This window comes from Myxocyprinus asiaticus, chromosome 19 (genome assembly GCF_019703515.2).
Source record: "Myxocyprinus asiaticus isolate MX2 ecotype Aquarium Trade chromosome 19, UBuf_Myxa_2, whole genome shotgun sequence".
NCBI classification, from domain to species: Eukaryota; Metazoa; Chordata; class Actinopteri; order Cypriniformes; family Catostomidae; genus Myxocyprinus; species Myxocyprinus asiaticus.
Window position 1 is genome coordinate 34,316,982 of NC_059362.1, and position 144,179 is coordinate 34,461,160.

Consider the following 144,179-nt stretch of genomic DNA (forward strand, 5'->3'; position numbering starts at 1 on the left):
GTTAATTCTATAAGGCACGCTTCCAGATTCATTGTTCTCCCTGAAACCTTGTGATTTCCACTTTAGATTCTAAGTGGCAGTGAGCTGCATTTCCCCAGTCTTCTGAAAGTGTCACACTTGAGATGGTTTATAGGTTTCCTGCACCTCTTGCATGTCCCTGTGGGCTGATTTAAATTGATGGCTTGTGCTTGGAATGCTGTAGTAAAGCACTAACCGTCCTTCCTCCACTTTTATGAAAAAATGGGGCTAAACTAGGCTTAAAACATTACTGATGAATTGGCTGCAGTTTTTCATGGAAGAAGATCAAAGGCATTATCTTGGCCAGTGTTGTTTATGTAAGTAGGGTGGCCAAATCTGGCACCGGAGTCACGACTCAGGAACTGAATCAATGCACTTTGGAGTTAGGGTTCTTCTTTATGAGTGACCTGAACTAATCGGGTAAAATCAGTTGAACTTGTTACCATCTGCCTTTTTGTTGCTCAGTGCAGGAAGGGGGGAGGATAGAGGTTGAAGTATTATCAAAGTCTTGTGCCATGTTCTCTATAATGTCCTGTCAAACGTGGGAGCCTATTTCTTCACTCCATGTAAACATTTGCGTCTTGCTTCTAGAAGAAGGACTGCCTTGGCAGTCTGCATATGTTTTGCTTACACTCTTTGTGTATTTTATTGCTGATTAAAGACCCATTACATTTTTCTAATAACTTGGTCATTGCTTCTTCTTCTTCTTCTTCTTTTTTTCATTTTCTTCACAAACAGCCTTTAGGTTAGGCACTCTACATTAATAATGTAAAGGAGCACAGACTTTTTGGAGGAAAACATTATTGCTGGACAAAGGGTTTTAAAATTACTGAGTTTCTGAAAAACAATCTGTTAACATTTTAAGATTCTTGATTGAAGTTATGTTATGCTTATTTTGATTGTCAAGTCAAACTAAAACTGCACACATTCTGTATCTTAAAGGAATATTCTGAGTTCATACAAGTTAAAGGAATAGTTCACCCAAAAATGGCCACGAAAGTGAAAGTGGAGATTTATAGTAAAAAAGGACTTAAATATTAATCTGTTTCTCACCCACACCTATCATATTACTTCTGAAGACATGGATTAAACCACTGGAGTTTTATGGATTACTTTTATGTGACCTTAATGTTATTTTTGGAATTTCTGGTCACCATTCACTTGCATTTTATGGACCTACAAAGCTATTTTCCTAAAATTCTTTGTTTGTGTTAAGAAAGAAAGTCATACACATCTGGGATGGCATGAGGGTGAGTAAATGATGAGAGACTTTTCATTTTTGGGTGAACTATCCCTTTTAAGCTCAGTCAACAGCATTTGTGGCATAATGTTGGTTACCACAAATAAATAAATAAATAAATAAATAAATACTTTTGAGAATTTAATGTTTACGGATTGGCCTTCCATTACACGTTATACACATTAATGTCACACATCATTCCGATATTAAAACAACAAAAAGGTAAAATGCTTATGTTTGAAATGAACCTAGAAACAAGAAGAATTTTTAAAATAAGTAATTCAACTCTGCGTTTAAGAAATGCTCTCTATTTTTGTAGATAACATCAAAGATTTACTCTGTTGTGTACTTTCTGTGGCAAATGTCATTTAAAATATGATTTTTCTCTTTTATATTTAGTTTTAAGGTGCAAATAAGTTATGAATCTTACATTTTTGTTCAGTCTTTAAAGGTCAAAACATGACATAGAGTTCCTGTCTTAAGTTTCAAAGCTTTTTTCTCTTTGTTGCTCCCTCGTGAAATGCAAATATCGGCCCTGACCTTCCTACTTCCACTTGACACAATTTATGAAGACGCACGAAAGGAAAGCTTCTTTTACTGCACACTTATATTTAAAGGGGGCCACCCTTGTCAAGGATTGAATCCATGGTCAAAATCTCCAGTGACTCCTTTAAAGGGACAGTTCATCCAAAAATACAAATTCTGTCATCATTTACTCACCCTCATGTTTTCCAAACCCATATAATTTTCCTTCTTCTGTGGAACACAAAAGGAGATGTTAAGCAGAACATTCAGTCACAGTCAACATTCTCTTTCATTGACCCTTTGTGTTCCACAGAAGAAAGAAAGTCATGTGGGTTTGGAACAACAGTAAATATTGACATGGTTTTCATTTTGGGCTGAACAAAAGAGAAAAAAAAGTTTGTGCTATTTTAAACAAAGTTTCATTATTCCCCCAACCACAAACTGTCATAATAAACCATCCAGTTTGGTCATCACATAAAATATGGTGGTCAAAATCCCCTCATATTTAGAGAAAACATGCAACCCATCTGGCCACATGGTTCATCCCAGAACAACATAAGATAACACAGGCATTCTCTGTACAACAGAGACACTTACAGTGCATCCGGAAAGTATTCACAGCGCTTCACTTCTTCCACATTTTGTTATGTTACAGCCTTATTCCAAAATGGATTAAATTCATTATTTTCCTCAAAATTCTACAAACATTACCCCATAATGACAATGTGAAAGAAGTTTGTTTGAAATCTTTGCAAATGTATTAAAAATAAAAAACAAAAAAAAATCACATGTACATAAGTATTCACAGCCTTTGCCATGACACTCAAAATTGAGCTCAGGTGCATCCTGTTTCCACTGATCATCCTTGAGATGTTTCTACAACTTGATTGGAGTCCACCTGTGATAAATTCAGTTGATTGGACATGATTTGGAAAGGCACACACCTGTCTATATAAGGCCCCACAGTTAACAGTGCATGTCAGAGCACAAACCAAGCCATGAAGTCCAAGGAATTGTCTGAAGACCTCCGAGACAGGATTGTATCAAGGCACAGATCTGGGGAAGGGTACAGAAAAATTTCTGCAGCATTGAAGGTCCCAATGAGCACAGTAGCCTCCATCATCCATAAATGGAAGAAGTTTGGAACCACCAGGACTCTTCCTAGAGCTGGCCGCCTGGCCAAACTGAGCGATCGGGGGAGAAGGGCCTTAGTTAGGGAGGTGACCAAGAACCTGATTGTCACTCTGACAGAGCTCCAGCGTTTCTCTGTGGAGAGAGGAGAACCTTCCAGAAGTACAACCATCTCTGCAGCATTCCACCAATCATGCCTGTATGGTAGAGTGGCCAGACGGAAGCCACTCCTCAGTAAAAGGCACATGACAGCCTGCCTGGAGGACTCTCAGACAATAAGAAACAAAATTCTCTGGTCTGATGAAACAAAGATTGAACACTTTGGCCTGAATGGCAAGCATCATGTCTGGAGGAAACCAGGCACCGCTCATCACCTGGCCAATACCATCCCTACAGTGAAGCATGGTGGTGGTAGCATCATGCTGTGGGGATGTTTTTCAGTAGCAGGAACTGGAAGACTAGTCAGGTTCAAGGGAAAGATGAATGCAGCAATGTACAGAGACATCCTTGATGAAAACCTGCTCCACAGCACTCTGGACCTCAGACTGGGGCGAAGGTTCATCTTCCAACAGGACAACGACCCTAAGCACACAGCCAAGATAACAAAGGAGTGGCTACGGGACAACTCTGTGAATGTCCTTGAGTGGCCCAGCCAGAGCCCGGACTTGACCCCGATTGAACATCTCTGGAGAGATCTGAAAATGGCTGTGCACCGACGCTCCCCATCCAACCTGATGGAGCTTGAGAGGTCCTGCAAAGAAGAATGGGAGAAACTGCCCAAAAATAGGTGTGCCAAGCTTGTAGCATCATACTCAAAAAGACTTGAGGCTGTAATTGGTGCCAAAGGTGCTTCAACAAAGTACTGAGCAAAGGCTGTGAATACTTATGTACATGTGATTTTATTTATTTATTTATTTATTTTAATAAATTTGCAAAGATTTCAAACAAACTTCTTTCACATTGTCATTATGGGGTATTGTTTGTAGAATTTTGAGGAAAATAATGAATTTAATCCATTTTGGAATAAGGCTGTAACATAACAAAATGTGGAAAAAGTGAAGCGCTGTGACTACTTTATGGATGCACTGTATAATTCATCTTGACTAAATAACCAATTAATTTACCCTGGGTTATCTGAAGCAGGACAGGACCTCCGATTTTAGAATGTTGTCAGTTCGCCAAAGGACAAAACAAACAGATGGATGTTCTCACAGCTCCTTTAGTTCTTACTCAGAGATAAGGGGAGCTGGTGAATGCAGCATCAGTGAAAATAGACAGATGCAATAAGAGGAATCAAAACAGAAGCACAAAGTTAATGTGTCATGTCTCAATCAGTGAGAATTGGGCAGCTCAAATACAAGACAATCTTTCTTGATTTTAAGCTTCATGATGCTTTAAATCATACTACTGGGTTGGATTTAACCTTAAAAGTCTTAACCTGCAAAAGTCTGTGAAAGTAAGCTACATGTAACTTTAGGTCAACCCAGAAGAATGCTGAACATGCTTTCTAAAAATACAGTATGACTGTAGGAATGTCAGTGTTTTGAAAAGTTTTATGGTTTGTTAAAGCAAACATCTATTTCCCTTGTAACATTCAAAATGACAGTCACTGCAGCATGCCAAACCTGTGTTCATTCTTCTGTATTTCATGTCATTAATAGTTACACAAAACATGAATTCCATTTTTAAATTCCCAGCCAAGAGAATACTGTAGTTCTGATGTACTTTTAAGGCAATGTACTGTATGAATATTGCAATAATAAACTGCCACACAGATTGGGAAGCACATTGAGATATATGTTGCTTGTCCCCTCAACATTATTCTTTACGAGGACACATTTATCAGCTATAGACGGTGCAATGATTCTGCCATGTGCACACGCATAAAAAATGCTTTGTGTGCTTAATTGTGACATAGACCTGGCCTAAGCCTGTGAAACTTCCTCAGTTTCAGCAGTTAATACTACAACACTGTGGTGCTCTTTGAGTCTATTACAAAACTTAGTGAGCTGCCCTACAGCCTACATAGGCAATATCCTTACAGAGAAGGAACCTCATAAGTTTGGAAAGTTCTGCATAAGAAACAACTCTGTATGTCACACAAGCAGCGCTCAGTGTGGGTATTTCGGCCAATATCCAAACATCCAGTCACAACAAGAAAAGAAAAAATCCCAAAACAAGATAACAAAACTTTATTCCTAAAACAGCGTCTGTATGAGCAGTTGAAAAATTTCAGTTAACTGTATTTATTACAGAATAGTATGATACAATGAAATGTTACAATAATTATTCAATTAAGACAAAAACTAAAATATTTCAGATGGTTCCAACAATGGGAGATTCGACCCAAATTATCCATGGGGTGTGGGGGAAAAGGGGAAACAGGCAGTTCAAGAGGGCACAAGGGGCAAGGGGGGCAGAGGAACTAGGCAAAGTCAGGGATGCTTGAAACCAAGGCGGAGCTGGAGGGATGGAGATCCAGGGCGACGCTGCAGGCTCGGAGGACCAAGTAGACCAGAGCAGATCATGCGGGCGGCCAGGAGACCAGAGCAGATCAGGAAGATGGCCAGGAGACCAGGGTGACCAGAGCAGATCAGGTGGATGGCCAGGAGACCAAGAAGATGACCTCAAGGTGGGGACTGGTTCAGGAGTCCTGGTAGGCGGCCGCAGGACCGAGACAGTTTCAGGAGGCCTGGGAGGCGGCCGCAGAACAAGGACTGGGTCAGGCGGTGGAGCCACTGGAGGAATAGTCTCTGGGGGAGTGGGTGGAGCTGCTGGGGGAATAGTCTCTGGGGGAGCGGATGGAACCGTGGAAGACTCTGGGGGTGGAGCCGTGGAAGACTCTGGGGGCAGATCCGTGGAAGGCTGAGCCGTGGCAGGTTCGAGGGGCGAAGACGTGGAAGGCGGAGCCGTGGGAGGCTCGAGACAAAGAGTCCTGGATGAATGGGTAACGACCTCTGTGGTTGTGAACATGGGAAGAGTTTATGGCTATAGATTATGGCATTAACATGTGCCAAGCTAACAATCAGCCTGTGAGGAATAAGGTGAGTACTAGGATTGCCAGCTGTACTGTATCAGCCGAAACGTCCTGTATTTTGACTGAAATGAAGATGTCCCACACAGGACGGCTATTAATACTTATGATGCATGAGACCCTTTGTCTGACTGCAAAACGTCCCATATTAAAGCGCTCAAAATGCTCATATGTCCTGTGAGGCAAAAAGTTGACAATCATAAAAGTGAGTCACCTAGATAGCACACACAACTGTTAGTTTATATTTTAATCCCCTTGAGACCCGAGCGTGACTGCTGTTTGCATTTTCCATTTCCCTTTTTGATTTGTAAGTAGTAGCACCTAATTTTTCTAGAGTAAATAGTTTTCCTAAAAATTAATGTCCACATATGTGGGGGGCCTGGGTAGCTCAGTGAGTAAAGACGCTGACTACCACCCCTGGAGTCACGAGTTTGAATCCAGGGCGTGCTGAGTGACTCCAGCCAGGTCTCCTAAGCAACCAAATTGGCCCGGTTGCTAGGGAGGGTAGAGTCACATGGGGTATGTCCTTGTGGTCGCTATAATGTGGTTCTCGCTCTCCGTGGGGCGCATGGTGAGTTGTGTGTGGATGTTGCATGAAGCCTCCACATGCGCTATGTCTCTACGGTAATGTGCTCAACAAGCCACGTGATAAGAAGCGTGGATTGACGCTTCAGACGCGGAGGCAACTGAGATTCGTCTTCCGCCACCCGGATTGAGGCAAGTCACTATGCCACCACTAGGACCTACAGCGCATTGGGAATTGGGCATTCCAAATTGGGGAGAAATGGGGAGGAAAAAAGTCCACATATGTGGACAGCCGGACTAAGTTGTGAAATTTTAAATAATACTAAGCTATAGAAAGTCAGATCAAACCAAATTATCAAATTGAATATTATGTTTCCAGGAGTGTTGGTTATTCATGTTACAGATATTACAGCTGATATTCTGTAAAGCTGCTTAGGAACAATGTGTATTGGGAAAAGCACAAATAAAAAACTATACTTATAAAAACTATTTGACTTGATTTAACTTTTATGTTACAATGTTTTTTTCTACTTTGGGAACAAAATCTCAATGTTTTCTCTTTGCACTGTCAAACAAACCAGTAATGTGCACCAGTGCTGAACCATTTTACATCAGAAATTAGCAAAAATGAATTCTGATACAAGTAATGGCTATCATCGTCCAATCACTGCCAACCATGTTAAAATAAAATTATACATTATAAATTCTGAATCTATGAACTGATTACCATTGTCCCGTGTCTGCCAACCACGTTGAGTGGTCCAAACATCATTTGCAGCCTGATACTGAACGTTTGATAGGAAGTATTGATTAAATGCACTTGGCTTCATAGGAAAGCTACACAATGCTCCCTTGCTCCCTATTTAGAGAATGCCTTAATCTCCAGTGTGCTGTCTGTCTGCACTGGTCTCAGAACAGTTTGAAATGCACCTTATTTTCATCCTAAATCCATAAAAAGCCTCTGAAAGCTAAAAGTTTTTTCTCAATGTGATAATGCACAGTAAATATAGGATTTCTAATGAAAACCTAGTGCTATTGTCCACTATAGTGTACATTGTGTTTATAATTGTGCCATTTTGTGATTAGAATTTGGCTAAAACGAGTTAACTTAGGAAGCAGCATAATAATTAAATTTGCTATAAGTGATTTTTAAAATAAATTACATGCAGAAAACGTCCTTATCACCTGTCAGATATAATTGAAATAGGTGCCATGAAATATCACACCTCTATTTATAACAGCCCTATAGGCTCGGTAAACAGCGGTGAAAAAAATGCCAATCAGTAGACTTTATGTCTGTCAATCATTGTGTGCATTTACAGGGCAGCCCATATATGGTCATAGAAGTGCAGGTACAGTGTCCTGCTCCCTTGAGATGCTCAGGGGGACTCCCCGCCCTCAATGTGCTCTAATAAAAGAGGAGGAGGAAAGAGGAGGCGTGGCTAATCAACGGCTAAGTCTGGTGGAAGTTGCAGAATGGCTAAAATTGCTTGCAGAACCTTTAAGTTGCCTTCCTTACAGAACACCCTTTGCGTCGTACACGCGCTTTTGCTGCCTTAAAATACTGTCTTGAGGGTTTGGGTCATGGCCCTGCTGAAAAAGATACAGCTTGAACCAGCCTAAGATGGTTGGCTGGTTTTAGATTGTTTAAGCTGGTCTCCTACCCCCCCCCCCCAATATTTATACCATGATCAATGGAAACAAAAAAGTGGCACACTATTTGGGCAGCTGATAATTACCAACACATCTCTAATAAATCTTTACATTTAGAAATTTGAATCACTAAACACTTTCTTGTTATGAAACACAACGGCAACAGTTACTTTGAATAAAATGTGGACCACTTCTCTTTTTCACACCCAGTATTATGCATTTTTCTCAGGACATTGACACTCCTTGACAGTCTGTGTATATGAGCTTATGAATACCAGACTTTATACCATCCATGCTGTAGAGCACAACCAACGCCCACCTTTTAATTTAAGGTGGAGAAAAAAGACAACAAAGTATCACATGGTCTTTGAGACTGCAGTATCCTGATGCAGTTATAGTTTTTTGTTTTGCATGCCTCAAAAAGAAAACATTTTTATGCTTATATTCTAATAAAGTTTAATGCACTTTAGGGTACTCCTGAGTTTGACTGGTTAAATTTCACTCAAAACATCCTAAGGGACTCATTGCTCTTCAACATTCACATTGCAGGTTGGGCTGCAGCCACTATTAATCAGTTATTTTCTTTTCTTTTTTTAACATATATTATCTGACTTAATTAAACCCAACCAATTACACCAGAAGTGAAGCATGTTTGGCTTGTATGGGGTTTCAGTGCTGGCTCCTCTATGGACCTTGTGGCAGGGGCGCTAGTGCAAAACGATAATAAAGCGAGAGCTTATTGGGGGGAGGTGGAGGTAGAAAGTCGTGGATGGTCTCTCCCCTCATCCACTTGCACAAAGGAGAGCTTTCTTTCCTGATGCCTTTGCTTTCTTAACTCCTACCTCCATTAAACCCCTGCCCTCCACAGTTCACTAAGAACACAGTGGCTTCCCAGTGGAGAACCGTTGCTCTGGTTGGTTTAAAGACACAGCAGGAGCACTAAATGTTCAGAGGACCTCAGCGGACCACACCAAACCCTTTCCCGGGCTTGATTCCTCTGGGAAGGACAGCTGGAGCATTTCACTTCTGCACCATGTCAAAGTGAAAGAGTCTTACATAAACAGAATCATTCTAGCATTCTGGAAAATTAATCACATTATTTATATAATTAATCAGCTACTGTGATCTTAAGTGGAGACTTATCAACTTACACACTGGCTCTGTTCATTTTTACTGAATTCCAAAATAAGCAGAGTTATAACATGTTTTTATTTTTGGAGTTTTCTCATTGTAATTCACTCAGGATCATAAGGGTCATATGCATAAACAGCAGAATATTGTGGAAATGTTAAGACTGTTTTGCTTTGTCTTTCCAAAATGAATAGAAAACCGTATGCTTGTTTTAGAGCAAAAACATAGTAAGGGTTTGCTTTTCCCACGTGAGAACAATGCAAACAGCCAACATTTGTGACCGCTAAACTGCGTGAATGCTCCTGAACGCAGATGGTAAAGATTAAAAGCAAAATAGCTTTCTCTTAAATGAAAAGAGTTGTGTAATTAAATTGATTTTCTCACAGTGGTTTAAGCTCTGCAAATACACTGTGCAGTGTATGGAATTGGTAATTAAGCAAAGGTTTAACAGGAATCCAGTGTGTGTGGTTTGATACAGCACACATACAGTATGTTAGAGGTGACTGTTCATTTGTTTCGTAATAGCAACAGGGAGGAGTCAGGCTTTCTGGAAAGCTTCAAGAGAGATGGTGGAATTGAATCCTATTTTTAATACTAATAATACAGTGACATATCATGTTGCATGATAAAGATAAAGAGACAAACAAAAAAGTTTTGAACTTAACCAGGTCCACTAACACTGTACATTATAAAATGACAGGATAATCATCATAAACACTGCACAGATCTTTTTAAAAGAGCACTGACTTACTCTAATGGACAATGGGCTATCTACTGCGACATATACGTATATAGTCTGCTGGTGAGATATTATGGAAATTACGGATCATAAAAGGGTCAGTAACAAAATGCATTTTTTTATATTGACTGGAACCTGAATTATCAGATACGTTACATGTGTTTAAGAAAAATCACATATATGAATATTAGGGGTTCAATACATGTTAAGCTTAATTGACAAAATTTGTGGCATAATGTTGAATACCACAAAAATTATTACGACGCGCCCCTTCTTTTGTTCTAAAAAGCAAAAATCGAGATTTTAGGGGTTATTGACATTATATCGTCATGGCAACGAAGATGTCAAATTGGCTATAACTTTATACTAAGGTCAGTATGTGATTTTATCACACTAAAATCACGTTAACATGCAAATTGTTTCATCTTGTGTCTACTTTTGAAACACTGAGTATATTAATGTTTACAGATTGGCCCCATTCACTTCCACTGTAACTGCAGAGTCGAAATTACATTTTGTAATAATCAGCATTATGCCACAAATGCTGTTGATTGAGCTTAACTTTTATTGAACCCGGAATATTCAGTTATGGCTACTTAACCGGTTAAATCATGGGTTGAGGATTATCACGTTTTTAAGGAGGCAAACAGCAATTTGCAGTATCATGACACTGTGAAAATAATCCTTTCCAGTTAAAGATATGGTGACTGTGCTAATCTTAGAAGCAATGAGTCAAAGATCCGGCTTAATTAGACTGTGTTTTAGCAGGGGAGTTCAGCTGTCATTGAAGTTGATTGAATGTATTTATGTTAACTTTTGGAATGTGTGTAGGGACACTAGCAGCGTGCTGGAGACAGAGTACAGGGCAGTGCACTGGGGTTTAATGGCTCTCGGTTACTCCAATTAATCCCTGCTGATCACCAACCATGAACTCACTTGAATTTGGCTTTTTTTTTTTTTTTTTATAGTACAACTCCTGTGATCTTGTAAAATACATACTGAAGGTGGGTGGCATTCCACAATCTCTGGCATTCTCGGGGTGCTTCTAAGTGCAAAATAACAACAAGCAGAGAACACACACAACTAACCAAACAAGACGGCATGACCCACTGGTGTTAGGATGGCGGGCTGAGGCAGAAAGAATGTAAAAACACTTAAACTTCAGAAAATGCAGATTTAGGCAAAAGAAGCTCCCGTATATGTGGCCAATTGATTTATGAGAGTTTTTGACACAATGTTTTTAGACTTCCTCTTATATAAAAGTTCAGATGTTCAAAGCAGCGGAGGGGGATACATGTCAACCTAAGTGTTATCAAAGCCTATGATTTTAACATAACCCAGTGGTTCCTGTCTGATTTTGTTTCAGGACCCAGATTTTCACTGAATATCAAGTGGCAACCCAGCACAGTACTTAAATTGTTTGTTGTAAAATAATACATTTATTAATTTTACAATGAAATGCATAGATCTCACAATATGCAAACTTATTAACATTAAATATTGGCTGAATAGAAAAAAATTACAGTTTTGTATTGTATAAACTACAACAAAAGTGTGATTTACCAGCCTATAAAGTAAACCCAAATTGAATGTTTTCTGAAGCATATTTTATTTTATTTTGTAATGATTTGTTAATGGTTTTCGAAGATGAGGGTTTGTCAAATAACCTGTCCATTTTGGCATCTGCCTAATTTGGCTAGCTCACCCATGTGACAGATGAATTTGTGCCAGAAATACCATAGAGTTTGATTGGATGCCCAGCCTTTGACTTCACAACAAAAAATATGGGAAGTTTTCCCCTGCTGGCCACCACGACCCTGTCTGAACAGACTGATGACCCATTTTTGGTTGATCATGCCACCATAACCCACGTCTACATCATTTCTCACAAATCTCTGTGAATCCTTGAGAAGAATGTGACTAGCAAAATACCCCCAGTTTGTTATATGTTGTGTACTACAGCTTTTGTTTCACTAATTGCAAATAAACTGTCCCCTAAGGAATTTTAATCTGTTGTACAAAGTCCAGGGACTTAACAGTGCTTTCTGTTTCAAAATGAAAGTCAGGAAGATTCAGTGTTGGCTGAAGTCTGATATTACAGCTAAGTTTAAAGGAAAATCTCAGCATATAATGCTGCAGACTACAGTCAAAGCGAAACTGGAAAATTCAATTTTTGTGGTTGAATGACATTAAAATGCAATGAATATTAACATGATTCAGCAACATTGCACATTCAAGTTCAAAAGTGTCTCCAGCTTTCTGTGGTAAACAGACAGGGATAAAGCAAGATTTTAATCTGTCTGACACAAAAGAGTTTGGTAAAAAAATATGAGTAATATTAATAATAAACTATTTGTGCTTTTCCAAAGTATGAAGAATAAACTGTGGAGGGGAGTTCAAAACACACACAGATGCATTCGCACACTTTTTCCTCATGTCTGGCCAAGAAGAAAGACCTCACTCAAAAACCAACCTTGTATACCTTAAACTAGATTCACATCCAGAAAGCAATAAAGCCTTGAAATTTTCCCTTTCATGTAGAAAACAGCTGCATTTCAGAAAGTGTTTTTAACCAGATAGCTTATCTCTATAATACTCCTGTGAATGTTCTTCTAAGAATCAATTCAAATTTGAATTGCCATCTCTCTGGGTTCCCTTAGCCAGTGTTTTTTTTTTTTTTTTTTACATTATCACAGTCATAACTGAGATACTTGTTGTCATAGCAGCATTCATTGCTAATGTAAACCTATCTGACTTGCTCTCCAGACAATCCTCATTAAGGGCTAGTGATGCTAGAGACAAGTTTAAAAAAATTGCTGAGGCTGTTGATCTGGTCCAATAGACCGAAGCTGTCTTTGATGATCAGGCTAGGTTAGGTCATGTCTATTAGCAGCCCAGACCCTCCCTTGGACATTGCTTTGAGATCACAGCAATTATATGCAATGCTATCTTAGCAACCTTGAGATCACAGGAAACTGTTCACTCATTCTAAAATCCAAGACTGGAGCTGCGCTGCAATTTTACCCTCAATATTAACTTTTTGTTTACACTCACAAATTTTAAAAAATAAGATTATAGAAACAAGCTTTATTATACAGCAGTTGAAATCAGAGCGTGGTTCCTTATAACTGTGAATGTGTGTGTGTGCGTGTGTGTGTGTGTGTGTGTGTGTGTGTGTGTGAGAGAGAGAGAGAGAGAGAGAGAGAGAGAGAGAGAGAGAGAGAGAGAGAGAGAGAGAGAGAGAGAGAGAGAGGCGCTCAGGAGTAGTTTTCACATTATGACTGCGTAGACGATGAACAAAAAAACTAAAAAGAAAACCGGACACTTCTCATTAGTGTTTGACTGCGCTTCGTGTGCCATGGGAATACTGACGGGAGCATCTTTTGAGATTAATGGACATTGTGCAAAATGATGGCAGCGGTTCATAAACTGAGACAGCACTCAAGCAGCATTTCATACAGAACTTTTTGAAGTCGGCTAAATCAGTGCTAAATACTGACGCATGGAAAGTTAGTGGCTTTTTTGGACTGTGCGTAAAAGCGCAATTTCTAATGCGAGTTGTTTTGCTGGATGTACTGTACTATATCGTTTTTAAAAATTGGTTTTACTTTAAGTCATGGCACTATACTATGTTTTTATATTTACTCTATCGACTATATTTTTTCCTGGAAATATTTCTGGAGCAGGAACTTACGCACGATACACTCAACATGTGGATCAAAGTCAGTCTCTACCAGCTGGATCTAAAGTGACCAGTAGACATAGGTAAGATTTGAACTCAAGAGTTTATCATTAAAGGGTTTTCATACTTGCCAATAATAGGATTGAGAATGTTATTAATAATGAACATTAATTGAGTAAAATAAAATTCTGCCTGTTTATAAATGGCTATTAATTGGATGCTGGCCAGCTTGGTGTTGGATGGGCTTTTCCCAGGTCACATTTTGCATTAATGTGAAATTTGTGAGACATATGCTAACATGAATAAAACGGTGAAAGTGGCCTTAATATTCGAAGAGATAGATTATACACTACATAAATGTTCGTCGGGTAACCTAAAAATGTGCCTAATGTGGTAACATGGTTTTATCAGAGCCAGAAATATAATGACTGAATCAACCTGGCTACTTAAGCAAATGAAAGTCATGTTTAAAAGTCAGGTAGAAATGGTTTCTTAAATTGACACTTTTTTTTACAGTGTGCATATTGTTTAGCAATGCAATTCAGTGTCATTAAACCTGTTACACATACAAATCAATTGTGAGCATGTGTGGTGTGTGAAACAGCACTTTGGATTGGGGGTTAAAGAAATAGCATCAGTTTTCATTTGTCTGATCCTCAAAATTGGGTCAATATTGCCAGTGCTAACAAACATTCAGACAAGCTTTTTAGGATCACATTGTGCCACGCATGCCTTTTATTTAAATTCAGCTGTTGTAATTTTGAGCTCATAATGATAGAACTCGAAAGATTGTCAATAAGTCTATTAAGAAAGCAAGGAGCCAAGTGAGCTACTGTTGGACTGGTCTGCCCTTTTTTGGCTTTACTGAGCAGGAGTCAATGCATGTGCAATGGGACTGTGGCCAGTTTTTTTTTCTTCTTTTTTTTTTCCTTTTTTGTTGTTGACTGTAGCCAGTTGTGAAGACCTTAAGTGCACTTATCCTGGCACTAGCACAGCCAAGTGGAGTAGAGAGGTTCTGCAATGTTTGGGAAAGAATGTGTTTGCCCTTGGCACAACTTTTTAAGGCTGTCTGTTTGAACTAGGTTTTGTTTTTACAGATGTGTGAAATATTATACAACTTGTGGTAGCCGAAAACCTTTTTATGTGTGTTCCACTATCTTGAATGGTCACAGCTGCATGCGTTAGAATTTTTGATTGAGTTGTGCTGTGTCTTGCATGCTACATTTTGCCTCATAAACAGCTGGTATGTACAGTGCCAGATGCTTTCTCCGTGTCAGGTGCCAGTAAAATTAACCTTTTTTACCAAGCAATCTGTTGTGAAGCTGTTTCTTAAAAACAGATGTGTGATGAATGTAAGATGCATTAATTGCTCCCCATAACGTTAATTTTACTGGCATACTTTTCTTCAAAGGGCAGAAGTCTGAATATGTGACATGTATTTAAAATTACCTAATATAAATTGGCTTTTTATGTATTTATTTGGCTTATCTTGTAATGTCACAATCTTAAACATGATAACACTGATGACATTTTTGTGCTGCTTGAAGTCTCCGAAAACTTATTATGATGACAAACAATTTTGTTAGCTTCATCCTTGATGTAGTGTATGCAAAAATGTTTTGCTTGATGAGAGTATGTGTAAGCATCCAAACAGTCTCACAAAACAGTTTGCTGAGCTCAGCTTTCATGTTTTTTTTGTTTTTTTCAAAGCGGAAATAGACACTTTCTTACATCTAAACCATAATTGCAAACATTTGTGAAATTGGATAGAAGAAGTAAATTGGATACGGGAGCAATGTAGGGACACTGACCGAGCCAGTACTAATACTTTGGACAGACATTTTTTCATTTTAAACTTGGTTCTATTATCAATTCCTGTGGTTCTGAATTGTGCACATTATCCTCCTGAGACCCGAGCATGACTGCTGTGTGCATTTTCCATTTTCCTTTTTGATTTGTCACTAGTAGCACCTAATAAACATGCAAAAAAGAAAAAAAAAATTGAGTAAATAGTTTTCCTAAAATGTATGGCAAAATATGTGGACAGCAGGACTAAGTTGTGAAATTTTAAGTTATAGCAAGCTATAGAATGTCATATTTTTTAAAAATCAAATAGTTTATTTTGTTTCCAGGACTGTTGGTTTTTCATGTTTTTGAGACGTTACAGATATTAAATCAGAAGTTAGCATAATTCATTTTCTGATTCAAAGTAATGGCCAGCATCATCCAATCACTGTAAACCATATTAAAATAAAGTTATACATTATACATTCTGAATCTATGTACTGATTACCATTGTCCCATGTCTGCCAAACACGTTGAGTGGTCCAGACTTCATCTGCAGCCTGAAACTGAACTTTTGATAGGACATTTGGATTGAATGCACTGCATAGAGAGCTATAGGATGTTCCCTTGCCTCCTAATTAGGGAATGACTTAACCTCCAGTGTTCTGTCTGTCTGCACTGGTCTCAGAACAGTTCAAAATACACCTTATTTTCATCCTAACTCCATAAAAAGCCTCTGAAAGCAACATTGTTGGATGAACACATTGATTCAATTATCCTTTTTAAGACAAAGATGTGCTAAAGTGCACATTAGTGTACATTTTGTATATCAGCGCGGCGCTTCGCAATTAGAATAAATCGCTCACATTTTTAAAATGGCATATCAGAATAAACTACAGACTCTAATCTTTTGACTCAAACCGGTTTCGATGTAAAATTTTAATTAGATGTAGTTTTGTTGGCATTTCTTCCGAAGACAAACCCTGCTGTGGTTGGCGCCATATTGTTTGGTCACATGAATCCGTGCTCAAAAGTTTAACCCTTTACACATGGAATCAGACCAGCACAGAATCTCCTGAACTGAGATCAGTCGGTTTAAATGAATTGAAATTACAGATTGCGTATAGCGAAGTCAAAATACAAACATCCACGCATGTGTGCGCGGGGTCACACGAGGTTAAACCTGAATTGTTGAAATGCTGGTCTGATTCCATGTGAAAAAGTATGTAAATAGGGTTAGTGGAAGAAAACAGTGAGAGCTTCAAAAGGGTGGATCTGACCTGTAGGTTAGATCTTTGAAATGTAGGGTCCCCCACAATGTGCATGGTGGTTACTGCCCTGGCTAAACATTGCTTTACTGTTTCTGTATATGACTATTCTTACAGTCATCTCTGTCCAAGCTCTGTTTCTGCTTGACATGTTGAAGCGATGCTACATTCCTTGCCAAACTGGGTTCTGTGGATTTTTCCCTGTCAAGGGAAAGTGTCTATATTCAGCCCCTTCAAATGGGATTGTCTTTTAGTCTGAGGGGCACAGGCCTCACGTTGTAACTTGGCACTTTCGTCTGGGCCTTCCTGTTTATGTGGACAAATAGTACATTTTATTTTCGTAAAAGATTATATGCAGGCAGGTGCCTCCTTATTGCTGCCTGGTTTAAAAAAAAAAGTTTTTCAGGGAGAGCTCTATTCAAAATTTTGATTTCAGTCTAACTTAACAACCATTCTTTGTTAATTACCCAGTGGTGAGAATACTTTGTACGAGAATGCTGTTGGAATTGGAATTAATTCTTAAAGCTGAAGTGTGTAATTTTTTAGATGTTAAAAATTCATTCTCCCACCCCAGCTTAACATGCATAGACAGCTACAATCAAGCCATTCATGGGCTGATTTCTCCAAACACAGTAAACAATGTGGCTCTGTGGCGAGACATCACTCTGTTTCATTGTGCATCCTGACCAGGGGTGCGTTTCTCAAAACCATAGTTAGCTAACTATGGTCACAAGTTCCATCATTACCAACATAGTGCAACGATTTGATGTTTCCTGAAACCATAGTTCCAATGAAGATTCGCAAACAGCATCACAAATTTGTGTGGTTGGAACTGCAGCTCTCCACCTGTGGTTAGATGGAAAGTTCCTTGTTAGTTTGTCTCTGTAGACATCATTTCACTTCGCTGAGGCTTCTGTATCTTTTATTCCATATACTGTATAACTTTCATTCTGTCAAGACTTTGACAACCTTTGCATGCCTAAAGTAAACGACTTACTCCGGCGTAACTAGCTAGTTAATTTCTCTAATGATGCATCATACTATGCTGGTTAAGCAGTGAGTTACGTAGTTGTTCTGGAAATGCACCCCAGTCTGACACAGCAGGATTGGTTCAACCAATGGCGTGAGTTTGGGGCAGGACTACTATCTGTTTGTCCAACCAATGGAAGAATGGTGGGGTGTTCGAGAAACATGTTATGCCATTATGTTTGCAATTCCGTTTGGTGATGCTAGTGGCACAGAAATTACACACTTAAACTTTAAGAATGATCTTGTACTGAAGCAAAATGGACTGTGTGTACATGTGATACAAAGAAGCCACTGTGACTCCAAGGTTTTTTGTTTACTTTTGATCTCTCAAACTTTATAAAGCTGAGAACCACACTGCTATTTCCTGTTTTCTAAGTTCCATGAGCTTGAGTATTATGGGGGGGGATCAGTCTTCAAATCTCATTCACTTTCACACATAAAACAAAATAAAATTAAAATAATGACAATCTACACAAGAACCAATGTGCGCAATTTCTTTTCCTCTGCCTTTTCTCCTGCCTTTTCTCCTACCGTAGCATGTCTTTTGCGCAGCTCTCATCCATGGTGTCAGGTGTGATTTCAGCTCTTATGTAAAGAAGCTGATCTCATGCCAGTTTCAAATGGGTGAAGAGGTGAATTAACTCTTAAATTTTGGTCTGTTCCTCACACAACACACTATATGGCTTCAGAAGAATTTGAATGTCAGTATTACTGGATGAGGAATTTAAAAATACTTTTATAGAGACTGCTGAGGCTTATTTGCTTTCACAGTAAGAATCCTTGCAATTATCAGTTTTTATTAAAAATACCTAATGTAAAAATGTCTTCAATGAGACCGTTCTGATAGTTAAATGCGGATGAATGGAGGATTACATTTTTTTTTAATATTTATGTAACACATAAAATGTTCACAAAATAACAACCTAGTGACAAAAGTTATTTTATTTAGATCCTTTTTAGTATTTTTTTAACCTATTGTTCAGTTTTTAAATTGTATTTAAAAAACAAATCTTTTTTTCACAACATGAAGATGAAAGAAAATTTAGTTAAATCTAAAAAAAAAAAAATATAAAAAAAAAAAAAAAAAAAATATATATATATATATATATATATATATATATATATATATATATATATATATAATTTATTTATTTATTTTATTTTTTCAGGAAATACTTGAAAAAATTGAGAACCACTGCATTAATACATTCTGCTCTCCATAAGTACATCAAGAACTTTTCTCTTTTTTGATTAACGTTTAATTAATTAATTAATTCTAGCTGAATATACAGGTTGTGCCTACTTGGTCATATTTTCCATTGCCTTAAAAAGGTCATAAGTTGTGCATATACCTGTATGTTTGTAATAGCAAAATCATAATAATGTTAAACTCAAGTTCTCTTTTGATCACATCCCTCACCCCAAATTACAGTGCATTCAAATAATTAACAATGTTGCACAAACAAAAAAATGTTTATTTTTCATGACGCATTATGAAGACTTTATTGATTATTAAAATCCACAGAGAAGCACACAAATTTATGCTCCAGATCTCATCTGAGACTGAGTGTGTAGAGTTTGAAAGCACAGTTATCCGTGGTGAACTTGTGTACTCTCAGTGTCCGGGCCCCATTTGTTTGTATGTGAGACAGCACTTGCAGTTGATGTATTGAGACATTCCTGTCTCAGCAGTGCTCATGATAACGAATGATTAACCAGGCTCAATGAGTTATTGTGATAAACCAGCAGCTTTGGATTCTCGCCTGGTTTCCATCCCATCTAAACTAGCTCTATGCAAAAAATAGCACCACTTATAACTCTAATCAGAAAATATTTTTTAAATCATCCAACACCCAGTGAAGTTGGGGAAACTTTTTTTTTTTTTTTTTTTGGTAAATGCATTATTCATTATGAGGTGCTTATTCTAAATACTGTCTAATGTATGCCCAGTGCCCTTTTTCCCTGCCTATATCCAGACAGCTGTAGACCTCTGAACAGGATGGGGATATTCCCCCCTCATTCTCTCACATGTTGGGCAGATGTCAAAAAACTGACAAAAAAGTGTCTAGTATATTCTGAACTAAGCAACAAAAACCTTGCTAAATGCTTGCACCAATGTGAAGTTTCTTGGTTGTTATGCTTAGAGGAGAGTTTGGGGTTTAATTGCAGACTAAACTTTAATTGTGACTTTTAAATTTCATTCTTATTTTATCAGAGGTTAGCATCGATGAAATTGACTAAAATGAAGACAGAAAACTTCTAACTTCTCTTCTACCATTTGAAATGAAATCTTAAAGGAATAGTTCACCCAAAAATTTAAATTCAGTAATTTTTTACTCACTTATGTTGTTCCCAACCTAAATGAATTTCTTCTGTGGAACCAAAAATATGTTTCCCCTTCTGTCACTCACTCGACGTTGTGTCGATGTAGTGACACTAGGGGTCACTCTTGAGAGCCCCGAACACCTCAGATCTTTGAGAAAAGGCCAGTGAGAATTGGCGAGTGGAATTTGCATGCCACTCACCCGGACATACGGGTATAAAAGCAGCTGGCTTGCAACCACTCATTCAGATTTTTTCTTCGGAGCTGAGCGGTTGTACTATCAGCGAGCTGAATACTACTGCTGTTCCATTCACCTCTTAAGAAGCGTATGTTGTTGGATATATGGCGCATTTCCAGCGGCTTTCTCTCCTTCTGCACGACGAGTGCAGATTTCGCCCCGGGCGCTTCGACAGCGCTAAAAGAGTGTATATTCTTGCTAAAGAGTATATTTTTTATATTAGAGTACACACATTGATGTTGAACGTCTTTTTAAAGATGCGTCTTTATAAAGACGTGTCTTTATAAAGATGCCTTTCCGTCTTTGTGTGATTCCTGGATGTGGTCGCTATCTCTCTGCTTCCGACGGCCACGAGCGCTAACTCACGTAACTGGGCAGCGATCACACTGAGGCAGCATTCGTGGATGGTTCATGTTCTCATTGCGAGAATATGACCATGGCAAAGTTGCGGTCGCGGCTTTCCTTCTTTTGGGGGAAAGCTACTCTAGCCGCCCCCCCCCCCGCGCCTCGCCTTTTACCTCCGGATACGAGGCCGGCCCGGCTGGTGCTGGAGGCAATTTGGGGGCTTCAATGGGCACGGCTCCGCCGGGTAAATCCCCGCAGACCTCCCATTCCCCAGCACGCTCGTTTGCCCCCGGCGAGTTCCGAGAGGAGACCAGCTCGCCCCAGGGCCAGCTTAGTGTCCCTTTCGGAGCTCCGGAGCGGGATGAGTGCTCGATCGCTACATCGTGTGTTGGGTTGGAGTGGAACCACCCTTCCTGAGCCCTCGCGGCTAGATGATTGGTTCCTGGGTTCAGGGCGCCACTCATAGCCATGCCCCCCAGTCCCTTTTTTCCCGGGAGTGCACGACGAGCTGACGAGGTCGTGGAGGGCACCTTTTTCTGCCCGAAACCGACCTCCCAGCTCGTCCACTCTCACTACCCTCGATGGCGGGGTGGCCCATGGGTATACGGAGGTCCCTCAGGTGTGCTTTGCCTGCAAAGCGCAGCCACCTGGTGGGATCGCCCGGCACTCCCTTCCAAGGTCTGTAGGACGACGTCGTCGATAAACGGCAAAAGCCTACAGCGCCGCTGGTCAGGCTGCTTCTGCCCTGCATGCCATGGCCCTCCTGCAAGTTCACCAGTCCAAGGCACTAAAGGAACTGCACGTGGGTAGTCCTGATCCCGATGTGATGCAGGAGCTGCGAGCACTCGGGCAGGCGATGTCCACCCTCGTGGTCCAGGAACGCCACCTGTGGCTGAATATGGTCGAGATGAGGGACGCGGACAAGGTTCGCTTTCTCAACGCCCCTATCTCCCAGATCGGCCTATTCGGCGACACTGTCGAGGACTTCGCCCAGCAGTTCTCGGCGGTGAGGAAGCAGACGGAGGCTATACAACACATCTTGCCCCTGCGCGGCTCAAGATCCCATATCCCGTCTGCTCGCCGAGGGCGTCCCCCTGCGGTGGCGAAAGCCCAGTCAGCTCTGCCTCAGCCCGAGCCCAGTTCTCAGCCCCAGCTTAGAGCCCCCCCGCAGGAAGCTGACACCCCCCACATCACGGGCCGGTACGAGGACCCGGAAGGCTCCTAAGCGCCCCTGAGACGGACGACCCAGGGAGCATGATGTCTGCTGCAAACCCGGAGCTGGTATCCAGACCACTCCATCCCCCGGTGGAGGGCCGGGAGTTAAAACTTGGTTTCCTTTTCTTTTATGTTCGCCGCACCCTGAACGGGCTGCGGTACCCACATTCTCAAAAGAGCAGTTTCCTCACTCCCTGGGTCACATAGCCAATGTTTATGACTGCAGTTATCACGGCAACCGGGCACTGAGCACCTGCGACTTAGACGTCTTCACACGTCCGGTTGCACCACAGGCACACCCATGGCCAGGTGGTTGTGACATACTACGAGGACGGTCAAAAAGTCCCTCCTCCCCCGTTGCCAACCCCCCCAACGCCGGATACATGGAGCAAGGTAAGTGCTTCGAGGGTCCCCTCAGCGCAGCCACGAGTTCGAGACGCAGCGAGGTTCCTCGACGTGACATCCCCTGCTCCCTCCTGCCGCCAGGCCTCATTCACAGGTACGTTAAACATGATCGTCCCCTTAGTGCCCCTCGCCTGGAGCTTGGACGCGTAGCTAGCACTTTCCAAACCGTCGCGGTGGTTGGCCGGGACCATCCGACTCGGCTACATGATTCAGTTCGCCAGGCGCCTGCCCTGGTTCAGCGGCGTCCGCTTCACTACGGTGAAGGGCGAGAACGCCGCCACCTTGCGTGTGGAGATTGCGACCCTTCTGCGCAAGGGCACGATAGAGCCTGTCCCTCCAGCTGAGAGGAAGAAAGGGTTTTACAGGCGGTGAGTTCTGAACCGGGTCTTGCACAGACTCCCGTTCAAGATGCTGACGCCAAAGCACATTTTGGCGTGTGTCCGGCATCAAGATTGGTTTGCGGCGGTAGACCTGAAGGATGCGTACTTTCACATCTCGGTTCTACCTCGACACAGACCTTTCCTACGGTTTGCTTTCGACGGCCGGGTGTATCAGTACGAGGTCCTCCCCTTCGGCCTGTCCCTGTCCCCTCGTGTCTTCACAAAAGTCGCAGAGGCAGCTCTTTCCCCATTAAGGGAAGTGGGTGTCCGCATACTCAACTACTTCGACGACTGGCTGATTCTAGCTCACTCTCGAGAGTTGCTATGTGCACATAGGGACCTCGTGCTCAGGCACCTCAGCCGGCTAGGGTTTCGGGTCAACTGGGAAAAGAGCAAGCTCTGCCCGGTTCAAGCATCTCTTTTCGGCATGGAGTTAGACTCAGTCTCGATGATAGCGTGCCTCACGAGCGAGCGCGTGCGGTCGGTGCTGATCTGCCTGAGTCGTTCAAGCAGAGAACAGCGGTTCCACTGAAACACTTTCAGAGGCTCCTGGGGCATATGGCATCCTCGGCACTGGTCACACCACTAGGGTTGATGCATATGAGACCGCTTCAGCACTGGCTTCAGATTCGAGTCCTGATATGGGCATGGCACTACATATGGCCATCACGCCGATCTGCCGCCAATTGTTCAGCCCTTGGACCTTGCATTTGTACGGGCAGGAGTTCCCCTACAGCGAGTGTCCAGGCGCATCGTCATTACGACAGATGCCTCCAAGCGAGGCTGGGGCACCGTGTGCAACGGGCACACAGCAGCTGGCTCCTGGACAGGACCGCGACTGTGTTGGCACATCAGCTGCCTCGAGTTGATGGCAGTATTGCTCGCCCTGCGAAGACTTTTGCCATTGATCTGGGGCAAGCATGTGTTGGTCCGGACGGACCACGCCCAGACCTCTGGAAACTCCATGTCTGGCCCTTGGATGGGATGTGGAAGACCTAAGTGGCCTACCACCAGCAGTGGTAGACACGATCACTCCCTCCACGTGGCAGCTTTATACCCTGAAGTGGCATTGGTTCGCGAATTGGTGTTCTTCCCGAACTGAAGACCCTCAGAGATGCACAGTCGGGTCAGTGCTTTCCTTCCTGCAGGAGAGGCTGGAGGAACAGCTGTCCCCCTCCACCTTGAAGGTGTATGTGGCCGCCATAGCGGCACACCACGATACAGTGGATGGTAAGTCCTTAGGGAAGCACGACCTGATCATCATGTTCCTGAGAGGCACCCAGAGGCTGAATCCTCCTAGGCCACACCTGTTCCCCTCATGGGATCTCTCTGTGGTCCTCCTGAGCCTTTGCGGAGCCCCCTTTGAGCCGCTAGAGTCAGTCGAGTTGAAAGCCCTCTCCTTGAAGATGGCCCTCCTGATTGTGCTCACCTCCATCAAGAGGGTCGGGGACCTGCAAGCGTTCTCTGTCAGCGATACCTGCCTGGAGTTCGGTCCAGGTGACTCTCAGGTAATCCTGAGACCCCGGCTGGGCTATGTGCACAAGGTTCCCACAACCCCCTTCAGGGATCAGGTGGTGAACCTGCAAGCGCTGCCCCAGGAGGAGGCAGACCCAGCCCTGTCATTGCTGTGTCCAGTGCGTACTTTGCGCATCTACTTGGATCGCACGCAGAGCTTTAGACGCTCTGAGCAGCTCTTTGTCTGCTTTGGCGGACAGCGGAAAGGGAACGCTGTCTCCAAACAGAGGCTTGCCCACTGGATCGTGGATGCCATCGCTATGGCATACCAGGCCCAGGCCATGCCCGCCCCTTCGGGAATACGAGCACACTCCACAAGGAGTCTGGCATCCTCATGGGCACTGGCCCATGGCACCTCTCTAGCAGACATCTGCAGGGCAGCGGGCTGGGTGACACCCAATGCCTTCGTGAGATTTTACAATCTCCGGGTTAAGCCGGTTTCGTCCTGTGTTCTGTCAGGTACGAACAGATACGTTCGGGAATACGGACAGCTGGCCGGGTGTATCGCTTGCGTATAGTGCCTTTCCCCTCCAAAGGGGCGAAGATTTGCGCTTCTTTTCCCATGTGAGTTCACAAACCCGTGAATCCTGGATGTCCTTCCTCCCTAGCCCTGTGGCTCATGAATTCAGCAGAGGAATTCACAACCGGAACCATTACGTGTGCTAATATGCCCTTACTGACGTAGGTGCTCCACAGGTGCCGGTTACTCCGGTAACCCCCTGTGAAGTATTTTCCACAGTATGTTCTCCCTGTCGGCAGACCTGCGTCTCCCTTCGACAGAGCTCTCTCTGTCCCGGTCGCCGTGTTTGTAGAGCTCCTCCCCTTTCAGGCAGGACCTACCACCACGCCTCTTCCATGTGCGGCTCTGAGCCCAAATGACGTGCTTGCCACGTTACCTCCCCTCCGGGCAGGATATGGTCTCTGCGGTCCCTGCACCGGCAGTCCACGTAACATGGTTCAGTTAGTTGTGGCATTTCGTATAGGGACCCCTAGTGTCACTACATCGACACAATGTCGAGTGAGTGACAGAAGGGGAAGTCTCGGTTACTGTCATAACCTCCGTTCCCTGATGGAGGGAACGAGACATTGTGTTCCCTCGCCACAATGCTGTACTACCCGCTGAAATGGCCTGGACCCTGTCTCGGCTCCTAAGCACAAAACCTGAATGAGTGGTTGCGAGCCAGCTCCTTTTATACCCGTATGTCCGGGGGAGTGGCATGCAAAATCCACTCTCCAATTCTCATTGGCCTTTTCTCAAAGATCTGAGGTGTTCGGGCTCTCAAGAGCGACCCCTAGTGTCACTACATCAACACAATTTCTCGTTCCCTCCATCAGGGAAAGGAGGTTACGACAGTAACCGAGACGATATTTTGAAGAATCTTTTCAATATGACATCAGTTCATCATGACCACTCCAGAAATTATTTTTAAAAATGCTATGAAAGTCCATATGACTGGTGAACTACATTCCAAGTCTTCCAAAGCCATACTATAAGTAATTATTAATTGAAAATCTTCCCCTTCAGTGAGCTGTTAATTCGAGAGCCACTGTGACAAGATTATTGAGTCTGTGATTTTAACTCGAGAACCAGATCAAACAGTTCATTGTAAAGAACCGGCTCGATTTGTTCATGATTTGTTTCAGTTTGGGGTGAACTATTCTTTTAATAAGTATAGCTTGCCAATGCTTTGGTTATATACACCAACAGGAACTGGTGTGCCTACGTAGTGACGCGGACTGTAAGCTGTGTAATGGAAGATGGCATAGAGACCTATGTGAAACCTGAATACCAGCGCTGTGCTTGGGGCCAATGTTCTCATGTGGTTTTGTAAGTATTTATGCGCTTAAAACAACCAAATTGCATTTGATTTACTCTTGGTCGCCACTTGATATTATGATTGTGTCAAACTAGCTAAGTTTGGCCCATGTCCCTCTCTTTACGGCACGCATGTCCACCAGAACTATGTGTGGAATGGGATGGGAGAGGAGTTGAGAATCCACAGAAATATGTCTCTTAAAGACATTGTCTATGAGACATGAACAAGACTGGATTCAACAGGCTCAGGAAAAGGGATGTTTTATCTGTTAAAGTGCCAAAAAGTAATGTTGTTGTTGTACTCATTGTTTGGTAGCGAACACATTTTCAGTTGCATGTCCAAGATGAAGTGCCCCTATTTCTTGGATCACAATAAATCTCAAATTTATCCTAGAGCTTCAAAGAAAGCCTTATTAGAAAGCCCTCTATGAAATACAGAAGCCACATCATAAGTAAGTATGGGGTATTAACAATGTTCTAACAATAACAAGTGCACTAGAAAAATGAGTAAGACTTACAAAAAGCTTGCAAGAACAAAATAAACATTTCCAATGATTTTAATGTCATTACATTTATTTGTATTGAGAGCTTTGACTGAATAAAATAACAAAAACAAGCCCAGAAACAACAGCTCAAAGAAAGGAGAACAAGCCTTTATTTTTTATTGCTGGCCTAGCAGAGTTCTGACCTTTTGAAAGGTGATACATAGCCAAGAATATGAATGGAACAGGACAAATATTTTCTGTCTGCTACTTGAGCAGTAGCATTAGAGACTCTTTGGTTAATCTTGAAAGATGATTAAATTAAAACCGATGGCTTTAACTGACAATTGCAAAAAAAAAAAAAAAAAAAAGTACTACACTGGAAAAGTACACATATTTTAAACTTAAAGGGATAGTTCACCCAAAATGAAAATGCTGTCATAATTTACTCACCCTCTCGTTGTGCTAAACCTGCATGAGTTCCTTTCTTCCATGGAACACAAAAGGAGATGTTACGCATAATGTTTAGCATTAGTCACCATTAACTTTCATTGGATTTTCTATTTTTTTATTTTTACATACAATAAAAATGTGAACGGGGACTGATGCAAAAGTTCTGCCATCTCCTTTTGTATTTCACAGAAGAAAGTCATATAGATTTGAAACAACATGAGGGTGAGTAAATGACATAATTTTCATTTTAGAGTGATTATTTTTTGGAACATTACACATATAGTTCCTATTCATTTAGTTTTATGATATAAAACCTCTTGTTAGAACTGAATATTATGAAATACCTCACACCACAGGTATCGGACTTACAGAAAACCAAGGTACAAGGTTGCCTATAAAATGGTGACAGAGTTGGAATGGAAGTGTTGTCATGGCTATTCAGGAGAAGATTGCAGTGATGGCCTTGGTGGGTCCTCTGTCACACAGGTCAACACAGGCAGACCTACTTCTACATCTGGGTCTAACAAAGGACATGGACAAAGTGGGGAAGCAGGTATGGCATAACACAAAAAAAAATACTTGAATGAAATGTTCCAGGAGTAATACAAGTTAAGCTCAATCAATAGCATTTGCATTATGATGTTGATTACCACAGAAAACATATAAAGGGGTCAAGAAATGCAATTTTTTATAATTGTATTATCTTCCCTGAGGTCTACTGATAATGTTATAGTGGTGATGTGGGCATGGCCGAACGACGTCTGTGGAGAGCGAGGCTGGGAGTGGAAGAGCGGTAAGGATTGACACCTGTGGAAAATCATGCGGTAAGGATTGCCACCTGTGGTAAATCACTTCCCACAGGTGTCAATCCTTACCGCTCTTCCTCTCCCGGCCTCGCTCTCCACAGATGTAGCTCGGCCACATCACCAGTTATAAAGCTTTTTTGCACAAAAACAGTCATAATTTAGTAATATATGATAATTTTCCACCCTGTTTTTGGCCCTCAATCTGAAATGCTCGGTTTTGGCCTAAGCGCCTCCTTAAAACTTTAACGTAAATACCCACTGTTGTGAATGGCTTACATTGTGCAGCCCCTCAAATTCAGCCATATTTTTCCCTCAACATTCTGCAATTTCAGGGTTTACACATAACGTAATTCCAACACATTGCATCTGAATATATTAAACTTTTCATCTCAAGCACAGCAGCGCTACAAACTATCAAACAGTTTTTAACTGCCCCATTCTTCAATAACATTTCCTTTGCAAAGCTTGAATCATATGACTGGTTCACAAAGAATCCACACTGATGAGCCAAAAAAAACAAACAAAAAAAAAACGCACACACACATAGTCCAAAGCACAGTGAAATGATGCACACATATACTGTAGGAGCACTGAGGCGCACATTTCTGAAAACAAACTAAAGAAATGGTTAAAGACGTCCATCTAGTTCATGTTTTCATACACCAACAATTAAAAATAGCACAGATGTGCAAAAGAATGCATCCATGATGCGTTTGTGTTCAAAACAACAAGAGTCAGAGCAGCTGAATGAAAGAGAATGGTCCCTTTTCAGAGTTGTAAATTGATATTGCGTCTTTTAAAAGCAACGAGACACATGACAGCGGTCAAAGAGTCTGTTTAGTTCATGTTTATATACAAAATAATTCAAAATAGTCCAGATGGGTCCCCTTTGGTGTTCAGGAATAGTCTGCCACACAAGGCCTGCTCTCTCTGAGCGCCAGTGGGAGGGGCCAAGTATGCGATGACATATGTTGTGGGATATGCAAATACAAATGAGCAATGTCTCGTGATGTCACAAACTGACAGATTTCAAAATGAGACATTTCAGCAGGGTGGTAACTATAAATGCTCTTTTTAGACTGGGCAGGAAGTTTTGAGTTCTTTGAGTTCAGTTACCTCTTATATGTCTAAATATGAAGGAAAATTTGATTCTCCATTTCATGACTCCTTTAAACGTGTCCCTTGTCTAAAATCATGGTTACAGTAGAACACTAACAATGGAAGTGAATGGGGCCAGACCATAAACGTTCAAATATATTGTTTCAGAAGTATAGCCATAAGATGCAAACGTTAAACATATTAACATGATTTTACTGTATATGTAATCAAATCTCTGTTCAACATGATTTTAGTGTGATAAAATCCCGTTTATCAGCGATATGTTGTCATGACAACAAAGTTGTAAAATTGGATATGTTAACTAAAATCATGTTAACATGTATAATGTTTACATGTTGTGGCTATACTTTTGAAACAATGTGTATTTTAATTTTTATAGACTGGCCTCATTCACTTCCATTGTAACTGGAATTACCTTTAACAGCAATTTCAGATTTTTTAAATAAAATAAACAAGGGATGAAACAAAATGATATTTTTTGGTAATCAACTTTATTTTACAAATGCTGTTGATTGAGCTTAACTTGAACTGAAGCCGCAAAATTCCCTTAAAGCAAGAAGATGAAAACAATTATGAATTTTCCTCAATAAATGTTAAAGTTATAGTTCAGCCAAAAATAAAACATTCTGTCATCATTTTCTGAACCTCAAAACTTTATGACGTTCTTTCCTATGTGGAACACAAAAGGAGAAGTTAGGCAGACAACCTCAGTCACCATTTACCTTCATTGCATCCTTTTTCCATACAATGAAAGTTAATGGTGACTGAGGTTCTCAATGACATTCTGCCTAATGTCTCCTCTGTGTTCCATAGAGGAAAGTCATACAGGTTTGGAACAACATGAGGGAGACTAATTGAGGACTGAATTTTCAAAATTCTACATATATTGAAACAGTGATCAATTTCCTTTGTAGGGAGAGGTGACAGTGACAAAATTAGACAACTTGAGGAACAGGTTCAGAGCTTGAATAAAGACCTTCACAACCTCCAGTCCACTTTACACAATATGAATAAGAAAATACATGAAGAGTCCCGAAGGGAAGGCGTTAGTGGTGGAAACAATCTGGCTGATGCTGCCCAGCCAGGAATGAGGGAGACCATCCACAGCATCCAAACCAAACTGGATATGCTGGACAACATGACACAGGTCCATGACAAGACCCTCATCACCATCAACAACCACCTTGTGAGTGGTAATGGAAATGGAAACGAGTTAGACAGTCGCTATGGCACCTTGAAAGAGGAGATTCTCAGGGAACTGGAAAGGAGGGTTACGCTGTCCTGCTCAGCCTGCCAAACTGGAGTTGAGGGCATACAGGGACAACAGCAAGAAGACCGAGAGAGGATCCGAGCTCTGGAGAAGCACATCAGTGTGATGGAACAGCACCACCGACAAACTGTAGAGATGCTTGAGAGGGAACTATCACGTTCTCAGAGTTGCTGTGATTCATTGACTGATCTAAACAGGAGGGTTGGTGCCATGGACAGAAAGGTGAGTTCCACTGCAGAGGCGTATGATATTATTAGAGGACGTCTTGAGAAAGAGTTGAGAGGAACAGGTGGAAATGGAGGCCGGGGAAAAGCATTCGATGAAAAGATGAACAGTCGTCTTAAAGACCTGGAGAGAAGACTGAATGGGACTGTTAGAAAAACAGAGCAAAAATGCTCCCTAACTGAGACAAGTATGAAGGAGTTTGTCCAGCGAGAGATCAATCAGATCAAGAACTCTGTCCTCAGTCGAAATAATGATCACGGTCATAGAATATCTACTACAGAGAGAGATGTCCAAGTCTTGAGGGATTCTGTCAATGATCACAAAAATAATCTTGAAAGGTTGGGAAACAAAACATCCGATCTCGACAGCAGGCTTAAATCGACAATTAATTTGTGCACTGAGACATGCAGTCCAAAATGGAGTGAGACAGAAGATACAGTGAAAAGCCTGGAATGGAAAGTCATTGCCAATGAAGAGGACATTAAGACATTTGAAACCAAGTTGAAGGACTTAAGTGTGTCTGGTGACTCCTTAATGAACCGTATTTTAGATCTAAGTCATGATGTTGAAAAAATAAAGGATTTTACAGGGGACAATGGAGAGCACATCAACAAAATTGTCATAGATGTGGAGAATCTGGGACGTGATTGTAGTGTTTGCAGTTCAATAGATGGTGAACTTCATAAGATAAGAAACATAACTAGCAATGTTTTTAACACATTCCAGCGAGAAATTGCTGACTTGCGCAAAAAAGTAGACTCGGATGAATATGCTTGCTCGCAAGTATGCTCAAATCTGCAGGAGGAAGTGGGTAAACTCAAAGAAGAAGTTGAGAAATGCACAGGGCAATGCAAGATTAGCATGATCGACCATCAGAGTAAAATAGATGATCAAAATAAAATAACTCGCAAACTTGGCAAAGACCTCAAGTCCATTCAGGGTGAGCTCACAAGGGTAATCCAAACATTCAACTCCATCAATGACACTGTGACAAGTCTCAGTAACACCATGAATAGGCACAACAACATTATTTCTGATCTTGGTACGTCTAAGGACAAAATCAACTCTGAGTTAGATCAGATCCAAGAGGATTTGAACAAGCACATAAAAGACAGTAAAGGGAACTTTGATGATATTGGGCATGATATCAGTAGCTTTAACAGCAACGTGATGATCGAAATAGGTGAATGCAAGCATTCTCGAGATGGGCTGGAGAAGAGGCTCTTGAAAATGGAGGGTGTCTGCAGCAGACTGGATTCATTGTCAGAGAACCTTCAGAGGATCAAAGAGGGCTTGAGCAAGCATGTCTCTGGGCTGTGGACATGTGTCAGTGGGCTAAACTCCACAGTGATCTCTCATGGTGAAGCTATCAACAGCATTCAGAACACTCACATAGAGAACATTCATGGCATGATGAACAACCTCAACTCTTCAATACTACATGTTCTCAAGGAGTTCCAGACCTTCACTGAACAGGACTTTACTGGTAAGTTCTTATTAGATGTTTGGCTCAAACATTACCCAGATCTTTTCACGTGTACAATACATTTAAATCAGTTAAATTAAAATTTGTATTTTGTGTCATAAAAATATTTTATAACTAATCTCAGTATGGGTAAAAATATGTATAAATGTATAAATTACATATTATGCAATGTATATGATCAGTTTGATGACAGTAATAACAAGTCTACAATTTTTGGGGGAATAGTACATTTTCAGATGTCTTTGAATGTAATGTCCTTTGGACCAATCCTCAGGACCTCCTGGGCTACCTGGTTCAAAAGGAGAGATAGGATCCAAGGGGCCACCAGGGCCAAGAGGACCTCCAGGCCGTGAAGGACCACAAGGGAAAGTAGGGCCAATCGGACCCCCAGGTAAATACATGAAATTCTAGGTATGTAAAGTTTGTCAAGACAAACTTGGATGTTGGCTTGACAAAGGCTTGTCTAAAAAATTTTTTTAAGTTTGATGGTTATGCAGACATTACAGTAAGACAAACAGCCAGCTAGCTAGATAGTCAGACAGTCACATAAATGGAGAGAGAGAGAACAACTGAACTGGCCTTTTGTGGATTTGTTTACTTTTGATGTTTTGGAGAGTTGCTCTGCACCCAAAATTGAGTACTGTTATAGTACAGTATGTACTCTGTTTGATGAGGGATGCACTTCTCGCTGGTAAAAAAAAAGTACTTTCTTTAGGTATGCATGCAAGTAGTATTAATAGGTTCTGGACATATTTTATCTGGGGACGTGGGTTTTGACCTGTGACCGGAATATATGATGTAATATCAACAACCACGAAAATAATCTACTCTGGTTTTGTTAATAAAGCACCATTTAAGCACAAGGAACAAATTCTTGGTACATACTGTATATCACTAACAGTTGAAAAGAGCCGTCCGACTTGCGGTTGACCTCCGTTCTTTTAAATCCAGCGTTCTGAACTTGACGTCTCAGCTCCCGAGGGTTTATTGGATTGTAAAGTGTCCAGTTGATGCACACTTCAGAATCTCGCCGGAAATAGAAGGTCACCTGGGTATTTCTTGAATTAATGAGCATTCTGTTGGCCTTTTTGAACATTTCATCAATGTAAATCTATGGGATTATTTGATGTTTGATTGTAAGTCTGATCAGTAAAAAAATAAAAAAAAAAAAAAAAAGACATAACACATTAAATCAGAACAGTTTAAGGTATGTACCAAGTTTGGTGGATATAGCTTGAAAGCTCTTGGAGGAGTTACACATTTTGAGTTTTCCAAGTTTGTGCAGTAAAAATATGTTGGCTTGACAAAATAATACAAATAATATACAAAGTTCCCATGGTCATGGAAAACCTGGAAATATCAGGGAATTTTTTTATTCATATTTCCAGGTCTGGAAAAGTCATGGAAATTGATAAAATCCTATAAGTGAGGGAAATTTCTATAGTGAATATACTGTATATTCTTTTCTAGTCTTCCTCTGCTCTAAAATATTTCATTAGCTAGATAAAGTTCTTGTGTAGAGTAAAACTTGCTTTCAAGCCAATTAATATTTCTAATATCTAATATTTCTATGTCTCCTATATAGGCCTCAGAGGTGAACAAGGTCAGTATTTCCAGTGTTCCATTTCCCCCAAAGTACATTGTATTATGCAATAGCAAATTTCAGTGCTATATTTTACGGCTTATATTATCTACTATCACTGCTATGACTAATACAATTACTACTACTGAAAATATTGTAAATATTTGGTTTCCTTGCTAACCAGGACCTCCTGGAGAGGATGCCAATGTCCCAAGACTATCTTTCTCAGCAGCACTCACACGACCACAAGCTAATGCAGGCACTATTTTCTTCAACAAGGTCTTGGTCAATGAAGGAAATGTATACAACCCTGATACAGGTATGTTAGTGAAAATATGCTGTATGTAAATTTAGGATTCCTGTTAATTTGTTTAGGCTGTATGTAATGCTTATGGCGACACTCTTAATCATAAGTTCTCTCCCATATGTATTTTGACAGGTATGTTCACTGCACCAGTAAATGGGCGATACTTTTTCAGTGCCGTCCTGACCGGTCACAAGAATGTAAAGATTGAGGCAGTCCTGTCTAAATCCAATTATGGTATTGCTCGTGGAGATTCAGCTGGCTATCAGCCTGAGGGTCTAGAGAAACCCATGGCTGAAGCGAAACACACTCCAGGTTCCTTGGTCCTCTTCAATATCATACTCCCCCTGCAGGAGGGAGATACTGTGTGCATTGACCTAGTCACAGGTAAACTTGCCCACTCTGTGGAGCCCCTTACAATCTTCAGTGGCATGTTACTCTACGAGGACACAGACATATTATAAGAACCATCGAAGGAGATGTCAGGTGTAAAAAGTAGTATCTGGACAACTGGTGAAAATCCTATTCAGAGACTTTTTTAATGAGCAATTTTACATATTTTTCAGTGAAGAAAGAATGTGAAATATATTTTCTGTTATCAGAACAATGGACTGAGATTTTTTTATATGGTTACATTTTGTACATTTATTCTTGTCATGAAGGACAGATCATATTCATTTATATGAAGAGCACAAATGCAATTTATTTTTGTTAACAGCACCACACCGATAAGGACATTATTCCCTTCTCACCTTGAGGCATTCACCACTATGCTTGGTCACTATAATACACCTTAAGAATAAATTGCAAACCATAATTCATACTTCAAAAGAAGAGAGAGACAGTGGGCAAATGTAGATCTGTTCAAGATACTGTGGTGTGGTTTCATTTTAAAATTAGATGAGTTTACATTCTCAAAGGTTCCATTCAGGGGTTTATTTCTCCTTGAGATGAATGCCATAAATATCACACATGATCTTTTCTATTATTCCCCATTTCCTCTCAGTGTTATTCTTTCATATTTGTGGCACATTTTCTACACTTACAGTAACCTCCAAATTTGGAAAAGTATCTATAAAAGGATGAGCACAAATAAAGCAGGCTGTGCAGTAAAGGAACAGTTTTAGACGTTCCAGAGGCTATAGATCAAGAAGCCTCTCTAACCCATGCTTTTGTGACTATTCCAAAGAAAACCATCAAAGTTGTTTAAGCTAGATGCAAAATGATTCCATTCTGGCAAGCTTTTTGTCTTTGGATTTTTATTTTCTCCCTTCTCACTGCAGATTTTCTCTAAATGGACTAATCTTAACAACTCAAATGTATTTTAACAGTCAGAAATGCATTTGTGTGACCTGAGCTGTCTTGGTGGTCTATGCCTGCTTGATGTTTTCTTTAATACAAGGGATTAAAAAGGACTTTGCATTGAAGAGTGTAGCACTGTGAGACCAAACACTGACCATTCAGTCCATTTCAACCTTCAAAAGAGAGGAATTCCTTAAAAGGTCTTGATAAATGTTACTTCACAATGTTTCATTTTGCAGTAAGCCAGCCAATTTGCTTGATTTGGAATTGGGACCAGATTACATCAGCTGGCCATTCATAACCTGAACTTCACATTCACAACCGATAGTTTCATGCCCTCTTTACCTCTCATCACTAGCATTACTATGCAGTATTATAATACAGCAAATAAACTATTTGACTATTACACTATCCAAAGTCCTCATAATTGTTTCAGCCCATACTTTTTTATTGATCACTAATTTACTCAAAGTACTCAGAGCATTGAATATACAATATAATTGCAATGGTGTTTTTAAATAAAAATATTTAATTTTACACAGCTTTCATTTTTTAGTAGAGATTATTTTCCTCTTAACAGCCAAACCATCACTCAGCTAGATTTTTAAATTGTCTTGAGTGGTGCTTGCCTATGCAAAAGTTGCTGCCACGATACTAGAGTATAGTGGATGGTTTAAGCACATTGCTTTGCGGTTGCGAGGATGTTATGTGTAGCTGCTTACAGGCCCAAGAACCCACAAGTATGATATTCTGGTCCCTAGATATGGCTCGGGTCCCTCCTTAAATACAAGTCTATGTTTTTTTCACCCGTTTCACTGTCCAACAAGCAAAGCTGTAGCACATTGCATGTTGCACAAACGCTGAGGGTTGAGTTACGTGCCAAGGTTTATGCTGCCTTCACATGTTTTCAGAATTATCGTTAATATGAGTTTAACACTCTGAAGTTACACAAGAATGACCCCTCAAGTCGTAATTACGACTGAGAAACTATGAGATAATTTTGATAGCCGAGTTTCAAAATTGGGAGGAGTCGTAAACCATCAACATGGCGGAGGAGAGTACGGTTTCTGCAGTGAATGACAGGTTTGATTAATTTTTCTAATTATTATTTGCCTAATTATTAGCGCTTGCCATTTCAGCCATATTCATTTATGGATATCAACAAACATTTGATGCATGTTGTAAATTTTTACATCATGAAAATAGCTTGTATTAGACCAAAATTTGTATTATTGTCAGCAAGCTAACTAAATATGGTGTCTTAAAGTTCCTCAAGAAACATGTATGACTGAACCTGGCGTCATTCATGTTTCCTGTTCTTTCCGACAATAAAGCACTTGAACGCAACATACTCATAATTACCACTTATGAAGTGGAAAGTAGGATAATTCCGATAGCACATGTATCTGAGAAGCTCGTACCTCCGAAGTTGGGCATTCGTTACTACGGCATGTCATGCATTCAAGTGGGAGAATCACAACATCACAAACTCTGTTTTGAGGCAAAAAGTATTTGAAAATTGGACATAAAGACAAAGGTACAAAGCTGTTTACTTACCGTCTTTCATGAGGGCACAAACTACAATCCCATGAAGTATTGCGAATTATGTCATTGATTAAAAAATGATGGGAATATATAAAACTATTGATTTTAGGTTGTTGATTATAAGTAAAGAAACAATATATTTTACATTTATTGCAAAATTTTACGATATGTACAAATAAAGTATAGTTTAAGGGTGAAGTGAGACTGACTCACGTCATTCACAGTGAGTCGTGGGAGTGGCCGGTCATTCTGAGGCATGTTTCATGGGTTTCGTTGGCCATGGTTCTCTGATTGGTGGATCTTTCTATGCTGTACCAAGGGTAATGTAGTTGTTGACCATAAATTTAGCTATCAAACAGGATTTTTAAACAATGACGTTGAAATAACGCAGATGGATCGCTTCAACGGAAGCATCGATGAACAACCTCTTAGCTCACGGTAGGTCTGTATTTAAAGGTTTATAAGTTATTGTTGAAAATCTGTTTGTCTATGGGATAAATTAAGAGGATTTTTACTTCCCGAACCAGACTGCGCTCTATTATAAGCAATAGTAATAATGATGCTTGTCTTAGCTGAATTTTGTCCCCTATAATTATTGATTATTGTTGTGTTGTTAAAGTCATTAAAGCTGCTTGAAGTAATTTCAGCTCTGCTGCTAGATTTAGTCCCTGAATTTGCCACTAAATAGCAAATGAATAAATGTAAATTTCACCGCCCCCATCCCTTCAACACGCCCTCTCTCCAAAAACCAGCCTTCAAACGACATGTCAGCAAGGGCGTAGATTTGGCTTGAACATTGGCAGGTTGCAGCGTGAAGCATTTACATGTTTCCATTAATCATGTTATAAATAATAGGGGGGTTGTACTTGCTTGTTTTTATTATTGGGGGTGGGGGTTACCCCGCACATCCCCCCGGAATCTACGCCCCTGCATGTCAGCCAACCCGATGCCAGCACAAGCAGTGAGTGTTGTCTTATTGGCTAATAAACGCGGGCCGCTCCCTCGACTCTTTTTTTTTTTTTTTTTTGGTTGTTGTTTACAGAGCCTAGAGATGTCACATAGACAGGTGTGATTTCTCAGCACCACAATTTCAGTGATATCGGTCAGATAGTAGGGACAATTTACGCATAGTATTTAGCAAAAAAAAACCAAAAAAAAAACAAATCGCTTGCGGCAACGTACAATTTACGTAGCCCTCGCGCCATCTTGTGGACAATCGTAAATCTTCCACAAGATTTCTTGTAGAGGTTAAAACGTGCCCTCATTCTCAGAAGTATTGAGTGCGGTCAAAGGTGGTTACTGATTAAATTATTCATGTATTTGACTTAATGGTAAGAGAACCACATCCTATATGAGCATGGCGCGAGGAAGCCTCTCTTTGTGATAGATGTTTGCACTTACTCACACAACAGTACTCACGCTTAAAGACATCCCAGTGAAAGCCAATACGATGATTCACGACAGGCTACTCAACCACCGGTTAAGTGATATCTTAAAAGTGCGGTAATTCTACCTGACACAGCAACTAAATAAAGAAGAGGCGGGTACAGTAAGGCGGGAATTAACTTCTTGAAGGAGTTTTTTTGAGAGTCCATGGCCTTCTGTTGCCATAGAGACACGCAGAGAGCATAGAAAGAGACGCGGTGCCTGAAAACAATGTTGCACGTAACATTTACATGTTGATTTTAGGCATTATCGACAAAAGGTAAGTCTTAAATGGAATCTGTTTGTTGTTTGACAATGAATGTAGTTTTGTAAAACAGGTAAAAGTTCTATAAGCGCTTTTGAAGTTCCCAACTTAAAAATTCCTCTAGTTAAAATCCAATTAACATAACAAGTGAAATGCCTCCAGATAAGATCAAATCAAGTAGAATATTTATGGAACGGTGCAATTTGAATATTTGCAGGTACATGATGATGTCGTGCACTGTAGCTAAGGGTCGCCTTGAAGTTTTGCAGATATATCGGCTGCTTCAGTGTGTCCGGGCGGGAGATAAGCCGTACATAGAGAAGTTAATCAGCATGGGGGTTGATGACCTCATCAATATCACTGAACCGCGCGAGGGTAACGGTGTCCTGCACCTGGCATCGGTGGCCAACGACTCGGACATGCTGGAATTCCTCATAGTTCAAGGAGCCCGTCCAGACGTGCAGGACAGGAGAGGGCGGACGCCGCTGATGATGGCCGCAGAGCTCGGACACGACAGGATCGTGTCTCTCTTGGCCAAGAAGAACGCAGACATGAAACTTTTTGACAAAGAAGGGAAAGGTAATGTTATACATTTAATTTAGGATATAGTTTAATAGCCTAACTCTAATAACTTTCCCTCTTCTGCTAAACAAAATCAAAGATATTTTGAAGAAGGTGTTTTTGTCCATACAATGTAAGTCAAGGGGGTCCAAAACTTTCAAGCTCTAGAAAGTACATAAAGGCAGTTTAAAGGTATTCCATACGATTCGAGTGGTTTAATCCGTGTCTTCTAAAGCTATATGATCGTTTTGGGTGAGAAACGGATCAAAATTTGAGTCCTTATTCACTATATAGCCTGGTTGGCATGAGGGTAAGGGATTGGTCAACTATTATTTTAATTAGCAGTGAATAGTACTTTTGACAAATATGTTTAAAATGAAATCCACTCACATGGGATGAAGATACTAGTCATATTAGTGGCTTAGAAAAAGCTGTTTTGGTCTACATGAGGGCAGTGTTCACTTATGTTGGCCGTCATGTTAACGGGACAGTACACCCAAAAATGATAATTCTCTTATCATTTACTTACCCTCGTGCCATCCCAGATGTGAATGACTTTCTTCTGGCTCTGCTGAACACAAACAAAGATTTTTAGAAAAATATCTCAGCTCTGTAGGTCCATACAATGCAAGTGAATGGTAACCAGAACAGATAAAGTCAGCATAAAAGTAATCCATATGACTCCAGTGGTTTAATCAGTGTTTTCTGAAGAGATCCAGTTGGTTTTCGGGATAGAACAGACCGAAATATAACTCCTTTTTAACTGTACATCTTGACAGCAGTCTCCTTGGTGATCATGATTTCAAGCTCGATTACAATTACTAGTGCTTGACGATGCGCAGAATCTATAGAAAGTTTGGAGTCCTGGTCACCATTCTTTTGCATTGTATGGACCTTCAGAGCTGAGATATTCTTCTAAAAATACTCGATTGTGTTCAGCAGAAGAAAGAAAGTCACACACATTTGGAAAGCATAAAGATGAGTAAATGATGAGAGAATTTTCAGTTTTGGGTGAATTAACCCTTTAATGGCATTGGTCACCGATACCTTAGCATTTGCATGATACTGCGTCAAAGCTGACAGTTGTCAGTATAAAGTGTCTAAAGCATGGAAAAAGATGCAAATTAAATGGTGCCTGAAGCTGTCAGTTCCTTACTTTCTGCCTAACATCTCCTTATTTGTTCCATCAAAGAAAGAAAGTCATACATGTTTGGAACAACATGAGGGTAAGTATGTGATGACATAATTTTCATTTTTGGGTGAACGATACCTTTAACACTTGCCACATATTTAAAAGTGATCATCAGTAGCTGGCAGCATCCATCTGTTTTGGAGGTTTATATGCAGTCTATCTAATTACAGATCAGGGCATGAGCAGTAAAACTAGTGTGTAAACCGATCTGAATAATCTGTATTCTGGCTTCTCTCCCAGGCCTGCTCTTCTACTGCATACAGCCCACCAAAAGGCACATGCGCTGCCTCCAGGTGGCCCTAAACGGCAATGCAGATGTGAACAATGTTTCAGCAAAGGGGATGCCAGTGTTCCTGCTGGCCTGCGAGCAAGCTCAGGACTGTGAAGGCATGTGCCTCAGCATCCTAGAGAAAGGAGCTGACCCCAGTGCTACAAATCAGGTATGCAATGCTGTAGAATTGCTTCAGTGAGCCCATATTCCATGAGTTATGTAATCAAAACTGATTTATTTAAGTTCACTTTATCCTGAGCAGGATTCAAACCTCTGACCTTTTGAAAATGTTTCAGGCATATACAGTTAACCAAAAACCCAGGGAGGGTATCACAATGAATGCAAAGGAAGACTACCACAGCATTTGTATTGCAAAACATGAACTAGCATCACCGTCCATCTTGCTTCACTTTCACTTCAGTATTGTAATGAATCTCACTTTCACTTAGATTTAAATTTAAATTGTCTGTCTACCATGACAGGTCATATACTAAATGGAGGAACCTCACTGTTGTAAAATAGTACAGCAGGGGTCTTCAAAAGGGTGTATATGCTTTAATGCAAGGGGTCCACCAATTATTGTTTGATCTTGAACTAATTTTTGTGAACAAAATGAAAATACGTGTTAAACAAAAATATAATATTAAGTTAATGTCAACCAAAGCCAAAGTTAAGAAATTAAAGTTCAGCTAAATCTTTCATTGTCAATCCCACATTATTATAAAATGTATTAAGTAAAATTTAAATATAATGTACAAGTATACGACTCTGTACCTTAATGGATACTTTAATGCCTTTGCAATGTAACAAAGTATGTAAATGCATTCATATGGATTAAAGGATTAATATTAAATGCATGCTATTATAGGTCAGGTTTAAAATGTTCTCACGTGTAGTTTTCTACGGGTCCCTGCTCTGTTCCACTCTGGCGTCCTTGATCTGAAAAAGTTTGAATACCTGTGTAGTACAGTATTTGAATATTTTATAAATGTGTGTGTGTGAGAGAGAGAGAGAGAGGAAGAGAGAGAGAGAGAGAGAGAGAGAGCGAGTTATTACCAGGTTACCTAGCAGTCTCATTTAGGTCTGACCTTTCTTAAAAAAAACAATTATTATGTATCATACAGGGTGTCAGGGCTCCGAATGTTTTTCTTTCATAAAATAATTGGTTTATCCTCACAGTGACATTCACTTTTGAGCCCATTTGTTCTGAGTTAATTAGACGAAAGGTCTAAGGTCATCTACGATAACTCACCTGAGTCATTGGGATATGCAATCAATGCTGAGATCCAAAGAACTGACAATTGCAGCAAGTTAGAGAAGTTCACTTTCACATTCACTATTTCACTTAAAATTATTGTGTCAATCAAAATGTACTGTCTAACATCCTTCAAAGCACTTTGAGCACAAAAATCATCGTTTTAAAGTACACTCTGGTGGCAGATGTTTGTAGATTGATTTTGTGTGTATGATCCCCAGGCGACAGGTCGAACAGCTCTGATGGAGGCAACCAGAGCAGGAGCAATAAATCTCGTGAGAGCCATCCTCAGGAAAGGAGGAAATGTCAACGCTCTGGATAAGAAGCAATTCCATGCAGCTCACTTTGCAGCTGAAGGAGGCTTCTTTGAAGTAAGTGTACAACACTTATATAAAAGTGATTAAATATAAAAAATGTAAAATATGGCTGATAAAATTAACTGTTCTTGAATTAAAATATCTTAGCATTAGGGTGTAGGCATATGGCTTTCTCCCAGTGATTACGATCACTGCTTTTAACTCTAGTTTGGATCTTACCAGATCATTAAGGTGCTGTCTGCATATGCAGCTGATTTTGGAGTGGTAACTTCAGAGGGGGATACACCTCTGCACTTTGCTGCCTATGGTGGCTACACCGATTGTTGCAGGTTTCTAGCTCAAAGAGGTAAATCAATTTATTATAAGTATTTTATATAGAATAATTAAAGGGATAGTTTACACAGGAAAAAACCTGTCATCATTTACTCACCCTCATGCTGTTCCAAACCTGTATGAATTTCTTCTATGGAAAACAAAAGGAGATGTTGGGCAGAATTTTAGCCTCAGCCACCATTCACTTTCATTGCATATTTTTCCATACAATAAAAGTGAATGGAGGCTGTCATTCTGCCTTACATTTTGAACTATCCTTTTAAACCAGTGGAAGAGAGGTGCTTGTAAATTCTCAAATGATATAGAGGCTGTCCATAGTAAAAGAAATACTATTGAATATAACTGAAAACAAGAAAGCAGGTAATAATTCTGTATTCCCTATTTTTATAAGTAAAGTTTATTTTCCTTTCATAAATAAATAATAAAATCCACTGATCTTATACAACTCATCTCCTCAAATAAAGAGTATAATTCTATGACAGAGTCACTTCCAGTCCTCTAAAACATCTAAAAACATAAATAAATGACCATAATCCTCAAGAAATAACCTTAATAAATGCACTCGTTCATCCATTGAATCTTCATAGTATGGGCAAGAGAACATGACATGCCTTTTTATTATATTAATATGTTCCTTGAGGTTCACTTATAATATTATTAAAGTTTTTTGCACATAAACAGTCATATGTTTGTAAAACATGATAATTTCCCACCCTCATTCTGACCCTCTGTCAGAAACATTCAGTTTTGGTGCTGCTTCTCCTTTAAGACTTGACAGTACACTGTTATGATTGGCTTTCTGCTCTTGACTGACCTGATCTCTCTACTTAGCATCTCACTGCTCACCGCTGCTGGGCAGGCTACAGAAGTGATTAAAGGTAAAGTAGGTGTTGATGTGTTGTTGTGGAGGCGGTCAGATGCAAATGTTTACCACAGTGTGACATCACAGTGTGGAGGAAGTAGAGAATAAGTTGTTTTGGCAGCTTGGTTTAAATTAATGCTCTTTTAGCAGTGAGAAGAAAGTTTTGAGTTCTGAAACGTACAATATGTTTTTATAGTACAATGACCTCTTATATGTCAAAATATTTAGGAAAATTGTATTCCTCGTGTTATGACCCCTTTAACAGCAGATTCCTGTTGACTCACGTAGCAGTTTTTTGTTGTTTTTCTTGACTAAAGTACTCCGTTGTCGAATTAACAGAGAAGGTACATTCCATAAACCTCTGATTGCACGGAAGCAGCTGTTGTGGAAATAAGGGTTCGCAGCACGTTAAGTTTGAGTGTGTGGTGTGTGACTTTGGTACACAAACAAACCCAGACTAGATTTTGGAGTATTTAGCTTTAAACTCACCTGATGCCCATCTTTAAGTCACAAAAATCCTGGACTGGAAGTAAAGACAGCCGGTATCACGAGTAAACGACTCAAACTAACTTTGTAAAATTGATAATTGAACTGATTGAGATGTTTTTTTGGGACTTATGTGTTTGAAATTAACTGGTTGAGATTTTTGGACTTGTGTTATGAAAACCTAATAACATTTTAAAATGTTTTACCTTAATTTTAGTTTATGTTGCCTTTGAGATTATTTTTTATTGTTCATTTCTTTCATAAATCAACCACTGTGGATTGATGCCTCAAGTATTTTTACAACCATAAAAGCAATCGTGTTTCTTGATGTAGAACAAACATGATCAAGTTAAATATTCACATTTGATGCCTTAAACTGTATACTTATATTGTGATACCTACTTTAGGATGCAATCCCAAATTGAAAAACCAAGAAGGCCTGCTTCCTCGTCAGATTGCTAAGGACTGTGGCCACAAAGCTACGGTGAAAGAGCTAAAGAAGGCAGAACGGCTGCCTGGAAAGTTCTCAAAAGGGATGGGCGGCACAAGTGAACCATGGGCTCTGACGCTCCACGACTGGTCTCATGAAAATGAGACTGCACTGAGAAGCGCTTTTGAGTCAGCATCAGACAGCTTGATGGACATAGAGACAGTATCCAGGGAGACTTTTGTGTCAGTTCTTCAGGAACTTCAAGCTCCTATAGATGAGGACCAAATTCAGGCTCTTCTACTTGCCCTCGATAGGAGAAGAGAGGGCATCAATATTACTGACTTCCTAAGAGGTCTCAAATACCTTCCTAAGACATATGTTATGGCTTCATATGGGCCTAAAAAGAAGAAGGAAAGCAAGGGAGGAAAGACCAAAAAGAATAAGTTCAGTCTACTCATGCCCATCTGCACAGTCCCACCTGATCTCATTCAACGGCGGGATGATGGTGGGCCACCACATTTTATGATTGAAAGCTACCAGCATGCTACAGACACGCACAGATTTGACCGGGACCATCGACCAGAACATCCTATTAAAGATGACACAGCGTGGTACATTGATGAACCTGAAAAGATATACATAAATATAAACTACTGTGTGAAAACGGGAGATATTGAGTCTCTTAAGCTAGCACTCAACCAAAAGGTTCCTGTAGATGTAAAAGACTGCTTTTACAAGACACCACTCATGGCTGCATGCGCAAGTGGGAACTACGAAGTGGCGAAGATCCTTCTTGATAATGGGTAAGACTTATGAGCCTCTATGCTTAAACGGGTTAGTTCACCAAAACTAAATTATAGCATAGGGCCAGTGTTGGGTAAGTTACTCAAAAAAAGTAATTCACAACAAATTCCTAATTACTACTCAAAAGCTGTAATCAGATTACTGACTTATTACTTAATCGAAAAAGTAATCACATTACTAATTACTTTAAAATTACTTTCGATAAAAGTTTTCACAGAAAACGCAAACAGGTGTACATATTAACGTAATTCATTTACATATAGAATATTATTTTAGAAATATGTGTAGCCCAAGGAAATTAAATGTAACTTAGTGTCAGTAACTGTAATCTAATTACAAGAATTTTAAATGGAATGCATTACACTACTTTTTGTAATCAAAATTAATTAGATCACATTAATTGCTTTGTAATTAGATTACACCCAACACTGCATAGGAAATTGTGAAATGTGTATACACTGGCATACAGTATAAACTGTATGTAAAATGATACCTGAATGATGATCATATTACAGGGCTGACGTGAATGCATGTGACCAGTTCAGCTGGACTCCTCTGCACCATGCCTGCCATGCAGGACAGCTGGACGTCATACAGTTGTTACTGGAGGCAGGAGCTTCAGTGGATCCGCCCACTCTGAGTGGGGCTACTCCCCTAATGAGAGCCATTGAGAGCTGTAGGCCATCCTGTGTTGAATACCTCATCAGAGCTGGGGCAAAGGTCAATGCAGTAAATAAAACAGGTACAATCCAAATTCAAGAAAAGGACTGATTCAACTATTATGCAACCTCAACTACACTCTCCACATAAACCTGCTAGATCATAAAAGTATAACTGTATTGATGCAGGAAAACTATGAATACCTTTCCAAATTTTGCAGACGTTTTCTCTCAGCCATTCTCACATTGCCACCTCATCTCTGTTGGAGAGCGGCTATGAGCACCCTGATTTACAGTGCATTAAATCTCTGAAATTGATCAGTTTTGGCTCTGCTGTCATTTGAGTCTGGAACTTTTAATCATTTAATTGCAGAGCAAAATTGCTTGGATGTTGCCCATGCTTACGCAGACTTCAGGGTGGTGGATTTGATTAAGGCTAAGATTGATGCTCAACCCAAACATAAGGACAGCAAGAAGGCACAGCCTGTAAAAGTCCAACGCAAACCAACGCCAGCTTCCACCACTGGCTCTACAAAAGAGAAGGTAGAATATGTATATGTTATTCACAATAATTACATCCCTGCCTTAATTTAACAATAATATACATTTTCATGTCATCATCATTATACTTAAAACTTAAGTACCATCTGTATTATTTCCCATAGATGAACATTTTACATGTATTCAATTGATATCCAGAGATAATCTGATTATATTAAGAATGCCAGAATGTTTGAAGAATAAAATATATTTGATTCTATTTGTGAAGTTATTATTTGTTTGTTCTAATACCACAGTAAACTTTTTACTGACACCTACAGAGTGCAACAGTGCCCGTCCACTTTTTCACCCGTCTTGGTTCCGGAAGTATTTTTCCCATTCATTTCTTCCATAAGGATTTCATAAAATCATTCATAAAAAAATTCTAATCCATGAACCAAATGCCCTTTTTGCAGGTGTATTTGTCACCCATGATAATTTTTTTCTGCAACTATAAGTTTTTATATTTATAGTAATAAAGTAATAGTAGTATTCTGCTGGTCTCAACATGGCAGCCAGCATGAGGGGTGACCACTCTTATGTAGAATAAAACAGCTTTATGTAAGCCAAAAAGTCTTCATCTCATGAGTGTGCATTACTTTAAACATACTTGGAGTTCTGTTCATTCCCAGAAGAACAAAAATATGTTACCTTTAAAACGACTTATGGATTGACACTAATTCTTGGTGTGTCATTTCAAATTGAAAATAAAAGCAGTGTAAGATCTTTTATCAAAAGTGTCTGGGAAGGAAAATGAGAGGATACAGCAAATGACAGGCAAGCAAAATGACATTACAGACAGTTCTGTTTTAATACTATGTACATGTAGCACCAGACAGAGAAAACCCAAGCAAAAGGTAAGTAAATGGGCCGAGGTGTGTCCGATTACCTCGTGACTCTGTTAGTGTGCTCAGGGGAACCTTTGTAGAAAGTCACACTGTTTGTCACTGTGTCATCACATGTGTCTTGATTATAGTGTTGATGCTTTATCTTCTCAGCAGGGCACCGTTCTCACTCCGCCAGCCTCCTCAAACTCAGCAGTCAAGAAAGCGATGAAGAAAGACAGTGTTGTCGTGCACAGCACTCAGATCACCAGCGGCAAGCTCAACAAATTGGACATCAGTTTTGTGCCAAGAACGGTAAGCTGGATACCTCTCAAATACTGCAGCTCTGTTGAGAGAACTGTGCAAAATTGCAATGTCATGTGGTACACAGATCAGGTCATTTTATTTTCAATAGATTATAATGTGTTTTCACTGATCTATATTCTAGACGTGGCAGAATCAGCTGACAACCAGCCAACTAACTGAAAGGAAGGTGAGCAGGAGGCAGCGCTTTACCTATGAGGTGGACTTTGATGACTTCAGGATGCCATTCAATAAAAACATTCAGAAGAAGTCTGTGGAACTTGAACTCACTGAATGAAAGGCCAAGACCTTGTTGTCAACAAAAGAGAAGATGGTAAATATCTAAGATCTAAACTGCACTGGTGTAAAATTATAATTAATGGTGCTTGCTAAAGCAAGGATCACTATTATTATTGCTCATATTTTGGGTTAGAGATTTGAACAGACCTCCAGCCCTAATTATTATACTTTGCTGCATAGCCATGGACATGAATGATATGTGCTACAGATATGAATGATACCTCAAATCACAGCACTTATGATGAGGCTGTTGTGCTGTTACTTTTCTAAGCAGACAAATAATTTTTGCAACCTGGTCTCAAAGAATCATGTTACTATACCTACATGTTTGCAAAATAATTTTTATGTACAGTAGCTTGTTGTACGTATTGCAGCACTTTTCACATGAGTGAAACAGCAGATTATTAGTTCATACCATCACTTTTAGCCATGTTCCTTACAAAATGTTATCTGATTACATCTAAACACTTTTACTATAGTGCATGACTTGTAAGACGATACATTTTATCATTTGCATTACATAATGAACTAAATTTACAAGCTTGTTTGATTGTGATCGAAATGCGCTGTAGCCTGCACTTGCGATGCAAAGGAGTGTCTTGGAAGAACCACAAAATGATGACGTTTTTAATGTCGCTTTTATGACACTATCGTTTAGGTTTAGGGTAGTGAGATAGGTTTTCTTGATTTAAAACTCACTAGAGCATTAATCTTCTAAACCTCATCTGTTTGGGAGAACATTTAACTCGCTTTTAGCGCCACTCAGTGGACATTTCACCTCGGAACTGCCGCGAGACCTGTAAGGAGCTATGCCAAAGTCACATAATTTTTTTTAATGTGGTCATGCTGGATTTTTGCTTGGCAGATGATAATATGGGTGAGAAAAATCCCATAGACTTACACTGAATAGATCTTGCATCTGCATAGCAATGCGCTAACAACCACTCAAAACACCTTAGCAACCTCATAGCAATGCCCTGGCAACCACCCATAACATCATAGCAGCGAGTTTTGCACAGGCTCATATTTTCTCTTTAGAAAATGTAAAAATCTAGTTTTAGTAACACACTAATATAAATAGTGTGTTTTGTGCTGTAGTTACTTAGGGATTAAAGATGCCATGTCTCACTGCTGTTTCTGTGTCGTCTCAGAAAGGGAGGCACATTAAGTAAGATTGATTATGCGTTTATGAGAGGCAGGAGATGAGAGCTGCTGCCTACGTGCTGGCACGCTGTTTGTCTCCTCCATTTCTCAGCGTCTGTCGGGTGTGCTGGGTACAGGCCTTTCACCACATGCAGCACTGCACAAAACCCCTCATGTTGTTTTCTCAGAAGGTGGAGCCACTTTATCCACATGCACCCTGTAGCAGTAATCTAAAATATTAACTGCAGAATAAATGTGTCTAATATAGCCATAATAGAAATGTGTGTATTAATTGAGACTATGACTACCCTGTTAAAAAGATTAGCATATGTTGTGTTTTGAATGTTGTGTTAACTGGCTGGTTAACCTGTATTTTTTGCTGGTGAACAACATAGCTATGCTGCCAGCTAAACCAGCACCAAACAAGCATAAACCAATTTGGACTAGCATGGAAATGCATGCTGGTCTTAGCTGGTCTTTTCAGCAGGGTAATAGAGAGACTTCCATTTCTAGTGCTGCAAAAACAAAAACAAAAAAAAAAAACCTGTCCTTATTATCTTCTTAGCATCTTATTTTCTTTGCAGATTAAAGTGGCGTCCACCAGTTTTTGAGATGGCAGTGGCTTACTTGACCAAAACCAACAGATGGCGCAACAGTGTTTACATATGATGTCTGTTGTGGAGGGCTGTGCTAAAGATCCTCAGGGACTTTTGTGTTATAGCTCAGCACAGAGTACTGCAAAATGGCAGCTAAAACAATTGTGTTTGTTTTGAGGCATACTCTGATCTTTAAAATACCACGTGGTTCAGGATTCATTCAGAATATACAGGGATGGATTGTATGTTTTATATATGATAGCTGCCATTTAATGCTTTTTGCAAAGTTATTCAGCTATCCTTTCAGGTAGAATCTCTTGGATATAGAACAGTCCCTGATATATTCTATTCCATTTAAAAACCAATAGAAATGTACCAGCAATAAGTGAACATGATTCTCACAGCATTAAAGAAATAACTACATCAAATAATTGCAATGATACGTTTTACTGTAACTGTTTTACTGTAAGCTCTGTTGAAAATGTCAACAGTGGTGTCTGAAAAACAGAGATAATTGTGGTTTGTATTTGTACGACGTGAATCTGATTAAATGCGCTCATGTCTGCTGATACCAGCGTTTACCACTGAATTAGATCGTTAGATGGCCTTGCCTTCAAGGTCCGTTGGGTATAGTTACGTAACAAATAAATGGACACTAACAGCTATAAATCAAGAGCCTTAAAGCTACCGAAATTATGGTGTTTACACATATCCATCTTACATCCCATCAGATTAACAAGCATTTATGATGATTACCAGATACTTTGACTAGCAACAAAAAGAGTCAACATAATATTTATGAATGTGAATGAGTGTGTCTGTGCATATGCACCAAATGAATATGTTTGACCATACATGTTTGTAGAGCTACTGAGAAAAAGATGATAGACAATAACAGAGCAAACATGAGAGTGGGAGAGAGAAGTGGGGGTGGTTTAGAGAGCAAGTGCGTCAGAGAGACTGAGAGAGGGAAGGACAGGGCGAATGAAACTGATAGTGTGAGTGCAAACTCATCGGAGACATTCATCCCTGTATGTGTGTTACGAGACAGAGCAGTGCGGGGTGAGTCAGGTATGGAAAGAAAGCAGGAGGAGGGGTACGTTTTTAATAAAATCAATGCTCTCAGCTTTAGTGTAAACAAGAGTGATGAGCATGAACATGCAAATTGTGTTTTTGTTCACATAATTTGAGACCGGGAAAATAACAGGATTTTTAAATTTGATTTTTATTTAGAATTTTGAAAAATTTAAAACAAAGAAACATTATGACACAAAATTCAGAATTTCATGTGCAAGTTTTCACCCATACTATTATGTTGGTAATATACTTTGAAATTAAAAATAGAAGCATCAGACTTTAGGATTCTTAATCTAACTGAAACCTGGAAAATTACAGAAAGGATTTTGAATTTTGATTTAGGATTTTGAAAAATGTAAATAAATAAATAATACAAAAATAATAATAACGAAACAAAATGTATAAAATATTTCAGATTCTGCACTATTTCTTAAGTCACTAATTAAATAAGAAAATTTGTGACATTGACAATGTTAACACCTTTGTACAAAAGGTCAGATCTTGCTTCCATTGAAGCATGCAAGATGCACTTTGGAACAAATCATATCAAATCATGCTGGGATAACATGAATCATCAGGTTTGGTACTAACTTGTGGAGTTCAAGCCAGCTGGAGTGCATGTTGTCACTAAAGCCAAAGGGGGACATAGCAAATATAAAAAAATTCTGAAATTCTTGTTCATTTTTCAATGAAAATTTTCATCCGAATTATGTTGTTTACATAATTTGTAATGAAAAATATGGTTTAAATCAGAAAAATAGGATCTTTTCACTAATATTCTCAGACTTTTGTGTTCACATACCCCACTGTATATACACTTATTAAGGCTGTCAATCGGTTAACATTTTTAATCGAATTAATTACATGGCATGCGGATTAATCGCAATTAATTGCATACATCGATATTTGCTGAGAAAAGTCCGCAAATAAAGATAATTCAATATAAATAATACCTAATAATTATGAAAATGATAAATTATATACAGATATATTTCAGTTTGAAATATATTTCATTATTGTGGCAGATGAGTAAAGCATTGATTAGACAACACAAAAAGTGATTTTAGAAGTCAATATATTGTTTGTTTTATGCCCATATCATTGAACATAAGCCTACAGTTAACAGCAATACATTTTGCAGTTACATTGTTCAGTCTTTCCTAATTTTTAACTGTTGACCTATGTACTGTACATACGCTCCAGACGGATGCTTTTGGAGCTTCTTACTGGTTTTCAGCGGCATAAAAGCGGCATTGTTAGGATGCTGTGTCCTGAATTCTTTTGTGCCTTATCCACAGGGTTGGGAGGGTTACTTTTGAAATGTATTCCACTACAGATTACAGAACACATGCTGTAAAATGTAATTTATAACATATTCCGTTAGATTACTCAAGATCAGTAACGTATTCTAAATACTTTGGATTACTTCTTCAGCACTGGTAGATTTTTTTCATTTGTTTTGACTATAAAAAAATCTGGCAGTACAGCAAAATAAAATACATGTAAAATACAAATACATTCTCTGAAAAGCCTAAATATCTAATGCAGTGTTGTTTCTAAAACAAGATAAGGCAAACTGATCTTGTTTTAAGGATTTTTAGATATTTTTACACAAAAACAATAAAAACAATTCTTATAAAGAATATGATTTTTGCCCTAATATCAAAGGTCTTACTAGAGAAAAGAAATTATGAATGATTTTATTGATAAAAAAAAAAAATATGATTGTGCCTGGTAACATGTGCATGTAAAATGGCTAGAAATAGCATTTTAGCTTAGTGTAAAGCTGACAATTTACACAAGGTTTATTTCTATTTCTTCTGCTCCAAACTTACTTCAAACTTACTTCTCTGTCTGCTCGTATGAATGTAACACATCATAAGAAAGTGTTTCACCGCTGAACAAATGCTCTTCAGATCGCATCATTTATATGTATAAATGTTTTCCAACTGAATAGGCTAAATATTAAATTAAACAAATGACAATAAAATGCAAAGTAATCTCTTCAGTAATCAAAATACTTTTTGAATGTAACTGTATTTGGATTACCAATGATTTAATTTGTAACTGTCTAGAATACAGTTATAAATATTTTGTATTTTAAATACATAATACCGTTACATGTATTCCGTTACTCCCCAACCCTGCTCAACCAGCTGTCAAGAACTCGTCCCATGTACTTCAAGTTTGTACTTGTACTTGTACTTCAAGTTTGAACAGCTCAGATGGTAGGAATACGGGACTCGAGGCATGTTTAATGGAGTTAATGTTTTTAACATTATTTTTTATATAATTACAGTAATCATACAAAATTTACATCGACAGCCTAAACACATCGATTCATGTTTTTTTAAACACATACATTGCTATATTGCAACAATGTTTAATAGAATTTGTCACTGTATGAATAGGTGTGTGTTTTTCTTGTACAGCTGTTTAGGGATCATATATTGGTGTGCGTAGACAGTGTAGTTTTGCTCCAGCTGAAATGATATGCTTGGCCTGCTCGCCCTGTTTTCAGGGATAAAAGTCTTGCAGCACTGCAGTGCTTCAATTCGACTCCTACATACCCCCGCACAGAGCTTACTCAGCATTACTGTTCCTCCTGGGACCTAGGGGAGACAGAGAACTCTGGCCAGGCAGGGCCAGCTCAGCCTGAGTTGTTTGTGTTTTTTTTTTCAGTGCCTGACACAGTTCTGCTCCACTGCCAGGGGCCCCTGATCTGAGCACAGTCAGCTGGGTTGGGCCTGAGAAGGACCACAGAAACCCTCCCACATTCTCAGTTAGAAACTGGGCATCTGCATATACTTAAATGGCCACAGATTAACAATATAAATGTAGATCTCAGTTGTGTACAATTACGTAAGGAAAGTGAAGTAGGGTTTTACCATGTCTGGCAAATGAGCTGTGACTGTTTAAGCATAATCAGTCTCCAAATCCAGAGTTTTCTTTCATATACTGGATAGGTGAAGGTTACAGTCTGTGAGAAGTAAAACAGGTAATTACTGGTTTATTAGGGTTATGTTTACAACAGATGTGGACAGGAAGCCAAAACTATAGCTGGATTGACATATCAAACCTATATCATTACCTAATAGAATATTAAAGGTGAGGATTGTGATTTTATTTTAATGTTACTATGCAGTTTTTTTTGTTGTTTTTTTGTTTTTTGGTTAGTTCAAAAACAGCTCTCAAATGAGCACAGAAAGATTTTACTATCAACAGTCTTAAGTACAGTTGCTATTGTAGAGTGAAGGACTGTTTTGTTTCAGTCTCCGCTCAAGTTCTGCTCCCTGGGACGTAGTGAACAATTTCGTTTGATAGAGGCAGATGGTAGAAGTTCAAGTACCTTGCTGTTGAGCATTATCCTTCAATTAGAGTTTGCATTTGGAATCCATTCTTTGTAGTATCATCTTTTACCCCCTTGGCCTTCCAATATTTTGCTGTCCTTCATTTTCTTTGATAAATTCTTACCCAGCCAGAGAAAAAAAAAAAAAAACTAACAACAAAAAAGACGCAGAGGAAAAGGTTTCTCTGCAGTTTTCCTTCATTGGTGAGAGGCCATTTAGAAAATTCATTAAAAATACATTACTGCATTAAACAGAGCCACGAAACCAATGCCAGTGAAGACCTGGTAATACACTGCAATTACCACAGTGGTCATTTGGTATTTGAATCAGGCATATGCAAGAGTGCCGTTGATGAAACCCAGAAAGACACTAAACTTTAATCTCACAACCAGATGTTGAGACGAATTAAATGATATTGTCTCATTGCCATTCCTGCAATCAGTGAAAAAGCTATTTTTATGAACCCTCCAGGGATAATATCACTAATAATTATGTTGTAGTCAGGTATAAAGCAATGGTGTTGAGTTGCATGCAGTGTTGGTGTAGGTCCGTATCTATCAGTGAGGGTTCAGAGGCTGAACACTGTGGAGCCAGCAGGGTAAAACTGCCAGAGATCTGCTCTGAACTCCATCGATCCGGCTGAGCTGGATTGGGTCACGGCTTCAGCACTGAGGAGCTTCATTTTCACCGCAGTGGAGTCGTGTTCTGTTCCACCTCTGGGCACAAACACAACCACATAAATACATACGCACACAGTCTTGCCTAGTTGGAAACTATGGTTCATTAAGCGGCAGAGGGCACTGGTCTTCCTCTGAGCAGCCTTTAAGGGTAAAGTCTGCCAGTAAACCACACTAGCAAAGTGCTGCATCAGGTCTGCAAGGGGTATGAATTGCAGGCGCCAGACATGAAAACCTTGGTCCAGGTCTGTGCTGTCGAATGCACTCAACATCAACATGTGGGCATTTATACTTGGTCAGCTCGCCGATCATGAAAAGACAAACTGTAAATGCCCTTCAAGATGCATTCGATATAAATAGAGATCTGGCCACTTAAACCTCAGACATACAAGATGCAACTAGGCCAAGTATAAATGTGTCTGGTTGTTCAAGCCATGTATGTAAACTTTAGCTCTAAAAAATGGAACTATGTGAGCAAACGGATGTTGGGGAGCCCTGCAACCTGCATGAGTCACATGCAGGGGAAGAGATTAAAGGGGGTTTTTGGGCAAAGATGCCCTAAAAATGCAAAATTTGGGGGAATATAAACCTGTTATAAAATTTTGGATTTGTAATCTGATATTAAGAACACCTTTACACCTACTTATTCATGCAATCGTCTAATCAGCCAATCATGTGGCAGCAGTACAATGTATAAAATCATGCAGATACGGGTCAGGAGCTACAGTTAATGTTCACACCAACCATCAGAATGGGAAAAAATGGAATCTCAGTGATTTCGACCGTGGCACGATTGTTGGTGCCAAACGAGCTGGTTTGAGTATTTCTGTTACTGCTGATCTCCTGGGATTTTTCCGCACAACAGTCTCTAGAGTTTACTCAGAATGGTGCCAAAAACAAAAAATATCTAGTGAGCGGAAGCTCTGCAGACTGAAATGACTAGTTGATGAGAAAGGTCAACAGAGAATGGCCAGACTGGTTTGAGTTGATAGAAAGGCTACAGTAACTCAAATAACCCCTCTGTACAATTGTAGAGAGCAGAATAGCATCTCAGAATGCACAACACATCAAACCTTGAGGTGGATGGGCTACAACAGCAGAAGACCACATGTTCCTAACATAACTTGATAAATGACTTGATGCTGCTTTAATTTTATGGCTAAGAGGTAATAAATTCCCATTTTTATTCAGATGAGAATTTTTAATACATTTATTAAATCATGGATGATACTGAAACATTTTTATGGTGAGAGAAAATCCCTCATAAAGGAAAAGAAATCCCCTAAAAATCTAATCCAGGGGGAAATATTGCCCCTTATTTCTGACACTGGTTACATGGAAGGATCAACTGTGAAAATGTAACACTAATTGCCATATGTGGTAGAGAGAGCATTCAATTCAAACTCTCAAGCTATGAAATCATAGCAAAATTTGCTTTCCAGCATTAGCATCATCACAGAGGTAACTTTTATTTGCATATAGCATGGAGTAGTTAATTGGATTTATACCTGTTTTATAAGGGCAAACATTTTTTGCCAAGTGTAAATGGAATGTGTATAGCCAATCAGATAGCAATAGAAATCGATCAAAAGTGTAATAGATAAATAGTATCATGGAATCTATGGTTTGGGGACCTCCGGTCTCGCCTCTTCACATGGTTTCTTCACGAATGTGAGCATCTTGATGAAAAAATTAAGCTGAGTGAGGCTGGAGGTGACACATGGCGAGAGAACCCCCACGTTTCCATGGCAACGTGCAGGCGTAAGCATCGAAGTCTAACCTGGTGTTCCATCTGTGAAGCTTAAGCATTTTTACATTATACTCTTCGCTTAAATCCATAACACACTCATTAACCATTACCTTTGTTCCGCTGATTTGTTCAACTAAGCCTACAATGATAATGATCAGAGACTGGCAGGTTTGACTCAGCGATCAGAATGATGCTCTACTCATAGCAGAGGAGGAAAATCTGAGTGTGAGAGACAGGGGAGTGATTGCACCATGTGTAGGAACATTGGAATACTGATAGCTTTGGTGACATGCTGAACTCTTCCCCACTTTAATCTATTTGGGAAACAAAACATACACACGCACGCACGCACACACACAAACATATAAAAAGAAAATGAAATCAACTCAAAACGTTCTTGAAAAGTCTAACTAGACAAAGTGTACAACTTTGAATTCTGGGACAAAAACAAAGTGTATCCTACATAGCGGAAATGGCAGGGTTACCTGGCCGTGATGCTGGCCTAACAAAACGGTTGTTGTAATGACAAATGTGGAAACTGCTGAAAATTTTGAGAAGACAACACCTTAGAAATGTGAGTTGAAGGCTTTACCATCACCCCACCCAGTGATGCACGCACAGTCAAATGAAATATAATTTGAAAGGCTCAGCGTTCCACTGCGTTTCACGATAAGCTTTCGCATCAAAACCGAAGTATATTTTGGGCTTAAGGCTAACTGCAACACATGAATTGCATTTGAAACATCACTTCTGTCAACTGAAAAACAGCCAATGCTTCCATGTAGTAAAAAAAAAAAAAACACAAAAATGTTAGAATACTATCTTCGAAAACTCGTACACTAGATAACAGAGTAGATATATTGTAAGTAGTGTAAAGTGTATGTTCACAGTGTATAGTACATAATTTAAGACAGACTGTTTTTACTGTTTTTGATCCTGGGCCTGATATCCTTATTTTGAAAGTGTGGTCATTACATCTGCTCAATGGACACATCAGATGTACTCATGCAGCAAAAGCAACTCAGCTGTTCCACAATTTCTTTCCATAACGCAAATGAGCAAACGCATGCACACATTCATTGCTCAGCATAAGTAGATTAGCAAATAGACATCCACACTGTACATACATATGGAGAGAGGAAGTACACACACTCTGTGTTCAATTGGCAAACACATAAGACTTCCTGTTAGTTGGCTAGAAGGGATATCACATTCCAGTTTAATGCACACAGGCATCCAGCCTGACAAACACAAAACAAAATTCTCTACTCTATCATCCTATCAGACTGGGTCTACTTAAAGGGATGGTTCACCCATCCAAACACGTATGACTTTTTCTTCCATGGAACATAATAGGACATTTTTAACAGGATGTCCAAGCTGCATTTTTCCATGCAATGCAAGTGAATGGGACCCAGTAGTTGTCAAGCCCCAAAAAGGACAAAAAGCACAATAAAATGACCATAAAAATAGTCCATATGACTCATGAGCTACTGTATATTTCAAGTATTCTGAAGCGTTATGATTGCTTTGTGTGCTTTTATTCTATGGAAAAGAGCCACTTAGACATTCTGATAAATCCTTTTGTGTTCCATGGAAGAAAAAAGTAATTGGGATTTAGAACAACATGAGTAAATGACAGAATTTTCATTTTTGGGTGAACTATTCATTTAAGAATCTACTGTGGTTACACTCTCTAGAACTGTACACCTACATAAATACATAATGAATTTGTATGGATTGGGATCAAATCAATTTAGGTAGTAATTAAACTTTGACCTCTGTGCTACTGCATGCTGCATCAGTGCCCCAGGGATCAATGTTACCTTCTCCTGCCCTCATGAAACACTCTGAAACACAATTACAGCTGCACCATTTTATTAACCACATATTTTGGTGCTTTGATGGTCGCTTCCTGTGCGTTCCGATGGTGCTTATATAAACGTACTGTATAACCACACATCAAAGATCTTGATTTGCTTTTTGGATTGCCCAATCTGTTCTTGTTTGGTTAGAGTGAAAAGGTCTGAGATGAAATTAGTCATTTATAAAGAGGCTTGGTTAAGCTCAGATCAATACTGGTCAATATTTCCTCTGACATTTATCTGCACCAGGCCATTCAAGAACCCTAGTAACACACTTATCAATGTTGGCACCCATCTCAAATCTAGCCAATCATTAATTATCAGACTGAATATCACTTTCCCAAATCATCAAGACTCTGGGCCTTGCATTCTAAACTGACCACTGAGGGGCCTTTACACACTTCACTGGGTTCAGTGGAGCAGCTGGAGAGAAATCTGAATTAACCACAGTGGAAAATGGGTCATGCACGTCAAAATAAAGGAGACGATGTAATGGGCAACTAGAACAATATTGTCTGCTGAAGTGATAAGAAAGCCAAAGCAAACTTTTTTTTTTTAATCCTAAATGAAAACAGAAGGATTAAGGTCACCAGAATAGAAAATTCATGGAGAGAACAAGCAAAAGTAGGGAAGAGTAATGGTAAAACAGAAGATCTTAAAACAATTGTATGGAGATCAGTGCATGCAGGGAAGCATTGTTTTTATATATTTTTTTTATTTTATTTATTTATTCATTTACTTTTCATTGTTGTATTTATTGATTGCAACATTTTATGATGTATTTTATTATATAATGCTATATTTATGTATTTAATTTGCCCACTACATTTCATTTTAAGGCATATTTCATGACCTATATCATATGGTATTTAATTTCAAGGCATATTTTACATGGTTGTTACAACCGTGGCCTTTCTCTCTCTGTCCTACTGTAGCAGTGTGGGACAGTTTCTGGTTGGCTGTGGAAGTTATTGTTTAATTGATTTGATTTGGGGTGTGGTGTATAAAAGTAACCATTGCTTGTTAGTTTCTTTGCTTTATCTTCGGGGTAGGTACACCTCTCCAGAGTAGTCACCCGGACATCTTCCTTGATGTACTTACCTGCAGTTACCAGCTCCATATTATGCTTGTTCTTCTGTTTAAATTCCCAATACATGTTGCTTTATCTGTTCATTTGAATTTATTTCAATAAAATTATTGCAAAAATGCATTTTGAGTCTGACTCCCCTTTATGTTGCGGTCTTAAATGAGCTGTCCATAAAACATAAATTGGGGGTTCGTCCGGGATCATATAAAGCTGTTAGTAGTGACTGAGTGTTCACCTTTTGTGAATGAGTTAACTCCAGTTTGATAGTGTGTTCCCAGATGGATTATATTTGCAATCCTTCCTATGGAACACTATTTGTTGTTTTTTGTTTGTTATTCTGGGTGGCGGTTTAAATCTTTGTTGGGGGTATGCTTTCGGACCTTTGGTCTCAGAAACTAATTGTCTCAGAGCTTAACATTTAATGCCACCCCGAGCCTGGTACACCTTTGAAGACTAGATAGGGTTTAGTTAGCTTTGTATTTCCTAAGTTAGGAACTGGAGTTTCTCATTTTTTCTTAATTATGGTGACACCCTGTGGTTTTCACTTGTGTTCATTTATTAAAAAGTCACAATATAGTAAACAGAGAAATACCTTGTTTAATTTGTTTATGCTGCTTTTTGCTTGTACCTACCTTGTTTGTTTGAAGAGGATCTTCAGTGACTTGTAGTAATTCTTTGTGGTTCTGTGATTAGGGAGGATTGGTAACAGGACCTTATGGCTCATGGGATTTGTAGTCGTTTTTCTGTTACCTGTTCACAGATTAAAAATGTCTTTGGTAGTTGAAGATTTTTTTTTTGTATGCCCTTCTGAAGAGTTACTTTAGAGGTGCACAAAGGAACAATTATTTCAGATTGCGGAGCGTTTTAATATTAAAATTCCCACCAGGATAGGAAACTTAAAGAAACTCTTTTGAGGGCTTTAAAGAGTTCGCTCGCCGAGAGAGGAGTTTTGGAGGCATCTGATTGTTGAAAGCTACTATTCTGACCTGGTGCCTGGCAGCAGCAACCTTTTTGCTTGAATGTAAAATAAATAAAACCCTTAGACTGAACCGAGCATATTGCCTCCTTTATAATGCAACTGCCGTAACATAACTGGGGGCTCATCCGGGTTAAGTCTACGTGCTCATCCGGGATGAGTTTACAAGTCTACAAGATGGCCGTAATGGTGGTATTTCATGTCATTTTTCATTTTCCATCTATCATAATCTAAATTTTGAGTTTTATTTATTGATTTATTTAATTATACAGTATATACAGTACACTCAACCTGCCACTTTATTAGGAACACTATGGTCCTAATAAAGTGCTCAACATTGTCTTCTGCTGTTGTAGCAGCATGTCAAACCGATCACCTCAAGGTTTGACATGTTGTGCATTCTGAGATGCTATTCTGCTCACTAAAACTGTCCAGAGTGGTTATCTGAGTTACCGTAGCCTCTCTCAACAACAAGGGGTTTCCGTCCGCAGAACTGCTGCTCACTGGATGTTTTTTGTTTTTGGCACCATTCTGAGTAAACACTAGAGACTGCTGTGTGTGAAAATCCCAGGAGATCAGCAGTTACAGAAATACTCAAACCAGCCCGTCTGGCACCAACAATCATGCCACGATCGAAATCACTGAGATCACATTTTTTCCCCCATTCTGATGGTTGATGTGAACATTAACTGAAGCTCCTGACCCGTATCTGCACGATTTTATGCATTGTACTGCTGCCATACAACTGGCTGATTAGATAATATCATAAATATGAAAGTGTACAGGTGTTCCTAATAAAGTGCTCAGTCAGTCAGTCTGTAGGCTATATATATATATATATATATATATATATATATATAGTTTGTTAAATTCCTATTTTTAATATGTGGAATAATGTATCATCAGCCTGATTCATAGCACAAAATGTACAGGTTGGTCAGAATCCTGACACAAATCTCAGGACTTACTGGCTGACTGTACATTATCCCTTACTTACATTCTACCTCTACTGATACATGCAAAAAAGCCAGACATTGCCTTATAGTGACTTTTATTATTGTCAGTGTACAGTGCATATTGTAAGCTAAAGCTCAATGACAAAACATTACACACAAATAAGGATTTTTTTTAACAAACATACAAATCTGATCAGTCCAATAATTGCAGTTGTTTGTTTGTCATTTTTAGAGCCTGTTATAAGGATTCCTTTGTAGCAGCAGAGCATAAACATGTTTTTGGGAGACTGCTGAGTCACTGGTCAAATCCACTGCAAAAGTGTGATCCCCCTGCTTCCTCATCCATTCCTCTAACACTCTCTCACTTTCTTTCTTCCTCTCTTTACCCTGTTCTTTCCTTCCATCTCCCTTTCTCATTCTGATCTACACCCACCCACTCCCACCACAACTTTCTGTCTCTTTATCTCTGTCAGCTCTTTACCCCCCCCCCATTTCCTCCACTGTCTCTCTCTCCCTCTCTGGTTTAATTAAGGAGGGAATGAGTCTGTGAGTGATGTGTCAGAGAGCGAGGTCTAGTCACAAAGACAGTTGATAATGCAACTGCTAATTCTCTCTGAGCCCAAAACAGCAGCAGTGAGTCAAACACTACAGCTGAAAAAAAAAAAAAAAAACTTCAAAAGGCTTCAAAGATTCTCTTAGAATTCTTTAAAGGTTCTTTAATCTCCACATTACAAAAAAGAGAGCCAACTGAAAAAATCATAGCGAGATCTGCTTCGTTTTAAGTTAGGTTACATTTCATGACAAGTAACTGTCTTTAAACTGTCTGTGATATTTACTGTAAACATGAAGAGATAATATAACTTTAAAGCCAGTGATATATATTTGTTTGGAAGATATACATGTATTTTTCTCAGTATGTACAGTATATACAGTATATACATTACTGTGCAAAAGTCTAGGGCACATGATGTTTCCAAAAAAAAAAAAAATTATATCTTCAGCTTTATTGTGTTAATAGGAAATATACATTTGAGACTCCCAAACATTCCTTTTGCAAATAGATTAGAATAGAAGAACAGGGAATCCTGCAACAGAGGCATGGCCCCCATTGAACATCGAGTCAATATGGGATTACATGAAGAGACAGAAACAATTGAGACAGCATAAATAGATAGAAGAACTGTGGCAAATTCTCCAAGAAGCTTGGAACATCCTATCTGCCAAAAACCAAGAAAAACTGTGTCCAGGTGTCCCTAGGAGAATTGGTGCTGTTTTATACTGAAATACTGATTTAGCTTTTCTATGTTTACTACACTTATTATGATGTTAATTGATATATGAAAACTATTTATGGCATTATTTTTTAAAAAATCCTCACTATGCAACATTTTTCACAAGTGCCTAAAACTTTTGCACAGTAGTACTGTATATATAAACATATGTCTTGGTCTTCATTGTCTCTACTGGTCTATCTACTGGGTATAGCTGTATTATCCTACACTTTGGTTGACAATCACAGTTTTGATCAGCATATGAATAACAAACTACATTTATTTCTCCCAAATTTACCATTACATTTCCATGATAATTAAATGTAGCTATTAGGTATGAATTATTTCCCCCCACTTTTTTACTAAGTAATACCTTATTGCAGATTAACTAGGTGGAATTAATTTTAAAATGGGTATATATGGTACAAAAAAAGCAAATATAGTGCTATTCCCATGCAAAATGTGAGTTTAACCTATGCATTAAAAATGCACAACATTTAAAAAATCTTGGGAGTTTTACGGGATCAGTAAAGATGCATGGCTGTATAAACGCTAACATCAATTTAATTTTTATTAATTAGGAACACAATAAATATTCAGACTAACTTCTCAGAATAGGACCTATTCAAATTTTAGACATCCTGGTCTTGGCAGAGGGGTTTCCCTAATGAGCATATTGAGTTATCGTTACATGGCTGACATAAGTCATTTTAATCTCATACTGAGGTTATTCGAGATTAATAGACAGTTCTTTTTATTTCATTGTTTGCCACTTGCCAAATTCAGCAATATGTTTGTGAAAATTAATTAAGTGATTGGCTTATATGACCCAGCACCACAGCAGCGCCATCTTTGATTTTGACGGAAATGACAACAAGGCTGTGAGGGATAGAAGTCTCTTCAATGTGTTGTAGAGTTGTTTGAAGTGTTTTTGGATCATTCTATAGACGAAACATTGAAAAAAACATCTTTCCAAGAAATTTCAGTAGACAGAAAAACTCACATTTCTGCCCTTAAACCCTCCAAAAGTTGGCCCCATTCACTTTCATTGTAAGTGCCTCACTGTTACCTCGATTCTGGCTTTTTTTTTTTTTTTTTTTTAAAGAAAAGGAGGGATGAGTCGAAATTATTTTTTGTGGTAATCAACATTATGCCACAAATGCTGTCGACTGAGCTTAACTTGCATTGAACCCGGAATATTCCTTTAAGATATTTAGTTAATTTGTAAAAACATGGAAAAATGACTGCTAATCATTTGGATAAAATGAGGCTAAATTCAGCAACAAAAAAGAAAATTCACTCTGCTCAATGTAAGAGAAAACACCTCACATTCTATGTCTTCAAGATATTAGCTAAATAAGCTAATTGTAAGTGTGACCTTTTTACTTTTTGTTTTCCCACAGTGGAACACTTTTCTTCAGAAAGAAAGGTCTCATGATACAATTACATTGGGCAAGTTGTGTGTTTTTTGTCAAAAAAACATTCTCATGTTGCTTCCAAACAATGTTGGTGCTAAATTTGATTTGGGGCTGCACCTCCTTCGACAGATTTCTATTACACGTTGTTGACGTCAGAGCGGACGCCATCTTTGTCGAGGGCAGCGCCGCTCTCCATTGAAGAAGAACCGGAGAGGCGTCAAACACAAGCGTTGCCTTTGCAGCAACTCAGTTCCTACAGAAGAGGGTTGATGGTGGTTCGCTTTTGAAAATTCGCAGACATTCCCACTTCATTGCTGACGTTCGTCCACCGACTACGGGATCAGGTAAGCTTTATTTAAACCAGGGGATGATGGAATTGATTTGATGCGGTGATTTTTAAATGTGTTTGACCAAAAAGTGCTTTGACTTTTAAGTCGCGGCGCAAGCCTTGCCTAGGAGTAATTGTTTGTTTGTTTGTTTGTTTTTAAACGCATTATGAAAACTAGCTTATTAATAGCAGTCAGTAACGTTTTATTTAGTTGATTCATTTAGCTGATTGACTTAAAGCTTGATAGCCTACAACATTTAGAGGATGTCCGATTTTGGCGTAAACTGGCAATCCTGTATTGTTACTATAACCATTTGAATGGCGTGTTGGATGCTGCACGATGTGGGCGGTTTCTGCGTTTCGGCACCCTGGACAGCGACCTCGTTCCCTCCACTGCATGCTTCACACTGAATCCCTCAATTCCATGGTTTGGTTGGCAAAGTTTTGCGCATAGTCGTTAATTCACCCCGTCTGATTTGACCAGATGTTCGGGGAAAAAAAAAAAACCTTTTTTTTTTTTTTTTTTGAGGCTCTGTTGATGTGACAGCATCAGGCCATTAATCACTGAAAATTAACGCCTTTGGTTTTCTTTTTTCCTGCTAATAGCAGCAGTTTATGATCAGATAGACAGCTTTTCCCTACCTGATTTCTTACCTTTAAAAATATTGATAATACAGGTTCGATCGTAGGAGGCGAAAATGAATAGATAGTAAAAGTGATCAGCGACTGATTTTGGGGGATGCCAATATGGCAAACAGGCGACAGGGTGGTCGAGAATTAATGTGTGTGTGTGTGTATGTGTGTGTGTGTGTGTGTGTGTGTGTGTGTGTTGCAGAGGAAGCAATCGGGGTGTTTGTGTGGAAGACATGATGTTCAAACTTATGGAATGGAGTCGAACATATTCAAGTAAATTGAACCAAATCATCTCAACCTTGCCTTATGTACGTGATGAGGCAGCGGTAATTATCAGTGCATGTCTTCCTGGTGGTAGACGATGGGCGGGGGCTTGTGCACAGGCCAGCGGGGGCGAATGCTGGAGATACCCTCACTGAGGATGATTCTTTGGGTTCACAGATGATGCATGTCCAAACCTCGAGCCATCCTTCCCACCTCGACCAAATCCTCACGTGTTGGCCGCACTTTATGATTACACAATGTTATTATCTAGAGCGTAAAATCCCTACATTAACTGGATATCCGAAACAACACGAAATATGATCTAATCATCCAGTCATATATAGTGCCGAAGAGTGACTTGGGCATGTCAGGGTACTGTAGAAGACTTGTTTTTCTGTCACGTGCCTTCCTTTGGAACCTGCATATGTTAGGGGCCGTTCACACCGCGTTCTGTTCTACTCGTTGCGCTGCGTCTTGTTTTTGGTTTTTCAGCGCAAGAACGCGTTCAGTCTGAAGGGCTAAACCATCAAGAATTTGATATGGCCTGTACGATATATAGTTTAGTGTGCGGAAGGATAGTAAATACGCATAATTACTTACGCAGCCGCAAATGATACTACTTCACTACAATGAAATCAGTATTCATATTGCGCTATTTCTGTTCTATTTCGCTCGTTAAGGGCTGTAGTTGTCTTGCGGCGGTTGCGAGAGACAGGTTGGCAAGCTTCTGGCATGACTGTTGAATATGATGGTTTAATGCGGCTTATTGTGGCTTGACTGCAGAGCGCATGGGTTGTTCCCTGAATAAGTGGTGACTCACGATGCCATCTCAGACCTTGATTCATCTTGATTATCGACGACAACGACCACTTAAATGCATGCAAGTTCCCCCAAAAATGAAAATTCTTTCATCATGTAAGAATTTACTCATGCCAATCCAGATGTGCATGACTTTCTTTTGTCTGCTGAACACAAACGAAGATTTATAGAAGGATATTTCAGCTCTGTAGGTTTTCACAATGCAAGTGAATGGTGACTCAAATTTTGAAGCTCCAAAAAGGATATTAAGGCAGCATAAAATTTATCTATATGACCCCAGTGGTTAAATCCATAACTTCAGAAGCGATATATAGGTGTGGGTGAGAAACAGATCAATATTTAAGTCCTTTTTTACTATAAACTCTCCTCCCTGCCCAGCAGGTGGATATGGAGATTGTGAATCGCCAAAAACAAAAGAAGAAGAATGTGAAAGGTAAAGTGGAGATTTATAGTAAAAATGACTTAAGTATTGATCTGTTTCTCGGCCACACTTATCATATCATTTCAGAAGACATAGATTTAACTACTGGAGTCTTATGGATTTATTCTTCCTTTATGTGCTTTTGGTGCTTCAAAGTTTTGGTCACCATTCACTTGCATTATATGGACCAACAGAGCTAAGATATTCTTCTAAAAATCTTTGTTTATGTTCAGCAGAAGAAAGAAAGTCATACACATCTGGGATGGCATGAGCATGAGTAAATGTTAATTTTTGGGTGAACTATCCCTTTAATAGATCATCAGCAAGACAAACAATATGTTCAAGATCATCAATATGATCCAGTGATTTATCTTGTTACTATCTAGATTGTTATACAAGGGCTAAGTATATGTGTATATGTTTATGTGTGAATAATGATAAGAGAGAATAAAGAATAGAATCTGAGAATAAAGATTCATGCTTTATCAGTGTTTCACAAAGTTCAAATTAAATGTTAAGTAAACAATCCTATGGTTTATTATATGGTCTATATTTTTTTTATATGCCATATATATATTTGCTTTTGAGTCAACAAATGGCTGAGCTCAGTGGGCAGTGATTTACTGAAATAATTCCCCCATTCCAGTTAATGTGTCAGTTGAAAATTGATTCATTAATTTTTGACACTGAGACAGGGAAGTGCTTTGCTACAGTTGTTTTGATGTCTTGATTAATCACCTACAGTACATCATGATTGGTATCAAATTATTCAGATGAAATGTTTTGATGCACAGAGATATGAAAAAAAAAAAGTTTAGACAAGCTTTAGCCTTTTGCTGGTAACTGTTTATGCTGCAGTTACATGTATATCTATCACCATAAAGTTCTTGATTTCATATTACTAATTTTAACACAGACTAGACTAAAGCACCAGAGGCAGTAGAGAAACACCAGCAGTGTAAAAATGAGAATTGATTTACTATTCCACAGATCAAGAAGAAGAGCTGGTCTGGTGGGGACACTAAACCCGTACACAAAAGAGTAGCTTGCAAACAATAACATCGGCCAAAGTACAAAATGGCTAACAGATATCTCTGTGACAGTCCTGCGCAAGTGCACTTTATATTGAACAGTCTGTAAGCTCTACCCATACATGTGGGTTTCCCTTCCATCACCATCATACCAATAGTGCTGGAGGTTTCTGGGGGTGGGAAGAGAGCTATTATAAATCAACATATAGAAATGTGTAATGCAAAATTGACTGATGTTGTTCTCTTTCTGTGAACACAGATTTCGAGAGATCACTTCGGTTAATAAGCACAGTCTCAAATGTATTGAAAAAAGAAAGATTAGCAAAATGGCAAAGGATTAAGAGCTAGCTTTTTTATTTATTTATTTATTTATTTTTAATTTTTTTGGCATTTGGCACATAATAGTGGAGGAATTGAAGCAATCTTAGCCTATGTATTTAAATTCTGGTTTATGAAAATTTTCATGGTATAACCTAACCTTTATCCAATCATAACTAACCCAAAATAAATGGTGGTTTGTTACCATGTGAGGATATGCGTGAGAATGAATATCCAGTTCACTGAGTGCTGTCAGAGGTCACGCACTTGTCTGAAGCACGCTTGCTCTGGATTAAACCACTACCTCTAATCCCTTATTCAGTGGGTGAGTTAGTTGGCTAATCTGTACTATCAAAATGACTATGTTGTAACCTGTGTCATCATTTGTCTTTGGTAGGCATCTCTATGTTTGTGCCCTATTGTATGGATATTTTTACGCTCTTGGCTACTTTTGCAGGCTGTAATTGTGAGCAGTTTGGACAAATGTTATGGCATCTGTTAATTTGCTCATTACTGGAGTCTGAAGCCATTTTAGAATTGTGGCTCTTTCACCATGTAACAAGAGTTTATTTATTGAATGCAATATGCAGCATGATTTGAACATTTCTGGTTGTTGCAAATCTGCATTGAATATCCTTTTATTTCTACGATGTGATGCATATGTTAGATACTTCTACAACTGCATTAATAGATGAGATTATCATAGATGATTCATGCTTACTCAGATTACATGTAAGATTATAGGCAGTCTGGATCCATAAAAGTGGAATCATATTTCTGTTTTCAGTATCATGCTATAGTAAATGCTACTCAGAAACTCCAGTTCAATATTAGCTTTGCTATATGTTTGCATATTTCTGTCTGAGTATTATTAGAATGTTGACCCATGTTTCAGATACGTCAAACAGTGATTTGATAACAATACACACACTGGCTCATTCAAATAATTCAATAGGATGGTCAAAGATAAATGCACTATAAATCAAAATAGACCCTATTTACTTTATTAACGCACATGCCTGGTTTTATTGTGCATGATTGATTGGTGCACGTTATTATGATTAAAAAATGTTTGTCTTCGTAATCTTCTATCATTCTGTATGCCACGCCCAATTTTCACAATCCAATCTATTCCGATGAGTAAAATCAAGTGCCTGCCCACATTTTTTCTTGTTGGATATCCTGTTTTAAATACATCAGATTACAGATTTAAAATGGGTTGCAAACAATCACTGGGTTTCCATGCAAAATGTTTTGCATTTTTTAAGCATCGTTGCGCTTTTCCATCCACTATGTAATGTGCATTATCATGAGGGAGCTGCCTCGTCATGATGGAGCAGCTGAATAACCTCTCCCTGTTTTGGGTACAATTTTATTTGCAAGATTGTAGCAAGTATCTCATTTTATTAAATGCATCCACGAGACACCACAGAATAAGTGTAATATCTGATATAATGTGGGCTGAAATAGCTGCAATGCCCACACACCGCCAGTCTCCGCATACCTGGGAGCACCCGCTCTCAAAACTGTTCTGGCGGATTTTGAGGACCCACTTTATTGACCAGCTGTGGGTTAAACACTTCCGAATCACAAGCGCTATGTTCAAAATATTGTGTGCCAAGGTTGGACCTTTCGATGGGCTAGTCACATCAAGCTATTGCACACTCATAACACATGCACGAATGGTCAAAACATGGCATAGTTTTGCGAATAAACTATTTTTATCAACTTAACGTGCATTTTGACTAATGCGAAACTCTAGAAAATCTACCTCCTCCTAGCGCATTAAATTTTAAGCGAATTTAGAAAGTTTATTCACATATCAAGCGTTTCCATTCAGGATGTCTTATGCGCAATTTCAAAATGCGCATAAAAATAGTTGGATGGAAACCCACCTGTTTCATGTTGACTTTTAAAACATTAAGCTCATTCATCAATAAATCCCCCTACACCTCTTCTTTTCATGATCTCCACTTACTGAGCACTTTATTAGGTACACCTGTACACCTATTTATTCATGCGAGTATCTAATCAGCCAATCGTGTGGCAGCAGTGCAATTTATGAAATCATGCGGGTCAGGAGCTTCAGTTAATATATACATTAACCATCAGAATGGGTAAAAAATTTGATCTCAGTGATTTTGACCGTGGCATGATTTTTGGTGCCAGACGGGCTGGTTTGATTATTTCTGTAACTGCTGATCTCCTCGGATTTTCACACACAACAGGCTCTAGAGTTTGCTCAGAATGGTGCCAAAAACAAAAAAACATCTAGTAAGGGGCAGTTCTGCAGACAGAAATGCCTTGTTGATGAGAGAGGTCAATGGAGAATGGCCAAACTGGTTCGAGCTGACAGAAAGGCTGCGGTAACTCAGATAACCAATCTGTACAATTGTAGTGAGCAGAATAGCATCTCGGAATGCACAACACGTCAAACCTTGAGGCGGATGGGCTACAACAGCAGAAGACAACGTCGAACACTTTATTAGGACCATAGTGTTCCTAATAAAGTGCTCAGTGAGTGTAGTTTTGAGTGAAACCTTTGTATTGTTTGCGGTTAAAGTCATTGTAATTGAGCTTTAACCTATACATTTTCAATAACAAACTGTAATTAAACACCATATACACTGGCGACCAAAAGTTTGAAATAATGTACAGATTTAGCTCTTATGGAAAGAAATTGGTACTTTTATTCACCAAAGTGGCGTTCAACTGATCACAGTGTATAGTCAGGACATCAATAACATGAAACATTACTATTACAATTTTAAAAAAAATTTTCAGAACTTCTTAAACTACTTCAAAGAGTTCTCATCAAAAAATCCTCCACGTGCAGCAATGACAGCTTTGCAGATCCTTGGCATTCTAGCTGTCAGTTTGTCCAGATACTCAGGTGACATTTCACCCCACGCTTCCTGTAGCACTTGCCATAGATGTGGCTGTCTTGTCGGGCACTTCTCCCGCACCTTACAGTCTAGCTGATCCCACAAAAGCTCAATGGGTTTAAGATCCATAACACTCTTTTCCAATTATCTGTTGTCCAATGTCTGTGTTTCTTTGCCCACTCTAACATTTTCTTTTTGTTTTTCTGTTTCAAAAGTGGCTTTTTCATTGCAATTCTTCCCATAAGGTCTGCACCCCTGAGTCTTCTCTTTACTGTTGTACATGAAACTGGTGTTGAGCGGGTAGAATTCAATGAAGCTGTCAGTTGAAGACATGTGAGGCATCTATTTCTCAAACTAGAGACTCTGATGTACTTATCCTCTTGTTTAGTTGTACATCTGGCCTTCCACATCTCTTTCTGTCCTTGTTAGAGACAGTTGTCCTTTGTCTTTGAAGACTGTAGTGTACACCTTTGCATGAAATCTTCAGTTTTTTGGCAATTTCAAGCATTGTATAGCCGTCATTCCTCAAAACAATGATTGACTGATGAGTTTCTAGAGAAAGCTGTTTCTTTTTTTGCCATTTTTGACCTAAAATTGACTTTAAGACATGCCAGTCTGTTGCATACTGTGGCAACTCAAAAAAAAAAAAAAAAAAGAAAAAAGAAAAAAAAAAAAGACAATGTTAAGCTTCATTTAACGAACCAAATAGCTTTCAGTAGTGTTTGATATAATGGCAAGTGATTTTCAATTACCAAATTAGCAATTTAGCATGATTACTTAAGGATAAGGTGTTGGAGTGATGACTGCTGGAAATGGGGCCTGTCTAGATTTGATCAAAAATAACTTTTTTCAGTAGTGATGGTGCTGTTTTTTACATCAGTAATGTCCTGACTATACTTTATGATCAGTTGAATGCCATTTTGTTGAACTAAAGTACCAATTTCCTTCTGAAACAACAAAATCTGTACATTATTCCAAACTTTTGGCCGCCAGAGTATAACTCTGTAAAATAGATTAAAGGGGTAATCCAGCATTTACCATTGCTTTCATTCATTGCCATTACGACATAACGCCATAAAACCCTTTAAACTATTTTACAGCTCAAATAATACATTTTAATAGAAGAATTAATGTTAATGCTTTTATAAAAATTATACGCTTTACATTTCTGCCTTTTAACCCTGCAAAAATTGGCCCCATTCACTTCCATTGTAAGTGCCTCACTGTTACCTCGATTTTTGCTTTTTTTAAAGAAAAGGAGGGACGAGTTTAAATAATTTTTTGTTGTAATCAACATTATGCAACAAATGCTGTTAATTGAGCTTAATTTATTAACCTGGAATATTCCTTTAATTGAAATGTTTATATAAAATAGCTTTGGCTAAATGAACTTCGAAGAAATAAATGACTGTTTCCTGGATTCTGGGTTCCTAATTGCTTTTTAATGTCCATTGTTTATGACTTCTCAAATATTTAACACCTGCTGAATCTGATGCTATCATTTAGGTGTCATTTCTTCTGTGGACATACATCCTTTCCTCCCATCCCTCCAGTTTTATTAACTAAATAAATGTCATCTTCTACAACCACTTAATAGCATCTGCACACTTTAGGAGATTTTCATGTAAATTACATTTAATGGCGCTCAATTTGCCATTGATGCAATTTGACTTTGCTGCAGCGTCTGTTGTTGAAGTGTATTATTATGTAAATACAATGACACAATGTTAAGATGCCAATCGAAGCGATAGTTTAAAACACATACATACTGTACATCTTCTGCAGACATGAGGGTGTTTGAATGTGCTGTTGTTTTATAGTGAGGTTCTCTCTGCATCTGTAGAACATGTCAAATAATAACTGCACCCACTGTCATGGCACCTTCATTCCTCTGCTGCTCCTTTTCATTTATCAGTACAACCCTATGAAATTGTAATAAAAAACAGAAATGTCACACTTTTAATTTTGAACACACTCCAAGCACTCCCACCCCCGAGTAAAGCCTGCCTCCCACATACGGCCGAATCCTTGCCATGTCAAGCTCATCTCTTGACATATCTTCAAGAACCTTGGAGCCAGATGGAGAGGCAAGGAGAATGGGGTGTTGGGCAGGGAACACAGTGTCTGCTTTAATGGCCGTGTTGTTAATAAATCCATCCCGGGGCTTCCCCATGAGAGGTAGTCTGACTATGAGGTTTACAGGAAGCGAGGAGGGAGGGTTCTCTGCCGCAGGACCTGCTGCTGTTACTGCAGAGCTGAACACAAATGGTTTTGTGAAATGGACTCTTTTAAATCAGTCTGATTGGCTGTTGGTTCCCTGCTAAATCACAAATGTGAAGGGGGGATATAGATGAAGTTCTAGGGATGCTGCAGTCATTGTAGTTTATGGCTTAGCAGCATGAGTGTGTGATGCAGAAGCGTATGTCAAGAGAATATTTGTGCTTGGAAGAATACTTAGTATGAGGCATAGTGTAATGTATAATTTAGATTGTTGAGAACTAATTAATGTCAAAGATCACAAGGCCAAAAATCTTCTGTTAGAATACATGGTTGGCTTTAATTTTAGTGATAATCAGATTTTTATTGTATCCACTATTGTTGATAACAATTTATTTTGATAATAGCAAATAATCTGTGGTTCCTTATAAGCATCACGGTTCCAGTGTTAAATGTCCTCTGTTTGGTGCTAAAAGCAAGTTTTCTCCCAAACAGATTATGTTTTTAAGGTTAATGCTCTATCGAGTATTAAATCAACAATACCTACCTCCCTATCCTAAACCTTAAACCTAAAGCTTACCGATAGTGTCATAAAAAGCAAATGTGAGATGGAAAACAGATGAGGTGTGGAAGGTTAATGCTCTATTGAGTTTTAAATCAACAAAACCAACCTCCCTACTTTAAACCTAAATCTAACCGATTGTGTGGTAAAAGCAATTGTGACATGAGAAACACAATTGCTGAAGTAATGATGCTTTTGATACTTTTGGCTTACGTGTCGACTTGCATTCTCTTAAGGATTCTTACCGCGGCCCTTTACATCACAAATGCAACACGCTATCAGATGAGATATCACGCAACGTGATTGCACGTGAACAAGCTTGTAAGTGTAGTTAATCATGTAATGTAAATGTTAAAATGTATTGCCTTACAAGTCATGCATTATAGTAAAACATTTTGATGTCACAAAATAGCACTGTGTGAGGAACACGGCGAAAAGTACGTGTTTATGAACTGATTATCTGCCCTTTTCTCATGATTTGTGTGAAAGGGAATAAAAGTCATTGTTGTAGTAGAGCCTCTAGTGTTTATTTCACAAGGAAACTGGTGTGATATATACAACAATTCACATACAAATTATTTTGCAAAAATGTAGGTAAAGTAACATGATTCTATGAGACTAGGTTAAAGATGTGCCACAATACTCCAATGATGGGCCTTTAGTGCAGTGTAATCAAATTTCAATTCAATTTTATTTTATTTGTGTATCACTTTTAAAAATACATATTTTTCCAAAGCAACTTTAAAATAAATACAAACCCAGTGGCAGGGACAAACTCCCTAAGATTATTAGGTAGATGAGGAAGAAACCTTGGGAGAAACCAAGACTAAGTTGGGGAAGCCCATCGGTAGTAGTGGAGATTCCCTAATTCACTGCAGTATAATCAAATTTAAAATAGATTGTAATGCAGTAGAGGCCTTTTTTATTATCTTCAAATGATATTTCCACAGAGTTTAAATGCATGTGCTTATTTGTCTATTTGCGTATATTACATACCTGATTTGTACAAAGAGTGTGAACAGTAAGAGGTTACACTACTGTATATGAAACATGTTAACAGAGCTCTGGAATCCCTCCATGCAATCCTCCACTCAGGAGGAAGGGATCTGATGCTATTATTCACTGCTCATGAGAGGAGGGGGCAGCATTGCTCAGGCCTGTCCTCATCTGGCTGGATTGCCTTGTGAATAATAAGCCATTGCCATAGTTTACATGTGGCCAGCTACATCCATTACTCCACAGTTTTCAATCAAGGGCAAGGCATAGCTGGAGAGAAATGGATGCATTAATGATCTCAGAATCCTCTGATAGCTCTCTAAATAATGCATCATCCATTACAATTTATATCTTATATTTGTTCAGCTACTGGAAACATAATTGAAACTGTTGACATGTATTCATTACCTTGCTGAGTAACTTGCCACTACCCTCTGATTTCATGTTATTTTCCTAAATATACAATGCAAATCCCATTCTTAATCAGTACTGTACCTTTGTCTTGTAAATTATCGAAACATGCTTTAAACAAAATAATTTCACCTGAGAGGTAACCTTGCATATGCAAAGAGTCTTGTTTGATTGGCAGAACTGTGTCACTTGTTTTAAGCACATACTTCTCTAATTTTAGTCAGCAAGTAACTAACAATTTAAAAAAATCTGCCAATGGAACATTAAAAAAAACATTGTTTTAAGGGTGTCATTAAAGATAAAGATAATTTTACAAGAAATTGACAGACACTCATTAAGAATAGGATTTTTTGCAGTGGTACTTTTGCTCAGAGGGCTATGACTAGTGATAGACCGATATATCAGCCAAGCCGATTTATTGGCCGATAACCATGCTCTCTTGGCTGATTAACAATTAACAAGAATGTAATTTCTGTGCCACTAGCGCCACCAAACGGAATTGCAAAACTAAAAAACATTTCAAAACAGCTTTCTGAACACGCCCCTTCTGCCTTTAATGGAGCAAACAGATAGTCCTGCCCCAACTCACGCCATTGGTTGAGTCAATGTTATTGTCTCTCTTGAGAGGCGTCGATCAAAACAAATAGAAGAATTTTCATAGCGCCACAAAGACACAGTGTTAAAGGCTCTATTTTCGAGAGTGAGCAAAGCGCAGCGCACAACATCTTATCCAATGTTCGTGAGAGTGCTAATTCTAAGTGTAATTTTCTTGCTAGCACAAAGCGCCACTGGCCGTGGGTGGGAGTATTTGCGCTACTGTGGGTATAGGCGCGCAAACTGTGGGTGTATTGTATGTAATAAAGTGGCGCAAATCGCAATTTGCTATTTTCCTAAGAATTTGGTCGTTGGGCTAAGACATTTCAATACCACATCTTAACTCTTAAACGCCTCTTAAATTTTCCACCAGTTGTCGTAGTGATTTCAAATCAAATCCCTTTATTGTCACTCAACCATATACACAAGTGCAACAGTGGGTGAAAGTCTTGGGTGCAGTTCCAAGCAACATAGCAGTATGACAATTACAATAAACATCTGATTTACACATAACACAACTTTTATTTTTAACTCACTGCAAAATGGGCTGGTGGAGCAAGTTAGAGAGGGTAAAAAGTTTGGATATAATGGTTTTTTTTTTTGATCACTTATTATATTTTCGTTTCATTTGATGTGTAATTTGAATTTAGGAATATTTTTTGTTAAATGTTTTCGAGTAAATAATTTTTCAAAATAAACCGGTAGAAGTGTGCGCCGATACAATCCCTGTTTATACTAGCCATGATTTGTGTGTCAGTAGATGAAAAGGATTAATAATAATTACTTAATTTAATGGTGCATACATCCAAATTCTAAGGAGAATCACATTTTCCATGCGTATAAAAGGAGCGTGTTGCTGCCATAGAAATACACCTGACCTTCATCAAGGACACAGTTACGCACAGAAGAACGTGATTTTCAATTCTTCTAATTCATTGCTTCTAGTCCATTTACACTACCAACTTTTCATTAATGTGCTGTCTTTATTTAAATCATTGGTGCTTTAAATAGGACGCAGACGTTGAATAACTGGAGAAGAACCTCGGAATTAAATGCCACTTGGTCACACGTTTTGCGCGTTGCGCAGGCAATTTTGCCAAACCCACTTGCACCTTGACTTAGCGCATGCTTGTGTGAAAATACCAAAACTTCATGGCCATGCCCATTGACTTTGTGCTTATGACTTTAGGCCTTGCGCATAACGCTTGTGCTCTTAAAACAGGGCCCATAGCATTTACAGTTTTCAAGAAAATTAACCTTTGAATGGCTTACTTATAGTTTTCCCTGCATATTAAGCTGGGATATAAGAAATGATCTAACCAAAAAAGTTACTTTGGCTACCTTGTGTCAGTTCCAAAATCTACCTATAGATTTGTCAATGGATAGTGAACAATTTCTGTTACAAGGTTTCTTCTTTTCAAATTTATGAGAATTTGAGTAAATATTGTATAAAAAAAGTGTTTGTTTCACTTTAGAAATTTTGTGCACATATGATTTGCTAATGATAAATTGTATTATGTATGGCCATTGAAAAACCCATATCGGTCGACCACTAGCTAGGACTATGCTAGGAATAAAGTTTTGTCCCTTGAAACCTTTTTTATGTTCACTGTGATACATATGCTGATGTGGATTTGACCATGGGACATTGTTTGATGGCTGTGACAGATGCCCATCAAGTCGCCAAGCATATTGGTAGCGAAATTAATAACATATGGCAAAAATCCAGGATTTGTGCAATTTTATCCTCCTTCACTTCTTCTGTATTTGCATTTGTGAGAATTTACTCTCTTAGAGACTCTGATTTTGAAAAATGCCAAGCTCGATAACTCGTTGCACAGGAGTCAATCTGTTTCAACATACATAACACTGCAGAGGGGAAATACCATAACCCGATTTCAAGGGTAATCTCGTAAAACACATCTGTTTTCTCAGAGATTTAGAGGTCAGACATGATAAGTTCATTCCATATCAGTGGATAAAAGGCGAAGTTAGCGCTTAGCTAGGCATGAGAGAGTAAGAGAGAACGGCCACTCAAAGCAGTTATCAGTGTTGTATTTAAGCTTTGATAATTTTTTTTTGATGAGGAACAGTTTTGTGTGCTGCAGAAAAGGGAGAGGCAGCACATTTGAGGAGAGAAAACAAAATGGCAGCCAGCAAGAGACGGAGGATGAGCACAAACACACACACACACACACTGAGCCTTTGTAAACGATTGTTTGAACCATAGAGCTTCTCTTTGTCTCTGTTAACAAGCACTTTCCATTGTCGGCTAATATAACATAGACTCATACAGCAGACCAATACTGGCTGTTTATTTTATAAGCCACAGTCATGTTCACTGCTTTAACAAACTTTCTCAATGTTTTAGCAGTTTTACTTTCTTGTAACCCATGTCTAATCTTTTAACTTTCCAGTTTGTTTGAATATACAGGCTAGATGTGTTTGCATGCTTCCAAATCAATTTTTTGAAGTGATGCACACAGGTCTCATCATATCTTTGTTTGTCGGAGTGTTGTGATAGATTTGAGTGGCTGAGGATTAGCATGGGGCCGATTGGTTTTCTGTATTGCCTGCCATTATTCAACAAGCAAGAAATAATGACAGCCATAAATTGAGCAGGAATGAGAGCATTTCCACGTTTGTCATTATAGCAAAATGATACAGGAACATTGTTTTTGTTTTTTTTCTATCATCTTTTTGTTTCTGTACAGTGGTTTCCTTTCTGCATGCTTTAATGAGTGGTAGAGCAATGGAAAAAATGACAACAAAAAAAATGTTAGCACCACCTAATCCATTATTAATGATGCTGGGATGTATAGAAACTGAAAGAAGTGAACTGAAAGAAGAAGTGAATTTATATATATATATATATATATATATATATATATATATATATATATATATATATATATATATATATATATATATATATTGCAATAAACTTAAACTATAATGCTTCTATACTTATAATAAATGACTGTAAGTAAATACTTTTATATTGTGCAATCGTTTTTGATTCGATTACATCATTCACAATGCCTCATGGGTTTGTATTTTATTTCCTAAAATGAACTTTAATAGATGTTAATTACACAGTTTTGTAACTTTGTCTTCTGATTTTCATTTACGCTTCAGTCAAAGTTTGAAATGTTTTGTTTCATTCTGGAGTTGGTTGGTTTGGTTCATGGCTTAGAACTCTTTTTTTTTTGTTGTTTTTTGAAGAATTTTACAGATCCCTATAGAGAAAATAAATGTGAAAAATACTTAAGGAACCAAGTAGCCTCGCTGTTGTGATCTATTGAGAGTTAATGTTAAATCTCCTCAGTTCTCTGGCTTCTTCTTATGTTAGCTCTTTAGATTACACTATGTAACACAATTTTTGTTCCTGGGTAGTAAGTGTTATTTCCTAATTGCTTATGCCTCAAAAATATAGAAAATGGCTATTATTCCCCACAAACTTTGCTTTTGTGACCAGGACAGTGAAATATTGAAATTTACCTATTTCCAATGAGAAAACAGGTGAATTTGTGTCTTTTCGATCACATAAAGTCAGAAAAAATCAACATATGAATCCAAATTAACATGTATTTATACTAAAGTAATACAAAAATGACTACAAAAGATTTAGAAGTGAGTAGTTTTTCGAGATTTATGATTATACTGTAAATCACTTTCACGAATCAGCCCCCAAATGTACTTATCATACTTCAAGGCGTCCAGCAAGGTCTTGATGCTGTTGTAATCCTCTTTGAGGTGCACCGAGTGAGCCGGGGAAGAGACAGGTACTTGTTACCATTATGGACCAGCATGGCTTTGAGGCTCCTGGATGTCAATGAAGAGGCGCCACTCATTCTGGTTACAGGTGATTCCGATTGCCTCAATCAGACTGGTCACATTGTGGCAGAAGCAGAGCCCATCTTGATGGGTGAAGAAGCTGGAAAAAGTTTGGTGACGCTTCCTCTGATCTGCGACTTGCACACTTCCAACAAGTTCCACTGCTTGAGCCTAGACGTCAAAAGCTCAGCACTGAACTTGGTGAGACCAAGATCTCTAATCAAGTCGTTGAGGTCTTTTTGGTTGGGGTAGTATAGGTTTCTCTCCTCAGCTCCACCTCTGAAATTGTCATTTAGATCTACAACATCTTCCTCACTCTTTGACCTCTCTTCTAAAGACGGCTACTCTCTCTCCAGAGGAGTGGGTACGGGGAGCTCGTGGCAGTATGGCACCGGGGCAATGGATGAAGGAAGGTCGGGATTCGTGATAGCAGGTTCATTCTTGCCAGTCCGACGTTTGGAAGGGTCCACCATGCAGAAGTAGCAGTTGCTTGAGTGGTCAGTGGGTTCCCGCTGTGGGGTCCCTCTTGCCACAACACTGAACTACCCGCTGAATTGGCCAGGACCTTGTCTCACTGAAATGGCCGGGACCTTGCATACAAGCTCCTTTTATACCCGTATGTCCGGGGGAGTGGCATGCAAATTCCACTCGCCAGTTCCCATTGGCCTTTTTTCAAAAACTCAGCACTCAGCACTGAATCTATCTGGAATGTTCTGGAAAATAGGTAAATTTCAAAATATCACTGTCCTGGTCACAAAAGCAAAGTTTGTGGGGAATAATAGACATTTTCAATACTTTTGAGGCATAAGAAATAAGGAAATAATACTTACTACCCAGGAACCCCCCCCCAAAATTAAACTTTGTTACACGGTGTTATTCAGGCTGAGTTAGCCTACAATGCAAAGGCCCACCAATTGTGCCATTCATACTCATACTTAGGGTTGACAACCGTCCCGAATAATATGGAATCGTCCCATATTTTAGTGTCTCCCACCCAAACTGCCAAGAATGTTTCATAAATCAGGAAATGGACCTGAATCACACTCCTTTCAAGTGAGTTGTGTGAGATATCGGCTGTTAAATGTTACACGGACGCTACACTTGACAGAAGCAGATGGGGAAAAGATCAGTGAAAACCAGCACACATTTTCTGTTGTGTTTTCATTCAAAAGCAGGAGAATTTTGTCAAATATATAGCATTTGAGTGCATGATAATTGTTTATCACCATTGTGATTTAAAAAACACCAGTAATTAGGCTACTTTGCATATTTCAGTGCTCGTTCTGGAAGAGAGATTCCTACAGTGGCCGTGAAGTGCAAAACAAAACAACAAATCTAAAAACACAACGGCAAATCCAAAGACAAAATAACAATTCAGAAACACATTAACAAATAATAAAACACAATGGCAAATCCAAAAACAAAAGAGCAAATCAGACAACACAACACCAAATCCAGAAACAAAACAAGTTAGAAAACACAGCAGCAAATCAGAAAGCACAACAGCAATTCAGTCGAAAGGGTAGGTACCATAGCTTCTCACCTGATTGGCTGTGTGGAGAATACCTAGTCCTTTCCTGACTGGTTCTCTGCCCACTTGCACGATTATTTAAAAATGCATTCCAAATGCTCAATTACTGAAAATTGTATGGTTTGTCACTCAGTAAAACAGTAATGGGACACTTTATAACACAGTGAACAAAAACAGCCTGAAACCTCATGGCTCGATGATTGGTTCCTGGGCCCAGAGCGCCACTCACGGCTGCGCCCCGCCCCGGTTCCTTTCTTCCCGGAAGTGAATCAGGAGCTGAAAAGATCGTGGGGGGCACCTTTTACTACCCGGTCCCGATCTTTCAGCTCCCCCGTTCTTACTACCCTCGATGGTGGGGCGGCCAAGGGGTATTCGGTGATCCCCCAGGTGGATAAGGCGCTCGAGGTGCACTTGTGCCCACAGAGCGCCACCACCTGGTGTGGGCGCCCGAAGCTCCCATCCACCGTCCCATTTTGGCAGGTTTGGTGCTCCAGCGGCAGACACCCCGCCCCTGCACGCCCAGCTGTTGCACAAACATGCCCACACCGGGTTGGTTCCGATGGACTGTGGGGATGATGTTCCTCCTCCCCCCTCCTCGACCAATCTTATGGTGGGTGTCAGGAGCCAGTTAAGTGCTTCGATGTCTCTGGACTCATCACGGCCACGGGGTTCGAGCCCCCTTGACGTGGCACCTCAGGCTCGCGATGGCTGACCCAGACCGTCCGACTCGGCTACGCGATTCAGTTCACCAGGCGCCCGCCCAGGTTCAGCGGCGTCTGCTTCACCACGGTGAAGGGTGAGAACACCGCTACCTTGCGTGTGGCGATCGCTACCCTTCTACGGAAGGGTGCGATAGAGCCTGTTACTCCGGCCAAGATGAAAAAAGGGTTTTACAGCCCCTATTTCATTGTACCGAAGAAAGGCGGTGGGTTGCGACCAATCTTGGACCTGCGAGTACTGAACCGGGCCTTTCACAGACTCCCGTTCAAGATACTAACGCAAAAACACATTTTAGCGAGCGTCCGGCATCAAGGTTGCTTCGCGGCGGTAGACCTGAAGGATGCGTACTTCCACGTTTCGGTCTTACCTCGACACAGACCCTTCCTGCAGTTTGGACCCCATGTGATATCTTCCACTAAATCATTTTCCTGTCGGTAAACTGCATCTTCCTTGGGCAGAGGCCCCTCTGCTTCCGGTCACCATGTTTGTAGAAACTCCTTCCCCCTCGAGTAGGACCTACCATGGGATTTCTCCACATGACATACTTCCGACAAGACTCGGTAAGACCATGTGATGTATTTCCACTCAAAATACCCCCCCCCCCCCTTCTCTGGGTGGGGTGTGGTCTCCGTGGTGTCTTCCCCTTGGGAGTGACACCCCCCCGACATAGACATTTATGGCCCCCAGTCGGTTAACAAATTCCACTCATTTTAGGGAGAAAAAAGAGGACAAGAGGCCACGGCTGGGCTAGCCTGTCCCTATTTTTTTGGGCAGTCGACTTATTCCCGAAGGACTGTTCGATGCTCATAAGAGTGTTGGGGGAGGTTACGTGATGGCCTGGTGCGCTGGCTATGAGGCACACAGTGGTCTGCCCGTCTCGCACCGCCAGTCCACGTAACACAGTTCAGCTAGTTGTGGCGTTTTGTATAGGGACCCCTAGTGTCACTACATCGACACAACGTCGAGTGAGTGACAGATAGGGAACGTCCTGGTTACTTTCATAACCTCCGTTCCCTGATGGAGGGAACGAGATGTTGTGTCCCTCTTGCCACAATACTGAATTACTCGCTGAAATGACCGGGACCTTGTCTCGCTGAAATGGCCGGGACCTTGCATACCAGCTCCTTTTATACCCGTATGTCTGGGGGAGTGGCATGCAAATTCCACACACCAATTCCCATTGGCCTTTTTAAAAAAAGCAGAGGTGTTTGGGGCTCCCAAGAGTGACCCCTAGTGTCACTACATCGACGCAATATCTCGTTCCCTCCATCAGGGAACGGAGGTTACGAAAGTAACCAGGATGATATGCTGACTTACTCTAGGTGAATTTTCCCAAGATGTGGAATTATACATATACAGTACTCAATTATTTTTTTAAATAATAATAATAATAATAAACAACAACAATGTAAGTTAGTCATTCACACCACTGGCAGCCTGCTACAAACTTTGTAATGTAAAAATTAAATCTTGATGAATTTTAGTGGTGTTTTTTCTAAAATAATTAAATAATCCATATAATTAAATATACTTGGAAAATCTATCCATTGGCAACAACCAGAACCTTTATAATTTTGATTTAATTTTTAATTTTTTTAAACAACAGTGTTTTTTAAGTTAGAACATGCAAATTGAATGAACGCTTGGATGCCACCAACGTTTTAGTGCAGTTTGTGGACTTTAAGACGGTCCCTTACGCACTAGATGAACCATGAGACCATAGAACGTCATACTTAAAACTAACCGCTACCTGTATTTACTCTCTGTGTTATAAAGTTTCCTGTTACTGTTTTCCCGAGAGAAAAAACACTCCAAATGATTTAGTTTTTCAGTCAGTGACATTTTGGCATGGATTTTGATATAATCAGTGAACCAATCCTGTAGAAAGGACTAGGTCTCATTCACATAGCCAATCAGGTGAGAAGCTATGGTACCCTTTGCGTTTCAACTGAATTGCGGTTGTGTTTTCTGAATTGTTATTTTGCCTTTGGATTTACTGTTATGTTTTTAGATTTGTTGTTTTTTTTTTTTTGTGATTTTCCTTTTTTACTGTAACACTGTAATCCAAGGAGAAATACTCTATTTCATGGTAAGCGTTTTCTCTCCCATAAAAATCAATTATAATGCATGGTTACTACTAAAGAATTTTACTACTAAAAATCATTTTTTAGTGATATAAAAAAAAAAAAATATTATACTAAATATAAAATACTATTTTTGACACATTAGTCATATAGACTTCTGTCTACAAACTGATGACCCAAATTTTTTACAGGAAGCTGGTTCTTTAAAAATGGAAAAGGCTTAAGTTAATTATTGGGATGAAAATGCTTGACATAAAATATTGTCTTTCTCTATTGATTGCAGCTTAGTTCTTCTGACAAAATGTCATGTTTATTAAAAGTGAAGATTGATAGAAATGAGTTTTTTCCTGGATGTTGTATTAAAGCATTTTTCATTTTAAGCGTATTAGGGGCTGTTCACATGGTCACATCGAACATGTTTTTGTGTCTGTCTGCACTGTTTTTCAATTGTTTCTATGTAAAATCTAAAATAAATCTAAATAAAGATGAAGTACATAAAGCACTTTAAGGCAACTTCTGTTTTGGTAATATGTTCAGCGGCAGATGACAAACTTTCTGGTTATTTCAAGAATACTGTCAAAATGAATTTACTATGACGTCCTCTGACACTTTTGATGTACTCAGAATCTGAATGAGCTCATTCATCAGAGGTTGAGTGAGGACAAGTGAGAGAGAGATTTTGGTTGCACTTTATTTTACAGTACGTGTACTTTCAGTATACTTACAGTGTATTTACCCAAGAAAGTACAGAGTAATATTAGGTAACTACATGTACTTAATTAAGGTTAGGGTTAGGTACTAGGTACCTAGTAATTAATATAGTTGTTGTAATTATATAGTACGTAAATGTATAACAGTACTGTAAAATAAAGTGCTACCGAGATTTTTATATTAGTGTAATGCACTGGCACCAGCGAGGGCACCATGGCATATGCGCCATGCTGCACATTCATCAAAAACATGTTGTACTCTATTACCCAAAGAGAGCTTACATCAGTACACAGACTGGGTGATGGGTCAATTAATTCTAGATCGACGTCGCTCCATGATCTTTTACCAAGTAAGCAGTTGACATTCATTGCAGTGGTGAAGTTGGGAGTGTAATAGTGCACCTTTAGAGTCTCCAGAGCATTGCACTGTAAAAGGTCAGTCAGGCATTTTAAATTTAATCGCTTGAGTACAATCATGCAATTAATGTAGGCAGTATAGCTCTTTAAAACCATCTTAAATACCTGCTTGGAATTTTTTTCAGTGATGGTATTGCGGGTGGTAGAGTTCTTTAAATATAGAAGTCTTTAAATAAAACTTGTTTACAAGCATGTAAGTTTTGTCAAATCATTTTGTAGATTTTGGCCTTGAATAAGGATAGCAACATGGGAGCCCATGCACTATGGAGCTGTTTGAGGAAAGCTACATTAAAACTGTAATTGTAATATTGCTGAAAAATGTGGAAAGTTGCTACTTTTGGTTACTTCTCTGCTTAGGAGATATGTTGCAGTTGATGCATGTGGAAAGATGATTTTCTTTATTTTATACTTTGCTTATATGATATTATGCTTGAAATCAATTGTAATCTGCTAAGACGTCATATTCATAAATGCGCATTCATGTAATTATTTATCTAAACATTTATGTAATCAATGTACTTGATAATACTCAAAATGTGTGCAGGGATATTAAGTATTGCTTTTTCTTATTCAATGTTCAGTGACTATGTTTTGTTACTCATGATACCTTCCTAAGTGCTAGAATTAGTTAAGGTTATGATAAAAAACTGTTATGTCTTAAATAAAACTGCTTACATAGTTTTAGGCCTTGAATTCCAACCAGACCCAAGCTGAATGTGTTTCTTTCTCTGTCGGAACAAAAACATTGAGATAAACCAAGCTTGCACACAGATTTGTATTATATAGGTTCGGACAAATATCTTTTCAGTACTTCTCTTCTTGCTCTCTGCATTGACTACATCTCTGAGGCCTCAATCTTTCTTAATCCTTTCTTTTACTTAGTTCATTAGATGAGACAACATACTATAGACTTAATTTATGGATTATATCTTTAAGACCTATTTACTCAATATTCAAAATATAATTCTTTACTATTTTGCATTTATTCAGTGTTCATTATAATTGATTTTATTTCATTAATTGAATTTTACAAATTAATATTGTTATTCCTTCTACAAACCATCTGATTTATTGGAGTTATTTCCATCTGCTGGATCACCTTGCATCAGCAGTTTTACTCACTTAACACAATTATTCAGTAAGCTGTTCCTCTCTTCAGTAACAGCCCCCTGTGGATATCTTTCTAGCTGTCAAACCAGCCTTTTCAGGAATATATCTGTCAACCAGTTTCCATGACAGAGGGGGGAATAATTTCTCCTGGTACATCCAGAACCTCAGGGAATAATTTAATCAGCTAAACACAGCAGCCAGCACCTCACCACTGTTATAAAGTATGTATATGAGGAGGCAGTGGGTTCCTTGAGAGCAGGCAATGTCCTACTGTCTTTTTCATGAAAATTTTAATTATGCTGTTTAAATGAAATGACTTTATTAGCTGAATAACTCTGTCTGACCTCTGAAGTGCTTATTGTCATGTCAGTTGCTGATTCTCTGGAGGTTATGCATCTGAGAAAGGGAAAGTATTGGTTTAGGATGGGCATATACCAGTGTAATATTATTTCCTTTCTAATTTTCTTGGGTTTTTCTAACAAAATAACAGGGCACCACATTTACCTGACCTTAAACATCACAAACATTGTTTATCTGCTGAGCTTTTGTGCTGGAGATGCCCAACGCTTGAAATAGTTTCAATGTTGCCTCATTCTTTCTCAGCTCAATTCTCTGCTGAAACTCACTACCTCTGCTTCGTACTACATACATTAAATACACTACATCTATATCTCTGACTGTGTCAGAGTGCAATGGAACTTGGCAACTTTAATGCATTTATAACGTTAATGTGGCCAAAGATGATGGCATTGCGATGAGAGAAAAAAGAGTTTAGGCCTGCAGAAAAAGTGCTGCTATGTTAGCCGCGAAAGCACAGGATTTTCTACCCCGTTTGAACTGAATATATGCGAATCCCTACCAAAAATTCACAGAATGATTAGATATATTGATTAAAATTAGTCATTTTGATATTTGAATGAGCTGTAAGACAAGAGTAAGATGTTAGGCTCAATAATAGACTATAATTTTTAGAATATAAATGGTGGTCACCGTGGCTGAGATGCATAGTGTATGATAGAGCTATAAATAAGATATAGCTCAGGCAAGTTAATTATATGCTTTTATGATTTGTTTTCTCTGTTATCGCTATCGTTTATCAGCATGGCTTGCATACTTAAAGGCCGGCTTATCACAGGCACAGCATAAAAAAACAGACAAAGATATTTTTCCTCATAGCGTTCATGTAATAACTACAACTGTTTGCTAGTGAGCTAACATGTAGTGTTAGATTAATACCAGAATAATTACATGCATGTTAACTGCGTGCATATTAATTAACCTCTTGTAATGGTTTAGTTCTAAGATAAAAGATGATTTCATTTCATAATTTAGATGTACCTAAAGTCATATATCAAAGAAGAATTATATCTTAACCTTATTGTGAGGTAAAAATGAGGATCCTCAGCCAGTGTCACTCAGTCACAGTTTGTTCCTTCGGAAAACAGCGCAAGGCACACTAGGGCCTGCTTAGAATTTTCTGATGGAAAAAATATAATTTGAATCATTTATGAAAACTGGGACAAACAATGGATAACGTTGCATTGTCACCCAATCATTAAAAAAATGAATACATGTTTTACACTGCCTGGCCAAAAAAATTTAGCATACTCTAATATTCGTTGGACCGCCTGTAGCTTTGATTACACTGCACATTCGTCGTTTTGACAACCTTATGCAAAGTCACAACATTTATTTCCATCCAGAGTTGCATTAATTTTTGGCCGAGGTCTTGTATTGATGACAGGAGAGTGGAACCACTCCTTAAAGTGTTCTCCAGCAAATCCCAAAGACTTTTAATGGGGTAAATGTCATGACTCTGTGGTGGCCAATTCATGTGTGAAAATGATTCCTCATGCTCCCTGAACCACTGTTTCACAGTTTGAGCCCGACAAATCTTGGCATTGTCATCCTGGAATGTGCCTGTGCCATCACTGATCCATTGATGGGATAACCTGGTTATTCAGTACATTCAGGTTGTCAGCTGGAATTTTATTGCCACATAACGTTGCTGAGCCTAGACCTGAGCAATTGAAGCAACCACAGATCATAACACTGCCTCCTGAGGCTTGTACAGTGGGCACTATGCATGACGGGTGCATCGCTTCATGTGCATTTCTTCTTACCCTGACGCACCCATCGCTTTGGAATAGGGTAAATCTGGACTCATCAGACCACATAACTTTTTCCATTGCTCCACAGTCCATTCTTTATGCTCCCTAGCAAATTGAAGTCATTTTTTTCCGATTAGCCTCACTAACAAGTGGCTTTCTTGTGGCCACACAGCTGTTTAGTTCCAATCCTGTAAGTTCTCATCACATTGTGCATGTGGAAATACTGTCAAATTTTTTTAAGATGTGACCACCAAGCATTTTAGTGATCTCCGATCACAAGATTTTTTTCCAACCATATTTCTTCCACGAAGCTGAAGTTCACCACTATCCTTCCAGGTTTTCAAAATGTGTTGGACAGTTCTGAACCCAATTTCAGTGATTTCAGCAGTCTCCTTGGTTGTTTTCTTTGCTTGATGCAGGCCAATAATTGGCCCCTTCTGAAACACAGTAACTTTTCCATGACCACAGGATACTAGAGTTGGCATACTCAAGATTGGACTTGGACTTGAGTCCGAGTCACGAGTCCAATTTTAATGGACTTGGACTTGTCACAGACTCGGATGCATTTGTACTCGGACTTGACTCGGACTCGAGCTTTTGGGACTCTGGATTTTTTTCAGAGTCCAGCTGAGTCCATGACATTTGTGATGCAACGAAAAAAAAAGAATAAATAACAAAACAAATAACACATCTCTGTCTGCATGCAGCTTTATTAGCCCCTGAAGTCATAGACATAGCCAGAGTTGTTTCACTGTGTTTAAGCAAACACACACACACACACACACATACGCACATGCACAGGCACACTCATCAGTCAACCAATACGATTGATTGTTACTACAGAGACTACTGTATATAATCGGCTACCGAGGTGGCTGGCACGACGAAAACATAAAGACATGTATGTATCCAATATAATAGAAACTAAACAAGGCAGTTTCACACGACACAGGACCTGACAACTGGTAAAATTGCATGTGCCGTTTGTGCAGCCAAGATGGTGCTTGCATTTTGGTTTCATCGTGGTTAAAAAATTTAAATCAAGAACTTCATTGAGTCAAGTCACCCACATCATGTCTCTCACATTTTTACTAAAAATGGCATATCGAAATAAAAATACATAAAAATAGTATTAATATTGGATATGAAGTCTTTTTAGGTGTAATGTATCTACACATGTAGGCTTCTGTAGTCTCATGTGGTCCACACAGTGTTGTCAGCTTGAACTGGTCCATAATAGCTTGATGAATTAACTGTGTAACTTTTAAATAGTCGGAGGGAAAAAGCGTTATTGCTAAAGCAGACAGCATCTCTAAACAGATAAACAGCACCTATTTATTATTGATTGACTATTTTCAAAGCATTGACGAGCTGCTTAAAATAATTTTTTTTACAGCATTTGTCCACCATTCACAACATTCAACCATGCACAATAAAATATTAGGATATTATGGACAGTGAAATGTTTTGTTATAATTTAATTATAGACTATAAAATAAATGTATTATTCAATGTTTTTATATGATGCTAAACTTCATGTTACGAGATGAATTTAGTTGGTTATGACGTTTTTTATTTTAAATGTTTATTTTATTTAATTTTTATTGTAAACCACCGGGTAAATTATGCACGTCTTTTTTAGCCTATATCTCTGACACTTTTGAAGGACAATTCTGTTAAATTTATGTCTCAAAATTATCATTCTTCATGTTTTTGTGGTTAAAGAAGAGCTCAGTGAAATTTTCTTTGGTTGGTATTTAAAGATTTCAGACTGATTGCAGACCAACGTAGCTGCCGCTCAAGCAAATATAATTAAAAAAAAAAAAGTTTTATCTTCTGCAGCAGCTGCTGCGAGACGCACACGGATGCATCAGGGATTTAGGTACACAAGCAGCACGCAGAACTGCCCTGCATTGTGTGGTTTCCCGCAATTAACTAGAAAATCATGTCCGTGACAACATGGCCCTAATATTATCAGTGGGCTTTTCCAGTGTTTTTGGATGTAGCATTTGCAGTCAAATTGTGAGACGTAACTTCTCAGCGAGTGCTAATTACTACTGTGTTGACTCATTTGTGTCTACTGTATTTTCCCAAATCAGTCGGCAGATAGAGAAAAAAGATTCAGAAAGAAATCTCAGTATAGACTATTATTTCTTTAGTTAGGGATCATTTTAAATAAAACTAAATTAAATTGAATTGACAAATTGAAAATGAAGTAGAAATAAAAACTACAATTTGAAAAATAATAACCTTGGTTGTAGTGACTAATGCAGCTTTCACTTTCTTTAGTCTATTTTTGAGTGGAGGAGAAAAGCAACAAATAATTGAAATGTCAACAGAACGCAGTAAGAATTGTGTTGAAGGATAGTTTTGTCTTCATACACCTAAAGCATATGCTTTCATTCTGAAACCACTTTGAAGTCTGTTCAGCAGGATACTAATCATAAAGTGTATATATGAAACGCAACAGAGGTGTTTTTGTTACAGCTATATTGACAAACTGTTTTTCTTAGTTGTGAAGTGAAGCTTAAAATATTGATGTTGAGTTTACGGTTACAATTTTAATTCAGATTCATGAACAGATTCATTCGGACTCGGACTCAGCCTGTTATGGACACAGCCTAGAGTCTGACTCGGCCCCTTTTAGACTTGGACTCAACTCGGACTCGATTGTTTAAAGACTCAGACATGACTCGGACTCGACTAAGGTGGACTCGAACCCAACACTAAGGGATACGTCTTGCGACATGGTTGTTTAAGAAATGAGAAGCTACACACTGCATCAGTTAGGGTTAAAAGAATTGTTGCCAGCTGAAACATATTAATCACTGCAATAATGATCCAATCATAGGCTCTTAAGTATCAGCTTATTTCAGTCCAAACGGTGACTTTTTATTTGGCCAGGCAGTGTATGTTTGTAGCATTACCCCCCATGCCCCCCTCAACTCAAAGCTCTGGATATACAGTGTAGAGTCCAATCGTTAAAATGCTTTTATTTTTTATTTATTTATTTTTTTTCATTATAAAATGCATTATCAGCATAACAATTTAAGTGGAAAGTTGATTTGCGATATTAACATGAATTTGAAGAATGTCATAGTATTAGGTGTGTCCCCCTTTTGCCTAAATGACAGCATGCAAGCTGGCATGGACTCTACATGTTTTTGCAAAATATGTTGATTTATGTTGTCACAGCATGATTTGAGAATGTTCCAAAGCGCATCTTGTGCCGAAGGAAATCTGACCTATTGCCCAACAGATTTAACATGGTCAATGTCACAAATTTGCATACATTTGATTAGTGACCTAGAAATATTTCTTCTTCATTTTACATCAAAACATTTATTTGCTTCACATTTTTCAAGATATCCCCCTTAGATTATTTAAAGACTCTTTGAAGAGCAATGTAAGGGTATTAGAAATATCAATCCTGAACTCCTTTATTAAATGTTTAATATTTTTCTTTTTCCTTCCCCTTTGTCAATGTATTTCAGCTTCCCCCAGATTTCCAGTAAGTCCCACTCTTCCCAGTTGGAGACCAGCTCCACCCAGCACACCCAGCAGCCATGGCAGATGATTCGGATATGCGCAATGAGCTATCGGACATGCAGCAACGTGCAGACCAGCTAGGTGATGAGGTGAGGACATTAACGGCCTCTATTTAAACTACACTGGCAGCCAAAAGTTTGGAAAAATGTACAGATTTTGCTCTTTTGGAAAGAAATGGGTACTTGTATTCACAGAAGTGGCATTCAACTGATCACAATGTATAGTCAGGACATTAATAACATGAAAAATTACTATTACAATTTGAAATTTTTTTTTAAACTACTTCAAAGATTTCTCATCAAATAATCCTCCACGTGCAGCAATGACAGCTTTAGCAGATCCTAGTTTCTAGAGAAAGCTGTTTTTTTTTTTGCCATTTTTGACCTAATATTGACCTTAAGACATGCCAGTCTATTGCATACTGTGGCAACTCAAAAACAAACACAAAAACAATGTTAAGCTTCATTTAATGAACCAAATAGCTTTCAGCTGTGTTTGATATAATGGCAAGTGATTTTGTAGTACCAAATTAGCAATTTAGCATGATTACTCAAGGATAAAGTGTTGGAGTGATGGCTGCTGGAAATGGGGTCTGTCTAGATTTGATCAAAAATGACTTTTTTCAAATAGTGATGGTGCTGTTTTTTATATCAGTAATGTACTGACTATACTTTGTGATCAACTGAATGCCACTTTGGTGAATTAAAGTACCAATTTCCTTCCGAAACAGCAAAATCTTTACATTATTCCAAACTTTTGGCTGCCAATGCACACTCACATAAATTTTTTCCATCATAGGTTGCAAATGACTACAATCAAATCTCGCAAATAAATGTAGTACTAGCGAAATTGATGCATTGTTTTGACCACCAAATGTGCTAATTAGAGATGAACTAATATTGTTTTTGTTTTTTTCAAACTTATACAATGCAGATTATATTTAATTGCCAGATAACTGATTTTTAATTACTGTGATATTTCTGCTTTTTTTGACACAATAGTAACTAATCATTAGACTATAACAATAAAAACATAATATTCATGATGAATATTAAATTAATACAAATAAAAATAAAAATATTTATTATTTTTGTCATTATGTTTATGCAAAGTTGCTTTGCGATCCAACAGTGCACAAATGTATTTTCGTCAAACATAAATTCAGTTAAAAATATAAATCAAACTATTTATCACTTATCTCTGAATTGACTGATAATGATAAATCAAGAAGTATACTAAAATAAATGACTCTCATCTCACATTTTTTGTTTAATTTAGCATTTATTCATTTAAGTCAGCTGTTAAATTTTGTTCAGCAGAATTTACATTTGTTTTGCTCCTCACCAGATTGCTGACACTTTTAGAAGTTGTTTATTATTGCAAGGTTTTGTCATCTGCTGATTAAAGCTTGGTTGAATTGCTGGAATAGCATACATTATAACTGACTAGTGTAATTTAGGCCACAGATTTCTTTATTTTTATACAGCCTGTTCTGTGAGCTAGACTGGGACTGTGAGATGTCAGGGTCCATATGTGAATGTGTGTATGTGTGTGTCAGGTGGAGGGAGGGTTCACCTGTACCCAGCCTTACATAACGCTGCAGTATTTGCCATGTGTGTGTGTATTAGAGCTGGGGGTGGTGCAAGTGTGTGTTTGCAGCTTGATGAAGCTTCTCACTGCCACCCCACGCTATGATTCTCACAGCTGAGCAGAATATTAAAACGCAAACAGCACTCCACACTGCAAAAATACATCAAGCATTTTCATCCACAGATATCTGAATTAATAAGATCCATGATATTTGTGTGGATAATGCTATAATTTACTCAAATAAATTGCAAAAAAAAATTGTGTTGAAATGCGTTCGGAATTCTTAAAAAGATACATTTTGTCCTCATGTACTCCCCTTCATGATGTTCCAACCTGTATGACTTTATTTCTTCTGTGGAACACAAAAGGAGATGTTAGGCAATGTGTTAGTCACCATTCACTTTCAGTGTATGGAAAAAAGATGCAATGAAAGTAAATGGTAATTGAGGCTAACATTCTGCTTAGCATCTTCTTTTGGGGTTCTACAGAAGAAAGAAAGTAATACAGGTTTGGAACAAAATGAGGGTGAGTAAATTATGACAGCATTTTTCAGTTTTGGATGTCCCTTTAAAGGAATAGTTCACCCAAAAATAAAAATTCTCTCATCATTTACTCACCCTCATGCCATCGCAGATTTGTTTGATTTTCCTTCTTCTGCAGAATATAAATTAAGATTTTTAGAAAAACATCTCAGTTCTGTAGGTCCATACAATGCAAGTGAATGGTGGCCAGAACTTTGAAGCTCCAAAAAGCAAATAAAGGCAGCATAAAAGTAATCCATAAGACTCCAGAGTTTAAATCCATGTCTTCTGAAGCGATCCAGTTGGTTTTAGATGAAAAAAGACCAATATATAACTCTCTTTTCACTGTACATCTTGACAGCAGTCTCCTTGGCAATCATGATTTCAAGCTCAATTACACTTCCTAGTGCCATCTAGCGCATACGTCAAGCACAAAGAAGTGTAATCGAGCTTGGATATTGATCGTGTCTAGAGAGTGCAATGGCAAGATGTACAGTGAAAAAGGAGTTATATTTTGGTCTGTTTTTCACCCAAAACTGATTGGATCGCTTCAGACGACATTGATTAAACCACTGGAGTTTTTGGATTACTTTTATGCTGCCTTTATTTGCTTTTTGGAGTTTTAGAGTTCTGGCCACAATTCACTTGCATTGTATGGACCTACAGAGCTGAGATATTCTTCAAAAAATCGTCACTTATGTTCTGCAGAAGAAAGAAAGTCATAAACATCTGGGGTGGCATGAGGATGAGTAAATTATGATTTTTGGGTGAACTATTCCTTTAATTTTTATTTAGAAGAGAGACAAGGAGCTTACACAATTCTAGTATTTTTGTAGGGCATTGATTTTAGCTCTTCAGTTCCCTCTGAGCTGAAGAAACAAAATCTCTTCGGCCATGTCCACAGTAATACTTCTTGGGTTGATTTATCCACATTTACGCCACCCATTCCTGTTAATGAACATCAGGGTCAGAAATAAACCAGGGCTTAGGGCAAAAAATGCCACCAAAATTGACAAAAAATGCCCCAGATATTTAAAATGTGGGGACAAAAACAAAAAACAATCAAAAATATCCAACTCAACATTGGATTCCTCTTTTTTTTGTATTATTTAACATTTGATATACTTCATAATATTCTTTTCTAGGCTTATCTAATTATGGGTTTAGACACTGTAATGACCACTTTAATTAACTGATTAAATTAAAGTACTTGATATAAATGGATAAAATGTAGTGTGTTAAAAAATGTCATTGGCCTGATAAAAAAAAAAAAAAGAAATGCCCCTAAAAATAAATCCCTGGGGGCAAATCAGCTCTTAATAAGGAGTTTATTACTTTTACTGCTTCAGAGGAATTGAGAAATTCTAGCACATAAATAAAATCAAAGCAACATTTTGTACGGAGGACAAGTTCACATTTCTGTTTTTGTAGTTTGTTCAACATTTGGGTAAATGCATGCTGTATAAAATTAATTGATTGTTTATTGATTACAGTGTTTATTAGAATTTCTTGCAGTGGTCTTTATCTCTGTCATTTCCTAATGAATTCTTTTTTTAACATCTCTTTCCTCCCCCCACAGTCACTGGAGAGCACACGCCGTATGCTGCAGCTAGTGGAAGAGGTAAGAGAAAGACAGCAAAGACATTATATTTAGCTAAATTATTTCTCGCAACATTATAAAACTGCATAAGAGGAGCCTTTATTTTAGAAATGTTTAACATACAGTGGGGTCCTAGAGTCCACACTGAAAATCGGGTATTCAAATTTTTATTTAAACCTAGAAATAAATAGAAAGCTTTAGGATTTTGAAAAATGTAAAACAAAGAAACATTATGATGCAGAAGATAGAACTGAACTATTCACTCAACTTTGTTTTGCTGACAATATAATTTGAGATGGAAAAAACTAATAAATAACAAATATGCAAAATAGAAGCACTTTCCCAAGTGAACTGTATTAGGTGGTATAATCCAGGTGAACCCACTAGGAGGAAATAGGGACAAAAAAATATGAGGCATGATAACCTATCAATTATATTTGTGTATATTACTTCAACAACAACAACAACAACAACAACAACAAAGAGTATTTATGAGTTATAAATGAAATTTAAAATAATTATATGGTCAAACTGAGAAACAATAGAAGGAATGCCAATGGAAACAGATCAAGATGATGAGGACAAGGACCCTAAGATCCTTAGATCTTATAGTATATAAAATATCTTACTTTTTGCATGGGAGCATTAGTCTGCAGACAGACAGTTAAGCTAAGCACAAGATGGGCTTTCCTGATCTTGTTTATCATGGGTTGAGGGTGTGTGTGTGTGTGTGTGTGTGTGTGTGTATGTGTGTGTGAGAGAGAGAGAGAGAGAGAGAGAGAGAGAGAGAGAGAGAGAAAGGCAGAAAGGGAAAAAGTTGTGTATATCTGAGGGACAGAGAGCTGTAATGAAGTCTCCACCGAAAATCTCAAGGTCATGTTGATAATCACAGCCCATTTCTCTGCAAAGAGCACCTCCCCGTGTCCATTACTGGCAAATGTGGGACCTGATAAGTCGCCTTTGAATTGACAAATATACAAGTCGCCTCAGGATTCAGAGCCTGACAAACTGATGGACAGAGAAAACGAAGAAAGAAAGCTGGAGAGGGATGGCTGTATCAAATATGAGAGTATGATCAAGTATAGTTTGGCGCTGCTGACACAGTTGGTCTGAGATACTAGCTATGTCAGCCTAACACTTGATAGATGGCAGCCATTTTCATGTTTTTAGTTAGACCAATCAAAACTTGCAGACATCTCAGCCTTAATAAATCAGCAGTATTCCTGTGTTTGGCCGAAACAGAGGTAAATCACGTTCATTATTTATGCCAGCATCGAGTTTGTTCCAGGCTTTTACTGCTGTGTGGAAATTCAGCGTTTATGGCACAAACAAATGAATCCCCAAGGACCCATTTAGGGCAATTTGTGATCCCATCCGAAGGGAAGGGGGGTGCTGCTTCATGTCCACCTGATTTATGCAACACCAAGCCTTACAGTTATCACAAATATCGATATTACAATTTCCCTCAAACTGCAGAAGATGCATTTCCTTGAAATGTCACGCTAAACCACAACTTGTTGTATAAAGTAGCTTATTACAGTAAGTCATATCATGAAAACAGCTGAACTACTGTTATGGCACTGAAAATTTAGCTATTGCTACTGTCCCATACAGAAATCTGAAATTTGTGAATATATCCTCCAGAGACCCAAGCGTGACTGCTGTTTGCATTTTCCATTTCCCTTTTTGATTTGTAACTAGTAGCCCCTAAGAAACATGCAAACAAAAAACAAAAACAAAAAAAAGATTTTGTTTAGACCCTATAGTTTTCCTAAAAATGTATGTCCACATTTGTGGACAGTTGGACTAAGTTGTGACATTTTTAATAATACCAAGCTATAGAAAGTCAGATTTTCTTTTTTTATTATTTCATATTGTTTATTATGTTTCCAGGAGTGTTGGTTATTCATGTTTTTGAGACGTTACAGACATTACATCAGAATTTAGCATTAATAATTCTGATTCAAAGTAATGGCCAGAATCATCCAATCACTGCCAACCATGTTAAAATAAAATTTAGCACAAAACATTCTGAATCTATGTACTGATTACCATTGTCCCATGTCTGCCAAACATATTGAGTGGTCCAAACATCATCTGCAGCCTGAAACCGAATTTTTGACCAGATGTTAGGAGTGAATGCACTTGGCTGCATAGGAAAGCTATAGGATGCTCCCTTGCTCACTAATTAGGGACTTAACCTCCAGTGTGCTGTCTGTCTGCACTGCTTTCTGAACAGTTTGAAATGCACCTTATTTTCATCCTAACTCCATATACAGCCCCTGAAAGCAACATTTTCCAGGTTTTGGATGCATCCATGGATCCTCAGTGTGATAATGCACAATGAATATAGGATATTTTAAGGAAAATGACCTTATAGTCCATGTACGTGGTCATTGTGTTTAACAGTGTGCTGTTTCGCGATAAATCTATTAAATTTTTAAAATGCCAAAATGGATGAAATTAGAGACTACTCGTTTGACTCAAACAGGTTTTAATGTAAAAACGTGATGAGTTTTCTTACCAGATGTAGTTTTGTTGCTGTTTCTCCCAAAGACAAACTCAGCTGAGATCAGCACCATATTGTTTTGTCACATGACTCGGTGTGTCAAAAGGTTAACCCCTTAGTGATAGCATAGAGTCTCCTGAACTGAGATCAGTCAGTTTAGATAAAATTAAATTATGCACCACTTTTTGCGAAGCCAAAATGCAATGTCCACGCATGTGGACACGGTGTCTCAGGAAGGTATATATTATAATATTAAAATACAGTTATAATTCCTATATTTGGGTATATACTGTACACATTCAAATTCCACTATGATTTGGGAAAATACATGCTACAAATATGAAAATGGTAGTATTTTTGCTGTATTTTGAAAAATATGTTTTTTAACTAGTTCAATTGTATAGCACTTTGGCCAACAGTTGTTGTTTTTAAATGTGCTATATAAGTAAATGTGGCTGACTTACTGACTGATATGTAGCATATATGTTCAAGTATGTTCAGTAAAAACCATACATGAATTATATACGTGTTTTATATACTGGACTTCCATATATCATATTTTTGCATGGGAGTTAAGTACTCCCCAATACTGGTGTTGATGTATAACATCTGGGACACCAGTGACCAAACAGTGATGGATGAGGGCCTCCCAAAGCTTATTCTTATAGTAAAGACAATCAGTGATTCAATGAGTAATAAATTGAATGTCTTCATTCTTCATTGAGCCTCACCCCTTTGGCTCGCACCCACAGCACTGATTTATAACACTGACATGTAAAGGCCGCTATTAAATTATAAACACTTCACAGAAGACATCTATAGCAAGATCTGAATTGGAATCCCAGAGCACATCTACTGTATAGTGGTCTTTACGCCCTTGCTTTTAATACCCCCTAATAACTCTGTGTCTTATGTACGAGTGTAACTCACTTTATAAGCTTTAATACAGTGCCAGATGATTTGTTGCCTTATTAATAGCCACACCAAATTGGGCCCAATCTGTCTTCAATAAGAGGAATTAAAAAGAACTGTCCGTTCAGGTTAATGTATAATACCATAAATAAGATCACACTGTATTTGTTGCATTGCCTAAATAATGGTTTTACTCCTGCACACTTTTATTCTAACAAAACAAAGTGGATTCATTTAGGCACAATCCTACAGAATACTGCTTATTTCATTGATTGCTTTTCATACCGCTTCATTATGAACGGCATACTAGCATTCTCTTTTAATTTTGTCTAAATCTAGTTATAAATCAAACATATTCAGGGGCTGTCTGTTTCAGTTCAAAATCTGGTCAGTGAGCTCACAAAAGCCTCAACATAGATTCTCACATTAGCGCAGAGGGTGCATTTACAAACGATATTGATCAGGACTGTAATTAGCATCTCCTTTTTTGGTCTAAGAAAAAGAGAAGAAAGTTATGCAATTTCTAAGGTTTTGATTTCTGTAGTATATCTTAAAAAGAACAGGCTCAGGAGGCCTGGGTAGCTCAGCGAGTATTGATGCTGACTACCACCCCTGGAGTCACGAGTTCGAATCCAGGGTGTGCTGAGTGACTCCAGCCAGGTCTCCTAAGCAACCAAACTGGCCCGGTTGCTAGGGAGGTTGCTAGAGTCACATAGGGTAACCTCCTCATGGTCGCGATTAGGGGTCTCGCTCTCAATGGGGCGCGTGGTAAGTTGTGCGTGGATTGCGTAGAATAGCATGAGCCTCCACATGCTGTGAGTCTCCGCGGTGTCATGCACAGTGAGCCACGTGATAAGATGCGCGGATTGACTCTCAGAAGCGGAGGCAACTGAGACTTGTCCTCTGCCACCCAGATTGCGGTGAGTAACCGTGCCACCACGAGGATCTAGTAAGTAGTGGGAATTGGGCATGCCAAATTGGGGAGAATAGGGGATAATATTTTTATTTATTTATTTTTTAAGAATAGGCTTTAAATATATTGTGACTGTCCTGACAACCTTTCTCTGTAGACTAGTTCTGGAATGAATCTTGAGTTACTCTTGCTGATCTTACCTCTTTTTTTCTTTGCCCTTATGTATTTTCCACTTTCTTTTCCACCTTCTTCGCCATGGCTCTTGATGCATAGAGTAAAGATGCTGGTATCAGGACTTTGGTTATGCTGGATGAGCAGGGAGGTAAGTGTGGGTGTATTTTAGATGTTGACAGCACTATTTTTTACAGTCTTGGCACATTATAATTTAAATATTTTACATCCATAGAACAGTATTGTTAGCATTTTAAATAAAATGTCAATACAATTTGTCTTTTGTATTTTGATTTGTTAGACTTTGTAAAATACAACCATTTTGCCTCCTAAATTGTCATAAGTTAATTATCAATCAATGGATATTTTAGCTAATTCAGTTGACTAATGCATTGTCAATTACAGTAATTAATATGAAATGCTATTCAGTTTTGTTTTCCACTGCTTTCTTTGAAGTAACCCTAAATCTTTTCAGTCTTTTGCTAACACATTTTTCTCTTTAATTTTATATGCTGTCAATGAAACTGTTTTACCAAAGAAACAGGACTGGCCACTGCAACTTTCCATTTAATTTCTGCATCTAAAATATATTTACCTCATGTAGTTGCCATCATAGTTTTTAGTCCAGCTTTTTAACAATAAAATAAAGGGAGTTTAAGAAAACGAAATAATGCAACGATCGATTTAGCTGGTAATGACAAACGACACTCTTTTCCATTAACTGCACTAATACTCTTTTGTCTAATCCCTGGCCAAATTTTTAATCTGTAAAAAAGTTAAAATGGGCCATCAAAGTATCTATGAGGATGTTACTGTCTTGCTTCCATGTTAAAAGCAAATGTTAGCTTGTTTAGCTTAGTGTGATATAGTAAATTACATAATTGTCCTTGCTATAAGTATTCGCTTCATAGAGGCCCTCTGATTGGCTCCCGTGTGTGAGATCCCCTCTCTGCTAGTCTTGTCATAAGGGGGATGAGATCTTACACGTCCATCCCCTTAAACTATTGCCTAAAGCCTATTTAAATGAAACTCTCAGCTCAGAGGTAATACTAGGGCTTTGTTCACACTGCACATAAAACCGATTTGTTTTTCAAATCCTATCTTCAGGACTGACAATCTTCACTGCAAGTAATGCAATAGGATGAGTTTGTTTATACGGTGTAGTCAGTAATTACATCTACTGTACATCGGTTGCCATACTTATTGTTTCAATGTCAGCAAAATGCCAAGAGGCAATATTTACCTTTTAGTTAAAAAAAAGTAAAAATTGTGCATCTGTTAATATTTATCATGACATATCACTGCGGTGCTGAACTGCATACCACATGAGACAAAATAAGAACTGGAGACATTATTGTATCTATGTGTTCATGCATATGCTGTGTCCAAAAACACTCTGTTGTTTGCCTATTCACCATTCAATACATAGTGAATGCTACATGTGAGAGAAAAAGAGTGAATTCTGACAAAGACTACTGTGTTTTGTGTTGACGTGACACACGTTGTGTCCTGAATGACTAATAAAACAATTTCTACTTTTCTGACCATTCAGACTGAAACACATTTCTAAAAATTGGATTTTAATTGGATTTCAAACCACATATGGGAGACCGGGGATAGTTGTCACACTACTCCAGTAAATATTTCTCAGTGTAGGTTCTCAGTGTATTTTTGGAAGGGAATTTCTTCATAGCTACATACCTTTAAGTCCTAGCTAAAAAAAAGCTATTAACCATTTTACCGTTCTTGCCCAGGAAAAAAAAAAATACAGTTCATTAAACATGTTTTATGACATCTTATATCACACTACATGGGGTAAGTTGTCACAGTGGAACCTGCTACTAAACCAGTGGTGGAGGTTTCATGTGAACATTGTGGGGTGGCAGGGAAACGTGTCCCCACCATTACAACCATCAAAACAAAATCTACAATCTATGCCTGCATTGAAAAGCCTATTATAGACTTTTCAGTCACACTTTAAAAGTTACACAATTTCAAGGCTAACACGATTAATGAAATAACAAAAAATGGAAAAGATAACATAAAAAAATATCACAACATTGTTTTGGCCAACAAATATTGTAATTAATAAATTGTAGAAATTTATGACGTTTAGAACACACGACAACCTGATAAAAATGTGACATCATCCCCCAACCTGACTTTTAAGAAAAATACTTTTTTCCTAAGAACACATTTTAACCTGTAGGTATAAATCTGCCTTCATAATATAGTTGACCCTTGCCTTAATGTATGCCAGTGCAGTTTAATTATATTTGCTTGTTTACCCAAAAAATATTGTGATAGTAAAAATTTACTTTGGAGAGTAGATGTCACAATAATTGAACTAGGTGTTTGAAACCAATATAAAACCTCTGCTAGAGAAAACACACATTTGCACAATTGGATTTTTAAATTCCAAATCTAATAGTTTCTGAGATATAGCCTTTGTGTCAACTTCCTCGTGTGACAACTAGCCCTGTATATTGTTTGGCTCATTTGTAAAAATCACATTTCATGCATTTTATTTTTTGCTGTTCAGGCTACAAACAACTAAACAGATTTCAGTTGGATATGCCAAAAAATCGCATTATGCTGCCTGTGTGAACAAAACCTAAGCTTTTCTTTCTCTTTGACGTGAGTCTTTCTAGTGTTGTCATGGAATATAATTTAAATTCTTGTTTTTAAATTAGAATATATAGAATTTTTTTTTTCACAAAATGAAACAATAAACAAACAAACAAACAATTAAAGCATCATTGAATGCCAGGGATTAAACAAAATGAGCTAATGTGGTAGGCTTTTTTCCCCCTCAAACCATTCTCAGTTTGCCTCACTCTTCACTGTGACTAATACCTTCACTAAACCTCTTAACAATATCGAACACACCCTGTCTGCACGACAAAACGCCAGACTGGATCACCACAGGTCACCCAGCACCTCAGCCATATCATCCTCTAACCACACAGAGGCAAACAAACTATGAGCTACACCCTCTTTCATTGTACAGAGGAGAAAAGAAGCCTGTCTGCTTCCAAAAATGAGTCAACAAGCTGCAACCCCTAAGCTTTGGGAGAGATCAGGGCAGTCTTTATTCTGCACCAAGGTCTAATTAAAGAGGCAGATCTCTGAACTGCCGCCCTCCTGCAGCAGACCCTGTATGAGTCTGCTACTGGCTGTTGGGATCAAATTCAAAGCAAGCTTGAACTGCCTTTAGCTTAGTCCACAATGACTTCATCCACTTTTCCAAGCATTAAATGTTAAAGGGATAGTTCAATTAAAAATGAAATTTCTGAAATCATTTACTCACCTTCATGTTGTTCTAAGCTTTTATAACTTTCTTCTATAGAATGCAAAGGTGAATTTTTGAAGAATATCCTGGCCTCTTTTCCATATAATGAAAGTGTTAAAACGTACCATAAAAGTATCCTAAAAATAGTCCATACAACTTATATTCCAAGTCCTCTGAAACCATACAATAACAGATCAAAATCTTCATTTTTCACTGATAATTTTCTCCTTCGGTGGGCTATTAAAGGAATATTCCGGGTTCAATACAAGTTAAGCTCAATCATTTTTGGCATAATGTGAATTACCACAAAAATGTATTCCGACTCATCCATCCTTTTCTTTAAAAAAAGCATAAATCTGGGTTCAGTGAGGCACTTACAATGGAAGTGAATGGGGGCCAATCTGTAAATGTTAAAATACTCACTGTTTCAAAAGTAGTCACAAGACATAAACAATAAATGTGTTAACATGGTTTTAATATGATAAAATCACTGACTAACCTTTTCTGTGTAAAGTTATATCCAATTTTACAACTTCGTTGCCATGACAATGTAAAAATGATGATTTAAACAACTTTATAGCTAAAATAATACATGAGTTTTAACAGAAGAATTAATGCAATGCTTTTATAAAATTATAAGCTTCACATTTCTGCTTTTAAACCCTCAAAAAACTGGCCCCCATTAACTTCCATTGTAAGTGCCTCACTGTAACCTCGAATTAAGCTTTTTTTTTTTTTTTTTGTGGTTATCAACATTATGCCAAAAATCCTGTTGATTGAGCTTAATTTGTATTGAACATGGAATAATACTTCAACCGCTATTACCAGTTGCACTGAACCAGTTTGATTCATTAACAAATCTCAGACCAGTTTTATGAACTGGATCAACCATTGAAAAGGTCCAATTCAAAAGAACGATTTGTTCATGAATCAAACATTTCTACTTTTCTTATTAATTCTCATGAATGCGCCAATTACAGCTAGGGCAGATATCAAGATTTTCAGTGAATAAGGACTTACATTTCTGTCAGAATATAACACACTATTCATTGGCTAATTGTTAATGAAACCTTAAAATGCTTTTTTTTTGTTGTTGTTTTTTTTTTTAACCTTGACAGCCCCAGTCCTCATTCAGTTACACTATATGGATAAAAGTGGCCAGTATATTATTCAAAAATGTCCCTTTTGTGTTCCACAGAAGCAGTAAAGTAATTTGGGATGGGAACAGGAAATGAAGCTGAGTAAATAATGACAAAATTTTCATATTTGGGTGAACGATTCCTTTAGTGCATCTTTAAATACTGAATGTATTTCTGAAAATTTTGATATTTTAACACTTTTCTAACTCTTTTTTGCATCTAGGTCCATTTTAATGCATGCATCCCCTCTAGATGCATATAGCAATTGCACATTCCAGTTCAGCAGTGCTCATTTCTCATATATTGTTGAAAAGGGGCCAATCAAATTCATTCCACTGCTGTCATCCCTTTGTTCTGACCAGAACAACTCGATCGTGTTGAAGATGGCATGAACCATATCAACCAAGACATGAAGGAGGCCGAGAAAAATTTAAAAGATTTAGGGAAATGCTGTGGCCTTTTCATATGTCCGTGTAACAAGTAGGTATTGACCATGTGACGGAAGGGTCTTACGTATGTGGTGGCGTCTGTTTTTTTTTTTTTTTCCTTTTTGATTTTGGTTTCCTTTTGTCACAGTGAGTGTCTGAAGTTTTTGTCTTCTCTTCTTTGTCCTCTCTTTCCTCCTTCCTTTATTTTCCTGCTCTCGTTCTGTGGGGGATAAATTACTTGTTGTTTAATCAGAGCAACTGGAGCGCATCGAGGAAGGAATGGACCAAATCAATAAGGACATGAAGGATGCAGAAAAGAATTTGAACGATCTAGGAAAATTCTGTGGTCTTTGTTCCTGTCCATGTAACAAGTAGGTGCTGCTTGCCTGCCTGCCTGCCTAAAAGTAAGCCATTTATAGAGGCCTCATAGCGGCCTGTTGATCTAGTCAGGAGCGCCCAGATGATTCCATGATCCTAAGTAAAGTTTGAACCCCAGATAAGCCAGTAAGCATGAGGCATGGTCACACATGCTCACAGAAGTATAGCAGCACGATTGCCTTTGCTCTGGGACCTTGATACACAGTTAGCTATGAAGTAAGGCATGCTGCAAAACCCAACGCCAAGCCTACAGCCATAATATCCTTTATCAAAACCGCATGCTAAGATTAGTAGGCTTACTTCAGGGGCCAAGGTCTTAATGAACACTAAATCCAACTTTCAAAACTGCATGGATGTGCCAAAGTTGAGCAATAAACAAACAAAATACAAATTAGTAAATAGATTCTTAAACGGATAGTTCACCCACAAATGAAAATTCTGTCATCATATACTCACCCTCATGTTGTTCCAAACACACATGAGTTTCTTTCTTCCATGAAACACAAAGGAGATGTGAGGTAGAATGTTAGCCTCAATACCATTCACTTTCATTTATTCGTTTATCTATAATGAAAGTGAATGGTGAATGAGGATGTCATTCTGCCTAATACCTGTTTCTGTGTTCCACAGAATAAAGAAAGTCATATGGTGTTTGGACAATATGAGGGTGAGTATATGATGACAGAATTTTCATTTGTGGGTGAACTATCCCTTTAATACTAATTATTTTTAAATTTGATATCCTCTGGTGAGCTCTAGTTCTTTTAAATTACACTTAAATTCAAATATAGAATATTTGTTCAACCAATCAACTTTAGTTATGTATAATGGGTAGCCTATACTAAAAAGACCAAGATCTTCTATAGTAACATAAGGAAGCACACACTACCTACAGGCAGGGCCATAACAAGTCCGCCTTTATCGCATTTCAAGCCTTTATTCAGAAAAGTACTGCATTCAGTGCCTTTACTATATTAAAGAACCAAAGAGGACCATTATATTTGTGACCTTGTCATTTTATTATATATTATAATAAAATAACCTGTGACCCCCCATCCCCAAAATGGTTTGGTCCCCCCCAATGTTCAAGACATGGTTACGGCCTTGCCTACAGGTCTATTTATTTTTTTGCAACTTTGAAAGCACATCCATCAATGCTACCTGTATGACTGCAGTAGCATGTCCCTGAATGCCAAATGCATGCTTATGCATCTCTTGCTAATGATATTGACATTGCTGCTACCTGTTAAATGATAATGCACAGTATCTATAGTAACAATGCTGATGACCAACTCCATTATGAAAGTAACTCAGATGATGCAACATTTTCAAGCCTGTGCTCTCTGAGTGGGCAGGGATGGTTTGGCAGAGTACAGGACACAGAGTTCGGAGTTTTTAGCGGAGAGAGTCAATGCTTTTGCTGGTTCCCCAAGGGGAGCAGATCTAGGTCAGGCAGAGAAAGATACAGTGGCGATATCCCTGGCTGATGCTGTGGCACAAATGAGCATGAACCCGAGCATATCATCGGGTAGTAGATTTTTAGGTCGGATTGTGCAGTTCACATTGAACTCATTTCATACAGTAGCTGTGTCAAAGCACTGAGGCGGGTTTTAACTAGGGTTGTAAGTTACAGTCCTTTGAAGTCAAATAGCTTTCAGATTTCTCATTTAAATTACATATAATGTAAATATATATATATATATATATATATATATATATATATATATATATATATATATATATATATATATATTCTGTTTTACAGTTTGAAAGCAAAATACATAAAGGGTTCAAAAGTCTAAGTCCACTTGTGAAAATGCTTCGGTTTTGCATTTTAAACATTTTAATAAAAAAATAAAAAAATAAAGATTTTTGCTATTTTTTATTTTTTATAAAACATAATTATAAATTATATTTGCTAACACTTTACAATAAGGTTCCATTTGTTAACATTAGTTATAACATTAGTTAACATGAACTAACAATGAACAATACTTTTACAGCATTTATTAATCTTAGTTTTCAACATATAGTAATACATTTTTAAAATCTAACATTGTATATGTTAATATTAGTTAATGCACTATGAACTAACATGAATTAACAGTGAACAATTGTTTTTTTTTATTTATTTTTTTATGAACTAACAAAGATCAATACATTCTGTAAAAAAATACATTGTTCATTGTTAGTTCATGATACCTAATGCATTAAAGGGATATTGCACCCAAAAATGAAAATTCTTTCATCATTTACTCACCCTCATCCCATCCCAGATGTGTATGACTTTCTTTCTTTTGCTGAACACAAACGAAGATTTTTAGAAGTATTTCTCAGCTTTGTTGGTCCATACAATGCAAGTGAATGGTAACCAAAATTAAGTCCCAAAATGCACATAAAGGCAGCATAAAAGTAAGTCCAGTGGTTAAATCTATATCTTCTGAAACTATATGACGTGGGTGAGAAACAGATCAATATTTAAGACTGAGTAAAATCAATGTTTTCACTATAAATTCTTCTCACTGCCTAGTAGGTGGTGATATGGCACAAAGAATGCAAATCATCAAAAACAAAAGAAGAATGTGAAAGTGAATATGGAGATTTATAGTAAAAAATAAAATAAAAAAAACTTAAATATTTATCTGTTTCTTACCCACACCTATCATATCAATTCTAAAGATTTAACCATAGGAGTCACATGGATTACTGCCTTTATGTGTTTTTGTACAACCCCAATTCCGAAAATGTTCGGACAGTATGAAAAATGCTAATAAAAACAAGAATGAGTGGTTTGTAAATTATAATCACCCTTTGCTATATTGAAAGCTCTTCAACTACACATTATATGATGTTTTACCCTATGAATTTCATATATATATATATATATATATATATATATATATATATATATATTTTTTTTATTATTTATTTTTTTTATTATGTACAGTAATTTCAAATCAGATGATGGTAACACGCTCCAAAAAAGTCGAGTGTTTACCACTGTGAAACATCATCATTTCTTCTAATAACACTTATTAAGCAATTGGGCACTGAAGATACAAGTTTGTTACATTTAGAAAGTGGAATTTCCCCCCATTCATCCATTTTGTAGGTCTTTAGCTACACAATAGTACGTAGTCTTCGTTGCCATCTAATGCGCTTAATAATGCACCACACATTCTCAATTGGAGACAAGTCAGGACTGCAGGCAGGCCAATCTATCACCCGCACTCTCTGCTTACACAGCCATGCACTTGTATTTGTTCATATCTGTCTGTATTCATGGTGTTCTCACTGATGTGCGAGTTACCCATGCCATGGGCACTGACACACCCCTGGCCCATACAGACATTGGCTTTTGGACCTGATGCTAATAACAGCTTGGATGGTCCTTTTCCTCTTTGGCCCGGATAACACGACAGCTGTGTTTTTCAAAAACTGTTTAAAATGTGGACTCTTCGGACCAAAAACACAATTGCCTCACCTGTTTAACATCTTCTGTTTCACATCGCCTTGTTATTTCAACTCGTCAAATTGTTATTAGTCTAAAATTGCCTGTCTCAATTTTTTTGGAGCGTGTTGCAATCATCTGATTTGAAATGACTGTACATTAAAAAAAAAAAATGAAATTCACAAGGTAAAACATCATATAATGTGTAGTTGTAGTGCTTTCAATATAGCAAAGGGTGAATATAATTTACAAATCACACCTTTTTGTTTTTATTAGCATTTTTCATACTGTCCCAAGTTTTTCGGAACTGGGGTTATAGCTTCAAAATTTTGTTCACTATTCACTTGTATTGTATGGACCTGCAGAGCTAAAATATTCTTCTTAAAATCTTTGTTTGTGTTCAGCAGAAGAAAGAAAGTCATACACATCTGGGATGGCATTATGGTGAGTAAATGATGAGAGAATTTTCATTTTTGGTTGAACTATCCATTTAACTAATGTTAACAAATGGAACCTTATTGTAGTGTTACCTTATATTTTCAGAATAATTTGAGGCAAAAGTTACATTTAATTTTTGCATGTGGTATGTCCACTTTTTGCTTTAATGAAAGCATGCATTTGAGCTGGCACGAACTCCACAAAAACCTGATGATCCATGTTATCCCAGCTTATTTCATTAGTTTCATTAGCTTATTTCATTAGTGACCTTTGAAAGTGCAGAATCTTATATATGTTTGCTTCCCTGTACAGTGACTTGAATATAGAGGGGAAAAAGATGATATTAATGGTTCTTACTATCAGTATTTTTGATAGTGTTTGCCAGTTTGAGTTTTAACAGCTCCTTCACATTATATAAAGCTTAGCATGCTGTTCAAAGAGAGACAGCCGGGGGAATCGTAGCTTTAGTCCATCTCTATAAATAATACTGCAGTGGGAGGCTTGGCCATCTCGGTTTAGATAAATAAATAAAAATATTTGAACTAAAATCCATATCAGCAACCCACAGCCAGTACAACACAGCAGATAAATAAAACATACTGGCTCAGTTATGCAAAAGATGCAATCAAGATTCATGTTTAGGTGTATGATTTTCTTGCCGATCTAAAAAATGAATACTTGGCTGTCATATTGAAAGCCTGTTACAAGAAACTGCCTACAGTAGCAGTTATGATTTTACTTTTAATCATATGAATACTGCTGTTCAACTCAACCTCAACTCTGGCCTTTATGATCAGTACAGCCCATTGCCATGTCTACAACAATAAATAGTAATAATCCATGTGGCAGGGCAGAGGGCAGGGCCGGGTCGTGATTCTGCACACCTGGATTAAGCCCGAGAGGGATAAGGCCGACCGGTGACGGCAGTGCGAGAGAGAGAAAGTTACGACAGCTGTATGATACCTGTGTGTGTTTGTCTTTTTGGTTAAGTTCATTATTAAAATATTATTTATATTGTCAAGCTGGTTCTCGCCTCCTCCTTTCCATTGAACTGTGTTACAATCCAAAATAGGTTGTTGTCATATTTGACAAGACTGCATATGTTGTGGATAATTGCCGTGTAAGAGAGGCTACAATTAGCAATAATTGATAGTTTTATTCATTTGTAGCTCTGGGCCTAATCCAAACTGATACTCTTATAGGTGATTTGATCTGTCATTGTCTGCTCTTACATAACAATAATCATCTTAACGAAACCTAATATGTGAAGTAAAAGGTGGCCAATGAAAGCGCGAGATAGGATGTTGTTTTCCTCCCTCCAGTTTCTTTTCTTTTGAAGTTATTTGCACTTGTGTCCACTGCTGTGGCAGTCCTGTTACTCTGTGTTGTCTGTCACCAAGGCCTGTGCTCTTTGTTATTTGTCATCATTTGAGAGGGGGGACAGCTCATATGTTGTGGGGAGGAAGGGAGTGAGTGGGGGCAAGCAGTTCAACAGAGGGGAATACAGAAGTCCCATTTCTTTTTGTTTGGAAATGACTGTCCACCTCTGTCCCCCATTTTCAGTCTTTTTAGAAAACTGTGTGTCTCAGCATATAGTATATGTATGTTATACACTGAAAAATAATCATTTTCTTAATCAGTATTTTTGTCTTGTTTTCCAGTAAAAATATTGAAACATCCCTAATGCAGATACATGTACTTGAAAATTGAGAGAATCACAGAATATACAGTATCTCAAATTTAGTATTAGTTAACTACATTAGTTAACATGAACTAACAGTGACCGATACTTTTACAAAATCTATTACTTAAATGTTATTTTCAACAAAAATTTCAAAAATGTATAAGTTAACATTAGTTAATGTATTATAAACTAACATGAACTAATATTGAACAATTGTATTTTTTAGAAATTAACATTAACAAAGATTAATAAATGCTGTTAAAAAGTATTGTTCATTGTTAGTTCATGATACCTAATGCATTAACTAATGTTAACAACTGGAACCTTACTAAAAAGTGTTAGCCGTTTATTTACTTACCCAATTGGCAAATCGTTTTTTTTTCTTTCTTTTTTTCTTCTTATTTTAAACATTAATCTCGCTCAGTTTTGTTACATATATGGTTTAAAAAAAAAAAATGCAAATGGGCTTCAATTAATACATTTTAAAAAACTTAATTCAAGATATTCTCTGACAACAAATCTGAATATCTTATGCAATTTTACTTATCTATCTTGTTTGATAGATATTTTTACTGGAATTCTAGATATTGAAAAATGCTAACTAAGAAAACATTTTGCAGTGTTTGTCTGCAGGATGTAACATAACAAATAAAGCCTGTGTGAGTTGAATGAGCCCATCCCTGTTATGCTTGCCTGGTACTCCATGTTTTGATGTTGATCTTTGCACACACTGCTGCTAAATGGAAGTGTCCGGTTACATAGTGCTCACACTTCCCCTGCCTCTGTACAGAATGAAGAGTGGAGCCAGCAAGGCCTGGGGAAACAACCAGGATGGAGTAGTAGCAAGCCAGCCTGCCCGTGTGGTGGATGAGCGTGAACAGATGGCCATCAGTGGAGGCTTCATCCGCAGGTGAGAGGCCCTGGATTCCAGTACACTCGGTCGAAAGGTTTAGCTGGTAATGTGCAGAGAGATTCAGTTGTGTAGCCAAAAGGTTAAACAAATCTGGTTTAGACAGCTGTGTACGTTCATCTCTTGGTGTTTGTTTACTTAATATGCATAGATAACCCATGTGAATGCAGATGAACGCTTGGTTCATGCTTAGTCTGACTTTAAAACCCCATGTATTCAAAGTGAGAGTTTTGTGGCTTTTAGTCCATGTCTATTAGCTTTGAGGTCATAGCTACTGTAGAGTCAGCCTGATCTCATGAAAATATGTGTCTGTGATGACATTTTGGCAAAGTTACTTTACAAAGTTAATTACATGTATCGTGGCAGTTTCAAGGTGAAATGACCACTGTGTGGCGCTAAAAGCGAGTTAAATTATTTTCCCAAACAGATGAGGTTTTTAAGGTTAATGCTCTATCGAGTAGATAAAAAAAAACCTCCCTAACCTAAACCTTAAACCTAAACCTAACCCATAGTGTAATAAAAAGCAAATGTGAGATGAAAAAGCTCAACCATGTCGCTGAAGCATCCACATCATTTTGTGGTGCTACTATGACACTTCTGGCTTACAAACGTCATCTTGCGTGGTCTTCAGGACTTGTAAAACTTGCAAAACCAGTTGAGCTACCATGCAACTTGATCATGCATGAATAAGCTTGTAAATGTGGTTGGTTATGTAATGAAAATGTTAAAATAAAGGCTGTTGATCGATTACAATTTTTAATCAAATGAATTACATGGTATGCCAATTAATTAATTGAATTAATCACAATTAATCACATATGTAAATTTTAGCTGAGAAAACCCCTCAAAAATAGCAATAATTCAAAATATATTATGATTAAATAATTATAAAAAGTTATGGTTAAATATATACACTATATTGCCAAAAGTATTCGCTCACCCATCCAAATAATTGAATTCAGGTGTTCCAATCACTTCCATGGCCACATGTGTATAAAATGAAGCACCTAGGCATGCAGACTGCTTCTACAAACATTTGTGAAAGAATGGGCCGCTCTCAGGAGCTCAGTGAATTCCAACGTGGTACTGTGATAGGATGCCACCTGTGCAACAAGTCCAGTCGTGAAATTTCCTCGCTACTAAATATTCCACATTCAACTGTCAGTGGTATTATAACAAAGTGGAAGCGATTGGGAATGACAGCAACTCAGCCACGAAGTGGTAGGCCATGTAAAATGACAGAGCGGGGTCAGCGGATGCTGAGGCACATAGTGCGCAGACGTCGCCAACTTTCTGCAGAGTCAATCACTACAGACCTCCAAAGTTCATGTGGCCTTCAGATTAGCTCAAGAACAGTGCGTAGAGAGCTTCATGGAATGGGTTTCCATGGCCGAGCAGCTGCATCCAAGCCATACATCACCAAGTGCAATGCAAAGCGTCGGATGCAGTGGTGTAAAGCACGCCGCCACTGGACTCTAGAGCAGTGGAGACACATTCTCTGGTGTGACGAATCACGCTTCTCCATCTGGCAATCTGATGGACGAGTCTGGGTTTGGCGGTTGCCAGGAGAACGGTACTTGTCTGACTGCATTGTGCCAACTGTGAAGTTTGGTGGAGGGGGGATTATGGTGTGGGGTTGTTTTTCAGGAGCTGGGCTTGGCCCCTTAGTTCCAGTGAAAGGAACTCTGAATGCTTCAGCATACCAAGAGATTTTGGACAATTCCATGCTCCCAACTTTGTGGGAACAGTTTGGGGATGGCCCCTTCCTGTTTCAACATGACTGCACACCAGTGCACAAAGCAAGGTCCATAAAGACATGGATGAGCGAGTTTGGTGTGGAAGAACTTGACTGGTCTGCACAGAGTCCTGACCTCAACCCGATAGAGCACCTTTGGGATGAATTAGAGCGAAGACTGCGAGCCAGGCCTTCTCGTCCAACATCAGTGTCTGACCTCACAAATGCGCTTCTGGAAGAATGGTCAAAAATTCCCATAAACACACTCCTAAACCTTGTGGAAAGCCTTCCCAGAAGAGTTGAAGCTGTTATAGCTGCAAAGGGTGGGCTGACGTCATATTAAACCCTATGGATTAAGAATGGGATGTCACTTAAGTTCATATGCGTCTAAAGGCAGGTGAGCGAATACTTTTGGCAATATAGTGTATATATATAATAAAAAATTATTCAGATAATTAAAATGCATTACATTATTGTGACAGATAAGTAAACACTGATAAGACAAAAGAAATTTGGCTTTAGAATACAATATATTGTATATTTCCATATTATTGAACATAAGCCTATTATTGGCCTACAGTTTACAGCAATCCATTTTGCAATTGAATTCGTCAATCAGTCCGAGATTTATTATAAGGGCTTTTCTAAGGACACATCAATGTACACATGTGTCAGACCTGCGCTTTTGGAGAGTCTCATTTTTTTTGCATCACGTCATAAACATACCATTTTTAGGTTGCTGTGTCAAGTTAAACATAGTTTGAAAGTTAGAAAAACACGTACTGAGATCCATGTGTTCAGATTTGTGTTTCATAAAGCTACGTTTGAAAGCAAGAACGTGTTCTTGTCTTGTCTGCTGTGGGTAAGTGTGGTTTGTTCTCTGTATAAGCTGCGCGTTGCCTGTACAGCTGAAGTTTCGCTTACTGCCCCTTGGAGAAAACAGTTGGTACTTCAAGCTTGAATCGCTCCGATGGTAGGAATATTTCTTATTCCGGTCTGGGGACATGATTAATTGTGTACATTTTTTTAACGCATTATTTTTTATAGAATTAATTGCACTGAATTAACACGTTAAATCGACAGCCCTAGTTAAAATGTATTGCCTTACAAGTCGCCATACAAAGAGCTGTAGTAAAAGTGTTTTGATGTCATAAGAAAGCATTGTGTGAGGAACAGAGTGAAAAGTTTGTGTTTATAAACTGATAACCTGCAGTTTTACTCGTGATTTGTGTGAAAGTGAATAAAAGTCATTTTAGTGCCTCTAGTGATTATTTCACCAGGAAACTGCTGCAATACGTACAACAAACAACGTAAAAAGATTTCAACATTTTTCAAATTCTATGAGACCAGGTCGGCTAGTGTATTCCTAAACTTGACTAAATTCACTATGCATGGCAGGTAATGGACCAAAAATATTGATGCACTACACAGATTTCTGCCCAATCAAATGTTTTCTAGAATGAGATTGTCCCTCTTTTAACACGGAAAATAGTAGTGTGCTTGAATGGACTTCAATGCGACAGCTACATTCCATCTTGTTCTTTTGGGTTCAGGGTAACAGATGACGCCCGGGAAAATGAGATGGATGAGAACTTAGAGCAGGTGGGAGGCATCATTGGTAACCTGCGCCACATGGCCCTTGATATGGGCAATGAGATTGATACCCAGAACCGCCAGATCGACAGGATCATGGAGAAGGTATGGATTGGCTCTCAAGGCCAGTTTGCATTGTTGGATTTTGTAATGATGAAACACACAGTCCGGAATCCTAGATATATTATAATTGCCGTTTTAACAAACTAAAATGTAATCATAAAAGCTGAAAGGTTTGGAATTAATGAATAAATCTGTGCTAATAAAGCGCTCTTTTAACAACACATCTTTGCTCCCACTAGGCTGATTCCAACAAGACCAGGATTGACGAAGCCAACCAGAGGGCCACAAAGATGCTCGGCAGTGGCTAAGCCTCTGGTCAGCCTGCTTTTACCAACCGTGCAGTTTGTCAAAAAGGCAATGCGCTTATCATGGTATTTACCTTCTAGGTTTGCACACATGCACATATCACCCGGCCCCCATTGTAAATGTTGTTCTATGTGTCGTATGTCAGCTTTTTCAATGATTGTCCTCGTAAATTATTTCTTATACTCGGTATCATTCTTTCCAAAGGTTGTATATAGTGCTGACTCGATGGCTCTTGCTCACTTGTGAAGTTTTTATTGTATTTATCAGCTATATACATATACATATATGTATGTATGTATACGTATACCTGCTTGTATATGTATACATATATATGTGCATATATATATATATATATAAATTTTTGCTGAAGGAAATATATAATAGGAATGCTATACAAGCTGTCTTTTCTTTTTTCTATCTCAGTATTGTCTTGGTAAAACTGTGTCATACCACACTGCTACTGTCATGCTCCTTATTTTGATGTTGTCATGACAACATGAAGAATGGGAAAAAAGATTGTGTAAATGATACTAATACAACATGCTCTTACAATCAATATCCTTGGTTCATATCCCTCATCACAGCCATAATCAGTTACTGTTTAGACAATGTGCAACTAGATTCTGTAGCTGTAGTAGTAAAAACATTGCATTCCAAGTGATGTGAATTGTGCGTTATGCATGACAAATGGTAGATTTTAGCGTCTTATAAATAAAACTTGTTTTAAAAAGATGATAAAAAAAAATTATAATCATGGCAGTAGCAAAATTGACAAAAGCATGCTCAGTATTAGGACACAGTGGAACGTTCCATATTACTGCAAGTTTGCAATAGTGCCACCATTTCAGTAAATATATATTCACAGACTGTGACCTTTGATGTAAAATAATGCAAAAGTGACTTAAAGAGCAAAATAACGGTGGTGTGCCTGTCCTGCAAAAATGACTTGTTTTCTAAAAGTGAATATGCAGTTTGGTGTAGAAAATGTTCTTGAAAGGTGGGGACTGGTTGTTTACTGTATCATAGGTTTTGGATGCTCTGAAAAAAAGATATAAATAATCATTTGCAATGTAAAGCAAAGACATATTTCTGAGAGACCTTACTTTTATAAGAAGACTGTATCCTGTTAGTTTACTTCCCCCATGTGGTTTGTTATTGGTAAAAAATTATAATAATCCATAACAAAAAAAATGTAAACAAAAGGGTTTTTTGTTGCTTCTGTACTTAGAGCTATGCACACCAAATCACTAAGATGTTGAATAGTTATGATAAGAAGTCAAATAAATACCTTTCCTGAATGACACATAGGTTAAACTGTGAGATTGATGTCCTCAACGCATGTAATATTAAAACTCCCTCTGTATCCTGTCTGTCTGTGAAGTGGTTGACATTTTGTAGCTAGCTGAAATGATTAAAAATAATAAACCCCTAACCGCTGTTGGTTTCATTATTGCCTTAAAATAACTTACCAACTCTTCTGAATCACTTGACATAGCTGGTTATTGGAAGAACAACCAGAGAGCCTACTGGCCAAACTTTAAGTTTTATTTTTTTATCACATGCATTAAATCAGTAGTACATTGTCACAGTGATTGGGGTCTCTTAGTCTCCAAACCAAACATGAGGGTTAAAGGGATAGTTCACCCAAAAATGAAAATTCTCGCATTATTTACTCATCCTAATGCCATTCCAGATGTGTATTACTTTATTTCTTCTGCTGAACATAAATGAAGATTTTTAGAGGAATATCTCATCTCTCTCGGTCCATTAAATGCAAGTGAATGGTGGCCAGAACTTTGAAGCTTCAAAAAGGACATAAAGGCAGCATAAAAGTAACCCATATGACTCCAGTGGTTTATTACCATCAATTCTTCTCCCTGACCAGTAGGTGGTGATATGCATGAAGAATATGAATTGCCAAAAACAAAAGAAGAGAAAGTTGAGATTTATGGTAAATGGTCCTTAAATATTGATCTGTTTCTCACCCACACCTATCATATCGCTTCAGAAGACATGGGTTAAACCACTGGATCTGTATGGATTATTTCTATGCTGCCTTTATATGCTTTTTGGACCTTCAAAGTTCTGGCCACCATTCACTTGCATTGAATGCACCTACAGAGCTGAGATATTCTTCTAAAAAGAAGAAAGAAAGTCAAACACATCTGGGATGGCATGATAGAATTTTTGGGTGAAATATTCCTTTAATGTGAAAGTACTGTACTGTATATCCTTTATTGTAATGGCTTAGAAAATGCCACCAAATGCTATAAGACAGAACTCATGGTTTGGAGTAAATTGCTTTCAGATCACCCTGTATGCAGTTTGTCCTGTCTGTTTGGGGTGGTGCCCAGGAAGTGTTGATTAATGAAGATGAATTGCTGCTGTCATAAAATAATCAAGATACATCATCCTAATTTACTTCCATTAGGCAAGAACAACAACATGTTAATATTGCTGATGCTTCACACAAACAGCAAGATGTCTTAAATTTAACCAAAAACTGTAATTCATGAAACACTTTCAGTCTGTTCATAGTTCACAAGTATATAAGAGCAAAAGATAATCACATGTGCTTTCACATTTCAAAGAACTTACACTTGCTTAAAACCAGGGGTCCATTGAAATCAAATTATTTATGCTTGAAAGTATGCAAAAATTGGGTGGTAGAGAGAATGCCAAAACACGAATTGTAGAGTTAAAGGATGAAATTCTGTCATCATTTACTCACCCTCATGTTGTTCCAACCTTTCTTTTTCTGTGAAACACAAAAGGAAGATATTTTTCGGACTGTTATGGGAGTGACAGCCAAAGTCACTTTCATTGCATCTTATTCATACAGTTGTGTTCTTTGGAAGAAAAGAAAGTCATACGGGTTTGGAACAACATGATGATGAGTACAGAATTTTCATTTTTGGCTGAAAAACACTGCTAGACAGAATGCATAGAGATGTTGCAAGCTAGGGAGCATTCTAGGAGATTTTTGAAAAAGAAAAAAAAACGTGACAAAGGCTCTTTTTTCAGTCATTTTTAGAGATGCAATGGGAACTTAATATGGATTTACTCATCATATACAACAGCTAGCAAGCTAATGTCTCTCGTATCATCTCACACTTGCTGTAAGAGAGACATTTGGAAGAGGTGTTGCAATATCAGGCAACATTGAGCCACATTAATTATTCATCAGCATAACAAAAATATCCACACTGCAGGCGTAGACAGTTGGAAAGTAAAGAAAAAGATTTTAATAAGAGGCAATAGAGAATTATGAAGAAGAGATGTTAATGTTGGAGAGAGAGCTTGATGTTGTTATATCTATGGATATACTGTATTCTGACAATAGGCCTGTGTGTTTGTAAACAGAACCACGTCTGTCGATTGACCCCATAGGTAATAATGCATGCCGATTATGTTGGCCCAGACAGGCGCAGTGTGCGGCATGCTTTTTATTTCGAACATGCGAGACGTGTGAGGCAGGGAACAGTGCATTTACTTTCTGAAATCCAGCCCTTCAAGGTAATAGAATGGAGAAATGCTGTGAGCTGCATTCCCTCCTGAGGAAGAACAAATGAGATTTCCTCTCATTCTGGCTTTGTGTGCGAAGCAGGCAGATGAATGATGTGTCGTAGTGTGCTTTTCTGCTGACCCAGAGGTAATTAAAGATGCTGGAGATTTACAACGAAGATGCACCCTCTTTCAGGCACAGGAATGGATTCTCTAATGTGAAGCTACCTCCTAAGATACAGCAAAATATTTTTAAAGGAGTAGCTGTTTCTTGTAGTATGGTGTCCAAATATTCTACATCTGTGTCCCATCCTTTCCATACACTTACTATATTTAAATTTGTGCTGCTTCCTTAGCTTAGGATCAATTTTATTACTGTATATACATTTTTCAAAACCCCTAACCCCAAGTATTAAACTTCAGTACATAACTTGTTACACACCATTTGAACTAAGGAACAATAAATCACATGGCTTGTTGAGGAGAGATGTGCTATTTAATTTTTAAGGAATCAGACAGTACAAGTTAAGCTCAATCAACATCATTTGTAGCATAATGTGATTTCCACAAAAATACATTCGAAGTGAATTGGGCCAGTCAATAAACATCAAAATAGAGTCTGGATCAAAAGTATAGCTACAAAATGTAAACATTTCTCATGTTAACATGATTTTAGTGTGATATAATTGCTTACTAGCCTTATCTGTGTGAAATTATATCCAACACTGGGATTTCAGGGTTTTGTTGTTCTGACAGCGAAGTTGTAATACTGCATATAACTTTTCACAGATATCATTAATAAACAATTTTATCACACTAAAATCATGTAAACATGTATAATGGTTATGTCTTGTTGCTAAACTTTTGAAACAATGTGTATACTATTTTAGCACTGATTTATGGACTAGTATGATGGTAAAATAGTGCCTAAATGATTTGCATGTGTAGTGTAAGATTTGTAAATGTGTTAATGAAGTTACAAGCATGATAGAAACATTTGCATGCACAGAGTAAGATTTGAGAAAGCGTAAATCAAATAGCAAGCATAAAAATTAAATTCTGCATGCACATAGAACGTTTTGTAAAGGTGTAAATCAAATTGCAAGCATAAGAAAAAAATATTAGCAATACTTTAATGCTTTGCATAAGTGTAATTCATGTGTTGTGAATCTGAAATTGCATATTAACACATAAATTTGGTATGTATTGTTCTGACTTCCCTTTTTTCGCACATACATTTTGGCACTGTTTTTGCACCAAAATATTGCAAACCTTCAATCAGCGATATGCAAGCAAAGAAAGGGTGTCTTGAACAGTAAAACTGATTGACTGCGTGGAATCAGTCTGTATGTGTAAAATAAACTACTGCAAATGTGTAAATGACTTCTGTTTGTGGCATAAATACTTTCCAGAAATAATCCGATAGACACTGTTCCGTATTCCCTTTGTTGCGCTCACACTTTTGGCAAGAATTTCTCACTGAAAAGAGTTTTGCAAGCGCGGGAGGGAAGGCGGGTCTATCTGCTTCTAGTAACCAATCAAATGAGGTTTTCCTTGACCAGTTTACTCTGACCTGATTGTTTTAATAATGTGACAGACTGCTTGTTCTTCATATGGCTCAGCGTCGTTCCTCTGGGTATCTCTCCTCTCTTAAATATTAAACTGAAATATTATCACATACTCAGAAGCTCTCCTCAAATACCCCGTTTCTCATTCACCCTCTCGATTTCATTTCTATTTCACTTTCTCCTCTACATCTTCCTCATCCCCTCTTTCCACCCCTCCTCATCCTCCCACTGTAGCTGTAACTGATGCTGCATAGTGCTCTAGTGCACTTCCCCCGCCCTGATGTCCCTGCCACCATAGAGCACAACACACTATTATAGAGTCAGCAAAGCTCACATGATACACCAAAGCCTGCCTGCCTATTAAATGGTGTTTCACCGGATCTGTGACGATCTTTCTGTCCAGAACTATGATGCATTCCCAAGATGTGATCATAGTTCATACATGCAGGTGTTTAATGGAATCTGTCGGACAACCGTTTGTGGTTCGGGAGTGGCGGAGAAGGAAGGATTGTGATGGAGGATGATTTGGGTAGGCCTACCCCACAAAAAAGAGGAGGCGTGGAAAATGAAAGAGAGAGAAGGCAGGGCGACTTTACAGTAGTCGCTGAGTACCAGGAGGTCTAAAACATGGCAAGAGACACAATGAGGACCGGAGAGAGCGAGTGAGCAGGGGAGGGAGGGAAAAAATATTTATATTACATTTTACATTAAATTCATGCATTTGGCTTTTGTCGAAAGCCCAAAAATTCAATTCTTTCATAATTTACTCACCCTCATGTTGTTCCAAACCCGTATGACTTTCTTTCTTCCATAGAACACAAAAGATGTTATTAAGAATGTTAGCCGCAGACACCATTCACTTTCATCATTTTTTTCATACTGTTAATGGTGACTGAGGCTCTCGGTCCCTAACATTCTACCTAACTCTTTTCTGTGTTCTGTAGAAGAAAAAAAGTCATACAGAGTTGGAACAACATGAGGGTGATTAAATGAGGATTTTTTGGTGGCTAACCCTTTAAGGTACTAATTTTTTCACTTCACGTGTTTGCTGGAAATCGAACCTACGACCTTGGTGTTGCTAGCACATGCTCTACAAGTTAAGCGATAGGAAAAAGAAAGAGATTTATAAGGTTTTTTGTATGAAATCGTACAATCTGCAGGAGAGAAGTCTCTAGACTTCGCCGCAGGCTGAAAACCAGAAAAAAAAATAAAGAGGGATGAAAATGGGAGGAGATAAAGATGTGTTAAAGAGTGTGTGGTGTGGGGGAAACTGTGGCTGAGGATGTGATGAGAATATGTGAATATCAGCAGCACAGACAAAACGCCAGCCGTGATAGAGAGAAAGAGGAGGTGGTGGTATAAGAAGGGTGGGGCTCTAATCTACAGACACCAATGCATTCTCTCTCTCTCTCTCTCTCTCTCTCTCTCTCTCTCTCTCTCTCTCTCTCTCTCTCTCTCTTATTTATCCCGCTCTCTGTCATTAAGGCCATTTCTAAAACATTTGACATGCCCTCAATACATCTACACAAGGGCTGTGTATTTACAGCACTGTCAATACCTCTTTACTCAAACATGACCATACACATTAAGACAATCTTTTTCTGTGAGACTCTGAAGTAGAGTGTTCTATGATGGGTCGAGGCTGAGTCATACAATCTCACGCCTGCCAGGCTGCTTCAACCTTCCCTGCCATTTTCACACCCTGTGACCTCCGGCCAACTTGCTTTCTTTCCTTAAAAAAGTACACTCATCGCCACTTCTCAACACGCCAAACAATATCTACCCCTCTACCACCAAATGACCTTTCCTGTCATCTCCTCTCACATAAATAATCAGCAAATAAGGAATTGGAAAAGGGGGAAACCGCGACCCCTAGTGGCAGATGAGCGCCACTGAGTTTCAGAACATTTATGCATTTGCCAGAGACTTTTAACGCTTTTAATGAGGTTATAAAAACATCCTAAGACGAAAAGGACTCTAAGGGCAAGAAATGAAAAGTTTCTTTCTGTGCCTGAAAGTGCTGAAAGTGAACAGTTATTGGAGCTCTTAATTGTCTTTAATAAGGATTACTGTATCTCAGAGGCATGTTAGGCTACAGAGATTTACTCAATTCAAAGCCAAATTGAGTCAGGAATTAACACAAAAACTACATTTTCTGCATGTTCTTTACCTATCTGAAAATATTCAATAAATACATTTATGTACACTGGCGGCCCAAAGTTTGGAATAATGTACAGATTTTGCCCTTATGGAAAGAAAATGGTACTTTTATTCACCAAAGTGGCATTCAAATGATCACAATGTATAATCAGGACATTATTAATGTGAAAAATTACTATTAAAATGTTTTAAAAAATGTTCAGAACTTCTTAAACTACTTCAAAGAGTTCTCATTAAAAAAAAAATCCTCCACGTGCAGCAATGACAGCTTTGCAGATCCTTGGCATTCTAGCTATCAGTTTGTCCAGATACTCAGGTGACATTTCACCCCACGCTTCCTGTAGCACTTGCCATAGATGTGGCTGTCTTGTCGGGCACTTCTCATGCACCTTACAGTCTAGCTGATCCCACAAAAGCTCAGTGGGGTTAAGATCCATAACACTCTTTTCCAATTGTCTGTTGTCCAATGTCTGTGTTTCTTTGCCCACTCTAACATTTTCTTTTTGTTTTTCTGTTTCAAAAGTGGCTTTTCCTTAGCAATTCTTCCCATAAGGTCAGCACCCCTGAGTCTTCTCTTTACTGTTGTACATGAAACTGGTGTTGAGTGGGTAGAATTCAATGAAGCTGTCAGCTGAGGACATGTGAGGTGTCTATTTCTCAAACTAGAGACTCTGATGTGCTTATCCTCTTGTTTAGTTGTACATCTGGCCTTCCACATCTCTTTCTATCCTTGTTAGAGTCAGTTGTCCTTTGTCTTTGAAGACTGTAGTGTACACCTTTGTATGAAATCTTCAGTTTTTTGGCAATTTCAAGCACATCTTCATTCCTCAAAACAATAATTGACTTACAAGTTTCTATAGAAAGCTGTTTCTTTTTTGCCATTTTTGACCTAATATTGACCTTAAGACATGCCAGTCTATTGCATACTGTGGCAACTCAAAAACAAACACAAAGACAATCTTAAGCTTCATTTAATGAACCAAATAGCTTTCAGCAGTGTTTGATATAATGGCAAGTGATTTTCTAGTACCAAATTAGAAATTTAGCATGATTTCTCAAGGATAAGGTGTTGGAGTGATGGCTGCTGGAAATGGGGCCTGTCTAGATTAGATCAAAAATGACTTTTTTTCAAATAGTGATGGTGCTGTTTTTTACATCAGTAATGTACTGACTATACCTAGTGATCAGTTGAATGCCACTTTGGTGAATTAAAGTACCAATTTCCTTCCGAAACAGCAAAATCTGTACATTATTCCAAACTTTTGGTCGCCAGTGTACATAATACTTTTGGACAAAAAAAAGTCTTAAAATCAATACCAAATGGATGCACAATTCCTTACTTTAGAAAATAACAGAGATCAGGCTTAGAGATTCGGAAAGAGAAATTTAGAGAGAATTTACTCCTGTGTATTGTCCATTCTTATGAGAACTGGATTCTGTGTTTGAAAATTTAAAAAATAGAGAAAACATAAACATTCAAAAACCAATAACATGACCGAAGTCTTCAGGATATCTCAGAAAACAGATCGACTGGAGAATCACACGACGAAACAAAACAAACTGGCACAGGACAGAACACAAGCAGGACTTAAGTATACATATATATATATATATACCTGATATATATATATGTATACTTAAGTCCTGCTTGTGTTCTGTCCTGTGCCAGTTTGTTTTGTATATATATATATGATAATTTTTCTTTTTGGGTGAACTATCCCTTTAAGGAGACAGTGAGGTTAGTTCAGCAATGTAATTGAACCACTGTAACTGGTGTTGCGATGTATCCTGGCTCTGCAATGTAAAGCAGTAGCGACAATATCTGAACATTTGGGATGGCTGATGCAATACAGACTATAGTACAACAGAATCAAACCAATTGGACAGTAATAACAGGTCCTGTTATTTCTGTGCTGATTGCAGCATTGGGCTGGCCCTGAGAGGGATCCTGGTCAGTTGTGTAGCCTTCCCCAATAAACCATCTGAAATAAGACAAAAATGGCTGAAATAGACCAAATTTAACTTCTACAGCATAAATGACTGCCTTGTATAAAAGGGTTTTAGCATTTTGGGCATTTCAACGTAAGTGTTTTATTGTTTTACCTGCTTCCTTGATGGTTCAGTCTTGGAGAACAAACCGAAAGAGAATAATTCTGGAAACTTGTGGAGAAAAACACAATGGCATTGAAATTCATGACCAGTTTGTACGTTAATATAGCACCAGTATTATCTCGACTGTAGTTTCAATGAGCAGATGTTGTTGTTCTGTGGAATGAATGAGAGTTCTTACCATTACTTTTTGTAACAAAACAGTGTTTTATAGGTAATCTTACAGCTTCTGAGAATGGTAGGGTATACCTGAATAATCAAATCCTTTCCAAAACCAGAAAACCACGCCTGCAAAAAGAGTCTTTGCCACATAGAAGATACCACTGATACCTACATATGCCCGTACCAGACCAGAGAACAAACTCATAGAGGAAACCAATTCAAACCTGCAAAACAGAAAACTGTGGGATATAGATTAAATCATACAAAGGCCATACATACAACAACAATAACTTGTTGGTGGGTTCTATGTGGGTGGGTTCTATGAGCCAGTGGTTAGACATTGAACTGCACGCAGTACAAACTGCTGAATTATTCACATATACTTCTAAATCCAAAGGAAAGACCTCAATCAGAAATGACCACATATTGACAGTACCCTGTTGACCTATATGACATCACCCTGTGGTCATTGCTATGGAGATGAAAGAGCATCATGATGAATCACAAAGAGTGTGAATCACTCCTTGCTCTTTCCAGGCAGGCTTTCAGGGCACTATCACATTAATCATGTTCACACAAGACTGAGATAGAAAAGAAATGTAATTATAACTGGAAGGGCAGATAATGGTGTGTGAACAACAATAGAAGCGACTGTCAGAGATTATAATTTTTTTAGAGGATGCAGAGCAGCAGACAAGATCCCCTTGGACCTCCATTACTAAAAAAAAAATAAAACAGAAAAACTACAACTAGGTTTCTGCGGCACTGGATTGAAATTGTTCTTCGCCAAAACATCTTTGTAACATTTTTATAACATGTAACAATGTTGTAACATTTGATTTGTCTCCTTAAAATGAGGAACTGAGCATTAAAACTGGATACACTACATTTTGAAAGAAAACAATGTATATTTAGAGGCTAATTTCTGCAAATTTGAGACTTTGAACAAAAAAATGAATTATTTTGATCTATTGAGGACAGCCCTAAACATAATGTGTGAGTGCGTGTGTACTTGTGTGAATTTCTGCCAGACTATTAGCTCACAGGGGAGTATTTATGTTCCTCACGTAGGTAGCACTGAGTCCGTCACACCAAAGAGGGATCTGAGCCCATGAAGAGAACTGCATACTGCTCTTTCTCCTTACAGAACAAAAGAGCTCTCCTGAGGGTACACCAGAATAGCAAGCAAATTAACATGAATAAAAATTCCATCCTGGAAACTTTTCTCCTTCAATACTTCAAGAGTCTGCTGCTATATAAAGCTTATTAAACATGATCAGTGGAAAGTATTAATAGACTAAAATCCAAAGAATTATTTTACAAATAAATCTGTGCTTCTCAACTGGTTTTATTGTACAAAAGTTGACTAAATGTTTTTAAAGTCAAGCATAGAAATGTATCAATATAACTATGAACTGCAAAATTACTTACATGACAGGCTGAATAGAAAATTACAATTCTGTAAATGCATAAACAATACAAGTATGAATTACCAGCCTAATATATGGAACAAACACTGGGCTAAATTTTGTATTAGTATTAGCCATATTACTAATTGACAAGAGTTTAATTGGATGAATGACCTTTGACATCAACAACAAAAAAATATGATAAGCATTTTCTCTTCCTTTTTTAAATGTTGATAAACCTATTTATTTTGCTATTCTAACTATTCACAATTATATTGTTAGTTGCCTTGTAAAATTTGCATGTAGTATTGTTTTTTGGCCATGCTGTCCACAACAATTTTTGAGCCGCAACCAACCAGTTGAGAAGCCCTGCTTTAAATGAGCTCTTTTTTAACTCTAGCACCAACAACAGGCAGAGGTTTATGCCCCAACTTCTTTATTCTTCTGATACTGTCACTTTCGGCAAAGCTAAAGATGTCTGACTGCCATGTTTCATCATGGGCACATCCTCCCTGATAAGGAAGACAAGAGAGTTAAACAAAAGCCAAACATCAATCACTTGATCCCAGGACATGCAATGGGCCTGATGCATACAACCTGCTATAGCTCTTCATACCAAATCAAAACATCGGAATATAGGATAACTATTTGTTATAGAGTGCTTATTAAATACAACCTATTATGGGCTATAATTCTCTCTCCCATATTAGTTTGGTGCTGTCTGCTCTCCTTACATCTAAATTAAATCACAGACTGTGGAAATACTGTTCTATTTTGCAGAACGTATTCAAAAGTTCCCAATTTTAGCTTGTATTATCCAAATGAATTGCTTAAATACATTAATTTCACGACTGCAGAAACACATAAAAGTACTGATAAATAACTTTTCTCTCTGTAGTTTTGATGCTTAAAAAAACTCGAAAGAAATTGCACATACAGTGTACAGATACACCTACATTACATTACACATAAAGATACAGTAAACTGCACTGAATGAATAAAATTGTTGGTTTAAATTAATTCAGTTGTGGACATCGGTTCCATACACTGAAAATTTGTTTCTTTGATATGAAATTAAAATATAGGCTCCACACAAATATTTTGTGTAGCGAAAACCTAAATGAATTGAGTTAACCAAACTTAAATTGTATCTATTCAAATAACTCTATTGAACCATGCAGCGTGTTGTTAGCTAGCAACACGCACATTAGCATATTATCAATATATTTTTGTACTGTATAACAAGTAGATGCTGCTGAGGATTTACAGATCCCCCAATCACTCATTACACAGATGAATCCTCAGAATTAGCTTCACAAGAAAAAGCAATACACACTGGTTATTCAGTAGTTGTGTACGCAGCCTCGACCCAACTATTAGCTCCACTATTATACACAATGGAACCTCCAAAAAACTTAAACATGACAGAAACTCCTCTAAATCTCAACATAACAGAACATTAAACATTAACAAGTCTCCAATTTGTTTCATTTGGCATATAAATACATTACACTTACAATAACACTTTCAATTTAAAGAGGTCATGAACTGAGAAATCAAAATTCCCTTGATCTTTTGACATATAAGAGGTCATTGTACTATAAAAACATCCTGTAAGTTTCAGATCTCAAAACTTTCTCATTAGTCTAAAAACAGCTTATATTGAAGCCAATCTGCCAAAACGACAGGATGTGGAATGTGCCACTTTATTACGTAATAGTGTGGCTAAACACCGCCTCCGCAGAAGAAGATCAACCCCTGCTTCTACATCACTGCCTGTTTAGCCCCGCCCACCGATTCACGCATGTAGTAGGTAAATAACGAGAGAGGCAAATGCAGCTCTACGCAGAAACCAAACGATAAAGATGGCTCTGAAGACATCAAGACGCTGTGCATTGCCAAGTTGTGGAAAAACACAGTCTTTGCATTGCCTTCCTTCTGATTGAAACATTAGGAAAGAGTGGATGAACTTTATTTTTAATGAAGTTCCAGACCACGTCAGTAAGAACTTGGTCCTTTGTTCACTTCATTTTACCGCAGATTAATTTACAAACAAGGCACAATTCGACGCAGGATGTTCAGAAAGATTTAAACTAAAAGACGATGCTGTGCCGACTATATTGGATCCGACAGTAATGTCGCACCACACAAGTGTGAGTAACTGTTTTTATTACGTGGTCACTATTGCTTTGTCTGTTATTACAGATCGATTGATATGTACTATTTATGCGTTATCAAAAAAGAAAATAGCCTATTACTTCTAAATTATGATGTTTTTTGATGTAAAAATCTTGATAACATTATAAGTGGACCTCAGAGAACAGTACAAAAAAAAAAAAAAAAAAGGCAGTTCATGACCCCTTTAAAAATGTACTCTCCCAATCCTGTCCCATGCAAAGCATGCTGGGAACTGAAAATCCCCTACCCGGTTTCAGCAATACATTGATGCAATAAATATTATTCACATAGTTCCAATACAATTGGATTAAGTGAACATAGATGGATTGTACATAATGAAATTAAGTTGAGACCAAATGCTAAAGAATTGTGTTGCATTAGCTCATTTTAAATAAGTTAATTGAGCATGAAGGAAAATCACGTTGAGTGAACACCTTCCATTAAAATCTGAATACATTTGAAAATTTCATAGCAATGTCATCATGTCACTTTTTGATGACTGTGTTGAATGTACCCCTTGGACTTTACGCAATATAATTATGTTCACATCCAAAACATAAAAGTTTATTTCCAGTGTACTGGATTAGTATTTTCAACAGAGCTGCTTTCCCTTTTTTCTGTGTGTATAACTAAAGTTGTGTCCAAATTTCTACTTTTAGAAGTAGATTAGAATTTCTACTTTTTTTTTTTTTTTTTTTTACTTCTGGACCATTGATAAAGTATGTACTTTTTAAGCTATTCAGTAAACTTAAATTACACAAACTGTAACTACATCCAAATTTCCGTACTTTCATAGTGTGTTCAGAATTCAATTCAATTCTTTTTGCATACTATATAGTAGGGAAGTATGCATATTTGGACACGGAGTAAGTTTCCATTGCACAATCAAGTTTCTCATTAACATGTTTTCCCAAAAATTCATAGTTTGGTCCATCGGGATATGAGAGTACTTTGCATTATTCTTTAGAAGCTGCAATTTAGAATTCCTGGAGACTAATAAAAGCAGTGCTTCAAACCAAGATCAAACCAAACTTTGTGGAGAAAAAAAAAGTATCTACATAGTGAACATGCAGAATTCATTCTTTAATCGCAATCATTCAAATTTCTATGGAGCTGTTACATAGATCTGCAAATATGGCAATGAGTTCAAAGCAGAGCTCACCTCAGATCCCATGCATACAGTTAAAAAGCTCTCCACAACACTGAGCGTTCCTGTGAAAGCCAGGCAGGAAAGTTGTCAGGCATCTGCCGCTCTGCAGGCAAGATTTGCCCATAGCGGGACTTCAAAGGCAAGCGACAGCCACTCATATCCTGTAAGCATTGAGCGTCTTTGCCTTTGTCACTGATACTTCCCACTAATTGGGATGGGATTAAAGAACCCTGACTGCAATGAGGATCGCGTGAAGCAAAGGTCAGAGGGCAAATACAGTCCAAATATCAGAGTAGTGCATGTATGTTTTTCCATTAAGACACGGATGCAAATTTCAACTCTAAGCCTATTATGTTATGTCAGGATTATAATTTCACTGACAGGCTGGGGTTTCCCTCCACTACAGATTATAGTAGTGTAATCGTGTGACATGATGTGTACGGTGTCTGAAAAATTACCATAAAACATAAGGGAGGCTAGGGGCAATTGTAACACACTAAAGTGATGACACTTACTCAGCAAATGCTTAGTAAGTTCATTCAGAAAAATCAGTTCAATTGTTTCACTTTGTGAGGGATTTTCAACAAAAAATTATTTTGAGATATGCATTTTTTGATGTCAAATATGTGCTAAAGTTTTAATATCTTTGAATTCAAACTAATATTTAATATCCCATAAAGGTGTGAATCTGGCACTCTAAGGTTGAGTAAAAAATTCAGTATTATTATCTAATTTTTCATCCTATAAGTCAATCAGTTACACTTTACAATAAGGTTTTTATATTTTTTATATTAGTTAACACCATTAGATAACATGAACTAACAATGAACAATACTTTTGTAGCATTTATTATGCTTGGTTAATGTTAATTTTAACATAATACATTTTTAAAATCAAAAGTTGTATATGTTAACATTAGTTAATGCATCATGAACTAACCTGAACTAGCAATGATTAATGGTACTTAAATTAACTAACATTAACAAAGATTAATAAATGCTGTAAAAAAATAAAAATAAAAATAAAAATCATTGTTAATTCAGAATACATAATGCATTAACTAATGTTAACTAATGGAACCTTATTTTAAAATGTTACCAGTCAATTAATGGTACAGTTACTTTTGCCACATATAAATGTTTCTTATTCCAACAGATGGTGGGCAGATTTGTAGTAGTCTGTGAGTTATGTAAATGTAAGAAATATGTAAATATACAAAATGTTACAACTGCACCCAGTCTTCCCTACTCACAGACACCTTTGAACCCACCTTTGAACTGATCCTGCCCATAATTCATGGAACTGAAACAAACCCACAGCTTTGTATACACACCAATCTCCTGAGCTTTAGCATGGTAGCAGCTGTATCCCCTCTAAAATCTATACAATTTAGGAAGCAGAAGAGTTTTCTTGTTGGGTATGTTTCAAATGTACATAAGTATAACATTATCTACAGTTGAAGTCAGAAGTTTACGTACACTTAAGTCATTAAAACTCATTTTTTAACCACTCCACAGATTTCATATTAGCAAACTATAGTTTTGGCAAGTCGTTTGGACATCTACTTTGTGCATGACATGAGTAATTTTTCCAACAATTGTTTACAGACAGATTGTTTAACTTTTAATTGACTATATCACAATTTCAGTGGGTCAGATGTTTACAAACACTAAATTAACTGTGCCTTTTAGCAGCTTGGAAAATTCCAGAAAATGATGTTGAGCCTGTAGGCAATTAGCTTCTGATAGGCTAACTGGCTAATTGGAATCAATTGGAGGTGTACCTGTGGATGTATTTTAAGGCCTACCTTCAAACTCTAGTGCCTCTTTGCTTGACATCATGGGAAAATCAAAAGAAATCAGCCAAGAGCTCAGAAAAATAGTTGACCTCCACAAGTCTGGTTCATCCTTGGGAGCAATTTCCAAACGCCTGAAGGTACCATGTTCATCTGTACAAACAAAAGTACGCAAGTATAAACACTATGGGACCATGCAGCCATCATACCGCTCAGGAAGCAGATGCATTCTGTCTCCTAGAGGTGAACGTAGTTTGGTTGAAAAGTGCAAATCAATCCCAGAACAACAGCAAAGGACCTTGTGAAGATGCTGGAGGGAACAGGTAGACAAGTATCTATATCGACAATACCTGATATGCTGCTCAACAAGGAAGAAGCCATTGCTCCAAAACTGCCATATAAAGCCAGACTACAGTTTGCAAGTGCACATGGGAACAAAGATCTTACTTTCTGGAGAAATGTCCTCTGGTCTAATGAAACAAAAATTGAACTGTTTGGCCATAATGATCATTGTTATGTTTGGAGGAAAAAGGTGAAGCTTGCAAGCCGAAGAACACCATCCGTGAAGCATGGGGGTGGCAGCATAATGTTGTGGGGGTGCTTTGCTGCAGGAGGGACTGGTGCACTTCACAAACTAGATGGCATCATGAGGAAGGAAAATTATGTGGATATATTGAAGCAACATCTCAAGACATCAGCCAGGAAGTTGAAAGCTCGTCGCAAATGGGTCTTCCAAATGGACAATGACCCCAAGCATACCTCTAAAGTTGTGGCAAAATGGCTTAAGGACAACAAAGTGAAGGTACTGGAGTGGCCATCACAAAGCCCCGACCTCAGTCCGATAGAAAATTTGTGGGCAGAACTGAAAAAGTTTGTGCAAGCAAGGAAGCCTACAAACCTGATTCAGTTACACCAGTTCTGTCTGGAGGAATGAGCCAAATTTCCAGCAACTTATTGTGAGAAGCTTGTGGAAGGCTACTCAAATGTTTGACCCAAGTTAAACAATTTAAAGGCAATGCTACCAAATACTAAAGTGTATGTAAACTTCTGACCCACTGGGAATGTGATGAAAGAAATAAAAGCTGAAATAAATCATTCTCTCTACTATTATTCTGACATTTCACATTCTTAAAATAAATTAGTGATCCTAACTGACATAAGACAGGGAATGTTTTCTACAATTAAATGTCAGGAATTGTGAAAAACTGAGTTTAAATGTATTTGGCTATTTATCATGCTTTTTTTTTTTTCATATGGGTGCTCTGGGACAGGTGTGAATGCACAGATGTGTAAACTCATCCTGCGAATTTCAACAATAGTTTTTGTGGACTTACTGGTCCTACGCAGTTTAGCACAATGACGGCTTGTTTGCACATGATGGCCAATGACTCTGGCTCAGATACATAATCGCCACACACTTCAGCTCTGGTTTAACTGCAGACAAACAGTGGCATGTCAGAGATGGATATATCTTCCTGGTCTGTGTGTACTATTGTGCAGTCATAATTTAGTTATTTGTATTCTTTTATAAAAGCACTCTCTTCTAAAGCAGTCCAAAATTGTTATTCATTTTATGTAAAATATAAAATGTATTTAATATAATGCATTTGATATAGATAGATGTGTTTAATAATAAATAAATATGGATGTAATTTAATAATAACTGTTAACTTTACTTCTTAAAGGTAACAGTTACTTTCTATGTCTGTATAGTAATCTGACCCACACATTGGCAAAATATTAATAATAAAAAAATCCTTCCAAAAAAATAAAAATAAATAAAAAATAAAACACGATCACAGGTAAAAAATTTTTTTTGCATAAATATATAATTTTTATGGGTTTGTAGGACATCTAATACACAAAATGTTTACCACTGTATCCTTTTACCCTTTAGCCTATTGCATAGTTTTAAAATCCTCAATTACCAGTACTGGCAATTTCAGATTATGATGAGATTGCCAAAACATGATGCCTTTATTCAACAATATTAACAAACCCTGTAATCCCATCGGATAATCTCAGCAGAAAAAAGAAAATCTGTTAAAGCTCTACCTCATGTCAAGCCATGACAGTACAGGCAATTCCAATTTATACCTATTGAGAAAACAGATTTTGTCCAATTATACTGTAAATAAGCACATGTGCATTATGATTCTGTGTAACGTTACAAAAACGTAACATGGTACAATGATAGCATCAGATAGTACTTGGTACTTAGACACCATGAACTGTATAATTTGTATATATTCATATAGGCTTACAATGGTATTTAAAGGGTACTCCAAGGTAGTCCTATGGTATATTTTGATAGTGTATTACTAAAAGGTCATTCGAGCGATCATGAAATTACAAAAGTACTGCATAAGTGTGACGATAAGCAGGGCATGGCCGGGACGTGATGGTGCACGGCTGGCGCTGAATCAGATGATCAGCGGGAGAGCAAGATAAAGGGGAGCCAAAGGCGCCAGTTCGAGAGAGAGAGATACATGTGGCCATTTATACCATTAAACTTTATGTTTACTGTTCAGCAGGTTTCCGCCTCCTCCTTGCCCGTCCTTTAACTGTTACAGTGGTGCTGAAACTCGGGAGGGAGGAGGGATGCACTGTCACGGAGTCCTCGCTGCCATCCGCCAGGGGAGCAGCCGCGCCTGTCTGCCTGGGGAAGGAGGGGTCGCTGCCGTCCTCCAGGGGAGGAGTGAGCTGTTGTCCGTCAGAGGGCGGAGGAGTGATTGAGGACCAGGCGACAGCGCATCCGGGAGCCGGAGAGCAAGTTTTTCTCTCTCTCTCTCTCTCTCTCTCTCTGTGTGTCTCAGCTCGCCCTTTCCCTCTCCCCACGCCTCCCCTCGTCTCTCCCCCATGTTCACAGGAGGCGGGGTCGACCACCAGCTGACGGAACGGCCGGAAGGGTAGCGTCTCCCCTCCAGAGGTGGGGGGGGGAGCAAGTCAGTCTGATGGTGCCCCGACCTGAATCTGGAGGGGGAGGAGTGTGACGAGGAGGAGGGCGTGGCTGGGCCGTGTACGGCGCTGAATCAGATTATCAGCGGGAGAGCAAGATAAAAGGGAGCCGGAGGCGCCAGTTCGAGAGAGAGAGACACGCGGCCACGTTGCATTTGTGTCTGTGTTCGTTTATGTTTTATGTTGTTTTAAGTTCATTTATACCATTAAACTTTACTTGACTGTTAAGCCCGCCTCCTCCTTGCCCGTACTTTAACTGTTACAGTAGCGCATCCCTCCTCCCTCCCGGGTTTCTGCACCACTGTAGCAGGTAAAGGATGGGCAAGGAGGAGGTGGGAACCGGCTGAACAGTCAACATAAAGTTTAATAAGAAACTCAACATAAAATAAACATAAGGACACACATGCAGCGCGGCCGCGTGTCTCTCTCGAACTGGGCCCTTCGGCTCCCCTTTATCTCGATCTCCGCTGATCAGCTCTGTGCACCATCACGACCCGGCCACGCCCACCTCCTTGTCACAATAACACAAATGAACAACGTATACACATAATATGTCGTTATTTATAGAGCTGCTTTTCCATACTCTCTTAGTGTTAAACCTATTATAATGAATTATATTTATTTACTATTTAATCACTTTAATGTAAGTGTTCCAAAAATAAAGTCAAAATGTAACATTAAAAACCGGAAACTTCTTGCTAAACACATAATGGACAATTGACTAATTATTCGTCTTGCTCTCACGGCTGACAATCACGTAAACAAGAGTCTCAGCTGCACGAATGAGAGTTTTCTCCAGTCGCTCGCGGTTTCAGCCCGGACCCTCGGTACCCGTTCGGTACCCACTACAAACTGACCGGTAACACCAATTCTGCCACACATTGCACTAGAGAGACATCTTGTGATGGAAAGGTGCTATTACAGCAGCAGTGGAGAGTAATGGACGGTAATGCATTGGAGGATAAATACATCATGTTTGCTGTATATTCTGTTAATATGCTGGAATGTCAATATATTACATATATAAGTTAATATATGTGAATATTGATAGCAATAAAGAAAATTTAAATGTCAGCATGAGTTAGACGGTAACTGCACACTCACAACTTGTTAGTGCTAAATGATTAAAATGTAGTGACTGCTTTTGAATGGATCAATCAAATTCTTTTAAGACCATATGTAAAAACACCTCCCCCTAAAGTAATGTATATGTTTTTGTGATGATTCACATATTGGAAAATATTAACATTTTTGTACTTTTTGCACAGCAATAATGACAATGCAATGATAATGACATTGCCTCTTAGGGCAATTTCACTATAATTACTTTTTTTTTTCTCTCTCTCTGTGCATCTTAAAGGGGTCATGCATGATGAATAGCCTACAATTTCCAATGATCTTTTGACCTGTAAGAGCTCATTGTACTATAAAGACATACTGCAAGTTTCAGAACTCAAAACTTCCTCCTCAATACAAAAAGAGCATGTATTTAAACCAAGCAGCAAAAACGTCTAGTTTGGATATTCCCTACTTTGTGACATCACACAGATTAATACATTACCACATGCTTGCCTCTACAGCAAGTCATCAATGCCTACTTTTACATAATCGCACCCTGGATGCGTATTTGCACCCATCTGCACTATTTTTAATTGTAGGTCTATGTAAACGTACACGTTTTGATGTTTCCGATGATGTGCGGCACGTTTTAAGAGCGGTACAAGCTCACCTTTTAAAAACGCACCTGTCTGCTCCATTCCAACGCTGCTGCTGGCTGAGAGAACCACGTCTCCTCCAGAGTAATAAGACCATGGAAGATGTGAAATGTCGCGCCTGTAAAGACCAGCATCTCCATGTCATGAATGCTTCATTTTTTGTATTGTGTTCTGAAATTAAATTAGCTACTGTGGGGTGACACATTGGTTTCCAAAAAGAGAAGACTGCTACTACACCATGGATTTTATTATGTGAGCCAATTTCATTTCCTGGTGTACCATCTATTCATCCTTTCAGAGGAACATTTCACTACTTTCATAGGCTGATCTACAGTACACAAACCTATTATCACTTTTAATATGTAAGACATTCCCAGTCATAGTTCAGAGATGGAATTTGTTTTATTTGGGAAAGAAAAGCAGCAGAAAAAAAAAAAAATATATATATATATATATATATATACATATACACACACACACACACACACACACACAACTGGTCAAAATTTTTAAACACTCATTTTTTTTTATAATTTTTTTTTTTCACATTTTAGGATAATAGTAAAGTCATCAAAACTTTGGAATAACATAAATGGAACTATGGGAATTATGTTGTGACTAAACAAAATCCAAAATAAATCAAAACTGTGTTATATTTTAGCATCTTCAAAGTAGTAACCCTTTGCCTAGAATTTGCAGACATGTACTCTTGACATTTTCTCAACCAACTTCTTGAGGTATCACCCTGGGATGCTTTTTAAACAGTATTGAAGGAGTTCCCATCTATGTTGGGCACTTATTGGTTGCTTTTCTTTATTATTTGGTCCAAGTCATCAATTTCAAAAACTGTTTTTTTTTTATTTTTATTAAATTTTAGATTTATAACTAAATAAATTAATATGGTGGCACAATTATATTTTTGTCTACAAAACGAATTTCAAACATTTAAGCATCCGCCTTCAGATCAAAAGATTTTTAAGATCATGAGAAACATTTCGGTCAAGTGTTTCAAAACTTTTGACCGGTAGAGTATATATATATATATATATATATATATATATATATATATATATATATATATATATATATATATATATATATATATACAATGAAACACCATTTCTGTTCTGAGGATAACATTAAAATGTTTCAAATGAAAAGGGATACAATTTAATGACAGCTTCTGTCACTTTCATTGAATGAAAGAAAAAAATGCAATGAAAGTGAAAGGTGACTGAGGATGTCATTCAGCCTCACATCCACTTTTGAAACAACATGAGGGTGAGTAAATGATGGCCGAATTTTTATTTTTGGGTGAACTATCCTTTTAAGGATACCTCTTAATGTCTCAAACTCAGTATGATTGTTTTAAAACATGTTTATAACTAGATAAACAAAAAAACAAAAAAAAAAAAAAAAAAACAAATACTATTGTTTGTTGGAGACCACAGAGGAAAGGATCTAGCACTGAACTGACAGAACCAAGTCAAAACCAATCATCATTATTGTACAACAAATGTACTATTCGGTATGTGCTTGGAAATGTCAATCATAAAGCCATCTGTGTTTGATAAGTTAACATCCCATAAGTTAACATGGTTACATACACACATTCTGTCTTATTCATATTGATATCTTAGTTTCAGTGGTTAAAGTACTAATGTAAGTTGCCAAGACTATCTCAATAAAAAATTAAGTACAAAGATAAGAATGGAGTGTAGTGTACAAAAATGTACATGAAGCATTAAAGAAAATTAGTTTAAGAGTTACTGGCTCCAAATGCATTTCTTTCAATGCGTGTAGTTGCTTATCAGAGGAATGGCAGTAGTACCTGTATATTAAGATCATCTTCTCCTCTAAGCCTGATTTAGTACCAATATCAAGTATCCAAGCCTGTTTATGCATTAGGAAGCCCTGCGTGATTTGTATAGGCTTAATACATAAATATTTATTAAGGCCAGTCTCGTAATGTGCATTAGTGCATAATAATCTCAGATGAATACTGTTGTCTGCCCATAGACAGTCCAAGGAAATTATAATGTAAAGACAAAGTTCCACTTAAAGTTGAGTAAAATAACTACTATGATTCACCAGAAGAGAGCTACTGTGTGAGAGCGTCCACTCCTCGTCGTACAGGTCCAAAATAAAAGTCCATGTTATGAGAGAAGTTGACACAAACATTAGAGTACGCCTCTCCAATGAGGCAATAAAGAGCAGTCCCACTGATGCTTATCACGATGGTAACCAGACACAAGAGGAGAAGAATGAGGCAAGAGTTTCTAGTTGACTCATCTGTATGCATTAGAAAGGAATGAGCTCAAATCCTTCTCGAATTCATGCAAAACAGAAATATGAACATATAAAGGTCTTGTGTGACCATTTGTACACAATAATGAGGTGAAATCGTACCTTGATCGAAAGCATCATCTGGCTCTCTAAAGCGGACCTTGCGCTTAGTTGAGTCTTTGTCTGGAGCAGGATTAAGATTCTCTGCTCCTCTTATGCAAACTCTCTTTTTTAATATAGACACTAAACCATCTGAGGGAAACATCTAGAGAGATAGCAGACATAAAGAATGAAAACTCTTGAAATAAAACTGTACAAAGTGTGATGTGTAGAATCTTAATGTACTGGGTGTAGATTCGTTTTTAAAGACCAAATTCCTATGTTTATATATTTTCTATTGAAACATAAGGACTTTTCTCTTGTTCTAAATAGCCATTAGGCTTTAGTTTAGATTACGTCACAGCCGTGAACCATGTTTCCCTACTTGCTATTGCTAGTCGGTGGTAGGTGGTATTAGGGAACATTCTGATTCTAGCATTTTATTGGGAAAATATTTGTATATGCCCCTGAGTGTCTTTGCCTCTGAACAGAATGTTTTAAATGTGTGTATCTGCTAATAATTAATTTGGTCAACTTTTAGGAGCACACTATCATATACAGTACATGGCCTTAAAGCTAGTAGACATGAATAATAATAAAAACTGATAGACATTAAAGCCACAAAAGTCAAATTTTCAAAAGCATGCAAGTGCTAAATAGCATGCAATATCATGTAATAACAACCATGTACCACATGGAGTCAGTATGTTCAACAGCATAAAGAACAACATTATTCTGATCACACTCAGGCTTGTTCATCATGTTTACATGTTTGTCTTTTTAATATGCTTTATAATAGTGCTTGAGAGTCATGAAATACAGTTTTGTTTTGTTTTTTTAAGGTAATTTTCGGGACCAAAACAGAAGAGTCTCTCCAAATTACTATTAACAAATTGTCCCAACAATTGTGTGCAACAAGCAAACAAATCATGTAATGATTACTCATTTGTAGTGTTTGTCTGAATTACAGTGTGAACTGTGAAAAATGTCTGTATGATGCAGTTCTGGTGAAGGTTTATGCACTTGGAGTGTTATATAAGAGAACCACGCCCAATAGCTATGGAAACCATACACTCCCTGAATTCCTTTTCATCAAATTCCTGCAGCTGGCTGTCATAAAGCTATGGATGACATCATACTATTTTGCTTTGAGATGTGGCATGAAAATGGGAAGAAAGTCCCATATGCTCTTTTACAACATCACATAAAAGCAATTTGAAAACCAATATCGAAGGATTAGTTCGCTCTGAAATTACATTTCTGTCATTATTTACTTACCCTCATGTTGTTCCACACCCATATGACTTTCTTTTTCCATGGAACACAATAGAATAAATTCTGAAGAATGTTACTGGTCACTTTTCTCCATGCAATAATGATGAATATGGATGCAAAAGCACCATGATACTCATAAAAGTGGTCCAAAACTGGTCTGAAAGATTCATTCATGAATCGGACTGATTTGATTTACTCAATCCAGCCGCAGTGGTTAAAAGCTCACAGGAGGAGAAGATTATCAGTGAATAAGGACTTACATTTCTGATCCTCACAAAAAGTTCTCATATGACTTCAGAGGATGTGTAATATTGCGCATAAGACATATGGACCACTTTTATAATACTTTTCTGGTGCTTTTGATTCCTTTTTTAAGCTTTAAAGCCTCAATCCCCATGGGCACTAATTGCATGGAAAAGAGCGACCAGTACAATTCTCCTTTTGTGTTCTACAGAAAAAATAAAGTAATTGGGGTTTGGAACAACATGAGGATGAGTAAACAATGACTTTAAATTTTTGGCTGAACTATTTGTTTAATACATTGCATACTTGGGCTCTAAACAGTACAAATCATTCATAAAGAAGTTGATTTGGAGAGTCTGAAGCAGACAGCTGGTGTCTTAGCATGCTGTCCTTTCCTAAGGGCAGATGGTTATATGCAAGAGATTAACATCACTCCTAGAGTGTGATTCGTCTTACCTCCTCTACCTGAATGAGTTTGGCCAGCTCATCCACAGGCCCCTGGCCACCAATCTCTGCCTCTTCCTGCAGATCCTCATTCCAGCACTCATCTTCCTCGAGACCTTCCTCCTCCTCATTTACTTCACAGTCTTCTTCTGGCTCCAGTTCAACTTCTAGCCATGAGCTGGAGTCATCCACCCAGTTTTCTTTCACGGTTGAGTTCATTAAAGCTTGTGCTTGTTTTGAGCCTCTGTGTTCCATCACATGGGTTGGGCTGTATTGTAGCATGTTCTGCAATGACAGTCTTCTTTAAAACAGACTCACGGAAACAAACTAATTAATCACAGTAAGCTTATTGGGTGGATAAGAAATCAATTCCTAAGTTTTACCTTTTCTTCAGGGAGGTTAGATCTGAAAGAAAAAAAAATAGTATTTGTCAAATGATTAAATAATTAAAAGACAATTCCGGGTTCAATACAAGTTAAGCTCAATCAACAGAATTTATGGCATAATATTGATTACCTCCTAAATTAATTTAGACTTTTCCCTCATTTTCTTTAAAAAATATGGGTTACAGTGAGGCACTTACAATGGAAGTGAATGGGGGCCAATCCGTAAACGTTAAAATACTCACTGTTTCAAAAGTATAGCCACAAGACATAAACAATATTCATGTTAAAATAACTTTAGTGTGATAAAAATGCTTGCTTACCTTTTCTGTGTAAAGTTATATCAACTTTGTTGCCATGACAACGTAAAGACGTAATCCCTGTTATCCAGCAAAAATGTTGATTTAAACAGCTTTACAGCTCAAATAATACACAAGTTTTAAAAGAAGAATTAATGTAAATGCTTTTATAAAATTATAAGCTTCACATTTCTGCCTTCAAACCCTACAAAAATGGGCCCATTCACTTCCATTGTAAGTTCCTCCACTGTTTCCTTTTAAGAAAAGGAAAGACGCATCGAAATTACATTTTTTGTGGTAATCAGCATTATACCACAAATGCTGTCAATTAAGCTAAACTTGTATTGAACCCGAAATATGCCTTTAAAGAACTTCTTCATTACACTATATTATAATTCTGTATTCTGTACGTTAATAATTCATCTAATGGTTTACCGGTAATTCCTTTTATTAATTTAGAACAGCAAATCGTTTTTTAAAGGTTTGATTGTGAGGCTCACCGTGAGGCCTTAAAATACAGTATCAAACTTTATTTTATATAGCACATTTAAAAAGTACATTGTAAAGAAAATTTGGGGGGGGGGGGGTTGACTCTATAATTGTTGTTTTATTTTCTAAAGTGCTAAACACTGTTTTGGACAACTCTTATCTATGACTCACAGGTTTACAAGCAGTCTTACCTCTGGTGTGTTCTGCAGATGTGACTCAGCGATTCCATATGCTCTCTCTCCCTGTCCGTTCCATTAGCGTTTAAAGGAGAGTTACTTTTCATTTGGACACCGTCCTTCCACTGGGACTCTGAAACCAAACATATGGATTTGAGGCTTGTTAATGTTTGGACTCTCTCTTTTTCTTTCTTGCTCACAAATACACCCAAAACCACTTATATGCACTTAAAAATACACATAAACTACATGACAGTGTACATCTCAGTTCCTGATGTTCAACTTGAAAAAAAAAAATATATATATATTATAACAAAACAACCCTTGTACACAGTTAGGTCTTGTTGACAGTTAATCAGAAAAGGTTGGGGTGGGAGGGAGAGTTTAACCTCTGTGCTTCAGTAATATTTGTGGAGTAACAGAGAGTCAGATGTGGTTTGGGCAATGAAGCACAGATGGGAAATGAGCTGTTTCCTGAGATCAAACCATAACACTGCTGTTTACTTTTAAAGGATGAAACTGGTAATTAAACTTACAACACAATTTTCCTATTTATAAAAGGGGTCTCATCATTAAAAGATAAAACAATATTTTAGGAAATCCTGTTACATGCAAACAATGTGACCTCCCTTGGTTAAAGTCATTTAAGCAATAGCTTTTCTAATGATCATAATTCCCTACTGAAAACCATGTAGATTAGCCTAAGATGGTTTGCTGGTCTTAGCTGGTCTGTTTGCTGGTTTTAGAGGGATTTTGAGCACTAGTCAGCAGTTAGGCTGGGAGCTAGACCAGCTGAAGTCCCCTTAGTCAGGCAGTTAGACCAGCTAGACCATCTTAAACCAGCAAGTACGTCCAGTTTAAGACCAGCAAACAAGCTTTTGCTAGTTTAAAGGGATAGTTCATTCAAATGTGAAAATACTCACATAAAATACTCACTTTCATGCCATCCCAAATGTATATGACTTTATTTCTTCTGCAGAACACAAATTAAGATTTTAAGAAGAATATTTCAGCTCTGTTGGTCCATACAATGCAAGTGAATGGTGACCAGACCTTTCAAGCACCAAAAATCACATAAAGGCAGCATAAAAGTAATCCATATGACTCCAGTGGTTTAATATATGCCTTCTGAAGCAATGCAATCACTTGATGAGAAACAGATCAATATTTCAATAATTTTTTCACTTTCACTTTCAGAATGTGAAAGAGATTTTTAGTAAAAAACTATTTAAATATTGATCTGTTATTCACCCACACCTATTATATCACTTCTGAAGACATACAGCTCTGGAACCAAAAAATAACAACTGGTCAAAATGACAAAAAAGTGTTTTCAGACCTCAAATAATGCAAAGAAAACAAGTTCATATTCATTTTTAAACAACACAATACTAATGTTTTAACTTGAAATATCGATCTGTTTCTCACCCAAAGTGATTGCATTGCTTCAGATGGCATGTATTAAACCACTGGAATCATATGGATTACTTTTATGCTGCCTTTATGTGATTTTTGGAGCTTGAAAGGTCTGGTCACCATTCACTTGCATTGTTTTGACCTACAAAGCTGACGTATTCTTCTAAAAGTCTTCGTATGTGTTCAGAAAAAGAAAGACAGACATCTGGGATGGCATGGGAGAATTTTCATTTTTGGGTGAATTATCCCTTTAAGACATTTTTCAGCAGGGCTCTTACCCCATTGCTCCTGTATAGAGGCCAGATTAGACAGCAGTCTTTCATGGTACAGCTTCTCTAGTTGGAGAAATTCCACTGCCCACTGATCTGAGACAGTCAATGGCTTAAATAAACAAACACTTAGAAAGAAACTAAAATATTAAAATATCTTAGCATGTAAAACTATACCATAACAATAATACCTACTTGATCAGTATATCATTATATATCATTATGTTACTTTATAAAGGCAGACCATATGGTGACCAGAGGTGCAAAAAATCATGTTCATTAACATTTATTATAGTCATTTACAGAATAACTGTTTCTTTCATTCTTTAAAATAACTTAAACATCCACCAACACTTCCTTTTCTGCAACACCCTAAAAAACAACATGGAATAACACACCCTAATGAGCCCTCTGATGTTACATTTGCCCTGGTCACTATGACAACAGCATCAACAGGGACCGTTTAGCGATATTAAAGTAAAGACATAGAGGAAACAGACAGAGATGCATTGGCAAATTACTATGGAGGATGTAAAATGCAAAAGGATACAATCCTCTTCAAGGAAGTAGGCCTCGGCTATCTGTAATAGAAGGAAAATATCAGCAAGTAAAACATTACATCTGCTTTCCAATTTTGCTCCAAGCCATTTCTCGTCCTCCTTAAAGACTCCCAGTTGGTCCTCAATCAAGGCTGCATTTCCTGTTAGACCTGAATCTCAAGTCTTGATTTCATTTTAGTTCTCTAATCAAGAGAAGCTGCTATGGTAAAGAAGACGATCTTTAATATGACACTTAAAGAGCCCATATTATGCTCATTTACAGGTTCATAATTTTATTTTGGGGGTCTACCAGAATAGGTTTACATGCTTTAATGTTCAAAAAACACGTTATTTTTCTCATACTGTACATTGCTGGAGCACCTCTTTACACCCTCTCTCTGAAATGCTCTGTTTTATCTCCTGTCTCTTTAAAGGCCCCCTTTCCGAAAAGCCCAGTCTGCTCTGATTGGTCAGCTGGCCCAGTCTTTTGTGACTGGTCAACCACTTAGAGCATGTGTCGGAAGTATAACGCCCCTTACCGAGTTTCAGCTCCCGAGGCTTCCTGAGCAGCTGTAAACACTATTGTAACTACATTAACAATGGTGCCGGTTTTGCTGTACCAATTTAAGCCCGAGTCCGATAATGAAAGTTTGGAAGAACAAGCTGACTGACTTGAACCACCTTCACAAGCACGACTTGTGCAGGACGTTTCACAATGGTACGTTTTTAGTTTGTAGCTCTCTTACATTTCATATGTGATATCATAACTGTGTAATTTCTCTACATCACGGTAACAACGGTAGTGTAA

At 38.1% G+C, this 144,179-nt stretch overlaps 4 protein-coding genes across 13 annotated transcripts in view; 3 read left to right on the forward strand and 1 right to left on the reverse strand.

Moving 5' to 3' along the window:
• The first annotated feature begins 13,231 nt into the window (after positions 1-13,231).
• On the forward strand, positions 13,232-35,437 carry LOC127409841 (EMILIN-1-like). 2 transcript variants are annotated; one of them, XM_051644719.1, is made up of 8 exons: positions 13,232-13,761; positions 25,890-26,009; positions 27,289-27,485; positions 29,772-31,838; positions 32,113-32,229; positions 33,424-33,441; positions 33,605-33,739; positions 33,860-35,437. In XM_051644719.1, the coding sequence occupies exons 1-8, from the start codon at positions 13,613-13,615 to the stop codon at positions 34,186-34,188; spliced, it is 3,132 nt and encodes a 1,043-aa protein (XP_051500679.1). In that variant the 5' UTR covers positions 13,232-13,612; the 3' UTR covers positions 34,189-35,437. The 2 variants fall into 2 exon arrangements, with proteins under 2 accessions (XP_051500679.1, XP_051500680.1); XM_051644720.1 differs by lacking the exon at positions 25,890-26,009.
• Positions 35,438-35,687: 250 nt separating this feature from the next.
• Positions 35,688-63,836, forward strand: LOC127409842 (ankyrin repeat and EF-hand domain-containing protein 1-like). 6 transcript variants are annotated; one of them, XM_051644722.1, is made up of 10 exons: positions 35,688-38,840; positions 40,255-40,454; positions 41,762-41,911; positions 42,065-42,203; positions 43,946-44,771; positions 45,288-45,514; positions 45,805-45,974; positions 46,970-47,110; positions 47,244-47,432; positions 63,694-63,836. In XM_051644722.1, the coding sequence occupies exons 1-9, from the start codon at positions 38,414-38,416 to the stop codon at positions 47,394-47,396; spliced, it is 2,433 nt and encodes an 810-aa protein (XP_051500682.1). In that variant the 5' UTR covers positions 35,688-38,413; the 3' UTR covers positions 47,397-47,432; positions 63,694-63,836. The 6 variants fall into 6 exon arrangements, with proteins under 6 accessions (XP_051500682.1, XP_051500683.1, XP_051500681.1 ...); XM_051644723.1 differs by lacking the exon at positions 63,694-63,836 and adding an exon at positions 63,550-63,573; XM_051644721.1 differs by lacking the exon at positions 63,694-63,836 and adding an exon at positions 49,126-50,682.
• LOC127409843 (synaptosomal-associated protein 25-A-like) lies at positions 63,756-116,177 on the forward strand. The gene is made up of 8 exons (XM_051644727.1): positions 63,756-63,908; positions 91,058-91,201; positions 94,803-94,844; positions 99,431-99,479; positions 104,441-104,558; positions 110,929-111,048; positions 114,337-114,481; positions 114,679-116,177. The coding sequence occupies exons 2-8, from the start codon at positions 91,130-91,132 to the stop codon at positions 114,745-114,747; spliced, it is 615 nt and encodes a 204-aa protein (XP_051500687.1). The 5' UTR covers positions 63,756-63,908; positions 91,058-91,129; the 3' UTR covers positions 114,748-116,177.
• Positions 116,178-135,847: 19,670 nt separating this feature from the next.
• LOC127410139 (consortin-like) overlaps positions 135,848-144,179 on the reverse strand; it is a 17,558-nt gene continuing 9,226 nt past the window's right edge. For all 4 annotated transcript variants that reach the window (XM_051645220.1, XM_051645219.1, XM_051645221.1 and 1 more), the window contains 7 exons: positions 143,383-143,413; positions 142,842-142,928; positions 141,163-141,280; positions 140,184-140,205; positions 139,813-140,085; positions 137,863-138,004; positions 135,848-137,745 (listed from right to left, as the gene is read on the reverse strand). In XM_051645220.1, the coding sequence (XP_051501180.1) occupies positions 137,555-137,745; positions 137,863-138,004; positions 139,813-140,085; positions 140,184-140,205; positions 141,163-141,280; positions 142,842-142,928; positions 143,383-143,413 (864 nt within the window). In that variant the 3' untranslated portion in view covers positions 135,848-137,554. The remainder of the gene's footprint in view (positions 137,746-137,862; positions 138,005-139,812; positions 140,086-140,183; positions 140,206-141,162; positions 141,281-142,841; positions 142,929-143,382; positions 143,414-144,179) is intronic.

Excerpts from the sequence above, each read along its gene's own strand:
- LOC127409841 (XM_051644719.1), top strand. The coding sequence starts at position 13,613 with ATGGCACTATACTATGTTTTTATATTTACTCTATCGACTATATTTTTT. Across the intron at positions 31,839-32,112 it reads CACTGAACAGGACTTTACTG|GACCTCCTGGGCTACCTGGT; the intron begins GTAAGTTCTTAT and ends ACCAATCCTCAG. Across the intron at positions 33,740-33,859 it reads TGTATACAACCCTGATACAG|GTATGTTCACTGCACCAGTA; the intron begins GTATGTTAGTGA and ends GTATTTTGACAG.
- LOC127409843 (XM_051644727.1), top strand. The coding sequence starts at position 91,130 with ATGGCAGATGATTCGGATATGCGCAATGAGCTATCGGACATGCAGCAA. Across the intron at positions 99,480-104,440 it reads TATGCTGGATGAGCAGGGAG|AGCAACTGGAGCGCATCGAG; the intron begins GTAAGTGTGGGT and ends TTGTTTAATCAG. Across the intron at positions 114,482-114,678 it reads TCGACAGGATCATGGAGAAG|GCTGATTCCAACAAGACCAG; the intron begins GTATGGATTGGC and ends TGCTCCCACTAG.
- LOC127409842 (XM_051644722.1), top strand. The coding sequence starts at position 38,414 with ATGCCTCCAGATAAGATCAAATCAAGTAGAATATTTATGGAACGGTGC. Across the intron at positions 42,204-43,945 it reads CAGGTTTCTAGCTCAAAGAG|GATGCAATCCCAAATTGAAA; the intron begins GTAAATCAATTT and ends TACCTACTTTAG. Across the intron at positions 44,772-45,287 it reads AAGATCCTTCTTGATAATGG|GGCTGACGTGAATGCATGTG; the intron begins GTAAGACTTATG and ends ATCATATTACAG.